Source organism: Pantherophis guttatus, chromosome 5 (genome assembly GCF_059756535.1).
Source record: "Pantherophis guttatus breed Tessera chromosome 5, ASM5975653v1, whole genome shotgun sequence".
In the NCBI taxonomy this organism is placed as follows: Eukaryota; Metazoa; Chordata; class Lepidosauria; order Squamata; family Colubridae; genus Pantherophis; species Pantherophis guttatus.
Genome location: NC_142067.1, coordinates 59,296,885 through 59,441,063, shown reverse-complemented (window position 1 = coordinate 59,441,063; position 144,179 = coordinate 59,296,885). Strand labels below are relative to the sequence as shown.

General features: G+C 39.8%; 2 protein-coding genes across 4 annotated transcripts in view; one reads left to right on the top strand and one right to left on the bottom strand.

Moving 5' to 3' along the window:
• The window catches only part of LOC117669427 (amine oxidase [flavin-containing] A-like), a 56,015-nt gene extending 7,989 nt beyond the window's left edge, over positions 1-48,026 (top strand). For both annotated transcript variants that reach the window (XM_034423864.3, XM_087871272.1), the window contains 14 exons: positions 4,509-4,603; positions 5,950-6,087; positions 8,697-8,801; positions 17,302-17,393; positions 19,691-19,832; positions 35,316-35,465; positions 37,630-37,789; positions 38,256-38,352; positions 40,108-40,161; positions 41,002-41,059; positions 43,187-43,284; positions 44,995-45,106; positions 45,806-45,868; positions 47,134-48,026. In XM_034423864.3, coding sequence (XP_034279755.1) covers positions 4,509-4,603; positions 5,950-6,087; positions 8,697-8,801; positions 17,302-17,393; positions 19,691-19,832; positions 35,316-35,465; positions 37,630-37,789; positions 38,256-38,352; positions 40,108-40,161; positions 41,002-41,059; positions 43,187-43,284; positions 44,995-45,106; positions 45,806-45,868; positions 47,134-47,286 — 1,517 coding nt within the window. In that variant the 3' untranslated portion in view covers positions 47,287-48,026. The remainder of the gene's footprint in view (positions 1-4,508; positions 4,604-5,949; positions 6,088-8,696; positions 8,802-17,301; positions 17,394-19,690; positions 19,833-35,315; positions 35,466-37,629; positions 37,790-38,255; positions 38,353-40,107; positions 40,162-41,001; positions 41,060-43,186; positions 43,285-44,994; positions 45,107-45,805; positions 45,869-47,133) is intronic.
• Positions 48,027-60,431: 12,405 nt separating this feature from the next.
• On the bottom strand, positions 60,432-137,125 carry LOC117669428 (amine oxidase [flavin-containing] B-like). 2 transcript variants are annotated; one of them, XM_034423865.3, is made up of 15 exons: positions 136,823-137,125; positions 108,884-108,978; positions 107,060-107,197; positions 100,308-100,412; positions 99,441-99,532; positions 87,805-87,946; positions 86,820-86,969; positions 83,346-83,505; positions 82,195-82,291; positions 81,289-81,342; positions 77,748-77,805; positions 76,971-77,068; positions 67,148-67,259; positions 65,956-66,015; positions 60,432-61,313 (listed from the first exon to the last, which is right to left on the bottom strand). In XM_034423865.3, exons 1-15 carry the CDS (start codon positions 136,875-136,877, stop codon positions 61,158-61,160), a joined length of 1,572 nt encoding a protein of 523 aa, XP_034279756.2. In that variant the 5' UTR covers positions 136,878-137,125; the 3' UTR covers positions 60,432-61,157. The 2 variants fall into 2 exon arrangements, with proteins under 2 accessions (XP_034279756.2, XP_034279758.2); XM_034423867.3 differs by lacking the exon at positions 60,432-61,313 and adding an exon at positions 64,412-64,508 and having other exon boundaries at positions 136,823-136,991.
• Positions 137,126-144,179: the final 7,054 nt, after the last annotated feature.

Below are 144,179 nucleotides of genomic sequence, written 5' to 3'. Positions count from 1 at the left end.
CCAAGGCTTAAGTAAATAGGCTTAAAGTGGACAGTTAAGTGTTTATAACTGGAATCTTATGTATGTTCATTTCAAACCAAACCTGTTTGAGCTTAGTTAAAGTAAGAAAATACACTCTGGAAAGAAACTGACATTTGCAGAAAGCATATCATTATAATTTAGTTTATGAGATTCATAGGATAGTAAGCCAGACATGAAGAACCAGCCAGCTTTAATAATATATTTCAATATAGATAGTCCCTGTATAACAACTGTCTTGGGCATCAATCATCTGAAGTGCTATTATAACATTACAACCAATCTCGTCAGTTATGACCATCACAGAGCTCCTCGGTCATGTGATTGCTGTTTGTGTACTTCAAATAGCATGCATTTTCACTTGTGACAAGCACAATGGAAGGCGGACTTAAAATCATGGTGATGTAATTTTCCATTTAGCAACTATGTTGCTTAGTGACCAGTTTATCAGTCCCAATAGTGGTTGCTAAGCAAGGACTACCTGCAATATATTTCCTCATTAGAAACCAATAGTTGTATTTTCCCACATACATAAGCTATTAATACCAGTCATCGTTTTTTAAAACCTGTACAATCACATTGTAAAAAAAAACCACATTTGATGTTTAATAGGGACTTATCAGAGGCAGATAAACTGTTATGAAGGTTTTTATTAGTAGTAGCCTTATGACATTTATTGACAGTCTTTAAATACCAATATTATTGTTGTTACAAAATGTAGTAAGTAGTTAAAGAAAGGGATTGAAACTATTTATTCTTCTGCTTTAAAGATTTGATTTACATTTGCTTTTATTTGATGTTCCCCAGTGTATTTTTATTTATTTATTTATTTATTTATTTATTTATTTATTTATTTATTTATTTATTTATTCATTCATTCATTCATTCATTCATTCATTCATTCATTCATTCATTCAATTTGTATGCCACCCCTCTCTGAAGACTCAGGGTGGCTCACAATGCATTTAAAATCATTATAAAAAACATTTAAAAATTAAAAACATTAAAACTCATTCACACCATTCATGGCCGGATCTCGCCGGATCACAAGAGCGAGATCAACGGCCCCAGGCCTGCTGGAAAAGCCAAGTCTTTACCGCTTTTCGGAAGGCCAATAGGGTGGGGATGGTCCGGACCTCAGGAGGTAACTCTTAGCAATGTTCATTGCTTCCAGTGCTGTCTTTAGAATTGGAAACATGGGACAGAATTAATTTCAGTATAATAACATATATGGATCTAAACCCTGATCCAAGTATTTAGCAAACCTTGTCTTATATCTATGTTTATTATCATCACATCTATTCACCAGTGGCCTCTTCATGTCCAAACTAAAAGTGTTGTCAAATATTTTGACTACATTTTTAAAAAATCCTCCCATTATTAATATAAATTATTACTAGGAAGAGTGCCATTAAGATTGCCACAGATAAGAAAATAAGATTAATCATTCCCTTCCAGTTTTTGAAATGTGCATGTTAAAGGTCAAATTGAGTTTGACCTTCATTTATTGCTGTGTGATAAGCAATTGTCTCTACTGAAGTAATTACATACTGTACAGTTGCTTAACTTTGTGACTATTTATACATGTAGTCTTCATTTAGTAACCACAATTGACACTACAACTCAATTACTAAGTGACATAGTCACTGCCGGGGAAATCATGTGATTGCAACTGTGCTTACATTTTTAACCAGCTCATCCAAAAACTGTGATAATTAGAAGAAAGATAATTAATGTTTGTGTTTACATTCTTTGGAAAGGAAGAGATTACAAAAGAATAAGCAGACCTGAAATGAGGAATATACATTGAAAAGATGCACTAGCATCCATTGTTTGTCTAATATGCTTGGAGCCCTGAGCAGTTTAGGAGGCAAACATAAGTGAAAGGAATTAAAGTGATTAAAGTTTTGTCAGTTAAAGGCAGCAGTTGGGAAATGGAATTGAGCTTCTAAACTTGTGGCCAACACTTTTCAGGGAAGCATACTGTAGAAAAGTTCAGGAAGAGATCACTTGTTTAAACAATCTCTTTGTTCTGGGAGAAGGGAAAAAATGGGCCAAGGCCAGGACAACATGTATTGATTGTAATGGTGAACACATGATTAAGAAAGAGTCTCTGTGAAGCTTGCAAATGCATGCCTTGGTTGCAAAGTTATTTTTTGGCACCATCATAACTTCAAATGATCATTGCATGAGGGAGTCAGTAAATGTGGTCTACCTGTATTACACAAAGGTTCTGCAGACAATTCTTGTGTTCTTCTTAGCTTCCTTATGTCTTCATGGAAATATGATCTTGGGAATTATAATTCTGAGAACAGAAAGATTTTGAGAATTGGATTTATGTTTGAAGAAATATTGGGGAAAAAACCTAAAAGTACACTTCAGTTGCTATTTCTTGTTGTTAACAAAATATCATTAAAAGTCAACTGTATATTGGGAAAGGAAATCATGGGCTGGAACATTTATCCCTGAGGGTATAGAAGAAATGTTATCTGGTTTATTTTGGCAGCTCTGCATTAACTTCTCTGCACAGAGATTTCTATTTGACTAATGAGAACTGAGAGCTATTGCCAAATGTCATTTCTCAGTGAAACACAGAAGTAATTAGGTTTCCCATTAGTGAAGCAGTGTAAGCAAATCACAGCAAATTTGTGCATGGCTTTGGTAAACATTTAATGTAACAGATACATTGATATAGGCAGCTTGTACTGTAATTTACTGTGCTTTGTGATAATCAAGAAGTACAAAGTAACATATTAAGCAGCAGTTGTGGCCTAGGAGTTCTAAAAAGATAAGGCTTGATTATATTTGGATATTTTATTAGATTCTTCCATTTCAATTGCATCTTTTCATTCTGATTTTTTTTTTTTTATTTGATTTATATGTCGCCCTTCTCCGGAGACTCAGGGCGGCTTACAATGTGTTAAGATGCAATTGAAATGGAAGAATTTAATAAAATATCCAAATATAATCAAATGGAGAAGTATAGGATGAGGATATTTGACTTAGAAATTGTACATGTGAAAAGGAACTTCCAGTTGTAGTGGAATACAAGCTGAATATTTGTGGATGTAAGTAGTACTGAATACAAATTACCTGCTAATTTTTAAAATGTCTGTATTCTATAGTAGAAACTAGTTCATTCAGCATGGATCTTACCTCTTACACTGATAATAATTTGCTCAAACCATCCAAATAATTTGCTCAGTCATTAGTATAGAATAACCTTGAGAACTTGATCACAGATAACATGACTTTAAATTTGATCAGGCATTCTGGAAGGGATACCTCTCTTGCCTCCAAAATTATTGCTTTGAATTAATTGTCAGAATTCACTCAACTATTGATTTTTTTCCTGATACTTACCATATTTTTCGGAGTATAAGACGACCGGAGTATAAGACACACCTACCTTTTTTGGTGAGGAAAACAAGAAAAAGAGATCTGCCTCTGCCTCTGAGCAATTTTGCAGCAAACAGCCTGCTTTACTTTCATTTTCGTTTTCAGCAAAGTTTGATTAGCACAAGGAAAAAAAATCTGCTCCAGCAATTTACCTCTTTGCAGCAAGCAGCAGAGCCCTGTGCAAAACAGCTGAGAGCAAATCAGCTGAGAGTTGGGAGGCCGATCCAATCAACTTGTGCTAATTAGGCTGTGCTGAAGCTGAAAGGAGCTGTTTTTTCTTGCTGTTTGCTTGCAAGGAGGTAACTGCTGCAAGGCAGAGGCCAAAGGGTGGGGGCCAGATGGGCGGAGCTACATTCGGTGTATAAGATGCACCTAAATTTTCACCCCCTTTTAGGGGGGAAAAGGTGCATCTTATACTCTGAAAAATACAGTATTTAGAATTTGGCTTTTTTCTTGGGGACTGACTGGAGATTCAGAGGGATTTGTGTGTATTTCTCTCTGTGTGTATGTGTGTATAATTGTATATATATAATAATTTGATTTTGGTTATCAAAATTTTGTTGTTAAAATAAAATATATTTTGTTGTTATTTTAATGCCTGAAAATTGCCTATAGTAGATCTAGTGATTAAATAAATGCATATATTAATAAAAAGTTCACATGTATGCAGATTTAATGCACCACACAGGTAGTCGACAGATTCATTTAGTAACCATTCAGTTACAACCCAGATGAAAAAATAAGCTTGTGAAAAATCCTTGCATTTATGATCTTTGCAATCTGTAAAGTGTAGGAAAGCTGAAATAAAATTTTAAAATTGTAATCTTTCACTTAGCAACTGTTTTGCTTAACAATTAATTTGCCAGTTCCAATTTTCACCATACAAGGACTACCTGTCTTTAAAAACAGAGTAAAAATACTTCTGTTGAAAAGATTAAAAAATTGAAATGTATAAGGAACACATTGTTGTGTATTCAGTTTACTATAGATTGGATGTTAATTTGAAAGCGCTGCTTATCTGCTAATAAATATTTCAGGTGATAATCTTGACAGTAAAACAAATAATTAAAATGAATTCATCTTTATTTTAGGCATGTCAGCAGCTAAATTGTTGTTTGAATCTGGACTTAGTGTGGTGGTTTTAGAAGCTCGTGACAGAGTTGGGGGAAGGACTTTCACCATTAGAGTAAGTAATTTTTTAAACAAATGTTAAAATACCAATCATTAAGTTTTGTAATTTTTAGTCTGCAACATTTTGGAAAGAGATGCTAATCTCCTAACCATGTTAACTGGAACTGCAATTTTAAATTGGCACAGCCACACTTGGTGACTTAAGTTACTACTGGCAAGCGAGGACTCCCTGGACTATAGTTCTGTATTGCAACTTGAGCAAGTCATCGTCCCAAGGGCTTTAATCTAGCCATGCCATAAACACCATTAGTACTCTGAAAGATCCTCAGAAATTTCACAGTAGCATACTGAGTACCATCTGAGCTGAGCAGCCCATTATCTGGCACTATATTGTCAAGCATTTTATATTTTCCATCTATGTGATTTACTCAGTAAAAATACGGGAGTGTTTTACCATTGTCTTATCCCATACAGTAGGAATTGGTGCCATTGTCACTACGTAATTGTCTGCCCCTAGCATCTTCCTATATCACTGCTGCCCTACTGGCATTCAGGCGTCCCTCAGGTAAGGTAACACCACCTGAAAAAAATTATTTCACAGAGGCAGCCAGCCGCTTCAGTGATCCCTGGCTAATACGTGCCATATGTTTTTTTTTTAAAAAAAACTTGCTGCCCTATATAGGTCCTTACTTATTTTGGGTGGGCAACTGGAGTGTCCTCCGTGCCTTGGGTGACCCTGCTGAGAACATATACTCTTGTCATACATTCCGAATGGTCTTCACTACTCCTTCCATTGAACATGCCCACCACAATGAGGTGGAACAGCAGAACTGAGGGGCATTTAACTGTGTGTTTAAGTTAATTTAATAATATAGAACATAGGCCATACCTTGAAGACTCCAATGTAAATTTTAGCTATCTTTTTATAATGAACGTGTCAGTTTGCAACTCGCAAAGCATTCTTGACCTGCTCTCAAGTTGCCATAGACAGTGGGATGGGGAATCGAACAAGGCAGCTGCATTGGGGAACTTGCACTTCAGTCAAAACAAAGCGCATTCCAGCCAACCATGTCAAGATCATCTCCACGCAGACCCACAGTGGCCGGAGGGAGGGACCTCTACAACCTGTGAAATTGCTTTGTTGGATAATGTGATTGATCACACACCTTAGCGGGGAGGGGGAAACAGGGTCAGAGCCGGGGTGTGAATTAAGTGAGGTCAGAGTTGGCTTCACTTGGTCCATGCCGACATGAAGCTCCTAATAAATAACTGGATTTCTTTTGAAGTTTGGCTTGAGGCTCATGATTTAATTAGGGCATCGGTCGGAACCCTGACTGAGCATTTTTGTTCTGTGATTGGAACATCTATTATTATTTCTGATGATTTTTCTTGTTTTGGCAGAACCAGCAAGTGAAGTATGTCGATGTTGGTGGATCCTATGTGGGACCTACACAGAATCGGATTCTGCGACTGGCTAAAGAACTTGGCATAGAAACTTACAAAGTCAATGTACGTGAGGCTACCCTCCTACATACAAGGGTGAGAATCACATTTGCTCTGATTACTTCTGGAAACATACAGTACATAACTGTATTATGTTGTGAGGGATTTAGGTCTTAGGCTGGACTTTATTTATTCCAATTGCATGCTGTATTTAGCTTTGTGTGATACAGAATGATAATAAACCATGTGGTATGGTTTCACTGATGTTTTAACAAAAAAAATTATGTTAAAATATATACCATTTCTTATAAAACTTTATATTTTAATAGTTGTGGTTTTGGATTTCCGTTGCATGATTAATGTCCCCAACAGCAACCATAATCAGAGTTTAAGACATCCTGTATACATCGTCCCACTATAGACTGGGACTCATAGATTTATTTGTGAGTAGAAAAAGAAAGGGGGGATAAATTGCAGCTCTTGTATCCAGGCTTTAAAAATCCAGAAGACCACTTGATGGCATTGGAAAGATACAGAAAATTCTTCCAGATTTTTGCAGGCCAGATACAGTAATATGATAGATAACACCATTGTTTAAATTGATTATGATCTAAAATATAATCAGCAGACTTGTTTGTGTTATTGGTTGCTGCTTATTTTAGCTGGATGAACATCTTAAAGCAGGGGTGTCAAATTCAAGGCCCGTGCGCTGAATCCGGCCCGTGGGGTGCTTAAATCTGGCCCATGGGGATGGCCTGAAAATAGCAAAGGACTGGCCCGCAGTGCCTCTGGCAGCCAAAATGGGGTGTGGGGGGAGGGGCACATGAGGCCCTCAGCATCTCGTTTTTGGCCTGGACAGCCTCCTGCAGCACTCTGCTGGCCAAAATGTGGCATGGGAGGGCTGTGTGAGGCCCCCTGCCCCATTTTGGCTGGCAGGATGCTGCAGGAGGTGTCTGTCCCATCTCCCCACCCCCACCCCAGCCATCCCGCGGAGGAGAACTACAATGCTGATCCGGCCCGCGAAGAAATGCATTTGACACTCCAGAAGTGACCAAGCTTCTTTGGATGAAAGCCTGTATGAAGGTTATACCAATAATCTTTATCTCTTTAGAATAAGTGGACCCTTATTTATTTTGGTAATACATTTATATAGTTATGATAGATCTGTTGGATTATAACTTTCATCATGATGAGAGTATACTCCAACATTTCTGGAAAGCATTGATTTGGAAAAGGCTAGGCTAAATTGATGTTATGAGTGAAGTTTGATGAATTTCTAATTCTTGCTTGCAGTTGCATTTGACTCAGAAGAAAAGTGTTCATATATGAACAACATGAATTGAATGAGAATCTATAAAATGCTAGACATTCAGTTCTTTAACACTATAAAAAAATCTGAAGACATATAGCAAAGGGAAATTGACTTTTGTCATAGTTTATGTAATATTTGTTGGCTTCCCTGGTTAGTATATTTGTTTCTGAATTTTTATGTCATAAGGATGCTGGAATGGCTTGTCGTATTATTTTCCAGTGTGGTATAGACCATTCTTTAAAGGATTTTTAACACATGAGAGAAGCGCTTCCAGCACAGTCTTTGTTTCAAAGAAGAAGGAAGGAAGGAAGGAAGGAAGGAAGGAAGGAAGGAAGGAAGGAAGGAAGGAAGGAAGGAAGGAAGGAAGGAAGGAAAGAAGAATAGAGGAAAAATAGATGGAGATAAAGAGAGTTTAACTGGAAAGTATAGAGAGAAAAATAGAAAGAAAAATACTGCTTAGGTTTTACAAAATTTACAAAATCTACATCAGAAAAGCACCTTGTCTTGTGCAACTAGCTAATCCTCAAAGAGAACTCTGTTTTGCTTTTCAGCAATTCTGTCTCAAGTCATTTGTATATCTGTCTACTCCTTTGCTCCTTTCTACTCAACAGCAAGTGTAGGATGTCTCTGCCCTCCAATTCCCTAGTAATTGGAGGGTGGAAGTGATGAACTGCATTATCTGTAATGTAAATACATGTCTGATCATAAAGCAAAATGCTATGATTACATGATTCATGTTTCATCTAGATAGATAGATAGATAGATAGAGATAGATAGAGATAGATAGATAGAGAGAGAGAGAGAGAGAGAGAGAGAGAGAGAGAGAGAGAGAGAGAGAGAGATTATAGATAGAACTGAAACATGTAATCATAGAATTTTGCTTTATGATCAGACATGTATTTATAGCCAACTAAATTAATGCACTGATTTTTCTGAAGCAATGGTAACATTCAAGGGGCCACACTTATTTTAATTCCTATAACAACTGTATGAGGGTTCAATGCTCTTTTTTCAATGTATGTCTTTCTCTCCAATACAGATAAAAGTAAATTATAATTTAATGAATTAAAAGGACAGCAGTAAAAGAAAATGTGAAGTTAATGTTGAAATTTTACTTTGCACTTTAGTTTATATTTGCATTTCTCAATCTGGAAAAGAAAGGTAATGAAGAAGTCAAGATCTGCATTTCATTTTTTCATTTTTTTAGTAACTACTGTATGTGTTAGATTCATTTCTAGATTTGCATATACAATGCTGATGAATGTATTTCTAATAGACATTTGACTGCAATTACTATAATTACAAATTAATTATTACATATGGAAACTTAAGACTAATATGAGAGGAAAGAATCAACAATTCAGTTATATCTTGTTAATTTTTTCTGTTTTAGGGAAATTCCTATTCAATGTATGGTATCTTTCCCTCCACATGGAACCCTTTCATATATCTAGATTACATCAATTTCTGGAGAACAATGGATAGACTGGGAAAAGAGGTATGCTGGGAATAATGAATATGTATGCAACTGACTGAAACAATAAATAAAAATTTGCATTGTTTCATCAAAGCTTACAAGGAAAATGTTTATATCACTGACAAAAAGTATTCAAGAAGCAGAAATATTTTTACTTACCTTTAGTGCAGATATTAAAATCTCCAATTTTATAGTGAAAGGGTTTTGTTTAACGGACATATTACAATGTCCCATACAGTTTTATAGAGGAATTATTTACATTAGTCCTTCCTTCTCTGTAAGATATAGCACCTCCATTCTTCTACTTTTTAAATAGGAAGATTATTAAATGATTATACAGGTGGTCATCATTTAGTAACCACATTTGGGACCAGCAACTCCATCACTAAGCAGATTGGTTACTAAGTGAGAAATTACATGACCCTGATTATGCTTCCCTTTCCCCCATCCCCTGGCTCTTTGAAATGCTCATCTCTGTGGCACTGTGATAGCCAGTTCAAAACTGACAAGATTAATCAGTTTCACACCTTCCAGCTTTGTTTGGCTCTTAACCACTCACCCATCCTTTGGAATGCTCATCCTGGAACTGGGATAATTAATAAGAATGGAGTTTGTTTGAATTTACAATCATTGGACAGGAGGTAAAGTATTAACTAGAAGTCAGCACTGGTTTGTTAAAAACAGATCATACCAAACCAATTTTATTCCATTCTTTGATAAAGTGACTAAATTAGTAGACCAGAGAAATGCTGTAGACATAGTTTACTTAGACTTCAGGAAGGTATTCAACAAAGTGGACCACAACATACTTCTTGGTGAGCTAGAAAAAAGTGGGATAGATTAGCATCATCACCAGATGAATTTGTAACTGGCTGACAAACTATACTCAACAAGTATGGTACTCCTTAATGATACTATGTCTACATGGAGGGAAGTAAGCAGTAGAGTACCATAAGGTTCTGTCTTAGGCCCAGTACTCTTCAATATCTTCAGAAATGATTTAGATGAGGGAGTAGAAGGGGAACTCATCAAATTTGCAGATGGTACTGAGCTGGTAGGAATAGCCAACACCCTAAATGATAGGCTCAAAATCCAGGTGGATCTTGGCAGACTTGTACCTGGATGCTACCTAATAAAATGAAATTCATTTTGAGACTCTAGAACAGGATTGTCAAACTCAAGGCCCGTGGGCCGGATCTGGCCCGCAGGATGCTTAGATCTGGAAACAACAAAGGATCAGCCCGTGATGCCTCTGCCAGTGAAAATGGAGCCTGGGGGTGTGTGCAGCCCCCCACGCCCCATTTTCAGCTGTGATGGCCTTCTGAAGCCCTCTGCCAGAGAAAATGGAGCTCGGGGGGTAAGTGCGTGCACTCTGTTTTCGCTGGCAGAGGGCTATCAAAACAAACTAACAGCAAAACAAAAGGAGAAATGTTTCCCCTTTTGCATTTGAGCATCCAAGAAGGGACAGGAAAGGAGAAAGGGAAAGAGGAAAGAAAAAGAAAAAGATGGGAAGATGGGAAGAGAGTAAGGAAGGAAAAATAAGGAAAGAGGGGAAGGAAGAAGAAAGGAGAATGAAGAGGGAAGGAAAACGAAGAAAAGGAAGGAAAGAAGGAAAGAGATTATAATGAGAGTCAAGGAGGGTCTCAGATAAGTCCTGCTTTAGCACTTGGCCACCACAGGTGCCTACTACACGAGTCCTGTGTCACACCTGCCATGCCATGTCTACTCTCAGCCACACCCACGATGCCATGCCCACCCCAGCCATGCCTCCCCCGGGCCCTCTAAGGTCAGGCACAACCCTAATGCGGCCCCCAATGAAATTGAGTTTGACACCCCTCCTCTAGAAAGAGTGCAGAGAAGAGCAACAAAGATGATTAGGGGACTGGAGGCTAAAACATGAAGAATGGTTGCAAAAACTGGGCATGGCTAGTTTAGTGAAAAGAAGGACCAGGGGTGACATGAGAGCAGTGTTCCAGTATTTGAGGGGCTGCCACAGAGAGGAGTAGGTCAGCCTATTTTCCAAAGCACCTGAAGGCCACACAAGGAACAATGGATGGAAATTGATCAAGGAGAGATTCAACCTAGAAATGAGGAGAACTTTCTGACAGTGAGAACAATCAACCAATGGAACAGCTTGCCTTCAGAAATTGTAGGTGCTTTATCACTGGAAGCTTTCAAAAAGAGACTGGACTGCCACTTGTCAGAAATGGTATAGGGTCTCCTGTTGAGCAGGGAGTTGAACTAGATGACTTTCAAGGTCCCTTCCAACTCTGTTATTCTGTAAAAGGGATTTCAAGAGAGTAAGAAAGCACACAGTGAGGAATGTGCATTGAAAGCAATGTGCTGGGGCCAGCAGCCATAAGCACAGGATGCAAAAAGCCTGGAGTAATTGCTTTTGATGTATGTTTCCCATTGTGTGTCTGATGATTCTCTTGTAATCCCCTCCTGCACCCTGCAAGGGAGGGAGCGGAAAGAAAAACAAGTAAGGCACAGGAAAAACTGACTGTGATGACAATCCCATGGCTGAGAGATGCTGCTTCATAGATATGGGCACATGAAGTTATTTTTTCAATACCATTCAACTTCTAATGGTCACTGACTGAGGCTGACCAAGTAACCAAGGACCATCTGTATTTATAAAATAACAAAAAAATTCAGCTATAGGTGATTTTTGTAATCAACACTAAAATATACTTTGTATTAAATATAGATGCATTTGCTTGCGTATGTAGCCTTGTAATATATTCCAAAACATTTATCTTCATTGGACATATCAATTATTTGTATTGATCACAGCAAGATCCTTGGTTGGATATAAATTTAACCAATTAAATGGATTTTTAGCTTCGAAGAGCATGATCACTAAATTTTAAATTTGAGCCGAATTCATTTAATAATTTTAAACTATTTTAACTGATGTTGTCTTGTGTTTTAATAGGCTGTACACCGCCCTGAGTCCTTCAGGAGAAGGGCGGTATAGAAATAAAATTATTCTTATTCTTAAATTATTCTTAAATCTTCCAAGACAAAAAAAGTGTCTTTCTAAATAACTGTCATTATTAATTCTGATATACACACTTTAAAAACTGAGTGAAAAAAAATTAGATATCGCTATTTTGTCTAAACTATGGAAACTGTTTTATATCACTATCAAACATCTTCAGTACATCTTAGATTATAGCTCAATCAATAAAGCATATTTCAGATGCATTGGACCAATTATTTTGTACAGAAAACAAATTTAAATTTAATTTAATTTAATTTAATTTAATTTAATTTAATTTCCAATTTATATACCGCCCTTCTCCCTGAGGACTCAGGGCGGTGTACAGCCAAGATAAAAAACATAGAATACAAATATTAAAACATTTAAAAATATATATAAATTTTGGCCCGAAAGTTAAGAATCACAGACTAATTAAAAGAATTTTAAAATTTTAAAAATTTCTTCTTAGGCCAACCCGGCTTGTTGAAAAAGATAGGTTTTCAGGGAACAACGGAAGGCATTGAGGTCCTGGATTCTTCTTATCTCCAGGGGCAACTGATTCCAGAGGGTGGGAGCCCCCACCGAGAAGGCCCTCCCACTGGGGGCCACCAGCCTACATTGTTTGGCTGATGGCACCCCGAGGAGGCCCTCTCTGTGGGAGCGCACGGGTCGATGGGAGGTCATCGGTAGCAGCAGGCGGTCTCGGAGATAACTAGGCCCTATGCCATGGAGCGCTTTAAAGGTGATAACCAACACCTTGAAGCGCACCCGGAAGACCACCGGGAGCCAGTGCAGCTCGCGCAGGAGCAGTGTTACATGGGAGCGCCATGTTGCTCCCATCACTACCCGCGCTGCTGCATTCTGGACCAGCTGGAGCCTCCGGGTGCTCTTCAAGGGGAGCCCCATGTAGAGAGCGTTGCAGTAGTCAAGGCGAGAGGTGACGAGGGCGTGAGTGACTGTGCACAAAGAATCCCGATCAAGAAAGGGCCGCAACTGGCGAATCAGGCGAACCTGATAAAAGGTCCCCCTGGTAACAGCCGTCAGATGTTCCTCCAAAGACAGCTGCCTATCCAGGAGGACTCCCAGATTGCGAGCCCTTTCAGTGGGGGCCAAAGACTCGCCCCCAATAGTCAGTGATGGAGTCAACTGACTATATCGGGATGCCGGGAGCCACAGCCACTCAGTCTTGGAAGGGTTGAGCCTGAGCCTGTTCCTCCCCATCCAGATCCGCACAGCCTCCAGGCACTGGGACATCACTTCAAGGGCATCGTTGGGGTGGCCTGGGGTGGAGATGTACAGCTGGGTGTCATCAGCGTACTGGTGGTATCTCACCCCAAAGCCACGGATGATCTCGCCCAGCGGCTTCACATAAATGTTGAACAGAAGGGGCGAGAGGACCGATCCCTGCGGCACTCCACAAATGAGAGGCCTCGAGGTCGACCTCTGCCCCCCTGCCAACACAAACTGCGACCGGTCGGAGAGAAAGGAGGAGAACCACCGCAACACAGTGCCTCCCACCCCCAACTCTTCCAGCCGGTGCAGCATGATACCATGGTCGATGGTATCAAAAGCCGCTGAGAGATCTAATAGGACCAGAACAGAGGAATAACCCCTGTCCTGAGCCCTCCAGAGATCATCCACCAACGCGACCAATGCCATTTCCGTGCTGTGCCCAGACCTGAAACCCGACTGGAACGGATCTAGATAGGATGTTTCCTCCAGGAATTGTGGAAACTGTTGCGCGACCACACTCTCAACAACCTTCGCAATGAAGCGAAGGTTGGAGACAGGACGATAGTTAGCCAATATTGCTGGGTCCAGGGACGGCTTCTTGAGGAGAGGCCTCACCACCGCCTCTTTCAGGGCAGCGGGGAAGTGACCCTCACTCAACGAAGCATTAATGACGCCCTGGAGCCAGCCTCGTGTAACCTCCCGGGAAGCCAGTACCAACCAGGAGGGACACGGGTCCAGTAAACATGTGGCCGCACTAAGTCTCCCCAAAATCCTGTCCACATCATCGGGAGTCACAGCATCAAACTCCTCCCAGATAACATTCTCAAGACAGTTCCTCGTCACCCTGCCCTGATCTACCCAGTCAGAGTCCAAATCCCCCCGGATCTGAGCGATTTTGTCATACAGGTATTGTCCGAAATCCTCCGCCCTGCCTTCTAAGGGATCCTCCCGCACTCCCAGATGGAGCAGGGCGCGGGTCACCCTAAACAGGGCGGCCGGACAATTCCCTGATGACGCAATAGAGGCGGAAAAGTAGTTAGACTTTGCCGTCTTTATCGCCACTAGGTAGGCCTTAATATGCGACCTTACCAGTGTTCGATCAGATTCAGCGAGACTGGCCCTCCAACCGCTCTCCAGGCGTCTTTTCCGGCGCTTCATTTCCCTCAGCTCCTCAGTAAACCAAGGAGCCGCCCGGGATCGGCATCGGGTCAGAGGCCGCAAAGGCACAACTCGGTCCAAGGCCCCACCAGCCGCCCGATCCCAGGCGGCTACCAGGTCCTCGGCCGAGTCATGTGCTAGATCCTCAGGAAATGGCCCAAGCTCCGTCTGGAACCTATCAGGATCCATCAGGCGCCTGGGGCGGATCCATCTAGTTGGGTCCGCCTCCCTGCGGCGAGGGGTCGCGGTTCGAAGATCTAGGCGAAGGAGTGAGTGGTCAGTCCATGACAAGGGTTCCATGTCTATATCCCCTATAACAAGACCACTCAACCACTGGCCAGAGACAAAAATCAAATCCAGAGTGTGACCTCCCCTGTGAGTAGGGCCATGAACTAACTGGGTCAGGTCCATGGCCGTCATGGAAGCCATGAACTCCCGAGCCACCTCAGACGTTTCACCGACGGATGGCAAGTTGAAATCACCCATGACTAAAAGCCTGGGTGTTTCTACTGCCACCGTGGCTATCACGTCGAGTAGCTCAGGTAGGGCTGTTGCCACGCAGCAGGGAGCCAGGTACGTAAGCAACAAGCCCATCTGAACCCCACGGCCCCACCTCACAAGGAGGGACTCACATCCGGCTATCTGAGGCACAGTGGTCTCCCTCGGATCCAGATCCTCGTTAATAATAACAGCCACCCCCCCGCCCCTCCCCTGGGCCCTTGGCTGATGGAATGCTCTGAAGCCTGGTGGGCACATTTCAACCAGAGGGACGCCGCCCTCCGGGCCCAACCAGGTCTCCGTAATACCCGCCAGGTCCGCTCCTCCCTCTTGTATAAGATCGTGAATGAGGGGGGCCTTATTAACCACGGACCTGGCATTGCATAACATCAGCCGAAGGCCCAGATCCTGAGTGTCTAAGCCACCTAGTCTCCGAGAGGAGCCATGGGGACCGGGACACGCAATTGCTCTCAAACAGCGAGTGCGAGCCCCCAACACATGATATGGTCCCCTGCTCCCGCCATATCTGCCCCTCCCATCTACCGTGCAGATGGTACAGACCTCATAGGTATCGTCCCCCATCCCTTTCCCAGTCCCTCGACCAACACCTCCCAAATCGTTACCCTGTGCCGGGCTCGGCTCTGACCCTGGTGGATTTCCCCCCCCATCCCCCAGAGTCTTCTTCCCAATTTCTCTAGAAAGATCATTACAAACCCCCCTCCCAGAACCCCTTAAAATCTTAAAAAATTTCCCTAAAAAACCCCACAAATTCTTCCTTGCTCCATGCCATCTCTCTGGACTCCAAAGTCCGTCATCGAGATAGGCCCTCGATAATGTGGAGGGCCAAACCTGCGAGAGGGGAGAATCTCGCAGGGCAAGGAGTTCCGACACCGAATACATATAATCATCAGGGGAGACAAAGTCCAAGGGAAGGGAGTACTGCTGATGTTACAGGCATAGGGAAAAATTCTAGTCCATGGTTAGGCCATCAAGCCCATTGTCCTCTCACGACAATGGCCAAGGAGGTGCATATCCTTCGACCCCGGAGGTTTCCAGGGCAGCCATGCTCTCACCTAGGCCACCTATGGAAACTCTGATGGAAATCCGGGCGTGGGGATAGCCATAGTCCGCCTCCCACTGACCTTACGTCCATAGAACCAGTATCCCTCCTGGGATTAGTAGCATCCGGGAGACCAAGTATCCTGCTCAGAAGGAGGTTTAAGTTCGTAAATTCACGTCGAAGAGATTTTACATGGCAGGGAGTTCAGACAGGCTAGATGTAAAAGGGGGAAAATTCGGAATAATTCAGCAGGCCAAAGTAGATGGGTAGTTGTAACCGTAGTAAGGCCCATAGGCCTAAACTCGGTCCAAAGGATGGAAGAGGGAGGGGAAATTCAAGCCGCATAGGTTTGTAGTTCTTTTCCGACCCCTGCAAATCCCTCAACCATTATCTGATGGATAATGCTGCCCAATTTCGTTCCCCCCCCCATCCAGCTTGTCCTGGGGGGGGTGTCTCTGGGTCCCCATGGAGGTAACCCTTCCCCCAAGGGTCCAACACTCTCCAATCTCCCAGAGCTAAGTCTAAGGCTGCTGCTGAAGAATCCTATGCTGTAGTTCAGGTCCGCAAGCCGCTGGGAGCCGCCCCGACATCAGCTGCCATCACCGCCGCCGCCGCCATCGGCCTCCCCACGGACGCCCCCAGCCGCCCCCTGCCTCTAGATCTTCCTCAAGGCATCCAGGGGCGTGGGGAACCTCCGTAGGGGCCTCAAACGTCACCGTCGTCAGGGGGCCGCCACCGCCGCGACCGCCCGTAGCCGCCGGTGCTAGTGCCGCCCCCGCAGGCCGCATCCTGCACGCCCTCACCCGCCAGCGCTTCAACGTCGTCCTCCTCGGAGCTGGGGTGGTCCGGAGAGCTAACAAAGCTCTCAATGGGATCCCCAGGTGCTCTTTTTCCCAAACGGGGGTCATAGCTGTTCAAAATGACCCCCCCGAAGTCCCCCCAAGCTGAGGCATCGCCCCCCAAGGATCCGGAATTCAGCGCCGGAACGCCATCTTAGACATGCGCAGAAGAAAAATGAGAAAATCACTACAGTTGCAATGAAAATATGCTTCAATAAATATAGGTTTTGCAATGTCTTAAAGTTATTATGTTCTAGAAGAAGTAATTGAATATAGGGCTTTGTGACAAGGTTTAATATTTTTGAATGTACAAATCTTATTGCAGTACATATTTATTTCAGGAATATTGATGGACAATGAAAATACATTTTCCATGCTTTCTTTTTGCTAAAAACTTTTTATTCATTATTGGACAGAGAATTATATGGCCCCAATTAGTGGGTTGAAGTCCTAATGTCACTTGCAATTCATGAACAAGTTGCTTACAAGGGTGGATTAGCTTGAAGATATGATTGTGCCTTTTTTTAAAAAAAACTGTTGTGTTACAATTTCATTCATTTCATATGCAATATTCTCTCTCTCCCTGTTAAAAAAAAAAGCAGAGATAGATGATTTAACTTTGCAACACGATTGGGCTTATTTCTTTTTATGACCATATTGCAAGGACAATGGATTGAGGCTATTGATTCATGAAAAGAACATCAGCAAATAAACTCTGCATATTTGCAACACTTGGTTTGTTTTTAGATTCCTGCTGAAGCACCATGGGATGCACCACATGCTAAAGAGTTGGACAAAATTTCAATGAAACAGTTCATTGACAAACATTGTTGGACAAAGTAAGTGATTCATCTTCAGTTATAATCTTACTACTATATGCCCATTTTCTAGCTTTCTGCATGTCATGCATACAACATGCTTCACTGGTTTTTCTATATTTTCTTTTTTCTCAAGTGGGAGATAACCAATTGTATTACAATCGTATCTCCAATCATATGTTAGAATGTTAGAGCATATACAAACTTAAATGATGATAACATTGTAACTGCATTGGTCTTCCATTGAAGAAAGAAAGAAAACTCCTGATTAATGAAACAACCCTTACTAATTTATAATATAACTTTATTCAATAAAATAGATTGGATTTTCTATATATCTAGTTAGCTACTGAGTTTCAGCCTCCCAGACACTGTTCAGAGATGTTTTCCTTCACCATAAATCTCCCATTTAAGAAGGGCCCACAAGTTCTCAATAGGGTTTAGGTCGGGTGAGGAAGGAGGCCGTGTCATTATTCTTTCATCTTTAAGACCTTTACTAGCTTAGCCATACAGTGGAGTACTTCAATGCATGCAATGGAACATTGCCGTGCATAAAAATCATGGTCTTCTTAAAAGATGCAGACTTTTTTCTATACCACTGCTTGAAGTGTCTTCTAAAAACTGGCAGTAGGTTTAGGAGTTAAACCGAAATCAAAATCAAATAATTGATTTTGAGTCCATCTTCAACGAAAAATGGTCCAACTAGCTCATCTTTCATAATATCAGCCCATACCAGTACCCCACCTTGCTAGCACATGAGTCGAAGTGGAGCTCTGTGCCCGTTACTGATCCACCCATGGTCCCATCATTTGGTCCGTCAATAGTCACTCTCATCTCATCATCCATAAAACCTTTGAAAAATCTGTCTTCAGATATTTCTTGGTCCAGTCTTGCCGTTTCAACTTATGTGTCTTGTTCACTGGTGATCGGATTTCAGCCTTCCTTACCTTGGCCATGTCTCTGAACACTGAACACCTTGTACTTCTGGGCACTCCAGGTAGGTTGCAGTTCTAAAATATGACAGCAGTGGAGGATAATGGATTTCTGGTAACTTCATGTTTAATTCTTCTCACATCTTTGGCAGTTAAGGTGCATTTTTTTTTCTCAACACGTTTCCTGCAAACCTGTTGACTATTTGCAACAAAACGTTTGATGATTCTGTGATCACGCCCCAATATCTTAGCAATTTCAAGAGTGCTCCATCCCTCTAAAAGACTTTTTACAATTTTTGACTTTTCAGAGTCAGTTAAATCTCCTTTTTAGCCCATTTTGCCTGAGGAAAAGAAGCTGCCTAATAATTATTCACACCTTGATATAGGGTGTTGAACTCCTTAGGGTCTTTGTAATAATAAGGCTTCTCCAGATCTGTAGTCTTGAGGACTTTGAAGCTGACTCAAAGTAGAAATAAAAAGCTGCATTTCCCATAATATCCGAATATATTCACACATTTTTATTAAAAAGTTAGGAACCATTAGCTGCTATCACTTTTTCAGTTTGCAACCTGATTAAACATGGAGCAAAATAGAATGGAAATGGAAAATTATAATCATAATCAAATTTGGAGGATTGGTCTAAATCAAGTTATTGAACTTTCAGTGGAGGTGTAATCTGTAAGCTAAAGGTGTAAGGTGTAAATTGACCTTTGAACAGCATGCCATGTTCAAAAAGTCATTAAGACCAAGAAGGGGGTGGTGCTAGAATAAATATCACACTATTCCAATAGAGGCACTCTCAGCAAGGAAGATGGTAGATTTCTTACTAGCATTCTTCTACCCATCCAAGAAGAAGCCAATAATTGTTTTCACCTACTAATGATATTCATGATAAGCTTTATAAGGCTCCACTTGGAAAAAAGAAGAATAATTATTTGGTAATAATATAAAATAGAATGTTCCCCAAAGCAAAGAGCATTGCATACTGCAGCTATTGAATATACAGTATATGCAGAATCCATTGTTTCTGGGTTCTTGCTACTACACAAACCAGTTGCTCAAGAGGAGAATGAGCTTGGGATATCACCTACTCCTGCATGATGTCTTGTGCTGCTGTAATTTAAGTGTCCCCAAGCATTGAATCGTGAATCCTTCTACATTTAGCAAAATGGGAGCATCTCGGGATATAGTAACAGCAATATACTGTGAAACACCCATTACACAGTTAGACAGTGCACAAGTAGTGTGTAACGGAAACTGTCATTTATGTAACATATCTCGCCTTGTCAAACTAAGGAAATGCACTCTTAAAGTGGTTTTTCATTTTATTTCATTTCTTAACAAGATAAAATTAATATGTTGTGCCTGCCTTTGGATTGTATACAGAGCTGCCAGGGACTTCGCTACAAGCTTTGTCAACATCAATGTCACTTCAGAGACACATGAAGTCTCTGCTCTCTGGTTCCTGTGGTATGTGAAGCTTTGTGGAGGAACCACCAGGATTTTTACTATAACCAACGGAGGGCAGGTAAAGCAAGTGATTCATTTGTCCTTTCTTTTGAGAGTTCAAAATGAATGAATGTGATTCTGCATTTGTGTAATAGGGAGAGTTTTTAAGTATAATAAGGAATACGTTCGCAACAGTTAGAGCAGCTTTTCAGTTGTGGAAACGGGTGCCCATTGTGGAAGGTCAAAAAAGTTAGTGGTGACTGCTATCTTGAGTTTCATTGGCTTCCCTCTGCAGACATCTCAATCTGGAATAATTAATGAAATTTTTATTTATTGGCAGTATTTTTAGATTTCTCCTGAAATTAGATTAATAACAACTTTTATTCTAGTCCCGTGATGGCAAAAATCTGTGACACATGTGCCAGAGGTGGTGTGCAGAGCCCTCTCTGTGGGCACATGTGCCTTCGCCACGCCAAGTTGCTTTCTGGCTGACAGCAGACTTCATGTATAGATCACACTGCCCTCCCCCATCCCATTTGCAAAAAAATGGATGAACCGTTTAACTTTTTGCCCAGTTCATTGAATTGGCTGATTGCACCACTGGCTGACCCTGCCTCACCCCTCTTTATCTTACCTTGCCCGCGTTGGCTGTTCACCAGAGCCACGCCCGCCACCCAACTGTTCTTTGACTGCTCTCTGGTTCCTTGCCTGCACCCACTCCTCACTTGCTTGCCATTGCCGTTTGCCCAGACCATGCGGCCAGGCCCAACTGCTCCTGCTCCTCGGTTGCTTGACTGCGTCGCCTGCCTAATTTTGGGAAAGTTGCTGTCTGTGTGACTGTGTGACACATCCCCTCACTTGCTTATTGTCATCACTCACCCGGACTATGTAGCCCAGGCCCTCCTGCTCCTCTCCCATGCGTCGGTGTCCGCATGCAGCCCAGGACATCCGCCCCCTTGCCAGCCAGGAACGCTGCCACCAGTTGCTCCCGTGCACCAGCTTACCTGCCTCTGTACCGCCCGGTGGCTTTTAACAACACTGCCACCAGGAAAGGCCCCAAAGCTGTGCTGCTTGGGATCCATGTGGGCTGTTGCAGGGGGAGGGCAGGCATCGCTGGCTGGCTGTACGCTGCCCAGAGCATAAGGTTGGCACGAGGAGGAGGAGCTGGCACCCCTTGCTCACCTGCCTGCCTTCGTACTGCCCAGTGGCTTTTAACAATGCAGCAGCTCGCTCAGGGCGCTGCACCCGCAGGTACATGGGAAAAACTAATTTTTCTGATCTAGAAACAGAATTGTGGAAAAAGAGATGAAATATCTAGACATTTTAAGTGTAGAGAATGTATGTGTTGAGAATGGCCCATTTCATCTCTTTTTCCACACTAGGTACAAATAGTGGATTTCTTTTCATTTTATTCAAATAACAACAAAAAACCCAATACAGTTCAGTATGAATTAGCTTTCCAGTCCCTCCTTGATGCACTTTTTTACATTGGATATCTAGTTTAAATGCCAAGAAAAATCAATGATATATTTTTCAGACCTTTGGAGGCTTACACTGTCAATCGTTCAGACTGCTCAAAGCTATATTGTTTAAAGCAAAACTAACAGGTGTGAATTAAGTTTTAGCTAAAAAATGGAGCTTTAATTCCAGAAGTCCATTCTTTAAACTTGGACTTCTGGAATTAAAAGGCTCTGGATTAAATGGTACTCTAGACAAGAGATGGAGAAGAGTATCTTGCTTTTAGACATGTTACTAGCTGTTTAGAAAGGTGAATTATGAGCTATTTTTACATCATCAGAAATTTAATTTCTGCAGCTCTCTCCTGGCTAAAAAATTGCGTAAACTTGAATAACAGAAGACTATTATTACTAGAAGGGCACAACTTACAATTGAGCTGGCATACCTTTCTCTGGTGTGGCAGAAATATGGTGCACAAATATTTCCAGAGGCATTATGTGAGGAATGCATTACTTAACATTTGGGGAAAAAATTAAACTACAACACTATAGGGAAGTACCAGTCTGGCTCTCTCTCAATGGAGGCAATAATATATCCAAATCTTATAAATTGGGGAAAAATTGCATGTTACAAGGATATTTTAGATGAAAGGGGTGATCTTAAATCCAGACAACAATTGCAGAAGCAGGGGTTGGACTTATCTTGGTGGCTGTATTTGCAGATCCAAGCAAGGCACGAAAAAGATGTTACATTATGGGGTATAAACAAAGAATAAACAGCATTGGACAAAATTTTAATGGGGATGGATGAAAAAATGATTTAAAAAATATATAATTATTTACTGAATTATAAAATGGAGGAAGAGATAGTTAAACAATAATTGCCTAGACAAGGAAGAGTTTGGCATAGAGATAGGCATTAACGGATTTGATAAGATATGGATGGGAACTGAGAACAAAATATTAGCCAAATTGTATAATTACTTGCTGGAATACGACATGGTAGAAGAGGTGGTCAAGGATCAGATGATAGCATGGGCTAAAAATATTGGACAAAACATAAATTTAAACGAATGGGACACAATTTGGAAGAGTAACCTTAAAATGACCAGGGCGGTAGCTTATAAGGAAAATCAATATAAGATGCTGTACAGGTGGCACTTAGCCCCTGCCAAGATTGCCAAAATCTATCCCAATGTGAGTTCCAACTGTGGGAAATGTGGCCACCATCAAGGCACTTTCTACCATTGTTGGTGGACTTGCCCCCAAGTGAAAAAATTTTGGAAAATGATTTGGAAATGGATCACAGAAATAATAGAAGACAATATCGATTTTGAACCAAAAATCTTTCTCCTGGGAATCCTGAAAACAGAATATGGAAAAAAAAGAAGTACCTAATTATACATATAACGACAGCGGCAAAAATAATGTATGCTCAGTATTGGAAAGAGAAAAAATTACCACCCGAAGAACAAGTAATCAGGAAAATACTAGAGTGCGCCAAAATGAATAAGCTAACACTAGAACTTAACGAAAGAGAGAACACGGAATACTATAATGTGTGGGAGTTGTGGTATGAGTGGATAGAGAAAAGAAACAAAAAGTGAAGTTTGAGAAGTATAAAGGTTAACTAATAATGATCATAAAGAATTGAGTATTATTATTCGCATTATTAAATTGCAACTAAGTAAGGATGTAAATTTATGTAAACAAGTAAACAACATGTATATATGATCATAAAGAATTGTGCATCACTATTTGTTATATCTTTCAAATTATATCAAAGTATATGCAAAGATCAATACTATGTGAATAATATGTAAATAACATGTATTTATATATAGCCTTTTATTGAATAGCCCGAAGGCCTTTTCAAAAAAAAGAAAAAGATCAAACAGTTACAGAAATAACAGTCTAAAAATATATAATATGTGACATTTAAAATTTGACAATATCAAAGTTCAATAACTAGATTTCCAAAACTAGATAACCCAAATAAGATAGCTCCTCTCTAACTCGGCTCATCTTTCTTACAGTCAATGAAATTCTTTTTGATATAACTGGCTCATATTGCTGTCATCCTTTTAAGATAGCGAGTAATAGCCCTTACCAGGGGAGGAGAGTCTGCCTTCAATAGAAATGATAATTTATGCCTTACATTCCAGTGGGGAAATTTATTTATAATTGGGGACAGATATTTTTTTCTTACTTCCTCATACAACCTACATTCAAATATTATATGCGCCGTATCCTCCACATATACATGTTCTTTCGTCATACGGGATTTTCCGGTAACGGCCGAATTTGACGTTGGTATCTAAAAGTTCAAATCTAAACTTGACAAATAGCTCTCTCTCCATTGATGGCATTTCTAGATGTAAATATTTTTCCAGGGTAAAAGTTGTTTTAACTGCTGTCAGAAGCTTAAGGGAGTGATTAGTTGAAAGAGTTGCCATGTCCACTTGCCCATGTATATCTTTAATTCGTTGTTTAACTTGCTTCAGTGTGTCACACAACGGGAACCCTACGCCATATCGATTCAACATTTCTGACAGCCGAGTTAGCCAGGAATACCTTTGAGGATTTGAAATCTGCTGTTCCTCTAGGCAGATTTTGGGAAGTCTACTGGCTTCCATCTGAGTCATTTTTAGCCAGTAGGCTACCGCCCTAGTAATTGTGTAGGTGTGCAGTGAAAAATATCCCAATTCAGCTCTGACAGCTGCCGCCGAAGTGGAATTGTTTACCCCCAGCATCCTTCTTAACAAATTATTTTGAATTCTCTCCAATATGGGGGCCTCTGTAAGACCCCAGATTTCAGCACCGTAGAGCATAATCGGAACAAGTTTAGCCTGAAAGACTTTACGAATTGGTAAAATTGAGGTTGGTTGAATACATTTACTTAATTTGGATACAAGGCTTGCCCCAGCTCTGACCTTTTGAGAAAGGTATTGATGGTGCGGAGTCCAACCATCCGCACTGGAAAAAACAATTCCAAGATAGGTATATTGGGTAACTTGCTCAATCTTTGTGTCATTAATATGCCAATTATGCTTTTTATTCTTATTGCCAAAGACTAAAACTTTGGATTTCGCTATATTTATAGTCAAATGGTTTGTAGTACAATAACGTGAGAGCTTGATGAGAAGTCTCTTCATCCCTATTTGGGTTCTAGAAAACAGCACTAAGTCATCGGCGTACATTAATACATTAATAAATCTTGAGCCTATTTGGGGGCTATGCGTCAGAAGATCTTCCATCTGCGCTGGGATATCATTTATATAAAGGTTAAAAAGAGTAGGGCCCAGCAGGCAGCCCTGCCTCACTCCTCTAGTTGTCGGTATGCTGTTTGTTGAGGCCCCATTTGCCGCATATCTGACTCTAATTGCCGTATTAGTATAGAGAGTCCTGATCAACAAAATAAGTCTGGGGTCCATCCCCATGGCTTGTAGTTTCCTCCACAGATGGTTCCTATCTATAGAATCAAAAGCAGCTGTAAGGTCAATAAAGGCGGTATACAGCTTTTTCCCCTGGGTCTTGTATTTATTAATTAAGTGGGAAAGGACAAAACAATTGTCAATGGTAGACCTACCCGATCTAAAACCTGCCTGCTCATTTGCCAGAATTTCCTTATCCGAGCACCAGTCGTCTATTTTATTTAGCAGATGCTTCGTATACATTTTTGAAATTATATTGAGAAGGCTGATGGGTCGATAGTTAGATGGGGCGGCTCTGTCACCTTTCTTGAAAATTGGAAAAACTATAGCTAACCTCCACCCTTCAGGGATTATCCCTACTTTATCGATATAAGTAAACAGTGCTACCAGCACCGGTACCCAGAAATCAGTGTTGGACCTAAAGAGTTCGGGAGGCAGCAAGTCCTCTCCAGGGGCCTTCTCGGCCTTTAAGGATTGTATTATATGTTTAACTTCAGTAGAGGTAACTGGAGTCCATTCCGGACATTTCCTTAATTCCTGCTGGAGAATATCCAGTTGCAAGACATTCGTTGTATTGTTACCATCAAATAAAGCAAGGTAGTGCTTCTCCCATTTTACTGCTGATATATCAGTCCCCATGAATGGGGAACGTTGTTTTACTATACTGGCTATCTTGTGCCAAAAGATCGTAGGGAATTGGGATTTCGCTGCCATTTCTACCTCTTTCCATATCCTGGTGTTATAGCTACTTTTCTTGTTTTTCAGGAGGGATTTGTATGCTCTCCTGAGTTGAACCATATTTGAATAATCACCATCCTGTCTGGACCAGTTAACTTTCCTAGCTGTGGTTCTTAGATTTGCCCTCAACCTATGGCAATCGTCATCAAACCACTTTCTAGAGATCCCATCTACTTTGCTATCATTCTGGATCATTAAGTTCTTAAGAGTAGAAGTTAGCTCTATATAAGCTGGTATTGGGGTGTTTTCTCTGGGCTTAGCATAGCTCTTCATTGAGGGGCCTAGTCTTGCGTTAGTATCTCCAGCTAATATAATTTTTGCTTGGGGAAAGTGTCCCTTTAAAGTAGCTAATACTGAATCTAATTCATCCCTTCCTAGAAGGTGGAGTGAAAAAGGAGCAATATATACATTAATTAAGATTAAGTCCATCCCCCTGAACAAAAATCCAATAGGCAGAATATATTGGAATTGAGGGTCTAAAGAAATTTCTTCACTCTTCCATCCCGTATCCCTTTTGACCATCATGGTTAGGCCCCCAATTCCCCTCCCTCTTAAATTGACTTTGCCTGCCGGTTTATGCCATGAGGCAAAGCCCGGTAAGCTGATCTGTAGATCATTAGTAGTCAGCCAGGTTTCTTGAAGGAGGATGAGATGATGTGTTGAAATCAGTTTTATAAGATCCATCTGGTTTGGAGTGCCTTTCCAGCCAGCTATATTCCAGGACAGGAGGGAAAGGCTAGGGATATAAGATGCCCTAGTTATTGGCCATTTGTTGTCTAGTCAATCACCCCGAGGCACTACTCCTTGTGTCTCTCCCTCCACCCTTCTGGAGGAGGGGCCCGGAATTACTACCACCGCCTTTTCTGGAGTGCCAAAGGAGTCAAAAGTGGCCTCTGGTTGTTGCGGAAGTGTCTCACCCGTTCTTAAGGAAAACAAGACAGGTGAGGGCAGTTGCACACTTGGGGAGGGTGAACTTCTGCCACTATGTTCATGGTCTTTGTTTCTTTGAAAAGTCTTTTGCCTTCCCTTCTATCCCGCTGGATGGACTTAACAACTTTAGGCCTTGTCTGATCATACTTTCCCCGTTCTTCCAACTTGGACAGCCTTCTCGTTAAACTGCAGGCTTCTGCTAGTGAAGATCTTAACAAGTCAAATTCAATTAACATCGACCTTTGCTCCTTTGGAGACAAGGAGACAAATTTGCTGATTATAACATCCTTGGGCTTATCGGTACTTGCCTTCATATATGGGACCTCCCTGGTCTGGTCTGTCTCCATAGTTTCTCCGGATTCTAGAGGAAAGACCCTGGAGGTAGCAAAGTGGTTCCTAGATACCATTTTTGATGTTTGGTTGAGTCCTTGTAAAAGCGGTTTATTAGACCCACTCGAGAAGACTCTTGTAGGAATGACTTCAAATCTGAGCAGGGATCCTTTTCTTTTCATTACAGCATTCGGAATAGTATTGCTGTCAAAATGCAGTATTAGTCGAACACAATTGCTATGCTGGGGAAGTTTTTCGTATCTGAGTAGATCTATTAATAAAGGGTCAGATTTCAATAGCTGCGCAAGTGAGAGAATTATCCTTTCCTTTGAAGTCCATCGTCCTCTATTGCATGGGATTTTCCTTATCCTTAAAGCAATTTGTTTCTTTAACAACCTTCTTCCTTGATGAGGGTTGACATCAGTACTTGGAATGCTTTGTTGTCTGGATTGAGATCTTAAATCCTTCCACTCTCTCCGCGCATTGGGAAGGTGTGCAATTTCACCTTCCTTAGCTGCAGGGTGAGGGTTATTTAAATATTGAAAGATCCTCTCGATGTATCTTTTGATCGATGTCAGTAGGTCATATATTGAATCTACTGTATACGCAGTTAACATGCTCTGAGTACAGATCATCTCTCTGAGGTCTGAATATGTCGGAACTTCTCTTAAACAGCTAAAAGTAGGAGAGGGGATAAACCTTGAAAAATCATCCATTCTAGCAGGCGAATTTAAATCTGAAATCCGGGAAAAAAGCTCCCTTTCTGTATCTCCCTCTCCCAATGATACAGTCGACGGAGACAAAGTTTGAAGTTCGGTTTGGGGTTCTGGATTACACCTCTCCATAAAGTCGTCCAATTTAAGCTGTTTAAGAGGTTTGAAGTAGTTAAACTGTCATAGATTTTGGGGAGAGAGAGTAAGATCTCTGCCTCTTACTTTTCTTTACCTTTTTGGTAGATAATTGATCCAGTATCTCTCAGAAAAATTAAATATCGCAACAATTTATCCTCCCTTGGCAATCGCAGTTAAAGTAGGCCTTGATGATGGTCTCAGCCGAGGCACCACGGAGTTAAAAACCAAACTCCTTTCCAAACAGCGGCTTATCTTCCACTCCCACTTCTTTGCTATCTTCTATTTTCAGAATTGTTTAAATTGTTTAAATTATTTCACAGGGGAAATATGTGGGAGAAAGAAATATGTGGGAGAAAGAAACTAAAAAGCTGATAGAGTTTCATTGAAAGCAGGCCTACCGGGAGTGTCTCCCATGTATTTATATATTAACACCACGGAACCGAATAATGTTGAATTGTATTACTATGTTTCATAATAAAAAACCAATTAAAAAAAAAGAAACAATGATTGCCTGGGCAAAGAATTTTGGATACAACATAGAATTAGAAAAATAGTTAAAAATTTGGGAGAGAAACTACAAACTAACGATGGCTGCGGCATATAAAGAAAACTTTTACAAAATCCTTTAAAGGTGGCCCTTGCTGTCATCAAGATTGGCCAAAATGTATAAGAACTCCTTCGCAAATTGTTGGAAATGCAATCAGATTCCAGGAACATACTACCAAATGTGGTGGACATGTAAGAAAACAAGGGGGAAAAGCCATAAATGGCTAGAAATGATAACTGAACGATATAGTGAGTTCAAACCAGAAACATGCCTCTTAGGTATATTGTCAGAAAGTTATGATAAAGCAACCATTTACTTAATGTTACATATATTGATGGCAGCTGGAATTATATATGCTAAATAATGGGAAAAAATGTGAACACCTCACCAGATGATGACGTAATTAGGAGAATTTGGGATTGTGCTGAAATGGACAGATTAACTTTAAAAATTAAAGATAAAGAAGACTCGAAATATTACAGAACATGGAATAAATTTTATGAATGGATAGAGACAAGAGGTAGAAATGAAAGGGAAGTTTATGAATGTCAGTACAACAAAGATGTATAAAACTATGAATATAATATGGAAAAATTTGTAAATAAGCTAATGTAGGTAGAAACTTAGTTGAAGTTTCCTTTATTTCTTTTTGTTGTTGTTGTTGTTATTGTATTGTTGCAATTACTGTTAACATTATTAGCATATATGTTAAGATTTACCATTGATCTCTCTCTGGCTTTTCTTTATTTGTATTGTTATCCTGACATGGCACTGTCTTTTCAATAAAATAAAATAATTTTTTTTTTAAAAAAAGATTTAATTTCTTACCTGATAAAAATGCAAAGACATGGAGTACAGGGAGCAAATAAAAGACCTTCATGTTGGGATTGGTTCTGGACCAAATCTTACTTGTGGGACAGAAACCAGCTCTCAGCCCCCCGTTGCTCCTTGAAAAGCACCCACACACACACACACACATGCTCCAACAGCTGAGGAGGCAGGGGAGGGCTGCAGGTGTCCTGGTTGATCCCAAGAGGGTCTGAATTTCCCCAGACAAACTGTCCCACAGCCCTCTCCATCCCCTCTTCTGTGAAATTGCTTTCTCCCACTCCCACTCACACTGGTGGTCAGCAAATTCAAAAGGAACCCCCAACTGAGAATCACTGCTGTAGATTGGTTGAGTCAGGGAATATCCATTTCTTTAGTGTTAACTAATAGTGTTAGCTACTTTTGGTTCAGGGATAGATTTGTATTAGATGCCTCTTTTTGTGTGTGTGTGTGTTTGTTTTTGTAGACTCCAAGCCTTGAATACCCAAGAATGAGTGCAGCAAAAACAGATAGTGGAAGATCATTCCAAGAGGCCCAGACAAAGTCATTTGGAGTGATTGGATGCAGTGGGAAAGCATTATGTATTATGTGTAATGAAAGTGTTGTGTGTTGCACATCAAGTGTCAGATGGCACTTTGACACCAACCACAGAAGTGTTGCCAAACTTGGTGCAACTGAAAGAAAAGAGTGTAAGGGCCTGCCTCTACTCCCCAATCAAGAAAGAGTCTGTACTTTTCAGTACTGAAAGGACTGTACTGTCCTTTCAATAAAAGGAACCTTTTATTGAAAGCGAGTGATTGCAAGACAAATCAAAGCCTGGTGGCTCAGCAGACTGAAAGCATTGTGATTAACACCAGCTGTCTGCAATTACTGTAAGTTCGAATCTCACCAGGTTCAAGGTTGACTCAGCCTTCCATCCTTTCTAAGGTAGGTAAATTGAGGACCCAGTTTGTGGGGGCAATAAGCTGACTTTGTATAAATATACAAAAAAAAGTATGAAGGCTATTGCTTAACGCATTGTAAGTCGCCCTGAGTCTCCGGAGAAGGGCGCCATATAAATCATTTTTTTTAAAAAAAAAAGCAGAGTCTGAGTTCCCCCCAGGCAATTCCATTAGGATAAAGGGGTTAGAAACCCCTCCTCTCAGTTTGATGTTGAATGAGCCAATCCACAGGTGCGAAGATGTTGTGGAAACAGTTGTCCTGAGAAAGAGATAAGGATTCATTCCCGTGTGTTTCTTCTGTGAGGCTTCCAAACTGAAAGAAAACAGATGGCCCTCCCACCTTGTACATCCCCCAAGGTAAATCAAAGCACAGGGCAGAATAGGTGACAGGGTAAAAGTTATAAACTAGGGAATTACAGGCTATATAGGAAAACAGGATGAGAGTAATAAGTGATTAAAAGGATCCAGGGTCCCCTCCCCACTTGAATGGCAGTATCACGATAGGGATCTGACAAAGAGTTTATTGAAGGGAAATTGAGGAAATATCATTCCCAGTCTCTTAGTTTTTCCAACTACTGTATCTTTCCAGAACAAATCATCTGACAGCTGCCAGTTTTCAAATTTCACTGTGCATAGCAAAATATGGTAAGCCCCTCTCTGACTTACAAAAGGCAGCCTGTTACTCCATGTGCTTGGATGAAAACACAGATGTAAGTAATTATGTAAGGCTAGCAGTAATTTTGTGTTATGCTGTTGGTGACATCATGAGAGAAGAGCTGGTGAAACTGGTGTTTTTGCCTGAAAGAACGCAAGGGATAGATAGCTACAATGCTGTAATGAAGGCTTTTTTGTCGCAAGACATTATATAGAATCGAAAAAGATATACTCTGATGAAGAGGGAAGATTATTAATGGTGGAAGTAATAATGTATGGTAGACGTATTTTGCTGGTGGGTATTTACGCTCCTAATAGTAATCAAAGGAAGTTCTATAAAAGGGTATATATAAAATATTGGTAGAATTAGAATACGAACACATTTGTATTATGGGGATTTTAATGCTATAATGGATAGGGAGAAGGATTACAAATCTGGAAAGGGGGGGGGGTGAAAAAGAAAGGTAGGAAGACATTGCCGGTAACTTGGAATCAATTAAGGGAAGAATTTGGATTACAGGATATGTGGCGGAACTTTTATCCAACAAGGGAACAGTTTACCTTTTTCTCTCACAGGCATAACTCATGGTCCCACATTGATATGATATGGATGTCGTTGGAATTAGTAGAAATGGTACGAGAGGTTGAAATTTTAGAGAATGATTGGGCAGATCACAACCCTTTAGTGCTTGCCTGGAAAGGAGAGCACAGCAGAGGAAGATGGATGATGAGGGCAGAATTATGCAAGGATAAGGATTTTGTGGAGCTGTTAAAACAGGAGTTGGTTCTCTTTTTCCAGGAGAATAGACGAGAGGAAACATCGTTACAAATAATATGGGACACGGCTAAGGCAGTGGTGAGAGGGGTTGTGATTAAATATATGGCTAAAAAATAGAAGGAAGATAAGCAGGAGAGACTAGAGTGGGCAGACAGATTGGAGAAATGGGAAACGAGATTACAAAAGGATCCAACAGATAAGATAGCGAAAGAAGCAAGAGGATTGGTGAGACACCATATGAATTTATTGGACCAAGCTGAGTTAGTGCAAAAAATTCGGAGAGCAAAGCAAAATTACTTTGAACATGCCAATAAAGCGGGAAGATGGTTGTCAAGCAGATTGAAAAAGGAACTAGAAAGTAGAAAGATTAAATGGTTAAGGGATAAATCGGGCCATTTAGTGGCCAGTAATGGGGGAAAAAAAGAAATGACGTATGAATTTTTTCAGGAGTTGTATCAAAGAGAAGATACCAGTCGAAAGCAATTCAGTTTCCTAGAGAATTTACCAGGGGTACCAGATCAGATAAGAGATATGCTAAACAGACATATCTCAGAGGGGGAAATAGAGGAAAGTCTGAAAAAACAGAAGAGTGGTAAAACCCCTGGAACAGACAGACTGCCTGTAGAGGTGTATAGGGTAATTTGGGAAGTGATTGGGAACCAGTTGCGCGATGTCTTTAATGAAGTGTTGAATGATGGACGAATACCAGAATCTTGGGAAGAGACGTATATCTCTCTCCTTCCTAAGGAAGGGACCGATACGACCTCTATTACGAATTACAGACCAATAGCCTAGCTTAATGCTGATTATAAATTGTTTGCATCCATCCTAGCAAAAAGACTACAGGTTTTTTAAAATCAGTTTATACATACAGATCAGAATGGTTTCTTACCGCATAGATAATCTGAGAGTAATATTAAATGCTCTTGAGTTTTATGAACACTATCCGGACAAACAGATGGCATTTCTCTTTTTAGATGCTTATAAAGCATTTGACAGTGTGAGTTGGGAATTTTTGTTAACTCAGCTTCGTAAAATGGAATTTGGCGAAAAATTTACACAGGCGATACAAACAATTTATTCTTCCCAGGTAGCATGGGTTTTAGTTAATGGGGAAAAAACAAAGGAGGTCATAATCAGTAGGGTACAAGACAGGGCTGTCCGCTCTCCCCGCTTTTATTTATTCTGACACTGGAGCCCCTCCTCAGTGAAATTAGGAATAACCCGGCAATTAAAGGACTTAAAGTACGAAGGCAGGAATTTAAAATACAGGCATTTGCAGAAAATATTAAAATGACTATGGCAATGTCTTTCAAGGAAAATGCGTATAAAATGTTGTATAGGTGGCACCTCCCACCAGCAAGAATTGCTAAAATGTTTCCGCGTGCATCAGAGTTATGTTGGAAATGTGGGAAAACCAGAGGTACATATTTCCACCAATGGTGGACTTGTATAATGGCAAAGAAATACTGGAGAAGGATTAAGAATTGGATTAAGGAAATTATTTATTTTATTTATTTATTTTATTAAATTTTTATACCGCCCTTCTCCTGCTGGACTCAGGGCAGTGCACAGCCTAGAATAAAAAACATCCCAATACAAAATTTTAAATTTTAAAAGAATTAAACAAATTTTGGCCCAAAATTTAAAACCTCCCGACTAAAATCCATTTACAATTAAAAATATCTAGGGGGGGGAATTATGCCAGCCCAGCTTGATGAAATAGAAAAGTTTTGAGGGCACAGCGAAAAGCACGGAGATCTGGTATCCTACGTATCTCCAGGGTCAGGTCGTTCCAGAGAGCAGGTGCTGCCACAGAGAAGGCCCTCTCCCTGGGGGTCGCCAGCCGACATTGCCTGGCTGATGGCACCCTGAGGAGTCCCTCTCTGTGGGAGCGAACTGGCCAGTGGGAGGCTATCGGCAGCAGAAGGCGGTCCCGTAGGTACCCAGACCCTATGCCATGGAGCGCTTTAAAGGTGGTAACCAATACTTTGAAGCGCACCCGGAAGACCACCGGAAGCCAATGCAGCTCACGCAGGAGGGTGTCACATGGGAGCACCCCATCGCTCCCATAATCCCCCACCCGGCTGCATTCTGCACCAGTTGGAGCCTCCGGGTGCTCCTCAAGGGAAGCGCCATGTAGAGAGCATTGCAGTAGTCCAGGCGTGAAGTGAGGAGTGCCTGAGTGACTGCATAAGGAATCCCGATCTAGAAAGAGACGCAACTGGTGAATCAGGAGAACCTGATGAAAAGCCCCCCTGGCCACGGCCGTCATATGCTCTTCTAAATACAGCCGTGCATCCAGGGGGATGCCCAAGTTGCGAGCCCTCTCCGTGGGGGCCAGTAAGTCGCCCCCAATAGCCAGCGATGGCACCAGCTGGCTATATCGGGATGCCCAAAGCCACAGCCACTCAGTCTTGGAAGGGTTGAGTCGAAGCCTTTTTCTCCCCATCCAGTCCCGCACAGCCTCTAGGCATCGGAACATCACTTCAAGGCATCGTTGGGATGGCCTGGGGTGGAGATGTACAGCTGAGTATCGTCAGCGTACTGATGGAATTCCACCCCAAAACCACGGATGATCTTGCCCAGCGACTTCACATAAATGTTGAACAGAAGGGGTGAGAGGACCGACCCCTGTGGCACCCCACAAACAAGGTGCCACATTACTAATGTGGACCTCCAATGGAAACCTGAGATATATTTACTAGGTATTTGCCCAGAGGGGCTGAGCAAGAAAAAATGGTATCTCAGTCTACATATTTTAGTCACAGCTAGAATAGTGTTTGCCCAACAGTGGAAAAGAAAAGAGATACCAACTAGTGCCCAAATTATAAACAAAGTATTAGAGTGCGCTGAGACGGATAGAATGACGTATATGTTGAAAGAAAAAGAGGATTCTGAATTTTTTCAAAGTTGGGACAGTTAATATCGGTGGTTGAATAAAAGAATTGAGATGAAGTGAGGGTCTATGTTAATATGAAGAGAGATATATTTATGTAAATTGAAAGATAATTGTATGAAAATCACATTTGGGGATTACTTACCTTATTCTGTGTTGTGGGCATAATTATTTACTAATGAGGGCAGGAACAATATCTGCCGGGATAGACGTGTGTTTTTTTTAATGTTTAGTGTTATGAATGGGGGAGGGAGGGAGGGGAATGTATGGTTTTTGTTTGTATGTATAAATAATGTTTCTGTTTTGTGTTGATTGTAATTTGAAAAAATTAATAAAATTTATTTTTTTTAAAAAAAACTAATGCAAACGAAATGTGGAGCTAGAAAATAGAATGGAAAGAAAGAATAGAAAATACGGGGGGGGAGAAAGAAAAGAAAGAGAAATAATACCATATAATAAAGAAATATACGAAGTGATCTCCAATCTTCATCACAAGTATAAACAAATTTAATAGCTCATCACCCTTATAGGTTTAAATAGATATCTTTTCATCCCATATCCCATTCCATATTTATTTACTTGCCAACCATACTTCTCTCTACTCCACCTAAGGACTCTAAGTGGTATTAAAATATCAAAAACAATCATATCCAAATAAAAGCAAAGATAAAATATAAGAACTTCTTTGTTGTAATTCCTCTAGTATAGGCTAGAGCAGGGGTGTCAAACACAAGGTCCGCGGGCCAGATATGGCCCGTGATGTGGTCAGATCCAGCCCGCGAGGCCGTCCTGGAAAATTTAAGGGGTCGGCCTGCGTCACTTCGGCCCAGTCTACCCAATGCGAAGAGGAAACATCAGGCCAGCGTGGTTTTGGCCTGGTCTAATCAGTGCAAACAAGAAACATGCCAGCAGTTTGGGGAATGGCATCAAGCTGGCCATGCCCAGCCAATTGGCCACACCCAGCCAATCAGCCACGCCCCCCCCCCAGGACAACCACAGCCTTGATGAAATTGAGTTTGACACCACTGGACTAGAGAATTATATTTTGCGGTCCAGTCCCTTAAAATGATTATTTGAAAATCTTATTTAATGGATATCCTACTCTCAGCTAAATTGTACCAGTTATATGCCTCAACACTGTGTCCTTATTTTGCTGATATCTTTGTTGTTCCTAGGAGAGAAAATTTATCGGAGGTTCTGGACAAATTACAGAAAAGATAATGGAACTACTCAAAGATAAAGTTAAGCTCAAGAGTCCTGTAGTCCATATTGACCAGTCAGGTGATGACATCATTGTGAAGACACTGAACCATGAGATATATAAGGTAATTGAATAGCATAAATGCATCATAGGCATGTAAACAAGAACATGCTTGATGCAGCTTTTAGCCCAATGTAATTGGCCCCATTATTGTATGTTGCTCTGCATTTCACATTACTCAAGATACTTTTCAAGTTGCTTTTATTGATATATATATGAGAGATTTTGTGATATTGTAATTGGCTTCTGACATTTCACCATCACTGGATTATCAGTACAGTAGTTGTAGCTTTCATTCTACACTAGTATAAATATTGCATTAATGAAAGCTTTAATAAATATATCCAGAAAGCTGTAATATGGGGGATCCTTGTTACTCTCTGAGCTTGGTTGATCCCTTTTTGGCTAGTTGATTGTCACTTTTGCATTATCTATAAGTATTGTTTATGTCTATGTATCTATTGATGGCTAATTTGTCAGAGTGTTTCTAGAAGCCATTTATGCAAAAAAACAAACAAACTATGCAGAAGAGGCAATCAACTAGCCAAAAAGGGAACAAAAAGACTCAAGCACCTCTCCACCATCAATCAGCACCCAGATGAGCATAGATTAACTCCAAGAATAACATCAGACCAACAATCAAATAAACAATACCCCAGTCAAGAAACTGCCAAACAAGTTAACAATAAACAGCCCAACCAAAAAATTTCTAAGACCACTCCCACCAATACTGATAGGGCAAGCCACTAGGTTATAAACTGAGAACAAACCGCTCTTCTTACTAGCTCTGATGATGTTACCTAGTTTGGGTAATGAAATGTCTGCAAGAAAAACTAAGCAGTGTTCCAGTACTTGAGGGGCTGCCACATAGAGGAGGGGGTCTAGCTATTTTCCAAAGCACCTGAAGGCCAGACAAGGAATAATGGATGGAAACTGATCAAGGAAAGATTCAACCTAGAAATGAGATATTTTCTGATAGTGAGAACAATCAACCAATGGAACAACTTGCCTTCAGAAGTTGTGGGAGCTTCATCGCTGGAAGCTTTCAAGAAGAGACTGGACTGCCATCTGTCAGAAATGGTGTAGGGCCGTGATGGCGAACATATGGCATGCATGCCAAAGGTGGCAGATGGAGCCATATCTGCGGGCACACAAGCCATTGCCCTAGCTCTGCTCCAGTGTGCATGCGTGCACCAGCCGATTTTTGTCTGGCCCCGCCCATGCTGCCCCTCCCCTCCCAAGAGGGTGTTTTCAACCTCCGGAGGGCCTCCGGGGGGGTGGGAGAGGCCGTTTTCGCCCTCCCCAGGCTCCAGGAAAATTCTGGAGCCTGGGAGAGTGAAAAATGGACCTACGGAGCCCATCAGAAGTCTGGAAATGGGCCATTTCCGGCCTCCAGGGGCTTTAGGGTGCGGGGGGTCATGTCTGTATGCGTGGGGGAGCACATGGGGGTCATGCACGCATGCAGGGGGGGCATGGTGTGGGGGCATTGAATTATGGATGTGGGCACACTCATGTGTGACACACACACACGTGCTCCCCCCGCTTTTGCCACGCGATGGCAAAAAGGTTAGCCATCACTGGTGTAGGGTCTCCTGCTTGGATGGGGGGTTGAACTAGATGACCTACAAGGTCCCTTCCAGCTCTGTTATTCTGTTATCCCTGCAGAGATAAGATTGGTCCTCACTTTAACAAGTGAGGTCTGGCTTTGCTAATAGGCCTGGGGAACGGAAAATGGGATGGAGCCCATCCAATGGCTTATTTGATTAACTGTTGTTACTAGGGAGGTAGGGGGTCACTGCTGCTATTGTTTTTTATATTGGGTTTTTATCTTTGTAAGCCACCGAAGCCACTGAAAGTGAGTTGCAGCTTTATAAATTTACTTAAAGGAATAAATGAATTTGGTTGGTACTTGAGGCTTTGTTTTAGGAAAGATAGACTGAGAAAGGAAAGGATGAAAGTATATGAGATCATTGCCTGATACAGGATTTATTTTTTTTTAATACGAAAGTGGTTGGGATTTTTTTTTTTTAAATACAGAATGAGTGTGGGCTGTGGAGGAGGAGGGGGGAGGAGAAAGAGAAAGAGGAGGAGCTTAGAATTGCAATTTTATTTTCATTGTTTTAAAGTCCTTTACAAACTCTATAGACTTTGAAAAGGTTCAAAATAAATTGAAATATAGAAATGATTTTCAAAATGTGTCAAAGGTTTGCCTTTGTTGTATTTAACAGGGCAAGTATGTCATTAGTGCCATTCCACCGATATTGACTGGAAAGATTCATTTCACTCCGGAACTGCCAACAATAAGAAACCAATTAATCCAGCGCCTCCCGATGGGTTCTGTCATTAAATGCATGATGTACTACAAAGAAGCCTTCTGGAGGAAGTTGGGTATGTATGGAATCTATTTTATGACAGTAAGAATATTTTAATACCTTCCGATCAAACTCCACATAATATGAACAGTCATAAAAATGGGTTTTGTTGCAAAAAATGGTAGAGGAGATTAATCACCAAAACATCTGACAAACTATAATGTACATCTAATAAACTGAGATTATTTTACATAGGCCTGACTTGGTTTGTGGATGAGTTACAAATATCAGCATTGATATACTCTTTCCCTACACAAGATGTAATGAATTACAGTATAAATTCTAGTTATATTTCATCAGATTAATGACCCCCATTTGCTTTCACAAATCGCTTGGAAGGTTATTTGGCAGAATGGCTCTAAATGTTTATTTGCTAAGAAGGAAAATAAAACTTTGCAAAGGACCACTGAAAATGCTTACCAAGAAATTATGCTCTGGATTGAAATTTTGTGTTGGTTATCCTCCTTTTATTTTTCTATCAGGTTTCTGTGGTTGCACAATTATTCTGGATGATGATGCTCCCATTTCAGTAACGTTAGATGATACTAAACCAGATGGATCCATACCTGCTCTTATGGGGTAAGAAATCCAGGATTTATGTGTTTGGCTACCAAATATGAATAAAGTTGTATTGAAAATTTGTTTATAGCTGTGAGTCCTACAAAACTTGAAAGAATCTTGATTTTTTTTAAAAAAAAATCAGATTTATATCATTTCAGTTCCCACATACATGTTCTCAGTTCTGTCTTTTTTCCTTCAGTAATATTAGCTTTTACCACTTGTTGGACTCATTGAACTCTACATAAAACATACAACAGCTGTTCTGCTGCCTGCGAGAAAGTTCTCTACTTCCATTCCTAACATTGCTGGGGAAATGAATATATATTTCATGTCATGCTGCAAAATGATGTTATGCCATGACATTACTGTGGCATTTATTAGTTTTTTCCCTATAGAGAAGATTAATCACTTGCTTTCCTTCTATCCTTGATTAGGAACTCTAAAGATGTTTTATTATACTCTAAATCTTAATTGTGGTTTATTGACACTACTCAACATCATAATTCATGGTTTGAACCTTCCTTGTTCCAAACTATAATTAAGCTACTGTGCATTGGATGTTGAGGCCATGATAGGCTATATTTAACTGAAATTGATACAGGAGCTTCCAAATATCTGTCTTTGTATCAATGCCATAGGAAGTGGGGAAAATACATATGCTAATGTTACAGTCCTTTCAGAATGAACACCATCATTTTAAACCCCATGCCAAATAGTAGCACCTTCTTACAAGTCTCTGCTGCTGAGATCATGGACCCTCAAGTGGGTATTCTTCTGAAGTCTCTTTGTAAATCAGACACACCATTGCCTCCAGATACTGAGGCCACTGCTTCTTGTATGCACTTTCTTCCCTGTAGACTCTCCCACTTTCTTTCCTTCCCATTGCATATGCATCCCACACATGCACAAAGAGATGTCCCTGCTTTGCAGCACAAAGTCAGTACCCCATGAAAACTGCTACTGTATGTAGAACAGGCCTCCCATAGAACAGATATAAAGAAGAAGGCCAGCTGAGTCTTTTCCTCTTCTCCTTTGCTGGCTAAATTGCCGCTCCTTTGCTGATTGTGACTGTGTGACTCAGAGGTGTTAGTGGCGGGGGTGGGGATGATTTGCAAAGTCTTGCTGACTTGCCTCCAGTGATTAAACCGCTGGATTAAGCCGCTGGAGGTTCTCCACTGGTCTTGATCCCACAATGGAGGTTCTTCCACCTCATGATCCCAGAATGGGATCATGAGGTGGAAGTTCAGTTAAGAAGCATTGGGGTAGCCATAACCCACCAGGCTGCTCCACTGTGAGGCAAGAGGTTCTACCTGCAGACAGTGATGAAGGACCCATGATCCCGGCAGTGGCACTTCACTCTCACAGTTGTATACCTATTATTCAAAGGAATGTGCACAGCCCACTATCCTTCTGCAGCTGCTTGGCATAAGTGGGATGGTGCAACTGAAGGATGCCTTCTACCATGGATGTTGAATTGATTCTTCTCTTCTCACCCATTTTGACCTGATGTGTTCAAGCCCAAATAAACTATTTGTCTATTATCCTGGAAAAGGGGAAGAGTCTCACTATACTGTTTGAGAACCCCAGCTACAATGGTTAGCATTTAACTTTCTGCTATATATGTAGCTGAATAAGTGCCAGGCAAAAACTAGATTGGTGATATTTTCAAGATACAGTATTTTTTTTCTTTGAGCAGTAATATTGTTCATATGTGTTCCATGGGGATCTATATTCATTTATGTAACACTGATGGAAAATTCTTTTTATATTTAGATTTATTCTTACAAGAAAAGCCTTTAGACTAGCAAACATTAGCAAAGAAGAGAGGTAAGAATCAACAGATTTTGGAAATTTTTCTAATTTAAATATTTGTTTTTCATTCATTGAGATTAATTAATTCTGTGTTAATCTAGCAGTAAAGTAGTGTTTTCTACCTTTCTTGCAAGACAATAACTTTTCATAACAAGCTATTAATCCAGGTTTCCAAAAAGGAAACTTAGAGGATCAGAATAGATCAAGAGGTAAAATGGTGGGAAATTTTTGGAGAACCTTAATCCTAACCCTAATCTTAACCCTAATCCTGAATTTCACTACTTAACCATAGAGTTATAATAAAGAGATAGAGGACAAAATGAAAGTGTTTCTAATGTACTCCTCCCCAACAGTACTTCAACTCAAGATGATAGAAAGTCTGCTACTTCAGAGGTGGTTTCAGCAGGTTCTGACCAGTTCTGGAGAACCGGTAGCAGTAATTTTGAGTAGTTCGGAGAACCGGTAAATACCACCTCTGACTGACCCCGCCCCCATCTATTTGCTGCCTCCTGAATCCCAGCTGATTGGGAGGAAATGGGGATTTTGCAGTAACCTTCCCATGGAGTGGGGTGGGAATGGAGATTTTACAGTATCCTTCCCGTGCCATGCCCACTAAGCCATACCCACAGAACTGGTAGTAAAAAAATTTGAAACCCACCACTGTGCTACTTGTATGTGTGAATTTTGCTGTAGTTTAGAATAAATATTTCTGGAATTATGTACTGTATTCTATTGTGGCTTAACTGTATGATTTGTTCATCTCATTTCTATAATCCCAAATTGAATGCCTTGTACTGTTAGTTTAAAAGCTAATTATGAATTTAGGTTAGTTTAAACATTTCATTCTTCCCGCAGAAAGAAAAAAATCTCTGAATTGTACGCTAAAGTGCTAGGATCAGAAGAAGCTTTACATGTAAGGAAGAAGAACATATATAAAGTTTGTGGAGTATTGATTGTTACAATATTGTGGTCAGACCATATGAATTTTTAGGATGCATGCTCCTAATATATTTAAACTATTTAATACAGCCTTTTGAATAAAATCCTGAACTAGTAATGCAGCAATGTTTTTCTCAAGCATCATATACACAATAGAAGATGTGGGCTGATAGAGAAGTGGGGGAAGGATTTGAAGTTAATGCTGCAGACCAAAAAAATGAAGTACTGGTTCTTTGGGACAGCCAGAAAGAATAACTTTTTATTATGAGGTTTTGATAATTGACTAAGCCTACTTAGAACAAAAAGTCAGGGCTTAACCAAAGTAGTGTGGTGTCTAGAATGTCTTAGAGACAGGAGTTTGACAAAAAATTGTGAGCTTTGGCTAGGCTGCTGAAAATGAGAGGTAGCCATTGGAGATAGCATTTGAGCTTGGAGAGCTATCTGATCATTTTGCTATTTCTTTTTGCATCCATTGACTGGATTCATACAGCACATTTAAGTCAGCCACTAGCTTTTTCATAGCTCTGTCCCTAGACATAGCAGTATATAATCATGCGAGCTATGTGAAGGGCTGTAATTTTGGAAAATATGCAAGCTCTGTTCATTTCCTCCAATCCTACCCTAGGAAGGATTGTGCCAAACTTGGTTATATAAACTGTTCCTTCCCCATTGCACAACATAGCCCCAAGGTGTTTGGGAGGCATTTTCTTTGTTACTGGGCTTCAGCAGCACATTTTGTAATGTAGCGCCTTATGTTTTCCATCATTATACACCTCCATCTCATTTCCTGGAAGTTTGATTCACTAAGTTGTCAACTTCCTTAGTTGACTGCATCTCACATGAAATGCTGACTAGAGAGTAGTAGGCTGAGTCAAAAATGCCCTGATAAGGTTTGGATTCAAACTGCTTCTTGATTGTCCCTGATATTGTTTTGGATTCATGGTTTCATAGTATTCTATGCAAAAATTGACTAAGTTAATCGGGGTGAATCATCATATTCTATAAAGATTGATGAACAAATCAAATATAGTTTGCCTACTTTCCAAAGGGAGCTAAATCCTACAGCAACTTTCCTGGATTTTACAATACTTAAAACTTTTAAGAATATGGGACAATACTATATTGTTGAACAAATGTAATATTCATGCCATTTCCAAAGCTATGAATTGCACCAAAATTACATTCTGTCCATAGCACTCCTCCTCACTGTTCCATAAATCTCTGCCCCTTCTCTTTGAGATTATATATTTTGCAGTAAAATCTTAAAGCCATTTGCTGGTTGTAAAGCATCTCGGAGATGAGCAAGTACAAGGATATTAGAATTAAACAGTCTTCAGTGAAGTATCTTTTCTGGCAGGGCAAATACCAAATCTTGCAAATTGCAAGAATTTCCAATCTCATTTACAATGATTTCATTATGATGGAGTCTCTTTGAATTATTTGAAATAGTTCTTTCTTGGAACTTGGGCTATTTTGGTATTTACAAGATAAAGTGCCAATAAATGCGTCCTCTTTTTCTTGCTTGTTCATGTCTACTTTCTCTTTTGTTACTTACTCCCTGTCTACAATTCCTCACATTTATGGGAACTCACTAGAATTATTTACTCTTTTTGAACTCACTGAACAAGACTAGCTTACTTTTAAAATAAATATGGTTTCAGATTACAACAGATTAAGTTGTTCGTTGATAATCTGTTTTCAAAATCAAAATACCCTAATGAGGAAAATAACACTTGCTGAATTTATTGAATATAACTTCTGATTCCTCACCATAGGACTATAATATGTGAAAAGAGTGTGAGTTCTGAAAAATTACAGATTCGCTTAATTAAAAAGTTAAAACAATAAACATTATGTTCCAATTCTTGCGGGGGGGGGGGAATAAAGCTTTTGTTTATTCAGTAGCCAGGAAACATGACATGTAACTGACCCAAATTGTTCAGATAAATTCTATCAGCAAGCAGCCTATGAAGTTTAACTAGTACTTTTCAGTTGATATGAATCTGCTTCTATGTAATCAATATTTAATAATCCCAATTTTAATCCTGCCAACATCTTTTTGAAAGTTTGCTTTATTTCTCATCTTGGTTTATTCTTACAGCCAGTGCATTATGAAGAAAAGAATTGGTGTACAGAACAATATTCTGGAGGCTGTTATACAGCATATTTTCCACCAGGCATTATGTCCCAATATGGAAGGTAAAACAAAGTAATAATGTTCTTGTTTCTTGGCATTGTTCCCCACATTATTGGATATTTGACAAAGTACCAGAACAATGAGCTAATCTCATATTTGAAAGAAAGGTTTATAAAAAATATAAACCTATATTTGGCAATAATAAAGTTGCAGCTTGTGTCTTTGACTTTAGTACTGTTGAATAGAAGAAAGTCAAATGTAAAATCAGGGCTTAATTACAGATTATTAATTGCAGATATGATCTTGGAATTATGTGGAAACTGTTCAAGTGGTAATGTCTCAGGGTAGCATATTTGCTATTCTGGGAAAATAAAGATGGGAAGGAAGGAAGTTACCGTATTTTCCGGCATATAAAATGACTGGGCATATAAAACGACCCCAGACTTTTCCTGTTAAAATATAGGGTTTGGGCTATACTCGCCATATAAGACTACCCCTCTTCCAACGCACACCAAATAAAAATTAAAAAACATCAACTGGCTCACCCACAATGTAAAAGCAGCTGTGCTAGACCCAAAATGCCCCCTGCAATAAGCAGGAACCTCACACAGCCACAAAAAGCCCAAAAATTCAACTTTCACACTTTACACACACAAAATTCCACATACAGCTTTGTGAGATTTTGTGTGTTTGTGTAGTTAGAGTGAAACACTACAGAAACACACTAAATTCAGAAAGCTGCACAAATATTATTTTATTTTATTTTATTTTAATTTTTATATGAAAGCTAAATTTAAAACTTCCTAAACTTTAAATGGCTAGGTCTAAAAAAGAACAACTAAAAAAACCCCAATTAACTATTTTTTTTAAAGCTCCCAAAGGGGAAAAAAACTTACCCAATAGAACAGGGGTCTCCAACCTTGGCAACTTTAAGACTTGTAGACTTCAACTCCCAGAATTCCTCAGCCAGCTTTCCTTTGCTGGCTGAGGAATTCTGGGAGTTGAAGTCCAAAACTCCCTGCCTGCTTGATTGCAGGCAGGGAGTTGCTTGCTGATGGAATGGATTCAGGCAAGCGAAGCAAGGCAAGCGTTGCGACTAGCAGCTAAGGTAAGCAAGCTGGAGGGGGAAAACTTTTTTTCTTTTACATGGCTCTGGCGATCCAAGCTGAGTTGCCTGATTAGCAGGCAACTCAGCTGGGATGGTCAGAGCTTGGCTCGTCAGAGCCTTTCGGGCTGGTCTGCCTGGTTACAGGAGAACGACAGCCGGCGTATAAGATGACCCCTGACTTTTGAGAAGATTTTCATGTGTTAAAAAGTCGTCTTATACGCCGGAAAATACGGTAAATAGAAAGCTTCACTCTCTTCCAAATGGAGTTGGGCTACATTTACCCTTCAGGTATTCAATAGTGCTGGCATCCCAGGGGCAGCTGGGATTAAAAGTTTATTCATAACAGAATTGAGTTGTGGTAAAAGTCTTATTACTTGTGCAAGTAGCAGCATGGTTAAACAAATGGATGGCAAAGATGTATCACTTTCCTTCTACTCCTTAAACACTGCCATATTTGGTATACAGTTTGGTTAAGTGTGTGAAAAGCACACAAAAAAATGAACCACACAAAGAAGGATGTTGCAAAATGTTTGCATTCCTTGAAATGAAACTTTACAAAGTTCACAGAAAATGTAGGATAGTGCCTCTTTTTGTTCATACAAATATATTAGCTACAAGTGGAATTACTATCTCTCTATTCTATTTGTATGTATTTTCTTTAAAGAATAATACGTGAGCCAGCTGGTAGAATCTACTTTGCTGGCACTGAGACAGCAACCCAGTGGAGTGGCTATATGGAAGGAGCTGTGCAGGCTGGAGAAAGAGCTGCTAGAGAGGTAAACAGAATCGCTGCTATTGGCCACCTTCATGAAATACCCAAATAAACTAGTTTTATTTGAAAGATGATCTGGGAACTTGGCATTGATATTTTCAATATTGTTGCACCAAAGAAAATTAGAACGACCAAAGAACAATGAAATATATACCAAGCTAAAAGGTAAAGGTTCCCCTCGCACATATGTGCTAGCCGTTCCCAACTCTAGGGGGCGGTGCTCATCTCTGTTTCAAAGCCGAAGAGCCAGCGCTGTCCGAAGACGTCTCCGTGGTCATGTGGCCAGCATGACTAAACACCAAAGGCGCACGGAACGCTGTTACCTTCCCACCAAAGGTGGTCCCTATTTTTCTACTTGCATTTTTTACATGCTTTTGAACTGCTAGGTTGGCAGAAGCTGGGACAAGTAATGGGAGCTCACCCATTATGTGGCACTAGCGATTTGAACCGCTAAACTGCCAACCTTTCAATCAACAAACTCAGCATCTTAGCCACTGAGCCACCACCGTGTCCCTATATATACCAAGTTACTGTGATTCTATTTTGATACCTGACTGAATTTCCCAAGACAAATACCTGCATTGTCCATGCTATGGACAAATGACCTTCTGACAGTTTTTTTTTAATCTCTTCTATTCCAATTGCATGATGCACTTGATATAAAAAGGATACTTGTTACTGGAATATAATTTTTCTCTTCCAGATATTGTACAGCATGGAAAAAATTTCAAAGAATGAAATTTGGGTAACAGAACCAGAATCAAAGGCAAGTGTGTTCAAAAATGATATTCTAAGAACTCTGAATATTTCTCCATATATTACCTGTATATTTGACTGTATCACTCCTGTTTTGGCCTAATGGAAGATGAAGTTGTCTAATAAAAATTTGACTATAGACTTAAGAACAAATTGATTAGCCCAGTTTGTTGAGAATATATTTAAAGAATGTTTAAACTGTTTAAAAAAAAAGTTGAAAATCTTGCTGATTTTACTTTTTTCACCATCTCACATACATAGAAAATGAATACAACTACATAGCTTGAAGTAACTCTTAAGTGCTTATGAAACTATTGCAACTTGTGCACAATGCATTATAATAGTAAAATGGACTATCTCTACTCTCCTAGAGATGCCCTAAAAACTGAATGGGTTTTTCATCGTAGATTTTAGATCCATTGCTGCTACTAATAGGAAGCTTCCTCATATGTGCATTTAATAGAATAGCTCAAAGAAAAATATAAGCATTTTAATCATCCATATGAAGTATTACTTTACAGAATGACATTAGTACATACCAAGGTGATTATTAGGACAATATTTCTGATGCTTGAAAGAGTAATGGTAACTAAGTGAATATGTAATTGAGAAAGAGACATACAGAAAGAGAGGGACATTGTAAAGATCTCTAGTTTCTACCATCTCATTTAAATAAAGTTCTCTTACTCTCTTTCAATTATGCCAGCATGACTCTCATTTTGGTGTGTGTTGTTGTGAAGCACACAAAATTTGGTTGTAAGTACACACATTGTTTGGAAAATGATTTTATTACTGCCATGTATTACCATATTTGACAACAGTTGCTAAATGAGGTAGCCAATACACAACGTGTGGATGTAATAAACCCTATTAATAGAAAATGAATACATTTATCTTTATCAGTAGGTATTCCAAAGCTCAATGGTGTGTTTTTTTTATGATGGGTGATGATGATCCAAGCTATTTGCCATACTTATAAATACGATTCAGTGAAATGTTTATTTTAATTTTATCAGTGTTTTGCATTAATAAACCAAGCATAGGAATTGATAGCCAACTTTTTTAGGTGGCATCAGTTCAGAAGTGGACAATAGGTGCTCAACTGCACTTATGCACTTTCTGAAAAAAAGAAGTATATTTAAATATGTGTTTTCATAGAATTAAATACCACTGAATTGAGGTAGGGTAACTTCCTGATAAAACTGCACTATGCTGCAGCTTCAGGCTATTCAGATGGACATGCTCTAACAATTACTGTAATATGTTTCATCCTAGGAGGTTCCAGCACTTCCAATTACCATTACATTTTGGGAGAGAAATTTGCCATCTGTTCCTGGACTGCTGTGCTTTCTTGGATGGTCTACTTTCATCACCTCATTGGCTACAATTGGATTCTTTGCTTACAAAAAGGGGATTCTTTCCCGATAATGTATCTGAGCCAGAATTTTCCATTTATTTCTTTCATGCTATGAATGTTGTTTCTGAAAAAGCCATCTTTTATGCCCTTTGGAACACCTGGGTTAACACATCCCAGCCAATTTAATTCATCTTCCTTTAAAACACAAAGGGAGGCAGAAAAGATTCTCTTTTCTTTCCTCAGTGACTTCCTGCTTAAAAGTTGGCATGATATGAAGACCTCTCATCATATCTTTCTGTGTAATATATACTGTAATGAGAACAAAGCAAGCTTGTCATAATCTTTGAAAAATTTTCACTTATCTTCACGTTTCCAAAATCTAAGGACGAACAAAATTACTGTTGAAGGCTTACTCCAACTCTCCCTTCCCCCAGTTTATGTCCTCTGGTTGTGTTGAACTGCACTCTGTGCTGTTGGAGTTTAAGGGAGAAATGCAGCCAACACATCCTTCAGCTCTAGAGGTGGGGAATGGGTAGGTACTCTGTGGCTTGTTAAACTGCCTTCATATTCTGTCAAGGGCCTGCTAAATTTCATATGCTTCTGTTTAAAAAAGTAAATGCTGCAAAAAGGACTTGCTTGCTTTATGCTAGGATTACATTCCCTCAAAACCTTGTATAAAACCTTGTATACATAATGTGAAAAAGGGAGTTGTGGGCTGTGGTGTTAAATTCTGTAATCCAAATACATTTACAAATATTCTCATACATTTCTATAACCTTATTCTTTGGCAGTAAACAACTCACATATGTTTTCTTCCTTGTCTTTGTTCTATGTACAATGAAAGCATTCTCTCTATCTTGTCTGTAGCTGGATTTCTAATGCATGTGGTTATTATGGCAGATGAAGATACTGAATGCATCATGACACTATGAATATTATCAGGATTCTTCATTATATTGCACCCGATACAGTAACCTAGGTTAAAAGCTTGTCCTAATGCCAAGGACCCATCATGGCATGATATAATATGTCCAATTTTGTTTCCAGAATTACTTTCCCTTTTATTTTGTGTAAAGGATTTGGACTGTTGCCATGGGTGAAATGGGGGTTGATGCTCATTTCACCCATGGCAACACCCATCGCTATTACAACTATGGAAGTAAATAGGAGAAAGAGTACACAAATAGAACAATATGTAAGTGCATGAATGAGGGCAGAAAAGACTTTTGGTGAGAAAATATCCAGTTTTGGCAGGGAGACCACTCAGCATGTTTCCAGATCTTTGGTACAAATGGACTATGCTGGCACAAATTACATAAGAGTGATTTATTTATTTATTTAAATAGAGTGAATTCCTGGATGAAAATGATCAGTCTCATACTACCAGCTAGAGACATACATATAAAAATGACAGAAATGAAACACTATAAGGAATTAAAATCAATTTTAAAAGAACAATAAAATACAGTAACAGTAAAACAAGATGTAGAAGGGACAGAGAGAGAGAGAGAGAGAAAATAGGGAAAAATAACTAAAGTGAAAAAGTAAACACTAATTGATTTTAATCAGAGAATTGGAAAAATAAAAATAAACATTGGCTGCTGTAGAATAAAAAGACATTTAGAAGAATGCAATTTTTCTGGCCATTCATGGGGTTAAAAACAAATTTCTGGTGTCTCAAGAATATAACTTTCCACTTTCCTCTGTATTTCTAGCAACCTGATTTTCCCAGTTGAAGATCTTATATTTATATTCATTTGATAAATGCATGTCCAGGATTGTGTTTGTGAAGGAAAGTTTTTGTGGATATTTTTAGGTGGGGGAAAAAGACTACACAATTGTTTAAGCAGTTACACACATACACACACAAATCATGTATTTTATTTTTTCAGTTTGTGTGATTTGTTTGGTTTGGTTTGACATGAAATGTGTGATCCCATCTACTATGGTTTGTAAACTATACCTTATAACTTTATGTAGTATATTTTTTACTCTATTCTGGTTTATTCAATAAGCCATGAAAAAAGCAATTATGTCCATAGGGCAACACCAGAGGTGGGTTTCAGCAGGTTCTGACCAGTTCTGGAGAACTGGTAGTGAAAACTTTGAGTAGTTCGGAGAACCAGTAGTAAGTCTGACTGGCCCCGCCCCCATCTATTCTCTGCCTCTCAAGTCCCAGCTGATCGGGAGGAAATGAGGATTTTGCAGTAAACTTCCCCTGCCACGCCCACCAAGCCATGCCATGCCACCAAGCCACACTCATGACCATGTGACTCCTGAGGACGTGGACAGGATTTTGGGGAGGCTTAACGCTACCACATGTTTACTGGACCCGTATCCCTCCTGGTTGGTGCTGGCCTGGAGAGGCTAGTTTCAGGAGATTACTCATTGAGTGAGGGTGTCTTCCCATCTGCCCTGAAAGAGGTGGTGGTGAGGCCCCTCCTCAAGAAGCCTTCCCTGGACCCGGCTGTATTAGCTAACTATCATCCTGTCTCCAACCTCAGCTTCGCGGCGAAGGTTGTTGAAAGTGTGGTGACGGGACAACTTCCACAATTCCTGGATGAAGCTGTCTATCTAGATCCGTGCCAGTCGGGCTTCAGGGCGGGTTACAGCATGGAAACGGCATTTATCGCATTGGTTGATGATCTCTGGAGGGCCTGGGACAGGGGTTGCTCCTCTGTCCTGGTCCTCCTAGATCTTTCAGCAGCTTTTGATACCATCGATCATGGTATCATGCTGCGTCAGCTAGAGGGGGTGGGAGTGGGGGGCACCGTGCTATGGTGGTTCTCCTTCCTCTGACCATACGCAGTTTGTGTTGGGGGGGCAGAGGTCGACCTCAAGGTTCCTCACTTGTGGGGTGCCACAAGGGTCAGTCCTCTCGCCCCTTCTGGTCAACATTTATGTGAAGCCGCTGGGTGAGATCATCAGTGGGTTTGGGGTGAAATGTCAACTGTATGCCGATGACATGCAGTTGTACATTTCAACCCCAGGCCACCCCAAAGATGCCCTTGACGTGATGTCTCACTGCCTGGATGCCGTGCAGATCTGGATGGGGAGGAACAGGCTCAGACTCAACCCCTCCAAGACTGAGTGGCTGTGGCTCCCGACGGCCCAATATAGCCAGCTGACACCATTGCTGGCTATTGGGGATGAGATCTTACCCCCCTCAGAGAGGGCTCGCAACTTGGGCGTCCTCCTGGATTCATGGCTGTCCTTGGAGGATCATATTACGGCCATGGCCAGGGGGGCTTTCTATCAGGTTCGCCTGATCTCCCAGTTGCATCCCTTCCTGGATCGAGACGCCCGGCGCACAGTCACACCCTCGTCACTTCCCGGCTGGACTATTGTAATGCTCTCTACATGGGGCTCCCCTTGAGGAGCACCCGGAGGCTCCAGCTGGTCCAGAATGCAGCTGCGTGAGTAATAATGGCGACTCATCGCTCCCACGTAACACCCATCTTGCGCGAGCTGCACTGGCTCCTGGTGGTCTTCTGGGTGCACTTCAAGGTGTTGGTGACCACCTTTAAAGCGTTCCACGGCTTAGGACCTGGTTACCTACAGGACCGCATTCTGCCACCGATTGCCTCCCACCGACCAATACGCTCCCACAGAGAGGGCCTCCTCAGGGTGCCGTCAGCCAAACAGTGTAGGCTGGCGACCCCCAGGGGGATAGCCTTCTCTGTGGGGGCCCTGGCCCTATAGAATGAACTGCCCCCGGACATACAAAGGATCCCCGACCTCCGTGCCTTCCGTTGCGCTTTGAAGACCCTATTATTCCAGCAAGCTGGTCTGACAGGATAAAGGTTTTAAATTGGGTTTTGATAAGGATTTTAAAATGATTTTAGTTGGATGTTTTAAATTTGGCCGAATGATTGAATTATTTTAATAAGCTTTTAATTTTTGTTGTATATTGTTTTTACCATGGCTGTTCACCACCCTGAATCCCTCGGGAGAAGGGTGGTATATAAATATAATTAACTAACTAACTAACTAACTAACTAACTAACTAACTAACTAACTAACTAACTTACAGAACCAGTAGTAAAAAAATTGGAAACCCACCACTGGGCAACACCTGTGAATTCAGTCATTTCTTCACAAATGTGAAAGAAGATATTTGCAGCAGGAAATATAATGGTAGATCTCTACATACACATGCATGTTCTACTTTCAAATATCTATATTCATATTTAACTCTTGGCAAAACACCAGTGAGACAAGTGACCAAAAAAATTCTTGTATCATTTGTCATAGACAAATAAATGTACAAAAGCAAAGCAAAAGAAAGTGATAATGTTTATTCTTTTGAGTGTGAGTTTAAAAAACTTCACGCTGCCAGATAAAAATATATATAACACATATTTAATAGGAAAATGAACATAATGGATTTCATGAACACAATCACCACAGAGGCACTTTTAGAAGAACAGCACAATTATATAAGGCACAATCACAAAATCCGTACCTTGCAATTGGACTGTCACATTAGTTTTACAAAGGCAAACATGACAATAATCAGAGTAGCAAATTGCTGAACAACAGTTTTAGGGCACAAGGTATTTCATTAATAATTTTTTAAAAATCCTATTTTGAATATTTTTTAAAATTTCTTTTGGAATGGCTACATATTACAGAAGAAAGTTTTTAGGGAAGAGATGCTGGAAGGAACCTTACATGTAGTCAATTATAAAATTTACTTAATGGAAAATTGTAACTTTTAATTGCACTGTTTAGAATTGCAAAGACAACTGCCTTGTCTCCTGTGGATTAGCTTTTGCAGTGCAGTTGAAATACATGAAGAATTCTCTTTCTTAGAATAAATATTTACTTTTATCACTTAAAAAATGGGTCTTCAGTTTTAGAAACCTCCTTCTTCATATGCTATGGATACAAGTGAAAGGTTTTACCCAAGTTTTTCTTATGTTGTGGGCTGTGAGCACTTTCTTTGAATAGAGAAAAAGAGATTGGCAGAAATTAAATGTGCTAGTTTCTTGGTGCATATTTTCACCCATACATATCCAGATCAGGATACCAGTATATAGTAGCAGTGGCTTTTTAAATTATCATGTATATGTGACATATAGTCAGAGTGCATGCATGCATATGTGAAGCACATGATTTGATTCCCTCAAGAACTGTTGGCTTCAATACTCTGCATAGGGATTTTGTTTGCTGTCCATTCTAGGACTGGATGCACACTTCAAAATAAAAAAAATGTTTGCACACTGACCCATCAAGACCTATCAAAATGATGATTCTATAGTCAAATAGAGATGGGCATCCTGATAAAAAATATATAGACGTAATCCCACATGTTTTAAAATAAATTACAGCAGCATATATTGTGCCTTTCTCACTCAATGAAAGTTTTAAATACATTTCCAATAGTATTTGCCAAAGAATAGTCACTTATTAAAATATTATTTAAATTATTCCTTATGTTAATTGCTATTAATAGGTTATTCAGAAGAAGTTATTGTTCTTAGCTTGAAAAGATACCTCTACTCTGCCTTTTCTGTGAACTTTCTGAAGACATCTAGCTAGTCAATTCACATCAAGAGACTGCTTGACTGAATGAACCTTCTGGAGATCTAACAATTCATATGCATTTTTGCCTGTCATGTATATAATCTTACACTTTTTTCAATAAACAAGATTTATAGATGAAACTAAATACTTTGTTCAAAAATGCTTTGTCATAAGTGAACAAAATAGCTCAAAATCCACCATTGGACTAATAAACAGTAGAACTGTTTATTTTACTTAAAATAAATTCTGAAAGTTGTGGAAAGGAGAACATTGGGATATTTTTTAAATTTTTTTAAATTTGATTTATATGCCGCCCTTCTCCGAAGACTCAGGGCGGCTTACAGTGTGTTAAGCAATAGCCTTCATACTTTTGTATATTTATACAAAGTCAGCTTATTGCCCCCACAAACTGGGTCCTCATTTAACCTACCTTAGAAGGATGGAAGGCTGAGTCAACCTTGAGCCTTGGAGAGATTCGAACCAGCAGTAAATTGCAGGCAGCTGTGTTAATAACAGGGTGCTTTAAACCACTGTAGTACCAAGGCTCTTAACTGATCCAAGTAGGATAGATGTTTCTAACCTATTTTATCCTTGTTTCCAAAATTTCCATGAAGCTTTGCTGCAATATATAGTTTAAGAATTCAATTATATTGCAAAGATAGTTGTCACTGTGACAACTATCAAAATTGGGAACAAGAATTAAAACCTTTTGATGTCTTACATAAAAATCTTGGTAAGGTGGGGGGAATATGAGATTTAATAATATTTCTGTTAATGAATCTTAGGATCAATCCAATTGTAGCCTTCTAGATGAATGGTAATATCATGAGAAATGGCAACAATTACAAAATTTATACATGGTATTACTTACAGTTACACTTTACTGCCCTCCAAATTTTGTTCCCAGGTTGTGATATCATTGTCTCCTGTAAACAAACTGTAACCAATGTATGTTTGGTGATGTTATCCTCATTCCTATTCTACTTTGTTCCTCCTTCAGTTAGTTTTCATTTCTTCTCATCTTTCCTTTCCTTTCCTTTCCTTTCCTTTCCTTTCCTTTCCTTTCCTTTCCTTTCCTTTCCTTTCCTTTCCTTTCCTTTCCTTTCCTTTCCTTTCCTTTCCCTTTCCCTTTCCCTTTCCCTTTCCCTTTCCCTTCCTTTCCTTTCACAGAGGCTATAATTTTCCAAACACTCTAGTTACTTTTTAACTCTTCTCCATTTATTTTCTCCCAATCATTAATTAGTTTCTGCTTTTAAAATCTTATAAAATAAATAATACAACTGTGTGAATGTGCGTATTTCTTTGTTATGTTAGTTAAAAAATAGCAGGATGAAACAAACATTGGAATCTGTTTTTCTTAACTCTAACCCTTTAGGATAATCCAAGGATATCTAAATTATTTCTAGAATCAAAGAACTGCCAGGTTAGCTGGTTCTGGTTCTGCTCATCCCAAATAAAGCCCTGCTCTTCTAGGAATTCTGAAAGGTGAAGTGCCTGACTGCAGGGAAAGTGAGAAAGAAGCTATCTTTAGATCCAGGCCAGCTTCTGATTTTGTTCTTTTCAAACAAGAAAGGAGGCCAAGCAGTTGATGAACTTTTGCCTTTGATTTCCCCACATCAACTTTTGTATTCTTTCTGTTCCTTGGACTCTTGCATTGGATTGCAATATAAGTTACCACTGAAGTATTGGACTTGCTTCTCAGAAATGTTATAAAAACATAGTTAGGAAGGCCAAAACTTCAATCAGTCCAGCCTTTTGCCTAAAGCAGGATCTTCCAGCAAAGCCCATAGATTAGATCAGTTTATACAATCCAAACTACATCCGAAACTTAAGAGCTAAGAATTTTAATTTTTGCTCAGCAGTTTCATTTTCTTTATTTTATTTTTCTTTATTTTATTTTATTTTTCAATTTATATACCACCCTTCTCCCTGAGGACTCAGGGCGGTGCACAGCCAGAATTAAAAACATGAAATACAAATATTAAAAACAATTAAAATCTATATAAATTTGGCCCAAAATTTAAAAAACCACAAACCAATTAAACATTTAAAAATTTAAAAAAAATTTCTTCCTAAGCCAGCCCGGCTTGCTGGAAAAAGTGGGTTTTAAGGGCACGGCGGAAGGCACTGAGGTCTTGGATTCTCCTTATCTCTGGGGGCAGCTGATTCCAGAGGGTAGGTGCCCCCACAGAGAAGGCTCTCCCCCTGGGGGTCACCAGTCTACATTGTTTGGCTTATGGCACCCTGAGGAGGCCCTCTCTGTGGGAGTGCACGGGTCGCTGGGAGGTCGTCGGTAGCAGCAGGCGGTCTCGAAGATAGCTAGGCCCTATGTCATGGAGCGCTTTAAAGGTGACAACCAACACCTTGAAGCGCACCCGGAAGACCACCGGGAGCCAGTGCAGCTCGCGCAGGAGCGGTGTTACATGGGAGCGCCATGCTGCTCCCATCACTACCCGCGCTGCTGCGTTCTGGACCAGCTGGAGCCTCCGGGTGCCCCTCAAGGGGATTCCCATGTAGAGAGCATTGCAGTAGTCAAGGCGAGAGGTGACGAGGGCGTGAGTGACTGTGCACAGGGAATCCCGATCAAGAAAGGGCCGCAACTGGCGAATCAGGCGAACCTGATAAAAGATCCCCCTGGTTACAGCCGTCAGATGTTCCTCCAAGGACAGCTGCATATCCAGGAGGGCTCCCAGATTGCGAGCCCTTTCTGTGGGGGCCAAGGACTTGCCCCCAATAGTCAGTGATGGAGTCAACTGACTATATCGGGATGCCGGGAGCCACAGCCACTCAGTCTTGGAAGGGTTGAGCTTGAGCCTGTTCCTCCCCATCCAGATCCACACGGCCTCCAGTTACTGAGACATCATTTCAAGGGCATCGTTGGGGTGGCCTGGGGTGGAGATATACAGCTGGGTGTCATCAGCGTACTGATGGTATCTCACCCCGAAGCCACGGATGATCTCGCCCAGCGGCTTCACATAAATGTTGAACAGAAGGGGCGAGAGGACCGATCCCTGCGGCACTCCACAGACGAGAGGCCTCGAGGTCGACCTCTGCCCCCCTGCCAACACAAACTGCGACCGGTCAGAGAGAAAGGAGGAGAACCACCACAATACGGTGCCTCCCACCCCCAACTCTTCCAGCCGGTGCAGCATGATACCATGGTCGATGGTATCAAAAGCCGCTGAGAGGTCTAACAGGACCAGAACAGAGGAGCAACCCCTTTCCCGAGTCCTCCAGAGATCATCAACCGACGCAACCAATGCCGTTTCCGTGCTGTGCCCAGACCTGAAACCCGACTGGAACGGATCTAGATAAGATGTTTCCTCCATGAATTTCAGCTTTCACCCATCTCATGAAATGAGGAAGAAAATGACCTACCTTATTCATTCCTTATAAAATGAATAAGGAAATATGTTCTCAGTATGTCGTCATCTATTTTAATGCATGGGGGGAAGCATTGTTGTGAGTGAATTTTTATAACTGCAATCTCAGAGCTTAGCTACAAATGAAGCAGACTTCCTAAATACAATCCTATTTAATTATGAGTGTTATATCTGAGTTCCTCAGTTCAACTCCTGCCAAGAATTTAAAGGTTGCATTCTTACTCATACTCATATTTATTATAGACAACTGCTTATTAAGTGCAGCCTTTGCCAACCTCCTGATGTCTTGATGTATACAAATGCCAGAATTTCCTACCACCATGTCTTCTCTTGTGGCATTATAGAAGAACAAAAGCACAAACTGTCATACTCTTCAAGTAGTTTGTTCAAAATTTAAAATCTTAGCAAGTAACTGAATGTTCTTTATTTATATCCAAGTTGATATTATACGAAACCCCAAGATTATGTCTGCATACCAAACATGTGGGTTGTTATCTAATTTCATTAATATATTCAGTGACATCAACAGTTGTACATTTTACTACTATCTCATGTCATTGGCAGACATTAGGAAGTGCTCTGAGATAATAATGCTGTGATGTCATCACTAAAGCTGTGATGTTATTCCATTTGTTGCTTATGGTGGGTGTTTAAGAGAGGGAAGAAAGGGGCACAAAACAATGCCAGATTTTGATAAAGTTTACTTTGATGCTTTCCTCTGCATTTTTTTCTGGTTTATTTAAAATGATTTCAACCAATCAATCAATCAAAATGGAGCTGGAAGGAACCTTGAAGGTCTTCTAGTCCAGCCCCCTGTTCAAGCAGGACACCTATAGTGTTTTAGACAAGTCACTGTCCAGTCTCTTCTTAAAAACCTCCAGTGATGAAGCACCCACTTCTGAAGGCAACCTGTTTCACTGCTTAATTGTCCTCACTGTTAGGAAATTTCTTCTAATTTCAGGTTCTTCTCTCCTTGATTAGTTTCCATCCATGTTTCTTGCCCTGCCTTCAGGTGCTTTGAAAAACAAGTTGACCCACTCCTCTTTGTGACAGCCTCTCAATACTGGAATACTGCTATCATGTCCCCCCCAGTCCTTCTTTTCTCTAGACCAGCCAAACCCAAATCCTGCAGCTATTCTTCATATGTTTTAGTCTCCTGCCTTTAATCTTCTTAGTTGCTCTTCTTTGCACTTTTTCCAAAGTCTCAACATCTTTTTTATAATGTGACCAAAACTGGATGCAGTATTCCAGCTGTGGCCTTACTAAGGCTTTATAAAGCAGTACTAATACTTCATGTGATTTTGATTATATGCCTCTATTTATACAACCAAGGATTGCATTAGCTTTTTTGGCTGCTGCCACACACTGCTGACTCATATTTAAGTGACTGTCTACTAGGACTCTAAGGTCCATCTCGTGTAACTTTTATGTTACATATAACATTTCATTTAACAGATTTGGGAGAATGCTGTGTTTGAGAATTTGGAAAGCCTCTGCTAGTCACAACATACCATAGGATAACCCAGGCTACTCTAGCCTGGCACTCTGCAGATAATTCTTGAAATTCCCAGATTTCAGCCATCTTATAAAGTTACTGTTAGTCCTCAAACCATTAAAGGGCATAAGGCTATAAAAAGCTAGAATGTTATTTTTATTACAAGGTAACAGACAATGCTTGTTCTTTTTTTAGACTGAGAAGTAAACATGGGACCCAAACTAATCCTGACCTATATCTATAACCAGCATATTAAAACCACCTCACTGAAATTAAGAGGCTTCTTCCTTACTGCCACCCCCAATTATCTTAAATTTCTTGAGTCCTGATCTACACTATTACTTTTTATGAGAAAGACACTTAGAAAAAAAGCATTGTATTATGCTACATTAAATGAAGACTTTAACTGACCCTGAGAAGGCACACTTTTATTAAATCTGTTTCAGTATGATGTCCAATTGTAGCATCTGATTACTAGAGTACTTAATTTAAAAATACTAAACAGTGCAATTCCAAGTATCTTTATTCAGAATGAGATCCATTTCAATGAAACTGCTTTCTATGAAGTCTGCAGCCCCTCAGATGCAATTATCTGAGAAGGGCAATCCAAGAAGAGACAAATAGAAAGAGGACAAATCTACCTTAGAAGTTTGTTATATGTGCAAATCACTTCATTCATATAAATCTATACCTAGCAGTATAACTCAAAACATTTTTTTCTAGAAATAAAATCAACTTCTATCTTTCTCAAGAACTTCCAGGATCAGACCACTATATTAGCAAATAGCTGTTGGAACAAGGAAAAAGAATACGTTCACTTTCTGCCACCATCTTTTCATTAATTTATATGTAAAAAAATCAGCAAGGAACTATTATATCACTTCCCACTTCATATAGGATTGTTTCATTATTTCATTAATATCCAACATTTAAATAGTTTTATTACATCTTCCATCAATAAAGCCTGATACAAAAATAGTACACTAGTCCTGAACAGAATAGTTAACTATTTTTCCTGAAGGCGAAGTGTCAGCTATTAAAATGAAACTCTGTAAATCTTTTGCAGACTTAATTCATAAGCCACAGAGTTGGGAGGTAGAGAGATCTCTCCTTTTAAAAGCTGCTCCTGATTCTTGAAAGAACATAGAAAAAGTCTCCAATAAAGTCTACTGACGAAGTGTTAGGAAAGAAAGCTAATGGGAAAAGGAATTTTATTTACCTGAAATTGGATCCTGGGGAGAATCCTGAAGTCTTGTTCTTTTCTTTGTAATCACAAGAGGCTCACAAAATTATGGAATAGTAAGAACATATATCAGACAACAGCAGCAGAAGGCATACATTATGCTCCTTTGTTTATGGTATTGTATATTAGTAAAAAATATTATACAGCACACCCTTTAGAAATTATGGAACTGTTAGGAAGAAGTAATCCTAAAATAGGAATGTGCAAAATCTGGATTCTCTGAGTCAAAAAGAAAGATAACTACTTCTGGGCTGCAGCTTATTCTGATTTTTAACCCTTTAAGCAGCAGTCCTGATCCTGAAAAAGACTGAAAAGATCCTGATAATGGTATATCCAAACTTTGCAAGAGGTTACTCACTTTCTGAAGGAGAAAACCAACATTCTTAATTTCCTATTAATTTCTATGGTTAACTAACTCATTATTTAAGAGATTTGTCCCATTTTCTGCCATAGAATGAATAATGGCCTCAGGGCCCTTTCCTCCAGTACTTCCACCAGCCATTTGAATATTATCAAATGAGGAGTGAGCCAAAACATGATATTAAGAAATCCTTTCAATCAAAATACATTAATGTCAGATAGGAAATGAAGGGGATCTCATCCAAAAGCAGTTTGGAGGAAGCAGAAGACAGGGAAAAACATTCTAATACTATAGCTAAACATTTTTCAAAATTATATCCTTTTATGTCTGTCACTCAAGCAAGATTTAGATCTGATTATATTTTTAAGAAGGATATTATAATCCTGAGAAAAGGTATTCAATTTTTTTAAAAGCCAACATATATCCATTTATCATATTTAAGAAAAAAAAGTGTATGAAAGATATTTCTTGACACCCTAAAAAGTTAGTGAAATCCTAGACATCTGTTTCATAGGCCAGGTAGAGGTTCAAAAATTATTCCATTTGCTCTTCACTGCTCCTAAATAATGGGATAACTGATTAAGATATGCAAGTAATCCTCACTTAACCACCACAACCAATCCTGGAATTTTGGTTATAAGTTGTTGCAATCGTTAAGTGAGTTACTATGTCACCTAACTCAATTTTATTGGTGACTCTCATAAAGTGAGTCACCATAGTTATTAATCAGCAAAAACTCAGAATTCTGTAAAAACATCACAAACTCTAGTTATGTGACCAGGATACTGCAACTGATCATATATGCAGCTGATTACCAAATGTGTGAAATGCAATTACATGACTGCATGAGTGTGCTTGTGTGTAGCAGTCATAATTTCAAAGATAGCTTGTAACATTTTTGGGTGCTTGCTTTTTGCTGCCTATCTGACTCCCTTTAGGACCCAACTTCTGCCATGGCCACTTGCTGCACATTTATGCTGCCATTTTTTCCTTTTGAGCCGAATTTTTTCTTCAGCTCCAGAAGATAAATAAGCTGCAAAAACATTTTCTTTGCTTGCTTCCTTCCCTTTCTCTACAATATTCTTCAGCCTCGTAGTCCCTCATCAAGGTAGCTAATTTGCAGGTTTTGTCCCCCTCTTTCTAGGCATGCAGTAAATTTAACAAATCAGGTGGTTAAAAGGAATTGAGATTGGAGGGCAAAGACAGAGAGTTTAGTTTCAGCCTTTAATGGTGGAGGAAGAAAGATCAATAAATCTGTCCGAGCTTTTTTTGCTTTCTTTCTTGAAGAAATGTAGATTCCCAGGCAGGATGGGGATGGGGAGAGAAGCAGGAGATGCTGCAGAGTCTCTATGGTTGGATGTAAGGGTGAATGAATAGCTTGAGTACTACCTTTAATTGGATTCCAGGCAACTATATTATTTTTATAGTAGCCAAATTGTATAGTGCCTTTGGAAACAGATGTTGGACTCTATCACAATTTCCAAGACACCTTGAACAGGGAGAATACAGATAATTGCAATCAACAGTCTAAATCAGTGGTCCCCAGCCTTTGTAGCCGCGGCCTATTTGGGAGTGGGGAGAGGAGAACTGGGCTGTTTGAGCGGCAGGTCAGGGTACAGGCACACTTGTGCAAGTGGCGGGCCAGCATACACGCCAGCATACACGCACGTGTGTGCACAGCTTGACTTGTGCAAGTTGAGCTGTGTGTGTATGTGCGCAAACGTTTCAGCCCACTGCTCACACAAGTTAAGCAGTATGCACACATGTGCTGGCCACTGGTCATGCGGCCCAGCTCCAAATAGGCCATGGCCCAATAGTGGGCTGCAGCCCAGAGGTTTAGGACCCCTAGTCTAAATGAGAGGGAAATGATTGTGTTAATGTATATAAATTTGCAGACCAAATTGTATAGTTTCCTATTAGTACATCTGTTTTCAGTTTCGCACTAAGAGATCCTTTTTATAGGCAAAGAGCCCAGCTGCAGCCACTGATGTAAAGAAAACAGAGAACCCCATCAATTTCAGTAGTCCAGGAACAGAAGGCAAGTTCCTTTCCCAAAATGTTGTAATTATTGGCAGGGCTGGCACATCCTGGATGGAAGAACATTCAGAGGGTTATTTTTTTTTCAAGATTGAGTACCAGAAAACAACAACAAATACAGCTTTCTTATGTTAAACAATTACAGCTTTCTAATATTGTTGGAGTAGGAATGATTAAAGTAGAGTGGTCCACATTTTTCAAGCAGAACACTACCCAGACTAATATATTAGGTCAGATCAGACCTGAGCATTTAAGACCCCTGGGCCTGGGGTATATATCTGGCTCTGTGGCTGTCCATATCAGGTCTGCAGGAGATCAAACAGAAATTCGAAATCAAATGTAAACATGTCTATGCCATACACATAACACAACTGCATAGCTTTTATTTTGAAGGTGACTGTTGGGTATTTTTTTTCAATTTACATATGTGTGTCGGTGCGTGCCTACGGACCTTCACAGCCCTTTTGGTTCAGTCCTTTACCTTAGCTCCAGTTTCTCAGGTGGCCTCTTGTGAAAATTAATTGGCTACCTCAGGGTTAGATGTTACTATCCTTCTGACTGCAAGTTTCATGTTTCAAGCAATTCTAAATATTTAAGGAGCTGTTGCAGATAATAATAAATGTGCATATGGAGAGAGAGAGAGAGAGCAAAAGGGAGGGAGGGAGAAAGAGAGAGATTTTCAATCACACTCCCAGACACTTTTAGTCCTCAGAGGAATTCTGTTCTCCATTCCTGGGCCTTCAAAATATCATTAGGTAGCAACATGGAACCAGATCTTTCCTGAGGTAGCTCCTGCCCTGTGGAATGATGTTCATATTGCGCACAAGGCCCAGCACAGTAGTGTTGGCTTTCCCCAAGCAATGACCCTATTGAATATTTGTTTCTTGTTTTTAATGTTGTGATTTATTCTTTTTCTAATTATTCTTTTTTCATTTTCTTTTATTGCATTCTTATTCTTGTTTTTATATTTCTGTAAAGTGATTTGGGATTTTAAAGATGTGCTATTAAATCTTAGTTTTAATAAATAAACACACAAAGGAAATAAATTTGTTCATTATTAGGTGGGAGATACTTTTTACAAATATGACAAATATTCATTTCACAGAAGAAATTCTAACAGAATGAAGGAATTGCATCTAAAGTAGATAATAATAATGTAGATTAATTTTTCAAACCTTGCTCTTTAACAACAGGAAAAAGGATAATATTAAGAGGGATTTGGCAAATTATATTATGTTAAACATGAAAAGGAGTAAATGAAATTGAGTGTTATGCTGTTAAAAATAAAAGCAAAATAGGAAATGGGTTGAAAATAAAACAACCACCACCAAATATAATTAGGCAAATCTATGATGTGATGCCATATTTAAGATACTGCATCAGGATTAAGGCACACTATTTTAGGAATTCCAATCACATTATTGGAAAAAAAAATGTAGAAAAGTTATAAGAGCTGTGGTGGCGCAGTGGTTAGAATGCAGTACTGCAGGCTACTTCTGCTGATTGCCAGCTGCCAGCAGTTCGGCAGATCAAATCTCAGCAGGCTCAAGGATGGCTCAACCTTCCATCCTTCTGAGGTGGGTAAAATGAGGACCCAGATTGTTGGGGGCAATATGCTGACTCTATAAACCACTTAGAGATGGCTGTAAAGCACTGTGAAGCGGTATATAAGTACTATTGCTAAGTGCTATAAGGATATGCAGTGGTTTGGATCTGATCTTCAAAAGATGCTAAAGACTAGAAGGGATGCCAATATAATGCCTGCCTATTCCTTTAAGCATCTGCAGTTTTTCATGTGGCAGTTGCATGCAAGGCATGCAAGGCATCTAAAAATTATCCATGACAGGATAGTGCATAGTGCAGATAATGATGTGAATGTTTCAGGCCTCATGTGAGCAACTTTGTTCTGTGTTAAAAAAAAATCTATTTTTTTTTTTTAGAATTCTGCATGACTCTAATACGGGTAGTCCTCAACTTATGACCGCAATTGAGCCCAAAATTTCTGTTGTTAAATGAAACTTTTGTTAAGTGAGTTTTGCCCCATTTTATGACATTTTTGCCAAAGTTGTTTAGTGAATCATTGCAGTTGATACATTATTAACCTATTTCTTAAGTGAATTTTGCTTCCCCATTGATTTTGCTTGTCCTAAGGTTGCAAAACAGGATCACATGTCCCTGGGATGCTGCAACGGTCATAAGTATGAACCAGTTGGCAAGCATATGAACTTTGAGCACATGATCATGGGGATGCTGCAAAGGTCACAACTGTGAAAAACGGCCAGAAATCAGTTTTTTCAGTGCTGTTGTAACTTCAAACAGTCACTAAATGAACTGTTTTAAGTCAAGTTACCATGTCACCTAACTCAATTTAATAAAAACTCAGTTTTTATTAAAGTCTCATAAAGTGAGTCACCATAGTTATTAATCAGCAAAAACTCAGAAATCTGCAAATACATCACAAACTCTGGTTATATGACCGCAGGATACTGCAACTGATCATATATGTAGCTGATTACCAAATGCGTAAAATGCAGTCACATGACTGTATGTGTGTGCCTGTGTGTAGCAGTCATAATTTCAAAGATAACTTGTAAGTAACATTTTTGGGTGTTTGCTTTGTGCTGCCTATCTGACTCCCTTTAGGACCCAACTTCTGCCATGGCTATTTGCTGCACATTTGTGCTGCCATTTTTTTCTTTTGAGGTGTTGTAAGTCGAGGACTACCTGTAAGGATTCTAAACAGTTTTTCATGGAAGCCTGAAAGTCAGGCTGCATCAGTGAATAACGAGAGAAGGTCCTGTGCGCACACAAGGTCCAAAAACCTTCTTTCAAATCATTTTTGCACAACCCTAATCTAAACACATTCATTTTGAAAATTGTACTATAGCTTTTATTCATGTTGGAGGAGTGAAATAAAAAAAATATTTATTTATTTATTTATTTCTGTAACTCTGGGTGGTTTACAATATTAAACGATAAATTTTTACAAAACGTGTACACAATAGTACCTAAATACAGTGGTATCTTAGTACTCAACTGCTTTGATCTGTACTTAATGCATTTTGATGTGAAAATTTTGCTCAATACTCATCGTTTGTTTGGTACTCAACGCACAAGCTACAAATTGTAGGTGTCAGCTACCTTGTGACTCGCTATATTATTCTTATGGGGGAAATCTGGTACTCATCGTTCTTGGTACTCATCACACTTCCTGGAACCAATTAACAAGGAGTACCGAAGAACCACTGTAATAAAAAAGATAAATACACAACCTTAAGTAAAGATGGGGAGGGAGTAGGATGAGGAAGGGAGAAGGTGGGATCTGTTATCAGTTTGACAATTACCTCCAATGTGACACCCCTCCCCCCCAATGGGAGCTCCAAGCCAGCTGGCAGAGCCAGGTCTTCAAGTCTTTGTGGAAGGTCAGAGGGGTTGGAGCTAACTTCACTCCAGGGGGTGTGAAAATCATATTTATTTACAAAAACTATTCAGCAGGTCAAACCAATTGGTGATTTTTACAATATGGGCTATCATGGCTACTGTTAAAGCAGGGGTGAAATGTAAAATTTGTTACTACCGGTTCTGTGGGCGTGGCTTGGGGGGGGGTAATGTGACTGGGTGGGCGTGGCCAACTTTTTTTTTTATTATTTTAACTTTTCAAAGCATTTTTTCTGCTAATGCAAAAAAATGCTTTGAAAAGCCTCTGCCAATCAGGAACACAGCTGGGATCGTCAGAGCCTTTTCAAAGCATTTTTTTAACCACCTCTTCCCCGGAAGAGGTTGCAGAAAAAAATGCTTTAAAAGTCTCTCTGATGATCCTAGCTGTGTTGCCTGATCATCAGAGCCTTTTCAAAGCATTTTTTTAACCACCTCTTCCACTGAAGAGGTTGCAGAAAAAAGCCTCTGAGATCCCAGCTGAGCCGCACGATCATCACAGGCTTTTTTTTTACTTTTAAAAGCATTTTTTCAGCGGAAGAAGTTGTAGAAAAAATGCTTTTAAAAGTTTTTTAAAAAAGCCTCTGATGATCGTGCGGCTCAGCTGGGCATGGTGGTGGAGGGGGGCAGGGATTTTTGTTACCAGTTCTCCAAACCACCCACCGCCATCGCTACCAGATCAGATGATCCGATCCGAACCGGGAGCATTTCACCCCTGTGTTAAAGGCATATTGTTGGTGAGATTTAAATTACATTCCTATAATTAACTTACTATACAGATAGTCCTTGACTTATGACTACAGTTGGGACTGGAACTTCCATCACTACGTGATGAGGTCATGCTTTAGCTTTGAACAGTTGCTAAACAAATGGTCGTAAATCAAGGCCTGCCTGTAGTTCATTTATTAAGTTCAAAACAGAGTGAGAACCAAACCATTCCTTTCCACACGGCCGCTTCTCTAATTCTGGGTATTAATTTCACATCTTCTTCCACATCAAATAAAACATTGCAAACTTACAGGTGTCCCAAAGATGCTTTTTCAAGAGGCAACTGGACTTTCTGGTTTCTCTTTGAAGACATTTCACTTCTCATCCAAAAAGCTTCTTCAGAGCTTCTGAGAGCTGAAGAAGCTTCTTGGATGAGAAGTGAAACATCTTTAAAAAAAAAACAAACCAGAAAATTCAGTTGCCTCTTGAAAAAGCACCTTTTGGACAACCATGACCTGGATGACTGAGAATCTCCATAGACATACTTACAGGTGATTCTGGTTCAGATTTCCATATTTCTCCTGAATATCTTCCCATCGACTGTAGTACCTAAAAAGAGATGATTTAAGTCTTATATAGAAAAAATAGACCAAAAGCTTTTCCAATGGCCAATTTAAAAGATACCCTGCTTCTGGCCAAAGTTCGGAAATGCTGCATTATAGGCACTGTAAATATGCAAATATGCAAATCTTATTGACATAAATGGGAATTTTATAAAAGTACAACTTCATTTAAAAAGCCATCAAGACAAGTCAGGTCAGATTCTTTTGCGCAAATCCTTTTTTCTCATCAACAAGCATGAGATTAGATTCCTCATCCACATAGCAATCTATTTATTTTTAAAATAGACTGTTTTGAATGACTAATTCAGAATAATGCAGGTTTATCTCCATTTCTAGTATTCAGTTTCATTTTCTCTTTTATATTGGAGGTTTTTCCTTACCCATCAACACTGGAAGTTATCCTATCACCATCAGAACTTTAGAGTCTTATTTAGCCAGGCCAGAATATCCAGAAGGAGTTCAGTAAAACCGCCTCTTTTGATACTCTAATGCCTTTTTAAGAACTCTCTATTTGCCATTTTCTGGGACTGAATTAAGTCCTAAATGCACATATGACATCCAGCTTCTGTAAATTTGGTTGTAGTTTTTGATATTAAATGTTTTTTGCTTGCTTTTGTCAAGCACTGGGGAAATCAGGAGATTCAGGTAGTTCAAATGAGTATAAAGATTTATTTATTGCATCATGACTAATGATCTGTTTGACTCCTCCCTCAAACTCAGCCTGGTCATTTTATATAGCTTGTTTTTTTACAAGATTAATAAATCATTTATCTTTAAGTGGCAGTCATGCAAACCAACATGAGGATGCTTTGGGTTGGAAATTCACCCAAAGAATCATCATGAAAACCTAAGTAAAATTGTTAAAATTAGAGATGAAAATGAAGAGTAATATTGGTAAAAAAATAGATGAAAATAAATATTATGGCAAAAAGGAGGTATAGAAATTGTAATTTTAGTTGAAAGGACTAAAAATTGTTTAAATTTGTTAACCGGCCAAATACTCTGTTCAGCAAAAATACATTGTATGTCTGTGTGTGTGTTTGTGTAAAAAAAAAAAAAACTTTACAAAAAAAAAAAGGAAATCTAAGTAAAATTATTTGATGCAACAGACTCTGTACCTCTCTGGCTGCTCTTTCTCCAGCCTGAACAGCCCCTTCTATGTAGCCGCTCCATTCTGAAGCTGTTTCAGTACCTGCAAAGAAGATCCTCCCAACTGGCTCACGAAGAATCCTTTGAAAGCAAGTGTAGATCATGAAATGCCAAGGGACACCTTTCTCTGATTATAAACAGTGAAAAATTTATTCCTAATATTAGCACCTAAAAGGCATCACCTATGACCTTTTATTTCTGATCAACTTGAAACTTGCTCCAGTATATTCAGGACAAAATTAAATGTGGTATTAATTGAATGCAATTAACATGCACATTTCCCCAGGCCCTTGAAGCCTTAATTCGCAACAGGGGAAAGAGTCTCTGTTGGCAGAAATAGAAATGTCTCTTTAATGCAGTGATACGTAGTCGGGATGATGCATTATAATACACAACCATGTTTTCCCCTACCCCACTTCACCATCCATGAGTCTCCTGAAAAACTGGCCAAAATAAATTCAGCTCTAATCATTTCAGTGGAATTGAGATCTTGACAGCCCAAGCCTTATTTGCCTTTTTTAAGGCTGTGAAGCAGAGGCGGGTTTCAAAATCTGTTGCTACCAGTTCGCTTGTGGGATGCTCTTTACCTGGGGCACCATGGATTATTGTTCTAATTGTTGGGTTTTAACCTTTGCACATCACCCAGAGTTATTAGTGTGAAATAGATGGCCATATAATGAGTGGCCTTTCTCTTCTTTCTCTGCAATAAAGTAATATCAAGCCTGTCAAGCTTTTAATGTTATATAGTCCTGAATATATTTTGTAGCCAAGCCTAAATTGGTGTGATAACAAGCCAAGAGAATGAATTGCAGTCCTAGCTTCAAGAATTCTCTAAAGAAATTCACCAATTCCTGGTTGAAGCAGGTGTAAATTTGGCTCTATCACCATCCTTTTATACAGTCAGGTCCAGAAATATTGGGACATCAACACAATTCTAACTTCTTTGGCTCTATACACCACCACAATGGAGTTGGAATGAAACAAACACAATGTGCGTTAACTGCAGACTGTCACCTTTAATTTGAGGGTATGTACATCCAACTCAGGTGAACGGTGTAGAATTTACAGCAGTTTGTACATGTACCTCCCACTTGTTAAGGGACCAAAAGTAATGGGACAATTGGCTTCTCAGCTGTTCCATGGCCAGGTGTGTGATATTCCCTCATTACCCCAATTACAATGTACAGATAAAAGGCCCAGAGTTCATTTCAAGTGTGCTATTTGCATTTGGAATCTGTTGCTGTCAACTCTCAAGATGAGATCCAAAGAGCTGTCCCTATCAGTGAAGCAACCCATCATTAGGCTGAAGAAACAAAACAAACCCATCAGAGATATAGCAAGAACATTAGGCGTGGCCAAAACAACTGTTTGGAACATTCTCAAAAAAAAGGAATGCATCAGTGAGCTCAGCAACACCAAAAGACTTGGGAGACCATGGAAAACAAGTGTGGTGGATGACCGAAGAATTCTTTCCCTGGTGAAGAAAACACCCTTCACAACAGTTGGCCAGATCAAGAACACTCTCCAGGAGGTAGGTGTATGTGTGTCGAAGTCAACAATCAAGAGAAGACTTCACCAGAGTGAATACAGAGGGTTCACTACAAGATGTAAACCATTGGTGAGCCTCAAAAACAGGAAGGCCAGATTAGAGTTTGCCAAACAACATCTAACAAAGCCTTCACAGTTCTGGAACAAGATCCTATGGACAGATGAGACCAAGATCAACTTGTACCAGAGTGATGGGAAGAGAAGAGTATGGAGAAGGAAAGGAATTGCTCATGATCCTAAGCATACCACCTCATCAGTGAAGCATGGTGGTGGTAGTGTCATCGCGTGGGCATGTATGGCTGCCAATGGAACTGGTTCTCTTGTATTTATTGATGATGTGACTGCTGACAAAAGCAGCAGGATGAATTCTGAAGTGTTTTGGGCAATATTATCTGCTCACATTCAGCCAAATGCTGCAAAACTCATTGGACGGCGCTTCACAGTGCAGATGGACAATGACCCAAAGCATACTGCAAAAGCAATCAAAGAGTTTTTGAAGGGACAGAAGTGGGATGTTATGCAATGGCCAAGTCAATCACTTGACCTGAATCCCATTGAGCATGCATTTCACTTGTTGAAGACAAAACTGAAGGGAAAATGCCCCAAGAACAAGCAGGAACTGAAGACAGTTGCAGTAGAGGCCTGGCAGAGCATCACCAGGGATGAAACCCAGCGTCTGGTGATGTCTATGCGTTCCAGACTTCAGGCTGTGATTGACTGCAAAGGATTTGCAACCAAGTATTAAGAAGGGAAAGTTTGATTTATGATTATTATTCTGTCCCATTACTTTTGGTCCCTTAACAAGTGGGAGACGCATATGCAAACTGCTGTAAGTCCTACACCATTCACCTGAGTTGGATGTACATACACTCAAATTAAAGCTGACAGTCTGCAGTTAACGCACATTGTGTTTGTTTCATTCCAACTCCATTGTGGTGGTGTATAGAGCCAAAGATGTTAGAATTGTGTTGATGTCCCAATATTTCTGGACCTGACTGTATATTGACTTTTGATTATTTGACTTCAAAGTACAGCAAAGTTGTATACTTACAGTATCTATACAATTGCATTATATTTATAATTATGTTTTTATATTAATATATTTTTCAAATGTGTATTAGAATTACCGTGTTTCTCCAAAAAGATGACCCACCTTGAAAAGAAGCCCTATCACATTTTTGAGCGCATGCAATCAAATTAAGCTCCACCCACAAAAAGCCCTAATTAAGACCCCACCCACCCCGGGGTGCAGGGGGTGGGGCGAGGCACACAGGTAAAAAATAATCTAGGGTGGAGGTGCCCTATTTACCAGGCCTCACACACCCCGACACCTGCCTCACCTTCTTCTGCAGCCGCTTCTTCTGCGGCCACTTGCCACCAGTCGCACGTATCGCCCCGGCCTCCATTTTGGCTTTAGATGTCTGCCAGAAGGCATCTGCAGCCAATAACAGAGCTGCCTTCCAGCAGGCATCTGAAAGCAAAATGGAGGCCAGGGCGATGCGTGCGAGTGGCGGCAAGCGTGCTGCAGAAGAAGTGGGCCAGCAGCAGGCTCCTGCTGGGCAGGTCTGTAGGTGCCACCGCTGCGAGGTGAGTCAATAATTAGAAACCTCCAAAAAGAAGGCCTAGCCATTTTTTCGGGGGTCAAAAGAAACTAAGACCCGGCATTCTTTTTGGAGAAAAACGGTAGTATTATCCTTTACAGGTAGTCCTTGACTTACAATAGTTCATTTAATGACCATTCAAAGCTGCAATGGCACTGAAAAAAGTGACTTATGACCGTTTTTCACACAACCATTGCAGCATCTCCATGGTCATGTGATCAAAATTTAGAAGTTGGCAACTGACTCATATTTATGATGGTTGCAGTGTCCTGGGATCATGTGATCACTTTTTCTGACCTTCCAACAAGCAAAATCAATGGGGAAGCCTGATTCAATTAACAAGTGTGGCAAGAAAGGTCATAAAATGGGGCAAAATTCACTTAACAAATGTTTTGCTTAGCAACAAAAATTTTGGGCTCAATTGTGGTCATAAGTCGAGGATTATCTGTTTTAAATACCGGTAGATATAATATATTACTAAATTGTGTTTTTAAGCATTAAGGCAGCGGTTCTCAACCTGGGGGTCGCAACCCCTTTGGGGGTCGAATGGCCATTTCACAGGTGTTGCCAAAGCCCTCTCTCGCCCCCCCCCCCACCTTCACTCACCCTCACCCTCTGCCTCTGTTGGATCACCGTTCGCCGTTCGCTTACCCCACCCACTCCCAATCTATTGCTGCCTCCGGAGTCCCAGCTGATGGCTAGAGGGAAAAAAAACTTTAAATTCTTGCTGCGGGGCTTCAAAGGGCCGCCCTACAGCTGATCAGTGTTAAAAGAAAACAAATGAGAAGACCGGTGCCTGCAAAAATAGAAAAAACAGCCCCTTTCAGCTTCAGCATAGGTTAATTACCATAAGTTGATTTGATCAGCCTCCGGACTCTCAGCTGATTTGCTCTCAGCTGTTTTGCGGAGGGCTCTGTTGCTAGCTGCAAAGAGAGAGCAGATTTTTTTCCCCTAGCTATGCTGAAAAAACGAAACTGAAAGTAAAGCAGGGTCTTTGTTGCAACGTGACAAAATGAGGCAGAGAGAGATTTCTTTTTCTTTTTCCTCACCAAAAAAGGTAGGTGCAAAACTGCAAACAATGGGAAATTTAGGGCAAAAGAGGAGGTTCAAGATTTTAAAACACAAAAGAAAAGAAGCTCTATTTAACTAGAGAATTGTAATAATTGAGACACTATTAATTGTATATTGTGTTGAAAGCAGAAATGGTTAAGTTGTGGTTTGGAGGAATATATGGGGGAAATTATTTGGTTTATTATTATTGGTAAATATAATTAATTGATTTGTAAGAAATTGGATTGCATGGAAATAATTGGAATATTCATGTTCATATTGATTGATATACAAAAAAGATAGTTATATAACTAATTGATTTATATTAAAATGTTGAATTTGTATTAAACAACTGTATTACATAATTACATAATTAACCAATGTGAGGATGGATATAAAAATAGATGACAATGGGAAGGGTTATAATATAGAATAGAAGGGGAAAATTGAATTTGATTAAGATTAGAGATGAGGATGAAGGGTAATATTGGTTTTTTAAAAAAATAGATGAGGAATAAATATGGCAAAAAGGAAATATAGAAATTGTAAATTTAATTGAAATGACTAAACGCTGTTTAAATTTGTGAACCAGCCAAATATTCTGTTCAAAGAAAATACATTGTATGTTTGTATGTGTGTTTCTAATTATTGCTATTTATTCATATTTGTTCTCTTTTATTCTTTAAAGTTTAACAATTCATTCTTTATCTTAATATCTTTATATTTGTTTGGGGTTGGTTTTCTTCCCTTTCATCTTTTTTATTGTACAGCAATCTTTTTCCTCAAACCTACCACCTCTCTCTTTTCTTTCCTTCTTACTTTCTCTTCCCCCCCCCTCTTCTTCTCCTTCCTACTTCCTCTTCCTTTCTCCTTCTCCTCCTCTCTTCCTCCCTCTCTTACCCTCACTCCTACTCTAATTTCCCTTCCCTTCCTTCATCCCTCTCTATTGCTGTATCCTTTTATGCATATGGACTACTCAGAGGGCTGAAAAAGTTATTTTTGACTGGTCCTCGCATTTTTGACCAGTCCTCGAACTTACGACTATCCTCACATTTTACGTTTTTGCCCTATCTTGTCACCATGGTGAAGAGAAGCAGTTGTGAAATGAGTGACATGGTTGTTAAGAATGCTACAATGGGCATGATGACCAGTTATAAGTGCGAAGACCGGTCAAAAGTGCGAGGACCTGTCAGAAATCACTTTTTTCAGCCCTCTGGGTAGTCCTTTTGTGCACATGGACTGCTCAGAGGGCTGAAAAAGTTATTTTGACTGGTCCTCGCACTTTTGACCAGTCCTCGAATTTACGACTGTCCTCACATTTTACGTTTTTTGCCCTATCTTATCACCATGGTGAAGAGAAGCAGTTGTGAAATGAGTGACATGGTTGTTAAGAATGCTGCACCAGCATAAATGTGAGGATGGTCATAAGTGTGAGGACCAGTAAAAAGTGTGAGTATCTGTCAGAAATGACTTTTCAGTCCTCTGGGTAGTCCCTATACACATAGCCATGGTCACCCGGCCACATGACCAGCTAGCCACGCCCACCCAGTCACATGACCTCCAAGCCACGCCCACAAAATAAGCCACGCCCACAGAACCGATAGTAAAAAAATTTAGAACCCACCCCTGGTTGGGGGTCACCTCAACATGAGGAACTGTATTAATGGGTCACGGCATTAGGAAGGTTGAGAACCACTGCGTTAAGGTAAATTTTATTAAATACATGTCCAGAGACTAATCAGGTTAAGTTTCATTAAACTTTTAATTACATGAAAATGTAAACAAAATAAAACCATATAGTTTTTTTGCTGGACCCAGTTATTACTTTTTGGATTTTTTTCAAAAGTATGTGGTGTGAAAGCTACATGTGCCCCTCACATGGAAAAAGCTATGGACAGTTGTAATAGGAGTGTTTTTTGCAGGCTGATGGTGCATGTAAACAGCTTTAATACTCTAAAAAGAATGATATCCAACTTGATCAAATAATAAAAAGGAAACATAACATTGATGATAAAGCTATCCTATCTACTATCCAACCACTCATACAAGGCTGAAAAAAATTATCCAACAGTAATTTATAAATAAGACTCAGTCATTTGATACATATATAAAACTTTTAGAAAGAAAACATAACATAACATGTACAACAGAAATGTACAACATCCAATTCATTAAAAGTAGTTAATCAAAACTTTCTTTCTTTCTGACTTCCGGTTGATGTTGCAGCAGGAACAGCTGGAAAATAGCGGAGCTCTGTCGGGCTCTGTGAAATGCAGCCTGCAACTGCTTGCCGGGAGGCCCTACAGGGTCAAGACGCCCTGGAGGGGTGGTGAAGAATGGAGAGGCGCTTCGTTGATCACGAGGAAACTGCAATTTCCTCGTTGATCTGAAGAAAGCTCTCCCGAACAGCAGCAGAGACGATGGCCATTTTGGTCTGTCACAAGCTGGGACAACGGGGATATACTAAAATCTTGTGCTGGAGTGGTGCATGGGCACAGCAGTGAAACCGGGTGAGATAACTTCCAACTTTTACCCCAAAGATTCAACCCAAGTTAAAAATTTAAAAAACAATCTCCAAATAGTAAGAAAGATGTGATTGGATTTATGGAGAAGGATTAAAGTCTAAAAATTAAAGAGAAAGACTAAAGATTAAAGACTCAGATGCAAAAGAAATATTTAAAGGATGTTTTAAAATGCAGAAAGCCTGAGAAAAGTCGAACAACATTGTGAAAGTGATTATTGGGAGAAATTGCTTTTCTAAACTCTATTATCAATCCCACTGAATGGCTGAAAGTCAGCTGTTTTGATTTTTACACTCTGTTGAATGCTGGAATTGGGAGCAGGGGAGCCATCTATTGGAGGAAGAAGATTACTGCAACATTGGAAATTTGACTGAAAGTGATGAAAGGAGAGAAAGCAAATAACACATGGAAGGCTATTTGATCTTGATTTTATCTTAGTAGGTGATTTGGAGGCTTGGAAATATCTACTGAGCTGTTTGAAGATTTTTAAAGCAACTGAACTATAAATACCAAAACTTTATTGAACTGTTCATTGAAAGGTGGTTTTGAGAAAGTTGAGGAAACCTGGTGGGCTAAGCTGATTTGATTCACTAACATCATTTGATAGATCATCCTATGAGGCAAAAGAAGAAAAGCGGGAGGGAGGAGAAAAAGAAGAAAAGACAAATAAGACTCTAAAATTTGGACAATTGGGAAGGTGTAAGTTGGAAACTATAAAGACTGTAAACTATATATTTAGAGCTTTTAAGGACTAGAAAGCTAGGGGATTTGGAGGAATAATTCTGGGATTGATAAATTTTATTAATAATTGACTTTTTTGGAGTTTTTTAAGATATTGGGACACTGGAATATTAGAGATATGTTGAGTAATTTTTAATGTATTAAACTGGTACAAAATGATTCAGCAGGAGACAATAAAGTTCTATGAAGAAATGTTAATGATAGCTAAAAGTTGTTATGAAAGTATGACAAAGAATCATAAGGAAATGATGGGATTGTCCAAAGATAAACTAGTGAGTGTAGAAGATCCTCAACAAATGGTGGGAAAAGATGAACAAAATATTCAGAAGATAGATGAGAAATCAGAAGGAGTGGTGGAGGAGACAAATCAAAATAAGCTACAAGAAAACAAAAACAATGAAAAGACAATAACAATAAAAGCTAAGAATTGAATAGATAATTCCTTAAGAGCCTACAATAGTACAGAGGGGGGAAAAAGACTTCCCAAAAATAATGAAAGGGCTATGGATGGGTATCCAAATGATGCAGAAGGAGATAAGGGGTAAGTCAGAAGGACATACAGTCTATGTAAAAATATTAGAAAGAAATATAGGATCCCAAGAGAGAAATAAATCACCAAAAAGTCAATAAATGATGAAATTCTAAAAAGGCTGAAAGATGACGGATAGAGTCATAATGTCTTGTAATACTGTGATTGTATTAAAAACTAATAGAAACAAACAGAAAATATGAACTGGGGAAATAGTAACATATATAGAGATATATAATAGAATTTATTATAACCATAAATATACTAAGGTTAGGAGATGGAAGATTGCGATTAGGCATATTTAAATGTATTATTATGATTAACCGTGTGCAAAAAATATAATGAAATTTATAGCTTTTAAAGACTACAAATTCAGGGGACTCTGAGATTTAATCCCGGGACCAATTAAATCTTATTAATAAATTGTTTTATTGGTGTTTATAAGAAACTGAGATAGTGGAAATATGGTGGAATTTGAGTAATACTTAAAATATTAAAATATTGGTGACTTGATGGGTCAACAAACACATTGTATGAAGAAATGTAATGGATGTTGAAATATATTTTTGGAGAAAGCGATAAAGAATTATAAGGAGAATAGTACTGTTTAAAGATAAAGAGGTGAATATGGAAGAACCACAACAAATTGGGTGGGGGGATAAGTACAAATTCGGGGGAAAGTATTATACATATTGATACATAAAAGAATAAATTATAATTATAATGAGCATGTTAAGGTTAGAAGTTGGAAGATAAAAACTATGTATATGTAATTGTATTATTATTGTTAGCACTGTGTAAAAATGTAATGACCCAGTCATTACACAATCCACAAAATATGTTGGTTGTTAAAGGAAAACTGCAAATAAAACATAGAAAAAAAAAAACCAAAAAACTTTCTTTCTTTCTTCTCTTGTACCTCATATTTTCTTTCTCTCTTTTTTCTTCCCTTAATTTCCTATTTTTATTCTTCTTTGTATTTTATACATTGATAAAACAATGAAAGTTATGATATTTTTAAAAATCTTTTTCTATGAACTCAGGGAGCACACCTGTGTGCTTTTCTGCTTTAGGGTGTGTTTTTCTGATGTTTTTTCAGAGTAATCTATTAATAATGTCAAAGACCTGCTGAACCCTGAAATTAGCCCCAAATCATTGCTCAAGAAGGCTACACTTAATTATCCATAAATGTTTCATGCATGACTTGCTACAACACATATCACTTTATGCAAAAATGATATAAAGCATATCATTCTGTATATATGGAAAGAGATACATAAATTTATCATGGCTATAAAAAGCAATTATATTTATCCAGTCCCAATCTAGTAGTTTTAATGGAAACTAAAATAGCAAAGGAATAAATAGATATAAAATCACTGAAATCCATCACTCTTACTGGATCAAGGCATTAAAGACAGTAAATAAACTATCAGTTTAATATATAATTAGTTTTAATATTTAGTTACAATATTAAATCTATTATAAATATAGATTTTGAACTGCAAATTAATATGCACTATTTTATAGGATAATACATTAAATAATTCCTAAATATATTTTCCAATTACAAATGTTATCTTGTTGCAGGGACCATTTGTTGTCTATATAGTGTATAGCTACAAAATGCCATCGTTATTCTGTAAAAATATTTAATCAATTGTGCAATTCTTTACACAATCCCCAGAAGTTATATCTATGGAGCAAGTTAAAGAAATTGGTTTGAATTAACAGAACATGAAGTCCTTAATATTCTTCATTAACTCTTTAATCTTAACATTCTTACTTATGATCACCATACCTTCCATACTGAGTCATAATCCCGGGTGGAAAATAAGCTGTATAGCATCCTCCAGAATATTGCTCTTCACACCAATTCTTCTCTTCATAGTGCACTGGCTACAAAATCGTCATTAACAAATAATGAAAGGAGACAAAAATAGATACTTTACAAAATAAATAGAACACTTTGAATTCACTAATTTCCCATGTCATTTCATTTCCAAGGAAATCTTCATATGAAAATTCCTCACAAAACTATGTGAAGGAAGCTGAATGTTTATTCAATAAAAACTTCATCTGCAAATCTTATATTTTATATATATTGGATTTATATACTTCTTTATTTGCATTCTTCTCCCATTTCCAGATCTCTTAATGTATGTGAGTGATACAAGAATATTAAAATTATCAACTGTTGAATTACTATTTTCATATTTTGTAAGCTATTAACTTACAATGTTTAATCCTGAAGTATATTAAACAATCTCTCACATTTTGAACTATAAAATAATATCTGAACCTTCTTTGAATGTACACTTATCAGATTCCTCATTTACCCAATTTACACAATTGGAGAAGACTCTAGAAATATTTTGACAATAATAAATAATTAAATTTGCCCTCACATTTGGCCTTTTGCTAACCTGGCCTGTGACTGAAACCAATCATTATCTTGAAATTTAGCTTCAGCTTGGCTTCTCCAATTGTAGACACATATCTTAACATATCTGCTAAGGTTCAAGAATTTTCAATGCTACTTTAAAAAAACCTGATATATTAGAAATTAAGTTCTTACATGTAAGGCTTCTTGTGTTCCCAGCACCTTTGCATAGAGCTCACAGATCTGTGTTTTCCTGTGAGAGAAACATTAATGAGATATACCTTGCCTCTTTGAAGTAGCTTTTGTTTTGATTTTAACTCATCTTTTAAGATTTGCTAATCATTTGTGTTTGCAAGGATTGAAGCCGTATTGTAGAAATTGCCTTCCACAGTCTTTTTTTGTTGTTGTCGTCAAAGCCAAATCTCAGAAACCAAACATATATTTAAACAATGTCTGCAATCTGCATGTAAGGTAGTTGTTAACGGGAAGAGACATCAGAATTACAAACGGATCCTTGTATTTGGCTGGAACCTGGGACTATTGACAAAAGTCTTACAAATGACCATTCAAAGACAAAAGATGAGGCATATGTCTTTCCCTATCAACAGCTGACCAGTGGGAGTTTCTAGGTTCAAAACGGATTTGACTTGTACATCATAGGCTGCCTTTTAGCAAGAGTCATGTGCTTCCTACAAACTGGTTTCTCAAATTGCTTTCAACTGCTTGCTCAAAAGAAATATTTTGTATCCATGCATGAAAACTGTAATCTCTATTTAGACAGATTTCCCAAATACTGTATGATGCTTGGGAGAGCAGGGAGGTCTAAACTATGCACGTGTCATGGTTGTATGGTGCTGTTAATATTATCAATAAATCCTCAGTCAGATAATTAACTATGCATCAGACCAAATATTTTTATCCTAGATGAGACAAAATGATCCACATCCTGGTTTTAATAGCTAATCTTTTGAAATTACATGGTACCGTGTGTGTGTGAGAGAGAGAGAGAGAGAGAGAGACAGAGACAGGGAGTAAACCTCTCTTTACCAATCAAAAATAGATACATATAAAGAAGTAATATTGACACTGTAGAAAAAATGAACTAATATGAAGATTGTTGCTTTTTTTGTTTTCTGTGCCAAGCAAGAATTGAGAAAGATATGCTAATATGCTACTCTGTGAATAGATACCATGTAGAGATAGAGGAGCTTGATGCTATGAGTGATTCTATCAAGAGCAGAGATTCCCCTAAGGGTTATCCATAACAGGCTGATCATAGAGATTGGTCACCTCAATATAATCCATTGGAGAAGAAAATGGTGGCCCATTTCAATTTGTCAAGAAAGCTTAATCGACATTTACAATCAAGAGAAAATAGACAGGAGCACCTGAAGTCAGAAGATACTGTAGGTGCCAAACTATTGGAGGAAAACAAAATCAAGTATGAATATGGCTGTGCTTGTGATGTAGCTGGATTAAAATGAAAACAACTTCTATCTGTTGATTTGGCTAGAGAGAAATGGAAACTTTGTCCCAGCAAATATATTTGTGTATTGATACATTGAATGTGAAAACCAAGAGCCAAGGTATGATGTTGTCAGAGCAGAAATCTATTCGTGGTGAAAGGTGGATTATGCAAGTCTGTAGCTCAATACTGAAAAAAGCACAATTATAGCAATAGGCAATGCCTACTCAACGCAAATAGAGAAGTTGATAATAGACTATTTTTCTAGGCTCAAAACATTTTACTCCAGCATTGAATAAAATAACCATCACAAAAGTAAATAGAGTAAAATATTTTACTCTAATATTAAAATAACTACTCCACAAAGTATTTTTAAAAACCATATAAAGGGGGAGAAAAAAACAACATAAACATCTTTGAGTTTGAAAGTCCACCTGAATAAAGTTGTTTTCCCAGCATTATGAAATGTCAGTAGGTGAGGAATGGTAAAGACCCTGAGGGTAAAATGTTTGAAATACCAAGTCTCCCAGAGAGAAAGCCTTTTTGTGGTTTTTGTGACTTTGATTTTCTGTGAAGCTGTCTAGACAGAATTTGCTATCTTGATCTCCAACAAGCTAGAAAGTTTAGTTTAGTTTATTCATACTTATATGCCGCTCTTCTCCCAAAGGACTCGGGGCAGCTCACAAAGATAAAACAACAGAACAATAAAATTAATACTAAAATAATCCAATTAAAATCCCCAAGAAATTAAAACTAAGACTCCCAGCAGATCAGGCAATTTGTTGGAAAAGCCATGTCTTCAGGTCACCGTGGAAAGAGCGGAGGTCGGGGGCCGTCCGGAGCTCAGTGGGTAACCCATTCCAGAGGGTCGGTGCGCCCACAGAGAATGCCCTCATCCTGGGTGCCATCAGCCGACATTGTCTGGCCGAAGGCACCCGGAGGAGGGCAGTCCTATGTGAACGTACTGGGCAGTGGGAGGCTGGTAGGAGGTGATCCTGCAAGTACCCCGTGCCCGTGCCATGGAGGGCTTTATAGGTAAGTACCAGCACCTTGAAGCAGATCCGAAGAACCACCGGTAACCAGTGCAGCTCATGCAGGAGTGGTGTAATACAGGAGTAGCGGGAAGCTCCCGTAACAACCTGCACGGCCGCATTCTGGACCAGCTGGAGCCTCCGGGTGCACAAGGGCAGCTCCATGTAGAGGGCATTGCAGTAATCCAATCGCGAGATAATGAGAGCATGAGTGACTGTACGGAGGGCATCTCTGTCTAGGAAAGGGCGCAATAGCGCACCAGGCGAACCTGTGCAAAAGGCCCCCTTGTCACGGCCGTCAGATTGTCCACCAAGGACAGCTGCAAATCTAGGAGGATGCCAAGATTGCGAACCTTTTCAGAGGGAGTAAGCAACTCCCCCCCATCTGGAGTGATGGGGGTACTATACCATGAGATGCCGGCATCCACAGCCACTCAGTCTTGGAGGGGTTGAGTCTGAGCCTGTTCCTACCCATCCAGACCCGCACCGCCTCCAGGCACTTAGACATCATGGAAAGGGCATCCCTGGGTTGATCCGGGGTGGAGATGTAGAGCTGGGTATCATCAGCATACTGATGATATCTCACCCTGAAACTGCGATCTCACCCAGTGGCTTCATGTAGATGTTAAAGAGCAAGGGGGAGAGGACCGACCCCTGAGGCACCCCACAGGTGAGGGGCCTCGGGGAGGATCTCTGACCCCCCGCCCAAACAAACTGCGTACGGCCTGAGAGGTAGGAGGAGAACCACTGTAGAACAGTGCCCCCCACCCCCAGCCCCCCAAGTAGTCGCAGTAGGATACCATGGTTGATGGTATCAAAAGCCGCTGAGAGTCAAGTAGGACCAGAATAGAGGAATAACCCTTATCCCGGGCCCGCCAGAGATCATTCACCAGGGCGACCAATGCCGTTTCCGTGCTGTGTCCATGCCTGAAACCTTATTGGTACGGGTCTAGATAAACTGTTTCCTCCAGGAATTGTGGAAGTTGGCGTGCCACCACAGACTCAACAACCTTCGCTATAAAGCAAAGGTTGGAGACGGGACGAAAGTTATTCAGGGTGGCCGGATCCAGGGCAGGCTTCTTGAGAAGGGATCGAACCACCCCTTCTTCTTACGTTACTTCAGAAAGTAAGAAAGTAGCCTCTCCTTGGCCTTCCAATGAATGAAAATGGATAGGAGGGGAAACGATTCCCATTTTTTTTACTTCTAGAAATATAAACCATTAAGGGTTATTGTTCATACCTTTCTTCCTTGGTGAGATTAATCAGTCTTCTACACTTTCGGGCAAGGATGAAACTGAAATTTAAAATAAAAAATGGAAGAAATAAATATTATTTCTTCTACCATTTAATCATTTCACAACAGGATCAATTTATGTTAGTTAAGTTTTAATGATTTCCTAAAAGGCACTTCCAAAATCTTCAGATTCCAGTTAATAGCATATTTCCATATTTCAAAATATGAAGCAGTACTGGATTTTCAATCAATACTTCCAAATTGTTATAGAAGGGGAAGTATTTTTTTTCTCAATTAAAGGCGAAACCCATAAAACCCGCACAAAGGCACTATATACAATTGCTGTATAAAGTATTGTCTGGGAGAGTCTGTTATTTGTAACCCATGGGTTACAACTTAGTTGGTGATTGTGCTGCAATTATTTTGATCTAGCCAGATTCTTCTTATGATTTATTTTATTATTCTGATGGAAAACAGAAGAAAAAATAACCTGTTTTATAAATTATTTAGTGCACATAGTAACATTCTTCATTTTTCTGCCACTTTCTATTCAGTTTGATGAAAAATAATCTGCTTTCAACAGAGAATAATATTTCAATAAAATATTCATGGGTGTGGAAATATTTGAATTTCTTTGATTAAAGGATGAAAATATCTGTTTCAATATTTCTGTGTAACAAACATATTTTTTACCTAAACATGTAAAAAGTAAAGCATATAAGATCAAGACAATAATTATCCCTATTTCAAATCTATGAGAATTCTTGCTCATAGACAGATTTTTATATTTGATTGTATATACTTTTTTCGATGAATGCACAAGTGTACAATATAGTTACAACTGTTACTCAAGACAGTTAATTCTCTTTTAGAATCCTACTTTTCACCCTTCATCTCTGAAGCAATTCTTACCCAATTATGGCTGGAAAGCTTCCATCAGGTTTGGTGTCATCTAATGCCAACCCAATTGGGGCATCTTCATCTTCAATAATCATGGAACCACAATAATCTGGGGGGGAGGGGAGAAAGGTCCATCCAGATATCAGCATTTCTACTAGGTTTAGTGAATATGATACTTCCTTAATAAAAGCTCCCAAGTGCTTTATCATAATGTTCATTATGACAATAAGTAATAATTGACATATCTGCAATTCTTTTGCAACAAAACAAATGTACTGTAAATAGCACTATGAACTGTTAGGATAATCAGGAGTGGCTACCTTTTGGTAAGGTCCCACAAAGAACTGTTTCTCCATCATCCTAAAATCTACTCATATGTGGATATTATGAGTTGAACTCAGAATCATATAGGAGGTTTAAATGATTTAGGCTCAGAATTATGCAGTGATAAAAACACTGTAAGATTATAAGAATGGCTTCAGAACCATCATCACTGATTTTCTAAACATTACATTTCTATTATGTAACTGTGTTTTTCCTCTACAGTGCATCACAGGCATTGTCAAAGATAAGGGATACAACAAGATCTTTAAAACATTCATCAATCTCAAGGAGGTCTGGTTGAAATAATTGAATGTAAAAAAGAAAATAAATGATACGTATTTGTATGCATGTGTGTGTGTGTGTGTGTATATATATATATGTGTGGGGTTTTATTAGTATTTTATATTATTGACTCTGGCCGAATGATTTTACTATACATGGTCTGTTTTCCTATTTTCCTGTTCCTTGCTTGTTTTAAAATATTACATAATTATTATTACAAACCACTTTTTATAATGGCAAAATGTTTGTCATTTCTTTCAAGATCTTGCTGAAGTTAAGAAGTGAAAGAACAAGACATTGCAGGACAACTCTGTATGTGCCCTCTTGAGTTTTTATGCCTATGTAATACCACAAAAGTATACACTATATTATTTTCAATACATTTGCCCTAGGCTATATTTCCAAATTTTACACCAGTGAAATATAGCATGAGATAAAGGCATACTTTTGCACACACAAATCTCTTGGAGCCTTCATAAAAGTAGGAACTGATGCACTAAGAATAAGCTGTAAATACATTATCCTTTTGCCCTGCCCATTCAATTAACATGAAATACCTTTTTTCTTCCAAAATGCATCCTTGTAGTATACTATACACTTGATGACTGACCCCATAGGAATCCGATTAATCATCTGATTCCTCATTGAAGGCAAAGGTGGGTTAAAATGAATCTTCAAGCTAAGCACTGGAGGGATGGCACTAATAACATATTGGGCCTTGAAAAGAAATGCAAACAAAATTGTTGTTACACAACACAATCACAGTTCTGTGGCATGGAAGTCCCAGTTATAGCAGATCAAGAAAACAGACTCCCACAATAATACACATTTGGCATGATTGAATTGGAATCTCTGGCTTGTTAACAAGATCTTGTCTTGTCTTGATCTCATCTGATTGCTTGATATGCCTACCCAATTCACAAATAGCAACTCAGGGTGGCTCACATCCAGTTAAGAAACAAAAATTATCTATGTCAAACACAGAAATACACAGTACAGTACTATATAGCACAGCTAAGCCAACCCCAGATATTCCAGATTCAAACCATTACAGATCAAGTTCATGCAATACTCTGATTTAAGGGAAGAACTATTGTAAGTCTTCAAGATCATATGGAAGGTCCACAGCATTAGGTCCAATAACATCTCATGCAGTACGTGTCAGGGTAGTGATTTAAGAGCTGACCAGCTGCTGCAATGATGCAATGATATAATGATGGGAATCCGTCAGCAAGGTTTTTTGGCTGTTATCCCTTTAAAAGCCTGTATAATAATAAGAAGGTGTCTTTCTCTCTCTCACTGTGTGTTTTTCCCTGCTGTAATTGTTGGTTGTTTGACCTCTGCCTATAGTACATGTATGTATAGTATATATTATTTTCTAGATAAAACCACTATTTTATAACAAACCTTTATTTGCTGTTATTGCTCCTGGGTTGTCTCACATAGTAAAGCTGTGCGCACTCTGACAGTATGCTGTTCCAAAGGGCAAGTACTGCAACAGAGAAGGCATATTCCTAGGTCCTGCTAAGTGACATAAAAGAGCCCTGGTGGTGCAATGGTTAGAATGCAGAGTTGCAGGTAAACTCTGCTCACAGCCTGGAATTTGATACTGACAGGGCTCAAGGTTGACTCAGCCTTTATACTTCTGAGGTCAGTAAAATGAGGACCCAGATTGTTGGGGGCAATATGCAAATAATGCTTACACTGTAAATTGCCCAGAGAATGCTATAAAGCACTATGAGGTGGTATATAAGTCTAAATGCTATTGCTATAATTCTATAGAAGGGATCTGAAACAACCACCCTATCGAACCTGTGGTATGGGCAGACAGTCAGAAATATGCAGTCCACAAAAAAACCCTGATCCTTTATAGATAGTAACCAGGACTCTTAATTGCTTGCAGAAACTTAAATGGAATCTCTGCATCATGCAAAGTAATGATGTTGCATAGATATACTATGATGTGCCCGTAGGTACCAGTACCACTGCATACTGGATGAATTGCAGATTCCAGATGGTCTTCAAGGGCAACCCTATGTACAGCACATTGAAATAGTGCTGTATATAGGGCTGTACATGCTGTACATGCTGTATACTTCTTTTCTTCTATAAAAGAAATGATTGCGAGTAAGGCCTCCTAATCAAAGAAGAGGAGCAATTGGTGTGCAAGATGGATTTAGGAAAAGTTCTTGACCAGGGCTGTCACTTCTCTTTTAGAAGAAGCTGAGAGTCCAAGAGAAACTCCAAATTTCACATCCTCACCTAGAAATAAAGATTGAAGTCCCCAGAATTGGAAAACCCTAAAACTCACACAGTCTTACTTTGGTTAAAAACTAAAGCCTGACCTTCCTTATTCAGACTCCCAAGGCTTCCACATACCATGAAACAATCTTGATGGTAGCACTTGGTCAGCCTAGGGTGAAGATGTCTAAGTAGGTATCATCAACATACTGTTGATATCTAATTTCATGCCAATAACTCAGGGGTGTCAAACTCAATTTCATTGAGGGCCACATCAGGGCTGTGGTTGACCTTGGGGGGCCAGATGGGTATAGTTGACTGGGTTGGTGTGGCTAATTGGGTGAGCATGGCCAGCTTGACACCACTCACTGGCCTGGCCAGCTGGGTGGGCATAGCCAACTTGATCCCCAAACTGCAGGCATGTTTCCTCTTCACATTGGGTAGACCAGGCTGAAGCCACACTGGCCCGATGTTTCCACTTTGCATTGGGTAAACTGGGCTGAGGCTATGCTGGCCCGATGTTTCCTTTTTGCACTGGATAGACTGGGCTGAAGCCACGCTGGCCCAATGTTGCCTTTTCATATGTGCGCCCACCGGGATTGGGTAGACCAGGCTGAAGTGATGCGGGCTGGCCCCTTACATTTTCCAGAACAGCCCACGGCCCGGATCCAACCACATTGCAGGCCAGATCCATCCTGTGGGCCTTGTGTTAGACACCCATGCAATAGATGATCTCACAAAACAGCTTCATGTAGATATTAAATAGTAATGGAGAGAGGGTAGAACCCTCTCTCCACAAAACAGGAGACTAGGATGAGATCTCTCTCCCCTATGCTATCAACACCTGTTGTAACTGCCTCTGATAGGAGGAGATTCACCACAATATCTCATCTCCCTAACCCTAACTCCTAGTCCAGAAAGATATCATGAGCAATAATACTTAATGCTGCTGAGAGATCAAGTAGTCCTGTCAAAGGTCATCAATAAGTGTGATCAATGCTATTTTGGTACTATATCTCTGTCTGAAACTGACAGAAAATGGTCCAGAATAATCTGTTTCCTTGAGGGAAGCCGGGGGTGGGGAGGAGTGGAGCTGCAAACTGATCACTTCTAAACAACCTTTCTAAAAAGAGAGACACTTGATAAATATTGTTCAGTATTGTTGGATTCAGGAAGTGTCTTGAAAATGGGATGGGGCACTATCTATGGAGATTCTCAATCATCCAGGTCATGGTTTGTCCCAAAGGTGTTTTTCCAAAAAGCCATTGGATTTTCTTGTTTTTTTTCCTTGAAAACATTTTGCTTCTCATCCAAGAAGCTTCTTCAATTCTGACTGAAAGGTGGGGGATGGAAAGATGTATATTCTTTGCAGCCATCTGGTTGTGTGACCATTCAAAGCATTCCTTCCTCATTTTCATTTTTATATTTGCCATTTTTCCAAGACTGATAAAAACCATGGTTTATACAAATTGATATGTTACCCACAAGTGTCTCAAGCCGTAATTTCATGTTGTTTAGAAGGGTTCTTGTGTGGAACTATGATTTCTAAGGCTGTAGTTTTATTGGTGCAAAGAAACTGGAGTTCATCACAAATAAGAAGCAAAAACTTTTAAGTTCTTGTATTGGGACAATGCAGGCTGTTTTTACTCACAGTAACACATTTTTGTGATTGGAATGCACCCAATTAATAGCTTTGCTTTTATATAATGTGTGTAGCACTTTCATTTCCTCTTTCCCTCATAAGAACAAAAACAAGGACACAGATCTTAAAATTCAAATATTTAAATTACCTCATATCTTTCATGGCCCAATGTTTCTACTATGACATTTCCACCAGTCTGATCAACATATGTTACAGGCTTCTCTAATTTAACTCGCTTTCCCAGATATTCCATAATTTTTTCACTAATTTGTCCAGCGCCTCCAATGAACTTTCTCTCCTGGGAAGAGAACAGAAGAAAATGTAAATAAAACAAGATAAAATGGAGGGTTTCACATTCTTCACACACTTACATAGTTATGTAATAATTTTGAAAATAGTAACATGAATCATTTGGAAAGTATGTTGGCATTAAGTACTCATTCTTAAAGGGCTGAGGCAGTCATCTCTTTCAAAAGAAAACTACTTTCTTCATCTATTTGATCATGTAGAGCAAAGCAAATTGGTATTATATGCACATGCATGCAGTGACAACAAGAAAGCTTTCCAAAGGACAGTTTCCTCAACCCTTCAAGCAAACACATTTTGTATTTTCTGCCAGTTTGGTGTAATGGAACTAGGATAGAAACAGGAAATTCTAGTTCTAGTTCTATCTTAGGCAAAAACTAGCCAGGTGATCTTAGGCTAATCACTTTCTGAAAAAGAAAAGACAATGGCAAACCCACTTCTCAAAATGTTGCCAAGAAAGCTTGTCTAGGCAGTCATCAAGAATCAAGTCTGAGTAAAAGTGCATGCACACACAAATGCAAATCCATCCACAGCCATTCTCAGCAAGCCCAGGATAAAGCTTTTAAACAAAAAGGTTTCCCCAACTGTGAAAAACCATCAAGAATTGAACTACTTAGAATGCAATATATGTGCTCAATCTATATACCACAACTTTTCAATTACTCCCCAGGCTCAACAAATCAATTAATTTTTGAAAGAATGGAAACTTAGTTAATTACTCATGGGGCACCATGAGAGAACTTTTGTGCAGGAGGAGTTGCACAGATTGAGAAGTGCCATGAGGATCAAATGCATAACAGTGCAAAGAAATTAACAGTATACTCCACCTGGCCTCCATTGGTTGTTGAAAATATTCTGGCTGTACCTCCACACTGTTTAACATACCACAGGAACCAGAGAGCAGAAACCTCATGCGGCTCAGAGGTAACATCAACATTCACAAACAGAGTACCAAACCTCTTGGCAGCACTACATTCAAAACCAACACAAATAAATAATATTAAATCAAATGACGTACACGTTGTGTTGCCTACTAGTAGACAAAAAACAATGTGCCTCTAAATCTTTGGTTAAAGGAAATCCTTACTGCTTATCTTTCAACTAACAGATTAATTTATTTTTATCACTGCTTTTTTTATTTAAAAATTGCTTTAATAAAACTAAAGAAGAGAAACAAAACGTATGGATACAAACTTTAAGAATATAAAAAAACTAGAAAACAATTTAAAAACTATCAAGGTAACTAAAAAAAAATGATTGTCCCTAGAAAATCCTTGAATTCTCAATTCTTATTCACTTTTATTGCTTACTTTTAATTTTTTTATTTTGTTCGAAAAGTTAAAATACTGTCTCCATTTTTCCTCTCAGCTCTTTGGTTTTTTTAAGCTCGCCTTGACTTTATACTGCACATTTCAAAAAAAAAAAATTCTTTTAATTTGCTTCTCATTTTTAAAAGTTAATTGACTGGTTGAAGGCTGATTTAGTCTAACCCCTTGCTGGACTTTAATGTTAACTTTCTTTCATTGCTTTATTAACTTTCACTTTCCCTATTGGCAAATTTCTGAGTAGTAAAACTGACCAAATCTATATTGGATTTCACTACAGAATTTAACTCTTAAAATATTCTGGTCTGGATTTTTTCGAGTCTGCTTTATATTAAAAATGCAAATAATGCACCAATTTAAGGTTAATACCTGGTGGGCTATCTTTGCAGAAAAAATGTTTTTTAATCTAAAGTTAAAATTGAAAACTTTGGTAAAAAGCTTGATGATATTACCTGGGTTATGGTATATGACATGGATTTTGTAACTTGCTAACTAACATAGTTACTTTGTGTAGAAATTTAGCATCAACCCCTCTCCTAGAAGAATGAAATATTTTGAGGAATATTAAAAAAGGCAGGATAAAATATTTCCCCTAAAAGAGAAATTAAAAATTTTTAGGGAGACAGAAACTCAGCCCCAGCTCTCTCCCCCGCAGCAGATATTTTGTGCCCATTAAAAGAGACTGGGCCATCCTATCTACAAAGCAAAAGACCTTCAGCTCCAGGATGATGGGATTAAGACATGACCCTCCAGGACATAATAGGATTAATCCACTAGTAACAGAGATCACCACATTGCACAATCTCCTAAAGACATTGCATCATCCAGCAAACTTCAACCAAACTTGGGACAACCTACAGAGCTAGCTATGATCTCTACAAGAGCCAGTAGAATATATGTTCTTGCATAGGAACAGAAAGTTCAAGTTCAAAGCCCAAGAGAAGAGCTCTATGTGTTCAGCTGCACCAGAGAACCATGTGCTTGGTGGTTCTGCTTCATCATTAAACCATCTTTCCAATCAGCCTCCATGTTTCCAATGTCTTTCTCCCAGCTTGGAACTGAACCAGATGGATATTTCTTCCAACATTTGCATTTTAATTTGATTTATTTTCTCTCTTTTAAAAAGATGCTCAGATTTGTTGGCTTTTAACATTCCTAAACTGATAAACAGGCTGGAAATTAGCTCCAGATAAGAAAAAGGCTGTTAGTACAAATTGGGATCTGGTTTATCTCTTTTGTGAACTCCAAACCTTTTTCCATACAATTTATGCCTTTTCTGATGTCACACCTCATTTTAATGAACATGTGTGATATTGTAAGATGCAAATATGTAACATGTTTCATTACATGTAACTGATTTCCTATGTAAAGGGGAGCTTAATTTTATCCTGTCCAATCAACTTTCCTCTTGCATTTTTTTTGTTGTGTTAACTATAAAAAGGAGTGAAATATGGGGCTTGAGGTTCTCTCTCCTTTTTCATAGAAAGATCCCATTTTATTAGGGTACCCTAATAAACTGCTTTTAAATGATCTTCCGACTTGGTTGCTTATTGGGAAGGTAAATTGAGGCAGAACCTAGGGCCAGATTTGGCTATCAATTTCAAACCAACCTAAAGATAATATCCAGAGGCAAACAATCACACCCACTACAACTGGATGGACTGGAATTTAAGTCCATGCTGGCATATCAGAAAAAGGACCAGTTTCGCTGGAAAACAGGAGGCTTATTGCAGAAATTTGAAGGAGATTTGCATTTTGCAGGATTAGAATTGGCAGATTTGATGAATTATGAATTGAACTTTCTTAAGAAGATAGACTTACCCAAATGAAGAACAATTTGGATTGGACTTTTCTGGGAGGATGGATCAATTTTGGAAAACAGATTTATTACATTTAACCAGACAACAACTGACAATTATATTTTGTTTTGAGGCTGCTTCACAATGGATGTAATGAAGATATTTACAGCAGGGCTATAGGGTACTGGAAGATGAGATAATGTTGGCAAAGTTTCCAATAAAACTCTTAAGGAAAAGTTTTATTATTAAAAACTAAATGAAGATATTTGATCCTGGATGGATCAGAGATAATGATTGCAGTGATTTGTAGCAGTTAAGAAGCTACTGTAGACTTTTTATGAGTTGAATACAATAATAGATTTTTAACAGAAGGCTTTGAGGTTTAACTTTGCTGTTGATTTACTGTTTCCTTTGTACATATAGTAGATAGATGTCAAGTTAAGTTGGTTGTAAATATATGTAGAAGTTTATAGATTGTGGGCATGCTTCGCAAGGGGGAGAATCTATATAAATAAATATAAACTACTGTGTTTCCTCGAAAATACAACCTACCCCAAAAAGAGGCCATAATCTGATTTTCACACCTGCACCTAACATAAGCCATACCCCAAAAATAAGCCCTAGTTAAGTCTGCCCACCATCTGGTTGTACAAAGTGAGGCAAGGTGCAGGCATAAAAATCAAGCTAGGGTGGGGGTGGGGGATGAGGATGAAATGAGGTGGTGGGGGAGTGGAGGATGAAACGAGGTGGGGGATGCAGAGCTGTCCCATGCATCCCACACCTGCTTACCTGAGGGCCCCGAAGCCAGGCTATCAGTGTCCTGACAACTACCTGGCCTCACAGTGGCAGCTCCAGAAACCCTGTCCAGGACCCTGCATGGCCGCCGGCCCACTTCTCCTTGCTCACTGCCACAATGGAGCAGGAGAATGAGTGATTCACTCAGGGGGTCCTGATGCACGTTGGGTCCTGGACAGGGCTGCTGAAGCTACCGCAAGATGAGGCAGTTATCAGGATGTTGATGGCCTGGATGTGGGTCCCTCAGGTAAGCTGGTGTGAGGCACATGGGGCAGCTATGCACCCCCTGCCTTGCTTTGTCCTCCACCCCCTCACCGACTCACTGGTGGGGCTTGGGAGATGGTCAATCCCCATTCATGGCATGGTCACAGACCACAACAGCAGGGAAGATTTCCATCTTCCAGTCCCCGCACCAGACCAGACCAGCCTGGTGGGGGTGGGGGGTGGGAAACCGAGTGGCTCCAAAAACAGCTGAAAGTGTGGTGTTCAAGCCCTGGAAGATTATGGAAAGTGCGAATTTCAGCCAACCCTGTCCCTGTAAACTACCATATCTTCCAGGGCTTGAATGCCACACTTTCAGCTGTTTTTAGTGCCCCTTGGTTTCCTACCCCCAACACCCTTGCCAGGCTGGTCTGTTGGGTGGGATTGCCTTCTGCCTTCTCCTCCTCTGTAGTCTGCAGCCACACCATGAACAGGGATTGACCATCCCCCAAGCCCCACCACTGTCAAAGTAAATCCTAGGTGCACTGCAAAGGACAGACGAAAAGTGCAGCTTTGTCTGAAGGAGGAGTGGGGAGAAAAAAGAGGGAAAGCGGCCGAGTGAGAAGCATCCTGTCAGGCACCGAAACGCCACCATTGCCTCCTCCACAGAGAGAGAAAGAGAGAGCGCAAGAGAACAATCCAATCCAACCTCTGTGTGCGTGAGAGAGAGAGAAAGAGAGATCCGATCCAACCTTGGAGAGTTATACCAAGGCTGGCGGCGGTGCGCTCTCTCCCTCTCCCTCTCCCTCTCCCTCTCTCTCTCTCTCTCTCTCTCTCTCTCTCTCTCTCACACACACACACACACACACACTCCACGGCAGCTGATCCAAGGCATGCAGGCCAATGCATTTTGGGCGCCTGCCTCCCTCTACCTCCTGCTGCAGTCGGCCTCTGTGCGGTTGCTGCCTCCTGTGCACCTGTGGGTGGGTGGGACACCCAGCTGGGCCAGGCCTTGTGATTAAAAAAAAGACATCCCCTGAAAATAAACCTGAATGCATATTTTGGAGCCCAAAAGAAAATAAGACAGGGCCTTATTTTTGTGGAAACACGTATATAAATATATTATTGCAATATATTTATCAGTAATCAACCGGGGGGATAATATATGGATATGTGCTTTTATTTCTACCTATATGATCCAGAATTTCTTTCTTTCATTCATTCATTCATTTTATAATAATGTTAAACACACACATACACACACACACATTAAAACTAGTAAATTCCGGTAAACACTACATTAAAAATATACAAAGCTTAATTGCATCAATATTTAAGGTTATGGCCAAAAGGGTTTATCTGAGTTGCTGTTCAAATGGAAGCAGTACAGAGTCAGAGACCAAACAAAACTCCCAAGGAATGCATTCTACAGCTTCAGAAGGGCTTTTCCTGGACAAGTGATGAAAACCACTTCTAAAGTGGTTGCCTTTAGAAGCCATCTGAAATATTTCATTTAGACATAGTATGGAACCTAAAATTATAGCTCCTGACTTGGTTGCCTTATTTCTTAAAGCATCACTTTTTATTAGCCTGACTCATTTGCACCAGTGGTGGGTTGCCCCCAGTTCGGACCAGTTCTATAGAACTGATAGTAAAACTGGCGGGAGGCTCCGCCCACTAATCCTGATGTCATTAGAAGTGATCTGTGCATGCGAACCGGTAGTAAAGGTAAGTAGAATCCACCCCTGATTTGCACTATAGGTTTGATAAGAGGACTGCAACTATATCATGGAACATCACATTTTCAATTAAATCTCAATTCCTGATGATGTTTCTGCTTTTTGGGTTCTCCCATATTAGCTATTTCTCCATATGGAAATTTTTAAGAAGCAGAATAAGCAGAAATGAAGAAAGGAATAGAGATGAAAAACTGGGAACTGAAAGTACAGCTAAAAAATCCATCTATGGAAATTCTCAGTCATGCAGGTCATGGTTGTCCCAAAGCTAGGATTAAGCTATCACATCTCTGTGTCCCATAAGAACCAGCTAATGATTTCCCACTTCTGTGAGTGAAGGGGAGCTGGGGCAGATAATGCTGGTTCTTGCTGGTTGTTCTTACTTTGTGCAACAACCAAATTAGATTGGCACCCATCAGTTCACATTCTGTTAACTGGTCAAAACATCACTTTTCTGGAGAATGTTTGAGGAATAACTAGGATAACCATCCTATTCTGTGAAGCTAAATTTTTCAGATAATTTTATTGTTTTATATATTCATATTCTTAATGTTTATCTTTTTTTGATAAATAGCAGGATTCCTTAAGGAATATGGCATGAATTACCATAAATAAATAATTGCAGATTTTAGTTGCTGAGGATTTTTTTTATTGTCATGGTTATTTTAACATTCATCCTACAATATTCTTTTGAATATTACATTTGGTAATCTATCTGCTTTCAAGCAAGTAAATAAATAATTTATTCATTAAATAAATAAAGTATGATTATAATTTGAAATCCTATAAACCTCTGTAACCAGAGAGCTTTGAGTGTAAAAAAAAAAAACTGTAAGCAAAAGGACAAATATGAGCATTTTTCTTTTTTTCAGATAACATTTCTTACTCATTTTTAGCAATAAAACATTCAGTGCTTAAAGATGGAGCTGGGCTCTGGTGAGACCTAACATTTGGATATGTTTTAAATTCATGCTTCTAATATGAGAGTAATATTTCTACATATCAAACACTGGAGGAGAGGGTGGAATAACTCATAATTTTAGGCAATACTGGGGATTTAGGTTTTGACAGACATATAACTCAGATTGTTTATCCCCTTTCTAGGTGTTTTATCATGCCAACAAATAAATAATGCATGCAGTTATAAGAAGTACTTATCCTTGCTATTTGATCGGATACTAACCTCCCGGTGACCCAACACCAACGGGAAGATAACCTTGGGACAAGAGGTTCTCCCCCCAGAGAACAAACTCCTGACATCCCCGCTGCTGAGGGTGCTTCAGGGCTTGCTCCCACCTCCTTGAGCATTTGTCCTCCCTTCCTTCGAGGAACATTCTTAATGATGCACCACTATCTCATCCCATTCAAACGGCTAGTTGGCCAACTCAGGACTCTTGGACTCTCCCTCTCTCTCCGTCAGTCACTATTATTAAACCGTGCAACGGCTGTATCTCCACTGATGACAACAACATCATACAGGTGCTCTCCCTGACAGATTCACCTGTACAACATCTAAATCATCATCAAGGTCAGGACAACTGTTCCAATCTAAATGTGCCCAGGTACTCGAATCCGCCAAGATCTAATAATAGTACTAAAATCAATCAAGACTCAACTAGAATGGATAAACAAGGCAAGATTACAGACTTTTTTGCCGAAACTTTACCCTGCCTTCTCATCAACCCTCTGCAATTTCCAAATGACAGTCAAAGACTAACCCCTCTAATACTCCCTGGTCTATCTTGAGCTGGAATATTGCAGGCTGGGCGACAAAAAGAGCCGACCCAGACTTTTTGAATTATCTTAGAAAATTCCAGATCCTTTTATTCCAGGAAACATGGGAGGTAAATGATATTCTCTTAAGTGGTTATGAGGTTACATCCCTGCCCGCCTTTTCTTTGTCTCGCGGCGGCCGTCCTAGTGGCGGTCTTGCAATTGGTATCTCCCTGGACCTGCATGTGGAAGTAGTTTATGTGGATTTCCATCAGCCTTATGTCCTCGCAAGTGTGATCTCTATCGGGAAGGTCTCCCTCCTGATGCTTAATATCTACCTTCCTCCTGGGGGTTCCTATAAGGACCTGGACGCGCGGTGGGAGGGATTGGAAGAATATCTCACAACTATAATATTTAGATTCCCTCACTCCTTTGTTCTCTTGGCGGGGGATTTAAATGCCCACACAGCAGGGAGCTGGGAAACCTTGGTAGTTTCCCATTGGAGGGCAGGATCGAATAGGGATGATCACCCCTTGGAGACCACAAAAGGGAGAGTCTCCAAAGACCTGAAAGTTGATAGAGTGGGGACCAACTTGGTCCTTCTCACTGTCAGGTTGGACCTTTTTCCCCTTAACGGCAGATGTGCCCCGGACATTCCCGGGGAATTTACCCATCTGGCTAAAAAAGGCAATAGCACTATAGACTATGTCCTGGTCTCAAGAGCCTTTTTGCCCTATGTCATCTCCTTTAAAGTGGATGACATGATATTTAGTGACCATCTTCCCCTTACCTTGGACGCACTCCTGAACAGACCACAAAATCATCTTACCCATGCTGCCCTAATAGCTTCCAATACCAGAAGGTCCCTGATGGTATCGAAATGTCGAATACCTTGGCCTTATCCCACGCGAGCTTTTATGATCAAGAGTCAGCTAAAAACCTGCTAGCTTTAACTAGTTCTAAGACCACTCCCAGTGCGCTCTTGACCGCCTTTACGGATTGCTCGAGCGACTTAATAGCCTCTTTTAAGACCCCCTACTCTTACACTTGGTAGAGCTTCTCGGAGGAAGTGGGCCCCCTGGTTTAATATACAGTGCAAACAAGCCAGGAACCGATTGAGATCCATATATATCCTTTGTGAAAATTCTGGTTCGTTGAGAGCCCCTCCTGCTTACTTTATGGTTAAGAAGGCATATAAGTCTGCTCTTTTAAGAGCCAAACAAAATTGGCAACAACTAAGGTGGAACTCCTTATTAGCTGCCGCGCAATCCCGTAATCCTTGTGATTTTTGGAGTTTGCTGAATAGAAGGCCAACTAGTAGGTTTATTTACTCTATATCTGCCTCCACATGGGAACTCTTCCTACGCCAAGTCTTTTACGACGCAGACTCGCCATCCTTTACAGCGTTAGATTTCTCCCCCCCCCCCCGAACAACTCCCTAGATGGCCTCCTGTGAACCCCTCTACTATCTCGAAGCTAATTCGACAACTCAAATCGGGGAAAGCCCCCAGCCCTGACCTTATCCCCGCTGAGGCCATTCAAGCCCATAAGAACTGGTGGATTACTGTCCTTAGTGAGGTATTTAATGCAATTAATCAAACAGGCATTATCCCTAAGGTTTGGAAGGATGCCATCATTGTGTCAATTCATAAGAAAGGTTCCCCCTCCAATCCAGGCAATTTTCGAAACATCAGTTTATTGTCAGTATTGGGGAAACTCTATGCCCAGTTCTTCCTGTCCAGGCTGGAGTGCTGGGTTGAGGAGGCTGGTCTGCTCAGTCATGAACAGGCGGGGTTCAGGGCAGATCATTCTACTATTGACCATGCTCTGATCCTATACCATCTAGCCTTAAAATACTCTACCCCTAGGAAAGGCCGTCTCTGTGTTGCCTTTATAGACTTAAAGGCTGCTTTTGACAGTGTTCCCAGATATAAACTGTGGGGCAAACTCCTTTCCTGGGGCATCGATAACAGACTTCTCTGGCTCATCTCCCAACTGCACGAGGGAACGGAGGCAAAAGTGCGCCTTACCCCCCAAGGGGACCTTTCCAACGCCATCCCTGTTAATAAGGGGGTCAGACAGGGATGTATATTGGCACCCCTTCTTTTTAACTTATATATTAGTGATTGGAGAAGGGCATTAATGGTCCAACTGGATTATATCCATGCCCCCAGATTAGCTGACTACAGGTGCCCGCTCCTGCTCTATGCGGACGATGCTGCAATTCTTTCATTCTCTCGGGTGGGTCTGCTTAGAGCCCTTAAAATCCTTTCCAACTATTGTTGCACCAACCAACTATTTATCAACCATTCTAAGTCTAAGATTATGATTTTCTCAAGAAGCAGGAAAAACTATCAATGGAAGCTCGATGGCATACCAGTGGAACAGGTCCATAGATTCCAATATTTAGGCATTCTTTTCCAATCTAATGCCATGTGGCTTGCACAGATCAAGTCCCTCCACACCAAGGCCAAGGCCATTACGCATGCCCTTCTGCAATTCTTTTACACAGAGGGAGCCCAACATATTCCCTCAGTATTGAAAGTATATAGGGCAAAGGTGATAGCTGCCATTACATACGGCACCCCCCTTTGGGTTCAAACAAATATTTCCCTCCTTGAGTCAGTTCAAAGCCAGTTCTTATGCCGCCTAATGGGAGTTCCCCCCTGTGTGAGTAATGCTGCAATCCGCTTGGAACTGGGCACACCATCTCTCGCTACTGTTCTGTGGAAGTGTGCTATTGGCTACTGGCTGACCCTGTGGATCAGACTTTCAGACTACTATTTAGGCCAGTGCTTATGGCGGGATGACTTCCACAGTCCTTGGGCCCACAATATTCACACCAAACTTATGAAGATAGGTATCCCCCCATTGAAGCCCTTATGCTTGGCCCAGATGCAGCCAAATTGCTGATATTTCAGCGATTGGATGATATTGAAAGACAACAGAACCTGGCACTTGGTGCGGGAGTATGTTCTCCATTTTCTCTTGGTATTACTCCCCGAATGCACCCCCCCAAATATCTCTCTACGCTATCCTTTGTTAAATACAGGTTGGCCTTTCTAAAGGCACGTTTTAATGTGATCCCCTCAAATGTCCTAGATAGCAGGTGCTCGGGGTGTGTGAAATCTACCCACTGTTCATGTGATGGCCGATCTCCGGAATCGTTGGCTCACATCGTATTTACATGCCCGCATTATCGGGAGGTAAGGTCAGAACTTATCTCTCCCATTTGCCAAAGATTTCCTGGATTATCTGAAAATCTTAGTCTTCGCTTCTTACTCCAAGATACTGATTCTAAGATTACACTAAAGGTAGCAAAATTTTTTGCTGCAGTCTTGGGATGTAAGAGCTGGGGGAAGGGATGGGCTGGACCCATTGACTGAGGTTAGCCTTATTGATCGCCAGCGGTTGAGTTAGTTGGTGGTTGTATAAAGTGCCGATGTGTGGATTTTATGCAAATTGCAAATTAGGAACACTCACTATAAACATAAGTATTAAATCCTACAAAGAACAAATGTAAATGTTAAGATTGACTTATTGTATCCAGTTTTGATCAATGTGGTATATTTGATGTAGAGTAGAAAGTTTGACCATCCAAACAACTGGACTGGGCAAAAGGAAATCAAAAAGGTATAGTTAGTGCCTTCCATAAATTTGAGACTATGGTTCTTATCACACTCAAAATATGGCTAAGGGCTAGGAATTGAGTACCGTAGTCCAAAATATTTGAAAGCACCACTTCCCCTTCTGAGTCCATGCTATCTAAAGCATTAGCATCCTTTTTGTCCAGGATCCAATGCAAACAGCTGCTAATTACTTTTAGAGATGGGTCTTCTGTTAAGGGTCACATTCCCTGGGTGATATTTACTGGGAATCATACCCATTGTTAGGAGAGGCCAGAATACCAATATCCTACCAATCTGCTTTTTCTCTTGTTATTTAAGGCATATTTAAGGCACTTAAAACAACTTTAACATTGTTAAGTGGTTTACATGGCACAGAGGTTTTCCTCAATAGAGTTGTGGAATTCATTTCATTTTGAGATGAAAAATGGTTTATTTCATAACAAAGAACAATTATTTTCTTTACAGAAGTTCTCTAATAGATTTTTTTTGTTTTTTGAACAGTAACCTGTTCTTACTACATTTATTTATTTCCCATCATTCTGGATTTCTTTCAATTTGTTCCTCAAAATAGCTAATATTGCAATTGTTATTTTGTTTTGTTTCATGCTATCTAGCATGTTTTAATAAATATAAAGGAAAATGTATCCTAGTTTTCTTTAAAGCACTAGCAGAAGTTTATAACAATGTTATACATACCAATTTGAGACAAGTTTTACAGAGTCCACAGTACTTACTTTTAAATAAGCAACTATACTTTGCTGCTAATGCAACCCTTTTTATTTTAGCATTGCTATATGAAACACCTCCTTGCTGTTGGAGACTCTTGTCAAGAGCTTTTCCAGAGCTTAATCTAGGCAAGATTATAATGATTGATGATGATTCCCAAAGAAACTACTTTAGAAAATGAGATTTATGCAGATTTTGGCTTCAAAATGATCTCATGAAGAAAAATACTCACCTGGCTTAAATATCAGAAGCAGTATGTATGTATGTATGTATGTATGTATGTATGTATTTATGTATGTATGTATGTATGTATAAAACTCTCTGTATTTTACAGATCTAAACACTTAAACTTTAATATGCAAATTATGTCCTCAGATCATTTAATTGTAAAATAAAGTTTACCTAAGGACCCATCTTCTATGGGGGATAGCATTCTTTCTACCTAAGATTCTTTCTATCTTTCAAAATGGAATACTTGTTTTAGATGCTATTATCTTCTATTGTATAGACATGGTATACAATATAAAATTACTTCTCACTTTGTCCAGCACACTTTATCTAGCAACTGTTCCATGGTAATTTTGTCCCATTCCTCTGCATGTGGTGCTTTCCATGGAGCTTCATTAGGAATCTAGGAAAGGAAAGGACATACGTGTAACCATAACACAGAGATGATCATGCAACAGTTTAAAAATCAACCAATCTTTTTATTAGATTCCAATGCTTTTTCCCCAGACTACAACAATGGAATGATTGGTCTTCAAAATTAAAGACGTTCTTGAATTGTTTTAAATTGGTCAGCTTTTATAACAATTCTGTCACTTATGTTACAGGGTTTTAATAGAGGAAGGTATTTTGCTCTGAGCTGGTATAGTAGATGAGTTGCATGAATGAATATTTTGAAGTTTGTTTTTTTTTAAGTCACCAAATGTTTACTGACCAAAGATCACTTTTTGACCATGCAGCCTACTTCATAGAGTTGCTGTTGTGGGGACAAAACAAGGAAATTCTCACATAAATCATGAATATTTTAAATCTAATTAATTAAATTTAACTAATAAACTAAATATTTGTTGGTTATCCAACGAAGCATGACTTTGTACTATAAATAATAGTCTTGAAATTGGGCTGCTCAAGAAATTGGGCCTGTTTCATTCATACTCTCATAAGTAATAGAAAAATCAACCCCTTTCCCCCATGGAGGTACAGAGGCATTTTGGAAGTAGAACAGGTAAATGGAAACAGACTTGCATTCTGGAGAACAAGCTGCTTTACCTAGTTTTGTTGATGTTCACATTAAAAATTAACTCCTCAGTAACTTTAAGATGTATAGACATCAGCTTCCAGAATTCCCCAGCCAGCTTTTTGACATCCATATCTCAAGTTGCAACTTGTCCAAATCTTACCTCTTTCCCCATTTCATCCAGTGTCCTCCACAGATTGTTATAGTCCAAATATGTAATGGGATTCCACATTGGAGGGAAAGGCCCCTTGAAAGGATAAGATTTGCCCTATAAGGTCAATGAAAGAAGAAAGAACTCAAAACGGATTGTTATTCCACCTAGCTACAATTAAAAGGTCCAGAAAATGACGTGAATTCTAATGCACATCATTTCCATTATACTTCTGTATGGACCACAGTCGGAAAAAGGAGAGTAAAACTCTCCTTTTCATATTAGTGCTAAGAGGTTGTATTAGAATACCATCTACTGTATAAGTGGGCAGCCTCAGTGGTGAAATGTAAAATTTGTTACTACCAGTTCTGTGGGCATAGCTTGTGGGGTGGGGGGGTAATGTGACTGGGTGGGCATGGCCAACTTTTTTTTTTAACTTTTAAAAGCATTTTTTCTACAACCTCTTCAGCAGAAGAGGTTGTTAAAAAATGCTTTTAAAAGCCTCTGACGATCAGGCAACTTAGCTGGGATCGTTAGAGGCTTTTAAAAGCATTTTTTTTCCTATAATCTCCTCGGCCGAATTGGTTGCAGAAAAAATGCTTTTAAAAGGCTCTGATGATCCCAGCTGAGCCGCACAATCATCAGAGGCTTTTTTTTTACTTTTAAAAGCATTTTTTTGGCAGAAGAGGTTGTAGAAAAAATGCTTTTAAAAGTAAAAAACCCAGCCTCTGATGATCGCGTGGCTCAGCTGGGCCTGGGGGGGCTGCAGGGATTTTTGCTACCGGTTCTCCGAACCACCCACCACCATCGCTACTGGATCGCGTGATCCGGTCCAAACCAGGAGCATTTCACCCCTGGGCAGCCTAGGTAAGAACAATTTGAACAACTAAATGAGCCAAGAGAGAACAGCAGAAACAGCAGGAGCATTCAAAGTCATGAAAAGGGGATGTTGAAGAAGTTGCAGTTTCTCTTTCTGTTCTACTTTCAACTCTGACTTAGCTGTTTTCCAAAATGTTAGGAAATTATGTCAGCAACTACATCCCTTTGGACATGACTTGTACCATCAGGTAGAATCAGCAACCACATACAGTAGATAGGAAGCCTATATGCCATCCACTTTTCTTACCCCAAACTCTTCACTATCCAATCCTGTCTTTTAAACTATATTTACTAGTACCAATATTTTGGCAATAGCAAGGGGAAAGAGTATAGGAGATTTATCTTCTCTCCAGATCAGTACCTGATGCTATAGGATTTGGCGGTCTTTGGGAAATCAAGTGTTAATTAAGAGGTTTACACTTCTACATAAGAATACTTAAGAATTCTTTTCCAATTTCAGATAAATCCAGGATTATTGGGAATACCAACTAGAAAACACCAGAATGCTTATTCGCTATTTAGAACATGTAAGAAATGCTTATTACCATCTAGAAATGTTCATAATAGTGATAAGCCATTGTTGTTGTTAGTCACGAAGTCGTGTCTGACCCATCGCGACCCCAGGGACAACATTCCTCCAGGCCTTCCTGTCCTCTACCATCCCCTATAATCCATTTAAGATCACTGCTTCAGTGACTCCATCCAGCCACCTCATTCTCTGTCGTCCCCTTCTTTTGCCCTCAATCGTTCCCAGCATTAGGCACTTCTCCAGTGAGCCCTTCCTTCTCATTAGGTGGCCAAAGTATTTGAGTTTCATCTTCAGGATCGGGCCTTCTAAAGAGCAGTCAGGGTTGATCTCCTCTAGGACTGACCGGTTTGATCGCCTTGCAGTCCAAAGGGCTCGTAGGAGTCTTCTCCAGCACCATAGTTCAAAGGCCTCAATTCTTTGATGCTCAGCCTTTCTTATGGTCCAACTTTCACAGCCATACATTGCAACTGGAAAACCATAGCCTTGACTATACACACTTTTGTTGGCAGGGTGATGTCTCTGCTTTTTAGTATGCTGTCTAACTTTGCCATAGCTTTCCTCCCCAGGAGCAAGCGTCTTTTAATTTCATGGCTGCAGTCCCCATCTGCGGTGATCTTGGAGCCCAGGAAAATAAAATCTGTCACTACTTCCATTTCTTCCCCATCTATTTGCCAGGAATTGAGAGGGCCGGATGCCATGATCTTAGTTTTCTTAATGCTGAGTTTCAAGCCAACTTTTGCACTCTCCTCCTTTACCCACATCAAGAAGCTCTTTAGTTCCTCTTCACTTTCTGCCATTAGAGTGGCATCATCTGCATATCTGAGGTTGTTGATATTTCTCCCGGAAATCTTAATTTCAACTTTTGATTCATCTAGCCCCGCCTTTCTCATGATGTGCTCTGCATATAAGTTAAATAGGCAGGGCAACAATACACAGCCTTGCCGAACTCCTTTCCCAATTTTGAATCAATCAGTAATTCCGTGTCCGGTTCTCACTGTTGCTTCTTGACCCGCATATAGGTTTCTCAAGATACAAATAAGATGGTCTGGTACTCCCATCTCTTTAAGAACTTGCCACAATTTGTTGTGATCCACACAATCAAAGGCTTTAGCATAGTCAATGAAGCAGAAGTAGATGTTTTTCTGGAACTCCCTAGCTTTCCCCATGATCTAGCGTATGTTGGCAATTTGATCTCTAGTTCCTCTGCCTGTTCAAAATCCTGCCTGTACTTCTGGTAGTTCTCAGTCCACATACTACCGGAGCCTAGCTGGTAGGATTTTGAGCATAACTTTGCTAGCATATGAAATGAGTGGAATAGTGCAATAGTTTGAACATTTTTTGGCATTGCCCTTCTTTGGAATTGGAATGTAAACTGACCTTTTCCAATCCTGTGGCCACTGTTGAGTTTTCCAAATTTGCTGGCAAATTGAGTGTAGCACTTTTACTGCATCGTCTTTCAAGATTTTAAATAGCTCAGCTGGAATACTGTCACCTCTACTAGCTTTGTTATTGCTCAGACTTCCTAAGGTCCATTTGACTTCACATTCCAGGATGTCTGGCTCAAGGTCAGTGACCACCCCATCGTGGTTATCAGAGATGTTAAGCTCGTTCTTGTATAGTTCTTCTGTGTAATTTTGCCACGTCTTCTTAATCTCTTCTGACTCTGTTAGAACCCTGTCATTTTGGTCTTTTATTATGCCCATCTTTGCATGAAACGTTTCCTTCATATCTCCAATTTTCTTGAAGAGATCTCTGGTCCTTTCTATTCTATTGTTTTCTTCTATTTCTTTGTGCTGTTCATTTAAGAAGGCATCCTTATCTCTTCTAGTTATTCTCTGGAATTCTGCATTCAATTGGGTGTACCTTTCTCTTTCTCCCTTGCCTTTCGCTTCCCTTCTTTCCTCAGCTATTTATAAAGCTTCCTCAGGCAGCCATTTTGCTTTCTTGCATTTCTTTTTGTTTGGGATGGTTTTAGTTGCTACCTCTTGTACAATGTGATAAGCTATATAAGGTAATATATAAGGATTTTTTTTGCCAGATTAGCCTTTTTGTTTACATCAATACAGCTTAATTGCTTTCTATTCTTGATATACTTGGATTTGGTTAGGCTGCTTTCATAAGCATTTGATAATGTATCTGTTTCAATTGACAAATTAATTAAAAATACAAGTTTAGCATGATAATCACATGTTAATAAATTGATCACAGTATGTATAATTGGATAGGAAAGATTTTATGGGCCAGTGTTACATCTCAATTTATTTGGTATCTTTAATAATAATGTCTGATAGAAGATACACAGAATTGTGTTCATTTAAATGTGCAATCATTCAGGTTTGAAAGAGGGATTCTCTCTTTTGGCACTTTTACTTGTATACTCAGGATTCTATAATCCTGAGGAGCAAAAAGACCTTGGAAAGTCTTCAGAACCCATAATGCCTTAGACATGAAAGCCAGCTGGGTGATTTTGGGCTAGTCAATCTCTTTCAGCCCAACACACCTCCCAGATGTGGAAAAAAATAGAAGGAGGAAGGTATATCCACTGCCTTGACTTATTTATAAAAAAATCATTGATTTATAAATAAAGACAGGATAATAAATAATAAATAAGTAGCATAACAAACCTCTATGATAATTAGACATTATCTAATAAAGAAGAGATTGAATTACAAATAGGTTTAATCTATTTTGGCTAGTATGGCTCTAACTTAAATCTCTTTTGGAATAAGGATATAAAAAGTCAGCATCTTTTTAAACTATTTTTGAAAATATAATTATTAATTACTTTCCCAACCTAAAGGACAATGTCAAAAAGTCAAAACTTCCTAGACGTATAAGAATCTTGGTTGCATTTTGTCAGCATGAGACTGCATTTCTCTCTTACATCATGACAGTTGAAACCGAATGCCGTGTTTTTTTCTTGTCTGTCCCATGTTTCAACAGACTGTTTGCCCTGAGGTTCATGGCCTTGACACTGGTTGTTGGTGTTGACATAAGGGACAATTCTGCACTGAGGACTATTGGCTTTCAACTTATCTCTCACATGGACATTTGTATATATTTCCAAGTTTATAGTATTTGCCAACAGAAGCAGTGGCAGCATCTAGCCAGAGACAATATTCTACAGTGTTCAAGAGATATATAATAAATACATATATACAGAATCTTGTGATACTGATCCATGAATGCTTAATGAAAAATCTGATACCTATCAAGTCAAGTCTGATAAGGCCATATGTAAACCTCTTAGAAACAATAGATTGCTTATTACAGAAGAATTAGAACATGTTCAAAACCATATCATTGGAATTAATAATTTACAGAGTTAATTTTGAAGAAGTTTATTAAATTGGGGTAATTAGAACAATTCAGCACAAAAAGAAGTGTCACAACATGAAAATAAAATTGGTATTTATGAGTTTGATTAGAAAATATGAGAAAAGGTAAAATTTAGGATTTTTTAAATTTAAAAGCAGAATTAAAATAAATTCCTAAAAGAAGAGTGTAATCAATAGTGAGTTTCAAATTTTTTTATTACCGGTTCTGTGGGTGTGGCTTGATGGGCATGGCATGGCTTGGTGGGCGTGGCTTGGTGGGCATGGCAAGGGAAAGATACTGTAAAATCTCCATTTCCTCCCCACTCCAGGGGAAGATTACTGCAAAATCCCCATTTCTTCCCGATCAGCTGAGACTTGGGAGGCAGAGAATAGATGGGGTCGGGGCCAGTCAGAATTTTTACTACCAGTTCTCTGAACTATTCAAAATTTCCGCTACCAGTTCTCTAGAACTGGTCAGAACCTGCTGAAACGCACCTCTGAGTTTAATGATAAATGTGAGATGCAAATATCATGAAAATCTGCAGAGATCGGGTTCATGATGAGCCTTTAAAAAAAAGGCATATTGAGAAGTTAATTGGTTTATGAATTGATAAGACGAAGTAGACATTTGTCAGAAAGTAGGCCTATTTTTGTCTGCTGTGCTGTTTTGTCTCCTCTAAAAATTGGCTTCATGCCAGGGGAAACAATCCACTTATTTTAATTCAACATTGGAAAAATAAGATAAAGTATAGATGTTGATATTATCTGATGATACTGTTTTGGTGGTATGGTACTTGCTAATGTATGCGCTTTTATAAAAGATTTAAAAGAAGATAATGGAATCTACCAAAAGTCTTTGAAAAAGCTTGTCTACATTGTTTGCCCTAGTTTAAATTATGTACGGGCCCTGTGCCAAGATGAGAGCTTTCAACTTTCAATATATATATATATTGGTTAATTCATAAGATCTTAGCTTAGTTTTATGAATTCATCTCAAGTGACCTATGTAATGCCAGAGAAGCGGGAGGGATATTTACGTATTATCAACATCTGCTATTATAATTATTGTAAAATTCATGAGATTTGCCAAATACAATGTAATAATATTAGTTTATATTTCTGCATCTCTCTAACATTAAGGTAAATGGTCCAAATAATAATTACTAACTTTCCTCTATGAAATAATACAAACTAAATTTGTATAATAGGGCAATCAATCTGAGGCTTATATTAAACATTTATGTACTAAATCCTGGGATTGGTTTGGAGACATAATTAAGGAAACTTTCCATAAATTTAAATTTCTCAGTGTAGCCAGTGGGTGGGTCTTTCTCCAAAAAGTTTGCTTTTACTAGGAAATTGCACTTTTAAATTACAGTATATACTACTAAATTTTGCTCCTTGTTTTTTGAGGGAGAAAAATGGAAAAATTCACTATCAAACATAATTTTTGCCAATGAATTTTTGTGTGCAACACAGAATGGTCTGAAAGCCACAAAATTGGCATTGTGCACTATGTATGGCTCCCTGAATTTTCTGAAGGCAATGTACATATGGGGTTCTCTCCCCGCATTTTATCCTTACAAAATTCACTATGGTTTGGACTGACAATTGGTGTTAGCTATGTTAGCTAACATAATAATATTCATGACTAGAGATCAACCGTTAAACAGATTTGATAGGAGATACCTCCAAAAGAAATAGCCAAAATATTTCTGCCAACTAGCTAACCTACTGTATATATCATCCCAGCTGTGTCTATATTTCAACCTTTATGCTAAATAAAATATTCTGCCTATTTTGATTTCCTGAAATAATACAAATTGAAGAAAACTTTTGGAAATTATACAAATTGAAGAAAACAATTCAATCATATTTTTAGTCAAAATGATGTTGCTTATTAACCTTCAGAATTCTTTCATATCTTGTTAATCTGAGTATTTCACAATCCATTCCAAATTATAACATTTCAAAAATTATTAAAGCTTTGTGAGTCTCCCACATCATAAAAGAAGAAGTTAAGAAACAGTTGCTCTTACTTTGACATGATGAATAAGATGCTCAACTTCATTCACTTTGTAAGTCTCTAGTCCTAACTCCTTAGACAGCCGTAAAACACGATTTTGTGTGGGTCCCACATATGCTCCTCCCAAGTCAACATACTTGACATGCTTATTCTGGTTGAGGGGAGAAAAATAGCATAATGGTAAATGAATATATGTGTCCCTAACATGAATGGAAAAAAGGGAAATGTGTGTCAATGTATCTATCATTGTACAACATTGAAAATTTTTTGCATAATAATTATAATATCTTTTTTTCCTGGTCAGAACGGTAATCTTTTAAGGAATCTGCATATACAACAAGGATAAGATCTTGGCTCAAAGAAGTATGATCCAATTTTGATGAAGTTGTTCATGCTTGGGTAACATTAATTTTTATTCATTTATTTGTTTAACCAGTGTTTATAGTTATCCATTCAGCATATGTTTAAGAGTAGCATATCTTATTTAAAAAACAAAAATAAATCCATAAGTTTACATCATAAAAAGACAAAAAACATAAACCAACCAGAGATATATAGTCGCATAAATTATTGGGGGCAGGGGGAACTCATCCAAGGTCATATCTTTCCCAAACCCAATGTTTGAATAAGAACCATTCTTTAATGCTCTCCTAAATGCTTTCAGAATTGCTTCCAGGTAGATTTCAATGGCCATGCGAGTGGTGGGCTGACGCGACGCGCAGCTCAACTTGCACAAGTGGCGGGCCGGCACACACGCACATGTAGCTTGACTTGCAGGAGGCCGTGGCAGTTGTGTGCATGCCGCTAGCCACTTGTGTGCATGTATGTGCATGCCAATCTGGTTCCCCTCCCCCCCCTTCACCAAGCCACAAAGGTTAGTGACTTCTGTTCTAATTCATAAGCTGCACTAGTTACCAGTTCACTCCCAGTTGTTGGTCTTACTTATGAAAATCTTCGTGTATAGAGCTAGGCTATTTGCAGAACTCTGTGTCTCAATCAGTGGTGGGTTGCTACCGGTTCGCACTGGATCGGGCGAACCAGTAGTGGCAGGGGCGGGAGGCTCCGCCCACCCACCCAGATGCTTCTGCACATGCGCAGAAGCACTGCAAGTGCGCACGTGCATGAGTGAACCAGTAGTGACGGGATTTGGAACCCGCCCCTGGTCTCAATTTTTTCTATCTGTCCAGTAAGACCTATAAAGAGTCAGTATGCTCTAGGGCAGTTGTGTCAAACTCAATTTCATTGAGGGCCACATCAGGGTTGATCTTGGGGACCTGGGGTGGGTGTGGCCAGGGTGGGCATGGCCAGCTCAACATCACTCATGTTGGGGCTACCTTTGCTGGCCCAAGTACTTTGCCAGAGAAAACGGGCTCCTGAGCTCCGTTTTCAACTGCCACGGCCTCCTGCAACCCTCTGCCAGTGAAAACAGAGCTAGGGAGGGCCACGTGCAGTCCTCCCAAGCTCCATTTTTGCTTGCAGAAGCACCACGCATGGCCCAGTTGTGAATAGGCAGTGGACCAAGGCCTGGAGGTTGGGAACCCCTGAATTAGAAGAGTTACATTGAGCATGAAGCACCAATAACTATCCATGCCACTGTGTCCTGGATCAATTGAAATTCCCAAGGGGTCATCAAGGGCAGCTCCATTAACAGAAATCAAGTCATAAAGTGACTAAGGCATGAGTGGCTGTCAGCAGGGCTTCCTGGTTAAAGGAGCAGATGCAACTGGAACATGCAGAACCAATTTGAACAGCAAAATACTGGGAAACCCTACGCTTTTACATTCTATAGTGGAAAATTACACAGACACAGAAAGACATACATACACACAGTACTTACTCTTACTGTGTAAGTTCTGCCTCCAACCCTGTCACGGGCTTCTAAGACTACAACATCCAGTCCTGAGTCATACAATAACTTGGCTGCAGATAAACCTAAACAACAACAACAACAACAACATTGCACAATGCCACAAAAATTTTCACAGCAATTTAAGTATTGCAATAAATAAGCTACAAATAAAAAATGTGAAGAATAACTCGTTAGCATTAAATTAAGAATATAAGACCAAAATCTTAAAGTATTTCCAAATTCTACTTTATTCTAGTTTTAGTTGATTGAATCTAGATGAGACTTTTATTATGTAACTGCCTATTTTAGTAATGAAGCTTTAAAACAGATTCTCAGAATTTTGTCCTTCCATATTTTTTCACTTTCACTTTTTTCTCCTTAGTGCATTTCGATAAGTAATGTATGAACTGTCCCTTCTGAAGCACGCTATAAACTTGATATTGTTCCAAGAGCTACAGGAATAACGTTGGATTCAATGGACATATTAAAATGTCTAACAATTTGAATATTTAACATCAAGAACAGAGTTAATTACTGTAAGTGTGAAGTACAGAACATCTAGTATTTAAGCTAGTGATTTTCAGTAATGCTAGCATACCTTGAAATTCCACAGGGATCACCTAAGAACTCACAGCTTTTCTGGGCTTACTACTTATGGGAGGAGATGGTCTTTTTCCCAATTTGGAATGACAAGCCAGAAAAAGAGTTCAAACAAGAAGGCTTGAGAAAGGTAGAAATAAAAAAGAGCTCTACATATGATAATGCTGATATTGATGGGGATCTGTGATGGTTCCTCCACTTTCCTGAAGCTGCCTGATAAGGCCAGATACCATTCTTTCATTGTAGAAAATTGAACTTTATAATAAATCCAATGTAACATTTTCTACAGAAGAGTTTTTGTCAATATCTGCATTTTAGATAAACATAAAGGTTTCCCCTGACCAGTTATGTCCAACTTTAGAGGCTGGTGCTCATCTCTGTTTCTAAGCCAATGGAGCCAGTGTTGTCCAAAGACATTTCCATGGTCATGTGGCCAGGCTGTTACCTTTCCACTGAAGTGTTACCTATTTATCTACTCGCATTTGCATGCTTTTGAACTGCTAGGTGGGCAAGAGCTAGGGCAAGAATGGGAGCTCACCCCTCGCACGGCCCTCGGATCTTGAAGCATGGCAGAACAGCTTTCTAGCTGTCAAGCTCATCTGCTGAGCCATTTGGGGGGGGCACACTTTACCTTAATGAAAAAGGTGCTACAATGATCATTTTCAAACATGGAAGAACTTATGCCAGAATAAATGGGAAGACATTTAAATGAATCCAACATTATTGTATGAAAAATGGCACAGAATGGTTAGGAGGACATGGGAAAAGAGACGTAGTGTTTAACAGCCAAACTATCCATTCTGGGGTAGGGGTAGGAAGATCAAGAATACACAAAACACTGAAAATTGATCAAACAGCTGGTGTTTCTTCATAAGAATTAAATAACTGCCATCAGAGATCAAATAAAAATATTTTCAACCACTATTGATGGGCTTGAAAAAAAGGGAAAAATAGTTTAAAAAGGAACATACATGTCTTTAGAAGACTCATATTAAGAATTATAATATAAGTCTGTTGGAATGCAAATATTTTGGCCAAAAACTGTGGCCTCAGACAGATGAAGAAAAAATGCAGCAGCTGTATACATTAAAATTTTATTGTTGACTCTAAAAAAAACAAATCCAGGATGAGGAAGGTTTATAATGCTACATTTTTAGACTGAAATTGGAAAACTAATAATTGCCTTAATTTATGTTCCAAATGATAACAAAATTATTTTTGTTAAAATTACCTGTAAAATTACATGTTCTAAGTTTTATATTACATGCACCCATACATGCACCCACTCATGTGCATGTATGTGCGTATGTGCATGTGTGTGCGCGCACACAGACACAAACAATTCATATGTCCCTTTTCACTCTTATGAGTGGCATATGTCTGTACATCTGTACAGCTGTACATCTCCATCCCAGACCACCCCAACGATGCCCTTGATGTGATGTCTCGCTGCCTGGAGGCCGTGCGGGTCTGGATGGGGAGGAACAGGCTCAGACTCAACCCGTCCAAGACCGAGTGGCTGTGGCTGCCGGTGTCCCGATATAGTCAGCAGGTGCCATCGCTGACTATTGGGGGTGAATCTTTGCCCCCCACAGAGAGGGCTCACAATCTGGGTGTCCTCCTGGACACACGGCTATCTTTAGAAGAGCATATGACAGCCGTGGCCAGGGGGCCTTTTATCAGGTTCGCCTGATCCGCCAGTTGCAGCCCTTTCTGGACCGGGACGCCTTGCGCACGGTCACTCATGCCCTTGTCACCTCCCGGCTGGACTATTGTAATGCTCTCTACATGGGGCTCCCCTTGAAGAGCACCCGGAGGCTCCAACTGGTCCAGAATGCGGCCGCGCGGGTGGTTATGGGCGCAACTCGTTGTGCCCGCGTGACACCCCTCCTGCACGAGCTGCACTGGCTCCCAGTGGTCTTCCGGGTGAGATTCAAAGTGTTGGTTACCACCTTTAAAGCGCTCCATGGCATAGGACCCGGGTACCTTCGAGACCGTCTTCTGCCACCAATAGCCTCCCACCGACCAGTCCGTTCCCACAGAGAGGGTCTCCTCAGGGTGCCATCAGCCAAGTTATGTCGGCTGGCAACACCCAGGGGGAGGGCCTTCTCTGTGGGAGCCCCAGCCCTGTGGAATGAACTGCCCCCGGAAATACGTAAGATCTCCGACCTCCGGGTGTTTTGCTGCACACTGAAGACCCTGTTGTTCCGCCAGGCAGGGCTATCAATATAATAATTTTAAATTGGGGTATTTTAATTTTTGGGGTTTTAAATCGGCCAAATTTATTTAATTATTTTAATTTTTAATCATTGTTGTGTCCTGTGTTTTTAAATTGGCTGTACACTGCCCTGAGTCCTTCGGGAGAAGGGCAGTATAGAAATAAAATTATTATTATTATTATTATTATTATTATTATTATTATTATTATTATTATTATTATTATTATTATTATTATTATTATTATGTCTTCCTCAATCTGGGATCTTTATCAGAAGCATGCAAGACACAGCCCCAAGTGCTCCTACCACTACTAGGATCACTTTGGCATTTATTTTTTTATTCATAAATATAATATATATTGGCTTATAGTTAAAGCATAACAAATTAAAATCAGACATTAAAACCAAAAACACACATGGGGGAGGGTCGGAGTAGATTGCGGGGAGGTGGGATCTGTTATTACTCGATCAACCACCTCCATTGCACTGATCCCCCATTGGGACCTCAAGCCAACTGGCCGAACCACATCTTTAGGCCCTTATGAAAAAATAGGAGGGTTGGGGATAACTTCATATTGGGGGGCAAGGAGAGGACAGGAGTAACAGCAGAGAAGGCCCTCTTCCTAGACCCTGCCACACAGGGATGAGATGGTCCCTCAAGTAGCCTGGGCCCATCTCATGAAGGGCTTTAAAGGTGATCACCAACACCTTGAATTGCACCCAGAAGCAAACTGGTAACCAATGCAACTCACGGAGCCGTGGTGTTACAGGGGCTGTTCTTGGGGCTCCCAAAATTGCCTGCGCTGCCACACTCTGCACCAGCTGTAGCTTCCAAATGTTCTTCAAGGGTAGCCCTATGTAGAGCATTTTACAATAATCCAACCCTGAGATGACTAGGGACTGAATAACTGAACATAGGGAGTCCTGATCCAGGAAAGGCTGCAACTGGCGCATAATACAAAGTTGTGCAAAGGCTCTCCTAGTCGCAACTGCCACTTGTTCCTCAAAGAGGAATTGCAAGTCCAGGAGAATCCCCAAAATGCAGACCATATCTTTCTGAGGCAGTGCTGCACCATCCAGAGTCAAAGATGACAAGTACTGGATCCCGGAGACCCGCATACCCAAAGCCATTCAGTCTTGCCAGAGTTCAGTCAGAAGCCTATTGTCATCCATCCAGGCCCCCACAGCCTCCAGGCACCGCGAGAGTACGGCCATAGCATCACTTGGGTCATCAAGAGTGGAAATATAGTTTACTTTCGATATTCTCTCTAGTTCCTCCTTCAGGGTTCCTTCTGATACTTTTCTAGCTTCTCATACTCCTTCTTCCTGATGTTGCATGGCTATATCTATCTCTACCACTATCTTCTGGTCCTTGTCTACTACCACAGTGTTTGGTTGATTGGCCAGTACCTGCCTATCCATCTAGATGTCCCACAAGATCTTAGCCCTGTTATTCACCACAACTTTCTGTGGAACCTAGATTTGGGAGGGTCTAGCTCAGGAATGTCAAATTCACAGCCCGCAGCCCGGATGCATCATGTGCTGGCCATACCCACCCCATTTTAACAAAGGGGGGAAAGTCGTGACAAGAGTTTGACACCCCTAGTCTAGCTCATACTGTATACTGTGTGGATATTCCTGTACACAATGATAGCTACTTAGTTGTGCTTTCAGTGTATGTTGCTCCTGCCTGCACATTACACCTTGCCACTATGTGTTGGACTGTCTCTGAAGCCTTTTTGCACAGTATCCACCTTGGATCCTGTTTAATGTGGTAGACCCCTGCTTCTATGGACTTGGTGCTCAGTGCAAGCTAATAGCAATAGCACTTAGACTTATATACTCTGTAAGCAGTTTACAGAGTCAGCATATTGCCCCCAACAATCTGGGTCCTCATTTTACCAACCTCGGAAGTATGGAAAGCTGAGTCAACCTTGAGCCTGGTGAGATTCGATCTGCCAAACTGCTGGCAGCCAGTGATCAACAGAAGTAGCCTGCAGTACTGCACTCTAACCACTGCGGCACCATGGCTCACTGTGGATCTGGTGCTAATTCAATCTAAAATCCAAGTGATTCTGTGGTTCTTAGTGCCCACTGAGCAAAGATCCTGTTCCAACATATTTAGTGAGGAATCAACAACATAATGACAATTATATAAACAAACATAAACACTTCCAAGTATCCAGTAGTGGGTTCCACTTACCTTCGCTACTGGTTCAGAACTGTGAGCGTGCACATACGTGCTCACTTCGCGCGTGGGCGGCACTTCTGCGCATGCGCAGAGCATCCATGATGATGTCAGGGCAGGTGGGTGGAGCCTCCCACCACTACCACTACCAGTTCTCCCAAACCAGTGTGAACCAGTAGAAACCCACCACTGCAAGTATCATGTATTTTAACCAGGAAAATGGGTTTCATTTAATTGTATGAAAAGGGAAAATATTTATTTATCTATATTTCTTACATTTCTAAATTTATATTTCCTATTTCTAAATTGCCCATCTCCCTAAAATGGCCTTCTACCACCAGCAATTCATATATACTTGAATTTATGTCTTCCAGGCATTTAGTATCTCAATTTCTCTTTGTTTATTTTTATGAATAAAAATGCTTTGAACTTTGCCATCAGAAAAAATAAAAAATCTATTTACAAATGCAAATAGGAATAGAGCATTCCCAAACCATAAATTCTGCTAATCCTGATCTAAAATAATCTCTGAATTACCAAAAGTTACTGGGAAAATGAAAAACAAGAATAAGCAAGAAGTTATGAGGTTCTATTTAGTTGTTTGAAATGATGTAGCTTAAAGCATAGTGAAACAGAATATTGAATGAAATATTGTGCATTGTGACATCTTAGTACCTTTAGCATTGATTTTTCCAAGACAAATTAAACAAATTCCACAAATTGATACACATAGATTTTATATAAACGATACAGCAACATTTTTCTTTTTTATTATGTTGGTTTATATCTTGATATATTATACTGTTTCAGTGCAGTGGTGTTTATATAATTCAATTATATAATACAATTAAAGATTATTAATGTTTATTTAGATAGCTTAGACTACTGAGAAGAGAGAAGAGAAAAAAGGTGTTCTATCAATAATAATTACAATTTAACATGTCAATATTACAAGCATAAAATTATTTGGCTTGTTTATACAAAGTTGAATATAACATTGAAAAAAGAACCACTACTACTCACATATATAATGTGATATAAAAAAAACCTCTGTATAATAGAGGTTTTTAAAGCTGATTATTTAATATTAATGACTTCATTGTATTACTACTTAGGGTGTGTGCTTGTGTGTGTATGTGCTTGTGTGTTAATGAAAGGGGGAAAATAGATAATGGAGCAAATGTAACAAGATTTAAGGTACCAAAAAGGAAAAGGAAAAAAGGATTTAAAAAGAAAGAAAGAAAAGAACAATAGCAATATTTAGATGGAGGATAAATCCAAGGCTCTAAGCTTTCGTAAGTAACTATGGCAACCTGTTTTCAAACAGCTTCCCCTTGGAAGATTACATTAGAGGAGATTGACATTGTGAGGGCTTTTACAGAGCTGCAGATCTTGTTCTCCGTTCTCATAGCAATTTGTATTAAATTTAATGTGTAACTAAAATGTCAGCCGCCATGACTAAGGATTTCATTTTTTTTATTTGATGACATCAGAACTTCAACCAAAAGATTATTATAACACATGACAGATGGAACAGTAAAATAAGAAAAAAGTTAAATTCTCCCATATCCGACTCAATTCTATAATCCAATAAATATATAATCAGTTTTAATTGACTGTGCACATGGAACCAAAGAAAACATTTTTGAGGAGGAAATAGGATTTGTTTCATGAAATAATTAGATATGCTTATAAAGACATTTCTTTCATTCTACTATCACATTTATTCATCCAACATTTGAACATATGCAAAAGATGGAACATGCCAACTGAAATGCTGGCTAAAATTCATTTCTGGTTTAAATCAGTTAATCCTTGTCCACAAGGATTTTCTTAGAAAAAAAAGCAAAGCTTTTGGTCTCTTTTGGTTTTTTTTTTACTCAATTGTTTACAATGCTTAGGATCTGACAGGGGCTTTACAGGAGGCCCAGCAACTATTCTGGACTTATTTCTCATTTGTCACCATTGCCTATGGGACAGATCCTTTTCTTTTCCTAAGTATTTGTATATCATTTCTTCTGTTTCTTACAGAAGAGCATTTAATCTCACCAGCTTAATCTTTTACCATCAGTATTCTGGAATGGGGATAGAGTAACTTTCCCTTCCAAAACTAAATATATCCTACGTAGAGGGTGTCACTCTATCAGTGTCCCAAGTTTTGTTGAACCATTCATGGAATTCTAAATTAATACTACCCTTCCTTGTATATCACTCCAGCTGTTGTATTGGAAGAGAATACATTTTCCAATTAACTGATAAATCCTTTAAAAAACTTTTTTAAAAGATAGGAAAAAGTTATGAGTCAGAAGAAATATAAGGAAACTCTGGGAATAATTAAATTCTGACAGATTATTTCCAAATTAGAAGAGAAATAGCTATGCATTTATTTTATTATTTTATTATATCCTTTGTTGTTTGATATTTTATGAAAATTCTATGATCTATTAGTATAAATAAAATTGTATTGACTCCTTAAACATATAATGAAAGAAAATTAAAAGAAAGCATTAAATTAAATTCAGTAGTTGAAGGGTAGTTTTAAGCTACTTCATTTTTCCATTATTTTTCTATAACTTTAGTTTAGATTCTTGGAGCATATCATTTACCAATCAAGAGAAAATTGAGATGCATTAGAAAAATGTAATATCAGACTAATTTTATGTAGCCTTCAAAACCATCTAATGTTTCATATTGTTGCTGGTCCATCTTTCCTCTTCTAACTAATCTATCGGGAATAATTCCATCCTAGACAGATTTTTTTCCATTAGTCAACTTCCTAAGAAAAATGTTTCCCAACCCTGATTCAGAATGTTAATTCCTAAGAAAATAGAGATAATCTATCTTCCTTAAAAAGTTTAAAGGCTCTGAACAGCTTCATACATTTTACTGAAGTGAAGATAAAACACTTGTTCAGAAACTGTAAAACAGCTCATGCACATTTTACACTCTTGGGAAATAGGTTTGCATTCTCTCATATGAGATTTATGTATTTATATATAAGGGAATTGTACAAGTTCAGCTAAGTGTACCTTAAATATCTCTGGGAAAGAAAAACAGACAACATTTGCATTTTTTCTGTCCTTTAAAGCAACTCTTACTTACAGGGTAACAAATAATTTTATTTGTTGAATGTTCAACAAATCAGCAGGAACAATTATCAGTTTTAAAATCTTAAAATACATCATGACAAAATTGAAGTGGGAAAAGCTAGGGCTTCAAAGCTTTATAAAAGGCTCCCCGTAGGAGGATAGGGGCTTCCTGAACTTCAGGAAACAGAGTGTTCCATAGGGCAGGGGCTGCACAGAAAGGGCATGCTTCTTAGCTCCCATTAGATGACAATATTTGGAGGAAGGAACTATGGCTCTTTTTTTTTTACTTCAAACTCCCAGAATTCCTGGGAGTATGGTTGGCTCAGGAATTTTAGGACTTAAAAGTCCACAAATCATAAAAGGGACATAGTTCCCCACCCCTACTATAAGTTACAGAGAGAAGAGAATGTGAGAGAAAGGGAGAACAAAATTGGATGGAGAAGGGTTACAAGGAAGAAGTATCCGATCAGGAAAGACAAATTATTTCTAACATTTAGGCCTTACAAGAGTGGGTTATTTACCTATTTATTCTATAGCTGCCCATGTCAACCCTGGGAAACAAACTATTACTTAACCGAACAATAACTATTGTTCAAAGTCATTACATGAATAATTATTTGGATAATTAACATGAATAATAATTATCTTTCTATTATAAGGTGACCAGATTTTAACATTGGTAAAGAGGGACATTGTGGGCATGGCTTATTTTGTGGGCGTGGGTAGCTGGTCACGTGACTGGGTGGGCGTGGGTAGCTGGTCATGTGACCGGGTGGCCATGGCTATGTGTATAGGGACTACTCAGAGGGCTGAAAAGTCATTTCTGACAGGTCCTCACACTTTTGACTGGTCCTCACACTTATGACCATCCTCACATTTATGCCCATGCAGCATCCTTAACAACCATGTCACTCATTTCACAACTGCTTCTCTTCACCATGGTGATAAGACTGGGCAAAAAACGTAAAATGTGAGGACAGTCGTAAGTTCGAGGACTGGTCAAAAGTGCGAGGACCAGTCAAAAATAACTTTTTCAGCCCTCTGAGTAGTCCATATGCACAAAAGGACTAACCAGAGGGCTGAAAAAAGTCATTTCTGACAGGTCCTCGCACTTTTGACTGGTCCTCACACTTATGACCATCCTCACATTTATGCCCGTGCAGCATTCTTAGCAACCATGTCACTCATTTCACAACTGCTTCTCTTCACCATGATGACAAGATAGGGCAAAAATGTAAAATGTGAGGACAGTCGTAAGTTCGAGGACTGGTCAAAAGTGTGAGGACCAGTCAAAAATAACTTTTTCAGCCCTCTGAGTAGTCCATATGCATTAAAGGATACAGCAATAGAGAGGGATGAAGGAATGGAAATTAGAGTAGGAGTGAGGGTAAGAGAGGGAGGAAGAGAGGAAGAGAAGGAGAAAGGAAGAGGAAGTAGGGAGGAGAAAAAGAGGGTGGGGGGAAGAGAAAGTAAGAAGGAAAGAAAAGAGAGTGGTGGTAGGTTTGAGGAGAAAGATTGCTGTACAATAAAAAAGATGAAAGGGAAGAAAACCAACCCCAAGCAAATATAAAGATTATAATGAATTGTTAAACTTTAAAGAATAAAAGAGAACAAATATGAATAAATAGCAATAATTAGAAACACACATACAAACATACAATGTATTTTCTTTGAACAGAGTATTTGGCCGGTTCACAAATTTAACCAGTGTTTAGCCATTTCAATTAAATTTACAATTTCTATATTTTCTTTTTGCCATATTTATTCCTCATCTATTTTTTAAAAAAACCAATATTACCCTTCATCCTCATCTCTAATCTTAATCAAATTCATTTTTTCCCTTCTATTCTATATTATACCCCTTCCCATTGTCATCTATTTTTATATCCATCCTCACATTGGTTAATTATGTAATTATGTAATACAGTTGTTTAATACAAATTCAACATTTTAATATAAATCAATTAGTTATATAACTATCTTTTTTGTATATTAATCAATATGAACATGAATATTCCAATTATTTCCATGCAATCCAATTTCTTACAAATCAATTAATTATATTTACCAATAATAATAAACCAAATAATTTCCCCCATATATTCCTCCAAACCACAACTTAACCATTTCTGCTTTCAACACAATATACAATTATTAATAGTATCTCAATTATTACAATTCCCTAGTTAAATAGAGCTTTTTTTCTTTTGTGTTTTAAAATCTTGAACTCTCCTCTTTTGCCCAAAATTTCCCATTGTTTGCAGTTTTGTACCTACCTTTTTTGGTGAGGAAAAAGAAAAAGAAAGAAATCTCTCTCTGCCTCATTTTGTCACGTTGCAGCTTTACTTTCGCTTTCGCCTTTGTTTTCAGCATAGCTAGGGGGAAAAAAAATCTGCTCCAGGAACTTTTTGCAGCTTTTTGCAGCTTTTTGCAGCTAATTAACCTAGCGGGGCTGTTTTTTCTATTTTTGCAGGCATGGGTCTACACTGATCAGCTGTAGGTCGGCCCTTTGAAGCCCCGCGGCAAGAGTTTAAACAGTTTTTTTTCCCTCTAGCCATCAGCGGGGATTCAGGAGGCAGCCGGGACTCAGGAGGCAGAATGAAAAATCGGGACTTTTTTAAAATGCCGCGGGACGCGGGACAAATTGCTCAAAAGCGGGACTGTCCCGCCAAAAGCGGGACGTCTGGTCACCTTATTCTATTAAGTACATTAGGATGTGGTGAGCCACAGGTTCCCATCTCTGTTAAGAGAAACCCTACACGGGTCAGTATATTTTACCAAAACCTTTTCTGATAAATGTATCAGGAGTTCAAATCAATTACATACTACCTTGACATCTGAGTCAAATGCTTCCTTGAAAGCATGAGCATCATCTTTGCAGAGACACTAAAAAAATGTGATGCCTAATGGGAGAACAAAATGGACAGCCCTTTTTATTTGCAGGTAAGACAGCCAATTCTCCTAAGGTCAGGGTTTCTTTTTCATAGCTCCAATATCCATTGATTGCATTACACTGTCTGAGATTTGGATTTAATAACATTGAGATCATTAAAACTGTGAACACGATACAAATAATCAGATTACTGAACTGCTACTGGGATATTGAACTTGACATTAGGCACCTTTATCTCCCTTCCTGTTAAATAATCAATTATGTTTTTGTTAATAAATGGCACCAGAATTATTCAATTTCACATTCCTATTTCTCACTTTCCAAATTCTTTCTTTATCTACTTGGAAGTTGTACTGCCTTTATTTACAGGTAAATTGTGGCTTAAAGAGGAGGCAAGAGGGAGACAACAGATTTGGGATCAGAAATTAATTGTTCAAGAACTTCATGAATTAAATTATTAATTTAGTTCATCATCATTAAATATCATGGAAAAGAACAGAAAGAATGAAAGAATGTTTTTTACTTTTATCCATATGCTTGATGAGATAAATACTTCCCATCATAGACATGGTGGCAGGGGTGGAGGGAGGAATAAGCATTTTTAAAGCCAATATTTTACTTTGTTTTAGATTATTTCATTAATTTCTCTATCAATTCACCAGTTGCAGGAAGAAAGAATTGCAATGGAATCAGTCAACAGTTTAGTTTCCCGAAAATAATGCATGCATTTTAAATATCTAATTTCAAATGTCAAAAATTATAAAATTAGTCATGCAGTTTGTACTTTTACATTGATGTACAAATCAAACTATGCATACACATGTTGGGGGGGTTGGAAATGTAATGTAAGAATTGTAACATTGGATACCACTCATGTATGTTGATCTGAACAAGTTCACACAGAATAAACTTATGATTTTTCTTACATATGTATTCAGAACAAAGGGCAAAATGGAACTTGCTCACTAAATATATCTTTTTATGTCTCCTTCTTTTCCCGGGATCCTGATAAGTTTTTATATAAAACATAGGAGTAGTTGAAGTGAAAAGCTTGCACAATGTCCCAAAGTTGCTTTTTCAAAAGGCAAGTGGACTTTGTTGCCTTTTGAAGCCCAGTCCAGTTGCCTTTTTAAAAAGCACCTTTGTGACAACTATGATCTGGATGACTGGATGACTGAGACAACTATGATCTAGATGACTGAGACCATAGACATTAAGCTTGTACAATGTGTGCATATAACTCTAGCAATTAAAAACTTTGGTTTTTCCAGAATGGAGTTGGTGGCCACTATTCATCTACCATCAATGGTGGTATTCAACATTTTTTACTACCGGTTCTGTGGGTGTGGCTTGTTTGGTGGGTGTGGCTTGGTGGTCATGTGACTGGGTGGATGTGGCTTGGTGGTCGTGTAACAGTGGGTGTGGCTTGGTGGTCATGTGACAGTGGGTGTGGCTTAGTGGTCATGTGACAGCGGGTGTGGCTTGGTGGTCATGTGACTGTATGGGCATGGCTTGGTGGTCATGTGACTGGGTGGCATGGCTAGATGGTCATGTGCAATGGTGGGATTCAGGTAATTTAACAACCGGTTTTCTGACCTAATGATTTCTTCCAACAACCAGTGTGCCAAACTGCTCAGAAAGTTAACAACCAGTTCTCCCGAAGTGGTGCGAACTGGCTGAATCCCACCACTGGTCATGTGACTGGGTGGGTGTGGCTAGGTGGTCATAATCCTAGTTCCCCCTACAAGGATTCCTGCATCTGGACCTTTTGCAATCCCCCAAAGGGTCATAGGAAACCAGATTCCATACAGCTCTGAACCCTTAAGGCAAACCAAATACAAGTGATCCTCGCTTAATGGCCGGTTGCTTAGCAAGTGTTCAAATTTACGACTGACCTTCCCAGAGTTACTTGACCTGTTTTTGGAGCTTTGACAGCAATGCACACACACACACACACACACACACACACACACACACACACACACATATTTATGACCAGTTACAACATCCCACACAGTCATATGACTGAGGTTTTCTATGTTTTTGCCAGTTTCCAACAATTCCTTCTGGTTTCCATTTAAAAATGCCCACTGGGGAAAATGGACTTGTTTAACAACCACAGTGTTTGCTTAATGATCACAAGGTTCACTTAATGACCATGGTGTTTGCCTAACTCAGGGGTCTGCAACCTTAAACACTCAAAGAGCCATTTTTCTATTTTCTTTTAAACAGATATCTCTCTCTGTCTCTCTCATTTCTCCCTCTCTCCCTCTCTCTCTCATCTCTTTCTCTCTGTGTCATCTCCTCTCTCTTTTTCTCTCATTTCTCTCTCATCTCTCATCTCTTTCTCTTTCTTTCTCCCTATCTCTCTCTCATCTCTCTCATCTTTCTTTCTCCCTCTCTCTGTTTCTCATCTCCCCCGTCTCTCTGTTTCTCTCTCATCTCCTCTCACTCATCTCTCATCTCTTTCTCTCTATTTGTGAGTGTCTTGTCTCTCTCTTCCCTCCCTCTCTGTGTCTCTTCTCTCTCTCTCTTTCCCTCCCTCTCTCTGTCTTTCTTTCCATCCCCCATCTCTGTGTCTCTTGTCTCTCTTTCCATTCCCCCCTCTTCTCTCTCTTCCCCCTCTCTCTGTCCCTTGTCTCTCTTTCCCTTCCCCCCTCTCTTATCTCTCTCTTCCCCCCCTCCCTCCCTCTCTCTCTGTCCCGCAGCTCACAGGCAGCGAAAGAAACCACTGCCTCCTGCCTCCGCACATCGAGGAGGCCGAGCACTGCTGGAAGAGCATAGACCTCCTGACACAGGAAGCAGCTGCCAGTGATGCCCTCAGGTGAAGATGTTGTGAGCGGGGAGACTTGACCCCCCTTAGGAGCCTCAGTTTACTCGTGAGCACCATTGGCCTTTCTCCCTGCCTCTCCCGGCCAATGTTGCTCACAAGTAAACTGCAACTAGGATCTCCCATGTGCTTCCCTCGCAGGCCAGGCCGGCTGGGGAAAACACATGGGAAGAGCTCTGATGCCACGATCTCCCATACGCTCCCCTCTCCCCCCGCACACATTGGTCCACCCGCTGCTGGTATCACCCGTCCGCCAGCTCTCCCTCTCCCACCCACCCGCCGGCCTGTGCCCTTCAGCCTTACCTTTTCAAGCAGCGGTGAGCAGAATTATCTAGATTCTGCAAGTAGTGGCTGAGCCAGGCAGACAGGCTGGGTGAGTGAGCATTGGGTGGGCAAGGTGAGCGAGCGGGAACCGGGGACCGGTTCGGGGATGTGGTCAGCCAGAGGTTGCTACCGGTTCAGCAAACCATGCCAAATTTTCACTAACGGTTCGCCCAAACCGGTGCAAACCAACTGAATACCAAATCTGTCTGCCATGTATGAATTTATTTTATACAGCTCAGTACATTCAGTGGGAAACAAAAGGCTCTATAAGGACCTGCCTCAGCTATCTTCTCAGGAAAGCATGACTCTTAAAACAAATGGTATTTCAAAAGGAACTTTTACTGAGAGAAGTGATTGCAGAGAAGTCAGGTGGAGTCTGAAGATTCCCATGCAAAGCATTAAGCTAATTTCCCCTGTTCAACTCTCACCCATGCCCCGTGTCCACCAGAGCCAATATAATGCTGCAAAGGTATTATGAGAACTCCGAGGCAGGATGGTGATAAGTCATCCTTGGGATGCCACAATCTTGGGTAACAGGCTGGAACCGGCTGGGAGGGAGTCCATCCTGATGGTCCAGTCCAGGGGTGAAATGCTCCCGGTTCGGACTAGATCGCCTGATCCAGTAGCGATGGTGGCGGGTGGTTCAGAGAACCAGCAGCAAAAATCCCTGTGCCCCCCCACCACCACCATGCCCAGCTGAGCCGCACGATCATCAGAGGCTTTTTTTTTTTACTTTTAAAAGCATTTTTTCTACAACCTCTTCCGATGAAAAAATGCTTTTAAAAGTAAAAAAAAAAAGCCTCTGATGATCGCATGGCTCAGCTGGGATTGTCAGAGGCTTTTCAAAGCATTTTTTTCTGCAACCTCTTGGCCAAAGAGGTGGTAAAAAAAATGCTTTGAAAAGTCTCTGACGATCCCAGCTGAGTTGCCTGATCGGCAGAGAGGCTTTTCAAAGCATTTTTTACAAAGCCTCTCTGACGATCCCAGCTGAGTTGCCTGATCAGCAGAGAGGCATTTTTTTAAAAGTCTCTCTGACGATCCCAGCTGAGTTGCCTGATCGGCAGAGGCTTTTCAAAGCATTAGAAAAAATGCTTTGAAAAGTTAAAAAAAAAAAACTTGGCCATGCCCACCCAGTCACATTACTCCACCACCACCAAGCCACGCCCACAGAACCGGTAGTAACAAATTTTACATTTCACCCCTGGTCCAGTCCCCCTCCCTAATTTCCATGCAGTTACAGCAAAAGTGAAAGCAACCAGCCCCAAGAAGCATTCCCCCCCTCTCCTTCAGAATGGCAACATTCCAGCAGGTATCTGATATGCTGTCTCCCCTAAAAGAAGGAGATCCGCACCTGGAAGAAATAAAATAATAAACAGGGAAAAGAAAACAACACTTATGGTCATTTTGGTTTATCAGGATATTGCTGTGGGAATGTTTAAGCAATTTAGGAACCTTAATGTATCATTTATCTATCCATTGGTTCTGGGCCCCAGGAAAATCTTTCCATGTGTCAGCTGGATCTCCAGCATGGGTTTTCCCTTTGATGCTTGCTTGCCATAGTAACGGGGAGGGGGGCATGGCATTGGGGTTGGGGAAGTGAGCTGGTGTGAAGATGGCCCATGTGAATAAAAAGGGAGGTTTGCTCTCACGAGTTACTGCGCAGCTGAATGGAATTGTTTATATCTAGTCAAGTTCTGGAACTCCAGATGGACGAAAATACCTGAAGATGTACCCCACATGACACTATGTGGGATGGGGATTGGACATTCAGCCTGGGTCTCTGGGGGGAAGGGATTTGGGGAAACTTTCAATATGTAACTTTCGCGCCTTTTGGCACAGATCTTGCTTTTCTTTCACTGCTATCATTTCAAACTCAGTAAAAGTATCTCTTCTCTACTTCAGTGGAATTGGGAGTTTTCTTTCTTGGGATTTGAATGGAGAACTGACACCATGCTACTAAGTATTGGATGTTGCTCCTGTGAGTGCGTGAATCAAGGATTTCTTTAATTTCAAAATGTTGTCATGGCCCCGTCAGAGCACGGGTCCGAGGAGGAGGAGGAGATGGAGATGGGGCCAATGGAAGAGGATGGCGCAGTCCCTGTGGCCCAGGAGGAATGACCTGGGGAGGAGGAGGAGGCAGTCCTGGGTTCCTCAGACCTTGGAAGAGTAGGCAGGGAGAAAGAAAGGGTGCAGGGTGCCCAAGCAAGGAGGGAGTAGAGAGAAAGTGCAGGCAGCAGAGCAGAGGAGCGATGGAGCTTTGGAGATGAGCAACTTCCTCCCCCGTCCGATCCCCGACTGCGGAGAATGGAGAGGAGGAGGAGTCAGCACAGGGCGGCCCGACTACTCAGAAGGAGGGCGCCCCACCCCTCCTCACAAGGCTCACCTGGGAAATAGTATTTTGGGAGACACTGTTAGGAGGCGCTTTTACCAGGAACAAGTGTTTGTTTTCGGATTACTCTCCCCTAGCTTTGACTCAGATCTTTTGCCTTGCTTTGAAGACTGCTTTTACCTTTCTTTAAGGACTGGAACCTTAAGGACCTAGCTATTTAAAAAATGAGGCCAGGCAAAGCCCCAGGCCCAGATGGTCTTACAAGCCAATACTATAAGTATTTTGAGGTTGAACTTCTTCAACCACTAAAAGACCCAATGAATTATATACTACAGGGGGGAAATATACCCCCGATATAGAAAGAAGCCAATATTGTGTTGCTCCCAAAGGAGGGTCAAGATGTTACAAAGACAAAAAACTATAGACCAATCTCATTACTAAATAAAGATTTTAAACTTTTTGCCACTATTTTGGCAAAAAGACTAAAGAAGATTTTACAGATATATATACATGAAGACCAGCAAGCTTTCTGCCGAAAAGACAGCTAAGAAATAATGTGAGGACCGTCCTAAATATTGTTGAATATTTAAAATATCATAATGAAAAACAGGCTGCCTTAATTTTTTTAGATGGAGAGAAGGCCTCCAACAACCTGAATTGGGGCTTTATGTTTAAGGTGCTGGAAGAAATGGACTTTGGAGTGAATTTTATCCAAGGAATCAAAGCGATCTACATATCACAGAATGCAAAAATGGTTATAAATGGTGATTTAACTAATTCATCTGAAATTCAAAAGGGTACAAGACAAGGATGCCCTTGTCCCCTCTACTGTTTATTTTGGTGTTGGAAGTTTTGAATAGAGATATCAGACAAGATGACAAAATAAGGGGTATAAATATTAAGAAATAAGTTTTTAAATAGAGGGCCTTTGCTGGTGATCTGGTTATATTTCTCCAGGATCCCAAAAATAATATAGAATATTTGATGAGGAAACTGAATGAGTTTGGGGCTTTGGCAGGTTTCAAAATAAGTAAACAGAAAACAACAATGTTGATTAAGAATATGTCTTCTCAGGATAGTGATATATTGAATAAAAAGTCGGGTTTTGAGGTTGAGAAAAAGGTGAAATACTTAGGGGTTATGTTGACAAATATAAACATAAAACTATTTCATCTCCCTCTTTGGAGGAATATTAAACAGGATTTATAAATATGGGATAAATTGCATTTATCACTATTGGCAGTGGTGAAATTCAATTTTTTTTACTACCGGTTCTGTGGGCATGGCTTGATGGGTGTGCCAGGGGAAGGATACTGCAAAATCTCTATTCCTACCCCACTCCAGGGGAAGGATACTCAAAATCTCCATTCCCACCTCACTCCAGGGGGAAGGATATTGCAAGATCTCCATTCCCACCCCACTATGGGGCCAGCCAGAGGTGGCATTTGCCGGTTCTCCAAACTACTCAAAATTTCCGTTACCGGTTCTGTAGAACCTGTCAGAACCTGCTGGATTTCACCTTTGACTATTGGGTAGAATCTCTTTAATCAAGATGAATATTTTATCAAAGATGTTTTTTTTATTTCAGACATATACATCCTGCTAGAAAAAAATAAAAAAGGAGAGAGCAAGATAGAAAGATGGAGAATGTGAATTCATAGTAATACATCCAGTAATTTGATCTCATGCCTCAGAGAACAGCTATATGAAAAAAAAAGATTGTGTAACTTGCTTCAATATCTGATAGTTTTTTAGCAGGAATTAAAATCTAATTAATCTTATGTGTATAAACTGTGCAAGCAATTACACTGTGTGGCATGAACTATTTGATCAGCTGCTTCATAGTGCTGTAAGCCAAGCAGACCTTATCTGACCTGTTTAAATCATGTATAAATAGCAGCTGTGGGTGACAGGCCAGAAGATGCATGAAGGAAAGAATTCCAACTGAAATTGTATATTATAATAATTGATCTGTTTCAGCAGATGGTAGCACCTTGTCTAAGTAGGCATGTTTAGTAAGGTTCTACATTTAGGCAAGAAAAACCAAATGCACAGGTGCAGTATAGGTGATACCCGGCTCAATACTAGTAATTGTGAGAGGAATCTTGGAGTCCTAGTAGACAATCACTTAAATATGAGCCAACAGTATGTTGCAGCTCCCAAAAAAGCCAATGCAATCCTAGGGTGTATTAACAGAAGGCTAGAATAAAGATCACGTGAAGTGTTAATACCACTTTACAATGCCTTGGTAAGACCACACTGGGAATACTGAATCCAATTTTGGTCACCACAATTTAAAAAAAGATGTTGAGACTCTAGAAAGAGTGTAGAGAAGAGCAACAAAGATGATTAGTGGACTGGAAGCCAACACATATAAAGAAAGTTTGCTGGAATTGGATATGTCTAGTTTAATGGAAAAAAGGACTAGGGGTGATATGATAGTAGTGTTCCAATAGCTATAGGGTTGACATAAAGAGAGAGAGTCAACCTATTCTCCAAAGCATCTGAAGGCAGGACAAGAAGTAATAGATGGAAATTAATCAAGGAGAAAAGCAACTTAAAACTAAGGAGAAATTTCCTGACAGTTAGAACAATTAATCAGTGGAATAACTTGCCTCCAGAAATTGTAAATGCTCCAACACCGGAAGTTTTTAAGAAGAATTGAATAACCAGTTGTTTGAAATGGTATTGGGTTTCCTGCCTAAGCAGAGGGCTGGACTAGAAGATCTCCAAGCTCCCTTTCAACTCTGTTATTCTGTTATTTTGTTATTCTGTCCTTACCTCCAATGTCAGGTTATTAAATAGTGTGACCCCTGGAACACTACTGCAGAGACCACAGAATAGCACCATTAACTTCTTTCACTAAAATATTGTGCTATATTAAATATGACAGGCACTTTTTTATTCCAATATAAGTTTGATAAATAGATGGTTTTTCAGGGGAAATGCATGTCATGCTTAGTTGTCATCTATGCTTCTTATTAGCATATGTTATCTTGAATCAGTATACAGCACCATTACAGGGGTGGAGGGGAAGGTGAACTTGTAGCTCATGCGATCTATTTGGTTAAAAATGATCAAGGAATGAGAATTAGAAAAATACTGAGCACATATCTTCATAGTGTTTGGAGCCCTGTAAATATTTCAGCTAGTCATCAAATTTGCCCACTAAATAGCAATATAAATGGAAACAGTATAGAGTATATAGAAAGACCTAACATCAAAAAAGCTCAACCAAGAATGTTCTTTCTGCACAAACTCAGAAAGCTCAAAGTGCCCAAGGAGCTGCTGATACAGTTCTACAGAGGAATCATTGAGTCTGTCATCTGCACCTCCATAATTGTCTGATTTGGCTCTGCAACCAAACAAGACAAACACAGCCTTCAACAGAAAATTAGAACTGCAGAAAAAGCCATTGCTACCAACCTGCCTTCCATTGAGGATCTGTATACTGCAGGAGTCAAAAAGAGGGCTGTGAAAATATCTACAGACCCCTCACATCCTGGACATAAATTGTTTCAACTTCTTCCCTCAAAAAGACACTATAGGCACTACACACCAGAACAACTAGATATAAGGACAGTTTTTTCCCGAATGCCATCACTCTGCTTAGCAACTAATTCCCACAACACTGTCAAGACTGTATTACTATTATTCTTCCCTTCTTTACTAGTATCTATCTCTTCCCACTTATTACTATAACTATGTTGCTTGTATTTTTCAATTATATTGTTTTTATTTGTTTCTTAGTACGATTTGATAGCTTATTAGTAACCTTGACTATCACTAAGTGTTGTATTTTTCTATTTTTGATGAATGTATTTTATTCTCCTTATGTACACTGAGAGCATATACACCAAAGACAAATTCCTTGTGTGTCCAATCATACTTGGCCAATAAAGAATTCTATTCTATTCTATTCTGTTTATTTATTTATTTATTCAATTTGTATGCCGCCCCTCTCCAAAGACTCAGGGCGGCTGAGTCTTCTATTCTGTTCTGTTCCATTCCGTTCTACTCTACTCTACTCTACTCTACTCTACTCTACTCTACTCTACTCTACTCTACTTTACTCTACTCTACTCTATTCTATATATACTCTAAAATGAGTATTATTGGTGTAACTCTTGAAAACCCTAATGCTTGAGGGTTTTTGGGGTTTTTTTGTATACTTAGAAAAACTCTTTTCACTTTGCTGATAGAAAAAGACAAATCTAGAACACACTATACATGGGGCTATCCTTGAAGAGCATTTGGAAGCTACAGCTGGTGCAGAATGCAGTGGTGCAAGTGGCTTTTGGAGCCTCAAGAGTGGCTCATGTAACCCACTGTTCCATGAGCTGCACTGGGTGCCAGTTTGCTTCCAGGTGCAAGTGTCATGTCTGCGTCGGAGCCTGAATCCGTGGAGGATGGGCCGGAGCTGGAGCTGATGGAGATCGAGCGGGTGGCCTCGTTGGCTTCAGAGGAATGCAGGGAGGAACAGGACCAGGCTTCCCCAGGCCCTTCAGGTTTGGGGCAGCTTGTCATCAGGGAGGAACGGGGGCAGGATGACTCAGAAAGGGCAGGCAGTGAGACGAGAATCAGATGATGAGCAAGGACTATCCCCTCCTGATTCCTGAGCACGGAGAGTGGAGAGGAGACGGGAACAGCACAGGCTGACCCAAAGACTCAGGAGGAGAGTGCCCCGTCCCTCTTCACAAGGCACACCTGGGGCCTGAGACTTAAGGAGACACTGAAAAAGTTGAAAACCATTGAGCTAGACTATGCTGGGAGATGGTGATAGGACTGAGGCCATCAGGTAAGCTTTGGCATCAGTGACTCAATTGCTTCTACAATTGCTTCAATTATACTGTACTAAATCTCAAGAATTACAGCATTACCTAAGGTTACAGTTTATTCATTGTGTTTTAACTATGATCTATGATCCAACAATGAGTGGGTTTAAACAATAACAAGACTAAATTCACAAATCAGAATGAATCAAAACAAAACAAAACCTATTATAGCTTATTGTTTGAATCCAGCTTAAATAGACATCTCTATGACAAATACCAGTTTGTATCATTATTCCTATTGATCCCATTATCCAAAGAAAAGGATGTAACATTGCTAGACAATACTTCATTCTCATTCAATTGTTTCTAGGCAAACCAGTCATATAGAGGCAACTTCATTCTACATCTTTGGTATTGTAATGTTGTCAAGTAGAGAATATGACAATTTGACATCAATGTGGTGCAAATAAAGTGATATTTCATGATTCTCCATGAAAGAAAGTGGCATGATTTTCCTTGATGAAGTGCTTTGTTTTCTCACTCTTATTAGCTTATTCACTCTCATTTATCTTCAATATATGTGCTTGTCTAACATATATAAATATGGATTTGTATATGTATGTATATGAGTGATGCAGTGGCCTAGAGGTGGAGCTCTAGCCTCACCATCAGGAGGCTGTGAGTTCAATCACAGGTAGTGATCAGAGGTAGTGGCAGATATTTCTCTCTCTCGGTACAATGAGAATTATCTGCTGTGAACTCTGCACTGGCAACAGGAAGGGCATCTGGCCAGTAAACACTCAACTCCATTGCCCCAACTCCACCCCGATATAAGGAAATATGGGGTCATTAAAAGACACACAAAAGAATCTGTATGTGTATGTATATATGTATGCACCCACATTCATCTCAAACAGCCTTCTGTCCTGCAAAAGTACTACTTGGCAACCCAGAATTCCCAATGGCTGGAAATGCTGAGAATTACTATTCACTATTGAAAGTTGTAGAACATTGGCCTAGACTTAAATCATAGCATATTATGGAGTTAAAAATCAGCAGAACACAACTTATGAGTAAGCAATTCAGCTTTGTCATGCAAGTCAACAAGTTGAATTAGTTTCACAATCGCTTCAACAGTCTTTCAAAAAGTTAATGCTGTGCAGAAAAATAAATATACCAGTTCTCATATAATTCAATGAAAGAAAATTTGTTTTTGAACAAATTTGAATTTGTTGGAAGAAAGAATGTCAATCAGCTTTTCCTAGGAGAGTGATATTCTTGCATTCATTTAGTTTCAAAGTGGCCATGGAAAGCGTATCACTGTTCTGTGTGTCATTATGTAGGTAGTTCCCAATTTATGATCAAATTTTGACCAAAATTTCAGTTGCTAAGTAAGGCAGTTGTTAAATGAGTCATGTCCAATTTTACAACCTTTTTGCCACAATTGTTAAGCAAATCATTGCAGTTGTTAAGCAAATCATGTGGTTTACCTGGGTATGCTGCAACTGTCATGAATACATGCTGGTTGCTAAGCATCCAAATTTTGATCATGTGACTGTGGGAATGTTATGACAGTTGTAAGTATGAGGATCCATTATAAACAACTTTTTTCAGTACTGTTGTAATTTTGATCGGTCACTTAATGGTTTAAAGTCAAGGACTACCTATAAAAAATTCTCCTGGAAAACAAGGTGAAAAGGCAGCAATGCCATAAAGTGTTTTTATGTTTGTTACAGAAAGGAAAATTGTTCATTGGTCTCACATTCTTCAATTATGTTTATTTTACATTATAGTAACTGTTTATGCAAAATGTTGCATTTATTGCACCTAAATTTACAGCAATAATATCTTCTTTGATAATTTCTAAATAGTGCTTGGACTTCTAACATTATTGTTAAATAATGTCAACTGAGCATGAAGGCCATCACTGAAAACGTGAATCACCCCAGAGAATAAGAACTTGGCACATCTTTTTTTCTAAATAATCTCTGGCAAATGCTTATTGAGTCTTTCCTGGAAATCCTCAGGAACACAAATTGTTTAATATCCAATCACTTGGCTGCATGGGAATGCCATGAATTCATCAATAATAGGATCTCCATAGTATTTTTTTTCTTGAATAGGAATATCACCATAACCCAGTGGTATCAAATTCAAGGCCTGCAGGCCACATCTGGCCAACAATGTGATTAGATTTGGCCCATGGGGCCACCCTGGAAACAGTGAAGGACCGGTCCATAGAACCTCGGCCCTGGCCCAGGCCGGCCAGCCTCTGATCTACAACTTCGTGGAAGCCATCTGGGCCAGAACGCGGTCAGCCTTAGATCCGTGGGGCTGCCCTGAAGCCAGCAAGGGGTCATCCCCGCCCCCTGGGCACAGGCACAGGAGGTGGAAAGTGTATGGGGCCTGGCATCCCTGGGCATGCGCACAGGAGGCAGCAAGCATCTGGCCTGAATGCATTCTGAGCACTTCCGTTTCACTCAGGATGCCAACCCTGCACACTCACCACCTCCTGTGTGCATTCTCAGGGGGTGGGGCCAAGGCAGCAGGAGTGGCCCCTTGCTGGCTTCAGGGCAGCCCCACAGGTCAGATCTAAGGCTGACCATGTTCCAGCCCAGATGGCTGTCACAAGCTGTAAATCAGGCCCTTTGAGAGCAATCATAATGCTGATCTGGCCCTCAATGAGTTTGACACCCCTGCTGTAACCATACCAGATAATCAAGTCTATTGATTTTAATTCCTATCTTTCATTTTAATGATATTATTAAGGATAGAGAGTAATTATTAATCTAATTTTTTTCTCTAAATTGTATGCTGTTTCAACATTAGTTAGCACTTTGATTATTGTCTTTTCTCTCCTTTCCCTTCAATCCCATCCGATTCTTGGATACTGCTTTGACAAATCCCTGCATTTTCTTTGCAAGATTTCAGAAGTGGTTTTCCCTTGCCTCCTTCCTAGGGTTGAGAGAAAGTGGTTGGTCCAAAATTAACCAGCTAGCTTTGTGCCTAAAACAGGACTAGAACTCACAATCTCCTGGTTTCTAGCTTGATGCCTAACTTCTACGTTAAACTGAAGTGTTATATGTATAAAAGCAGACCAGCAGTATATTAGCTTGCACAAGAAATGTATACACTGTTTATTCTCAGGAATTCCCATCATAAATTTCTTTGTTTCATGTTATTTTAATGGGATATAGGCAGAAGGGACCAACAAATCAATCTAGAGAAGTAAAAACCTGAAATTGCAGAATTGTACAATAACACACTATCCAATTCATTCTTCAATACTGATTTGCAAAGCAAGACAGCAGCAAAGCCAGATGAGAAAAACAATCAGCATTTCTGTAAGGACTGACACATTCAAATCAATACAATACATTATAGTTTGGCAGAGAGTCACAACAGAGGCAGAATATAAATTCATGGATAATCAATACTATGATGGAGAAATGAGTTGTGTTTTAAATCAACACATAGGAAATGGGCTTAGAATTGGACTTATATGTTCATAACTATGAACATGACTTCTCAACTAAATCAGAGATGAGACTGATGCTATAATGTCAGACACTTCAAACTTTATATATTGATATGTTTTGAATGAAAGAGCAGACTAGGATAAAAGAAAGCAGGTTCAAATTCTCTCTTAAATAAACTTAACTCACTGTGTTATTGTGAAATTAAATGAAAAAGTCTGCTACTTTGATCTCCATGAAAGAAAAATCCGATAAAAGGTTTGTTTGACTTCCACCTGCTACTTAATAATCTTAGATCGTTCCGTTACTAGCCAACCAAAACATCTTTTTTTTTATTTTAACTCTTGAGTTAACATTAAGAGTCGTTGTTACAGAAGGTTTCAAATCTAATCTAAATCTTTACTTTTTTGTTGATCATTTGTTTTCTAGTTGTTCATTATCAAACAAGGTCATATTAATGCCTTTAATGAATAAATAATGCTTACCTAATGCTTTCTGAAAAGTATAATATTTTTGCTAATACATATTACAACACCTGACAAGTATGCCAGCATGAACAACCAATGGTACAATTTTTTGCAGTATCTTTCCATAGAAGCATCAGTATTTTATTGAATTAACTGGTTAACTTATAACAAGTAATGCCAGAATAGCAGATTGTCCACTTTTGCTATACATCACAGTTGTTCAGCATAAATCTCTTAACAATGAATTAAAAAAATACAAGGCTAGCAAAAATTTAACTTGCAAGCTACTTATGTATTAATTTTTTTCCACAGTGCTGCTCTCCAAATGTGGTGCCCTCCAAATGTTGACAGGGAATGTTGGGAATTCCCAGAAAGCCCTAGGATTGTGACAGTGGTGAAATCCAATTTTTTTTACTACCAGTTCTGTGGGCGTGGCTTGGTGGGCATGGTGTGGCTTGGCGGGCATAGCAGGGGAAGGATACTGCAAAATCTCCATCCCCACCACACTCCAGGGGAAGGATACTCAAAACCTCCATTCCCACCCCACTCCAAGGGGAAGGATATTGCAAAATCTCCATTCCCACCCCACTATGGAGCCAGCCAGGGATGGTATTTGCCGGTTCTCCAAACTGCTCAAAATTTCCACTCCGGTTCTCCAGAATCTGTCAGAACCTGCTGGATTTCATCCCTGGATTGCGGCTATCACATATACAGTAGGCATTTCTAAGACAAATGTTCTGGACATTTGCCAAATGCATAGCAGAAATACACCCAATGTAGCCTCTTTATTATTGTATATCCATGGAGGAGAAAGTGATTTTTTACCTGTTATATGTTTCAGATATAGAAACCCAAGTCAAGGTATTGCAGAATGCTACTTAGTTAAGTAAATAACAATCAAGAATTTATAGAGCATCTTTGTAAAGCTAGTCAGATCTGAATAATTAATCAAACAATAAACTTGCTAGCAAATTATTACAATTCAAAAGAAAGGAAGAATAAGAATGAATGCAGAATTGATAGAAATCAATTAGATTGCACCATTAAATCAGTTTGGAAATTGACAGTGCCATGATAAGTGTGTCCACCTCAGAAATCATTCCCACTGAATTCATTTATTCAAGTCAATGTGGGGTGGGGAATAAGTATGTATGATTATCTTTATTTTAGAGTATTTTAATGCCAACCACACCTTAGTTCTATGCACTTTTAAAATAACAGAGATACAATTAAAGCAGATGGTAAGGCAAGATGAAATACTTAAAACAAACAAGCATAGTTTGAGCCCTCTCCTAATGTGTAATGCTTCAATCCCAAGGATAGATTGTTCTACAGTCTGGGTATGAAAAAATCCATGAAAAAACAGGCTTAACCAGAATCTCAAATAAATCCAGGGAGGGACTTGCAAAAGATGCCCTGATGGCTGAACAAAACACAGGATTGAAAGATTTACAGACAGACATTCTGTTTTTGTTTTTTATTTGGGATTACAATCTCACAATTCTTTTGCAATAATCAGGATTCAGGACCAGTCATTACTTTTTTATTAACAGACCCCATTCAGCTGCTTCCTGGGCTGAGGCAAAATGAAAGAATGGGGTCACTTCCCATATGCTAATTAAAAAAAGATTTGTCTATGATGTTTCTGAATCCTGATTATTACAAAGGAATCGTGATCTCAAACTAAAAACCAAAACAGAGTATCTGCTTGTAACTCTTTCAACCAGAGGCTTGTATATTGTTCAGCCACCAAGATATTTTATACAAGTCTACTTTTTTCACCAAATGATAAGTAAAGTTTTAGAAGCAATTTGTAACCTTCCATTGACCCTTCTGTTATATTTATCCACTTATTTATTTTGTCATCACTGAATAATGCTGCCACTTAGCTGAAACAACACAAAACTAAAGGAACTTAGTGTCTATGATCCAGCTTTTCTGGTGAAGAAGTGGATGGCTTGCATTCTCAACAAACTCAAAAGGCATCTGAAGAACTGGTTCCATTAACTCCACTAGACAAATAAAGACATGGAGCCGAAGAGTATGGAACAAAGGGTGGTCCTGCCAGCCTAGATGTTTGTGGCTTATGATTAGTATCTAGAGATCAGATGGATAGCATTTATAGAAAAGGATTTGGGGGTGGAGGTGGAGGTGGAGGTGTACAGTACAAGCAAATATACTTCGAACTTTGGCCTTAGTTCTGCCAGCACATAGTATGTAGATATGTTAGGGATGTTGAGGTGTTGAACCTAAACTGCCTGGGGAATTAGGGGCACCGAATTTAGAAATGGCTCAAGTGCACCAACTTGAAACAAACCATTCCCGTTTTAATCTTTCCAGCTGCGCGGTGATTCAATCCTGGATTCATTGCCTGCGGACAAAGGCGTTCTTGGTGAGAAGGCTGAGGAAAAGAAGCGTGACCAAGAACAGTGTCCGCCTGCCACTCCAGAAGAGAATGGCGTTCAGCTGTGCGCCAGGAGAAAGAGCAGGGCACGGGCGGCGCTCACAGCTGGCCAGTGGCGTCTCTCATGGTAGCGAGACTTCATTTCCTCCCCCACTCCCACTCCGAAATCTAAGAAAAACCCCTTCAGCCCTCCGCCGAAAAGAACCACAAGCCAATTCTGCCAACCTTGGGCCCGATGCCCCAGAATAGTCCGGCGCCCTATCTTGTGTCCGCCAGCGCCTGTCTCGGGCGTATCTGCAGCCCGCTCTCCGGCTGACCTCTCCTCTGACTTACCTGAGATGCCTCCTCCGATCACGATCGCGTCGCACTTGTTGTGGTCGCTGCTCATGATGGCTGGTCACCGTCTCCAACTGTAGCGGTTTTCTTGCTACCGCAGAGGTTCCTCGCCGACTGCCACCCGGACACAGTGACAGGGGCAGCCGTTGTGATGAGCAACACACCCCTTTCGCTAGCTCAGCGGGAGACTCCGCCCGCTGCTGGCAAAGGGCGGCCAAGGCTGTGGCTCAGCCAGTGAGCCTCACCTGAGCGGACGGGGAGCTCAAGAGTTCCCCGGCGGCAGGGATATAGCCGCTGCTTAAGGCAGGAATCACCAGGCAGGAAATGAAGTCGACCGGAGAAGCAGACAACTTAAAGGCTTCATCTGTAGAACGCCCTGGTGCTGTTCAAGGCAGAAATAAGTTCTTAAAATATTCCCTAAAGGAATAATGGGTCCTATACTTGCCAAAAGTACAGTATAGAGATCCAGTCTCTTATATGCTTCTGTTATAGCTACACACACACACACACCAGTGATCCATGCAAAACTTCTCTGCATAGTTTTCCTTCACAATAAGCCTGTCAGTCCAATTTCTATCGTTATTTTATGCTGTCATTCTATTTTGCCCCACTGACCATTGTACACGTGTGCACTGTGCTTCTACTGAAATCCAATGGGCATTCAGTTTCATTTCGGTGCATTCATACTGAACGTAAACATTCTTTACAATACAATGAGTACTTCGCTTGACTTGACTCTCATGGAAGCAGTGGATTGATATATGGTTAATTTATATTTAAAAACGGCTTTCCCAATATATACTTTGGAATATATATTTTTGAGTGTTTTAGTGTAGTAAGCATTGATTTTAAATCCTAATATATAATTGCAAAATAATAATGGAAACAGTCACTTAATTTCCAAAACGAATTTAAATCTGAACAACCACAATCCAAATATTACCTATTGAATCCAGCAAAAATTACCCTTTGGTTTTCTGATTTATACTTGATTTGTTGTTACTATATTATTGGTTCTCTGCCTAGACAGCCAGATGTTTAGACTGGATTTGGCATTTTTATCCACCTATCGAATCCTTCCAAGGATCTGGGATAGGCAGATGTTGATGCTTGCTAGACACAACCATTTTTTTCTAAAGGCAGGATATAACTGATACTGACGATACCAACACTGACAATTGCATTATTGAGACTCATTTTCATCTGCAGACCTTAGACTAAAGCATTTGGGCTCATTTTTTGCTTCTTTTCCATTTCTGGATTTTTGCATTTTGCTCAATTAATTATTCTGATGAAGTTGCATGCTCATTTGTGACCATTTGAATAGCCACCATCCTCATTTTGGATTTTGGAAGATGCAATGCCCTGTGAATATTTACTTCTAGATAAAAACAACAACAACGAAGCATAGCTAGTTATGCACCAGTTGCAACATTCAAATTGAAAGACTTCTGGAAAATTTCAAAACTTGGTGGGGAGAGCAATGTAATAATGATAAATTACTAGAGTTGTAAAATACCTAATTCAGATATAATTTTAATTTTTCAAAATTCCAACATTTGTTTGGAGGCAGCTGGATAATTCTGGGTGGAATTTCCAGTTAAAGGAAAGAAAGATTAATTATCAACAGGAAGAATATACCCCAAAACCCTTATAACAGGAGCTCCATCATCACTGGACCCCAAAGCCTGGTAAAATACTCACTCAGATCTTCAACAGTTTCCTGAACATAATCAGAATGGGAACTGTCGAAGTCTCTGAAAGGATATGTTCCATAAGGCAGGTGCCAGGATAGGGAAGGCATTTTTCCTAGATCCTACCAGTTTATCTACTATTAATCTTCTCATCATTCCTATCACCCATCTCCTCCCACTTATGACTGTATGATACAGCAACCTTGTTGCTGGTATCCTTATGATTTATATTGACTGTTTCCTAGTATGATTTGATTACTTATTTGTACCCTATGACTATTGTTAAGTGTTGTGCCTTATTATTCTTGACGAATGTATCTTTTCTTTTACGTACACTGAGATCATATGCACCAAGACAAATTCCTTGTGTGTCCAATCACACTTGGCCAATAAAGAATTCTATTCTATTCTATGCTATTTAATGGATGGAACTCAAAGCATGCCCACCCTGTCCAGTCTCACCAGTTCGACAGAAACAGCTAGAGATAGATGAACCTCAATAACCTGGCTCTATGGCATGAGGGGCTTTATAGGTGATCTTGAATTGCGTTCAGAAGCCTGTGGTAACTAATGCAGCTTGCAGAGTGTTGATATGGTTATAATGAGGCATGTCTATCACTGTCCATATTGCCACATTCTAGCATACCTGTAGCTTTTTAGTGACCTTCAAGGGCAGTTCTATGATAAATTAAACATTGTTTTCCCAAGAGGTTGTTCTTGAGATTTTAATTTATGACAATTCAGGCACATAACTTTGTTTTATAGTTAGCCATTTACACTTACTATTAATTACTGCAAAATAATGTGAAACTATGAATTAAGAAATCAGCTGTCATGACCAATCTCCACTGATTTCTGTAAGATCAGAGAATTATCCTTCATATCAATTTTACCTAGATTTAGTTTAGATCACTATATTTGTTTTAAGATAGTGACAGTTTCTGAGTGTTTAATGAGTATTAGTATGAGCATAAGCAAAGTGTTCGATGATGATGATTCCCAAACTTGACTCTCTTCACTAAATAACTTCAATGAGAACACCAGATCAAAGGTAACATTCTCCCAGTAGTCATCTTCCATTAATTGGGGGGTGGGGAGAGGAGGAAGAACAGAACTGCAAAACCAATCCAAACATCCTAACCCATGGGTGTCAAACTCAATTTCATTGAGGGCCAGATCAGCATTATGATTGCCCTCAAAGGGCCAGTAGCCGGGTCTCTGTGACTAGGTGGGCGTGACTGACTCAGGATGTCTGGGTCAGGACAGAACAAGTCACAGCAGCTAACTTGATGGGGGACAATTCGGTGCCCCACAAGCTCCTTGCCTCCCCAAACTGCTGGCAGCCAAGTGCATGCACATACACAAACACACACACACACATTCCAAGTTTGGGGACTTTTATTCACAGAGGAAGGAAAGGGCCTTCTCTCCAAGCCCATGCATGATTGGCAGTTTGTAAGCTCAGATGTGGATAAAAGTCTCCAAGTTTGGAATGGTGCGTGGGTGCATATGTGTGCACAGCACACCAAAGGAGATGTTCTTCTCCCAATCACAGAAATCATTAGCATTTCCCTGTCTGATGCTGCCCTCCCAGCAAAGCAGGAGGCAGAGGTCACCGCTAATGTGTGTGGAAGCACGGAAGAGAAAGTTTGCAGGACACCGTTTCCTCTGAGTCCAACTTCTGCCTGGTGCTCCCTGGTCCTGCATAAAAGAAATTGCCCTTCTCGAAAGAGAATCCCCATTTCCAATTGTGTGTGGGAATGATTCTGGCTTGTTGGGGCAGCCTTCCCTCATACAGTTGCCCAGCCACCCCCTCCTCCTCTCCAGAGATCTCTCAAAGGCAGAAGTTGAACTTGGAGGAAACTGCAGCAATGTGTCTTCTGCCTCCTGTGGGGAGCCAGGCAAGGCTGGAAGGGGGGGATCCAGAAGTCTCCAGCAGAAGAACATGAGACAAGGATGGGCATCAAAGTCTAGTCCACCAGAGGAGCCTTGCTTTCCCTCTCAGGCCATGTAGAAGACTCCCTGATGGTGGTGTGGGCTGCCCGGAGCCCTGGGCCCTGGGCAGTGGAGGGCAAGTACCCAGCCCAGCTCCTTGGGCACCGGGACCCCACTGCCAAGCCTACCCTACTTCCCTGAGGAGGTGGCCCCGCTGTGCTTACCTCCTCCTCAAGGCTGCTGCTGCTGTGCTTGCTCTCCTTGGCCAGGTTGCTCATGGTGGGTGCAGGAGGACAAAGAGTATGGGTCAGAGGGAAGCTCATTCCCTCTCCATGCAAGGAGACCCAGCTTTGTAACCAAAGCATCCTCAGTGATAGGATGGGAGACCACCCATCCTAGGGTGGGTCCCAGGAGGACGGGGCAAGGGAATGACAAAAGGACAGCAGGGCTGCTGGTGGCCAAGTGCTAAGGCAGGATTTCCCTCAGACCCCCCCTCCCTCTTTCCAATCTCCTTCCTTCATTCCTTGCCCTCCACTGCCCAGGGCTCCAGGCAGCCAGCACCACCATCTGGGGCTCATCTGCATGGCCTGAGAGGGACAGTGAGGCTCCTCTGGTGGACTAGGCTTTGCCAGTCATCCTTGTCTCACAGTCCTCTGCTGGAGACCTCCGGATCCCCGCTTCCAGCCTTGCCTGCCCCCCCACAGGAGGTGGAGGATGACACTGCTATGTGTGGAACTGTGGAGGAGAATGTTTGCGGGAAGCAGTTTCCTCTGAGTTCAACTTCTGCTTTGACAGATCTCTGGAGAGGAGGAGGCGGTGGCAGGGGAACTGTGTGAGGGAAGGCTGCCCCAACAAGCCAGCATCCTTATGTCACATGATTAGAAATCGGGATTCCCTTTCAAGAAGGGGCAGCCTCCCTCATGCAGGACCAGGGAGCATTGCTCCCCTGCCTCCTCCTCTTGCTCTCCAGAGATCTGTCAAGCAGAAGTTGGACTTGGAGGAAACTGCTACCAGCAGTTTTTTCCTCTGCACATCCACATGCAGAAATTTTGCTTGGAGGGGGACACCAGACAGGGAAATGCCAATGATGGTCACAGAGTGGGAGAAGAATGTCTCCTTTGGCATCCTGTGCACACATGCACACACACACACACACACACACACACACACACACACACACACATATTCCAAGCTTGGAGACTTTTATCTGCACTTACAAACTGCCAATCATTCCTGGGCTTGGGGAGACGACTCTCTCCTTCCTCTGTGGATAAAACTTGTGGGGCGCCGAATTGTCCCCACTTCAAGTTAGCTGGTGTAATTTGTTCTGTCCCAACTCAGCCATTCTGAATCAGCTGCGCCCACTGAGCGGCATTGAGCCAGCCACGCCCACCTGTCCAAACCCACCTAGTTGCAGCGACCCAGTTACTGGCCCTTTGAGGGCAACCATAATGCTGATCCAGCCCTCATTGAAATTGAGTCTGACACTTAATAACTGCAGCCAGACTTTTGGTGGCGCAGTATTGGAAGAAGGAAGACGTACCTACCATTGAAGAATGGACATTAAAAGTAGCTAATTTGGCGGAGATGGCTAAAATCTCTGCATATTTGAAGGATCGCTCAAATGAAAGATACATATTGGAATGGAGAAGATGGATTGATTATATTCAAAACAAATATGGGACTAAAAAGTTGCAAATAGCTTATGAATGAATTTAGGTGAATTTTTATATTCCTATATTTTGGTATGTATGGGGGAGTTAAAATGTGAGGGGGAGGTAAGAGTTTATAGTTAGTTTGTTTATGTTTGATTATGTTTGCTGAATGCTATACCCTGTATTTGCTCTGGGAAGTCGGGGGGGGGGAGGGAGGGAGAAGGGAATGGGTGGGGGGAGGAAGGGGGGGAAATTGTTTGTAAAAATATTCTAAAACTTTTCAATAAAAAAATAATAATAAATTGAGTCCGACACCCGGGATCTATATTTATATTCCATGAGAAACAGATAGTTTTTTTTCCAGCAGAAAGTTTGAAACATAACAAATCTTTTTTCACCTGTATGGAAAAGCTGAGTTGATGTATCATGGTAAGAGAAGAGGACACATTCTGATATTCTTGCATATTCTTCAAAGCATGTGAGAATCCTAAAGGGCTCCCAAAGAAGTCCATTTAACTTCTTCAAGCTAAATTTGCAGACAGAAGGCACCCAATTTTTTATTATGTTCTCCAGATGGTGTCCTAGTCATAATAACCTTGGGCCTATTTTAGTGTCACCACAAACACAGCAATGAAATATAAATCTGCAGTGACATGGATGGATAATATATATTTAGCTGACAATAATATATATTTCTCTCTCTCTCTCTCTCTCTCTCTCTCTCTCTCTCTCTCTCTCTCTCTCTCTCTCTCTCTCTCTCCGTCCGTCCCTCTGTCCCTCCCTGCTGAAAACACATTGCTATCATCTCTCAAGCATTTTCAGATCTGCCTTAATATAAGAAATAGGCAAGCCATAGACCTTACTTTGTTATCAGCTGCCCTGGTGCTTAGCAACTATCTATTCCACTCCAAAGCATCCATTCATAGGGTTGCTTCTTGCATTATCTTTTAAAGATACAAATACTCTTTTGCCAAAACAAGTAGTCATGTCTGCAATATGGCAGAAGAAGGAGTCCTATCAATTTGAATAACATTGTGATCAGAAGCATTCAAGCAAGATAGTGGGGACAGGTATTCTACATAAAGCCTGACTTGTAATTCTCTTTATATCCTTAAGGTGTAACTAAATAATTATAAAATTGATTTAAGCAATATAAACAATAGTAACCTGCTGGCCCAAGTCACTGTAAAACACAGGCAAAGATTGCAAAAAATAGCAGGGTTTGCCAGGAGGTAGAGTCCCTATGACTATTGGGTCTCTCTCCCTGCACTTTCTTTCCCCGAAACATAAGAAAATCCTGAATTGGTCAGCAGGCCAATCTTGTCCAACATGGGTGATTGAGTCAAAGTGAATTAAAATCCATTGCTGGAAGCTGGCATGATTACCTGGTTATTTGAACTATGCATGTCACATCATGCATAGTCACAATACTCTGATCTCCAGTATTTTTTTTTTCATTTGATCATTCAGCAAGGTAAGTGGAAAGCATGCAATAACCACATTCATTTTTATGTTTCCCCCCTAAATATTGCTTTTTGAAGTCAGTGTTTAAGACAATGTGAGTGTAAAATCCCTCCGCATAGTACATAGCCGCCCAGGATGCATAGAAGACATGGCTAGGCTATCTTTTTAATGTCAAAATCTTTTGACAACGAACTTGAAAACAAAACACAGAAAATAAAGACAATGTACAATCTAGAATTCATCATTTTTCATTTCAAATTATCTAAACATTATCCAATCCAACATTACTCAACCCAACATTAATCAATGAAATTTAAAGGAAGGTCAATGTAACAGTACACATGAGTTCACTCCTTCAGTGACTGGTAATGAGAAACATGTATTTCTTGCCCTTTCTCCCATAATATCTATGTGGGCCAAACCAGTTATGATGTTATTTGGCTGAATGAAATTAGCAGGTACATGTTTTTAAAAATTGCAAGCATTGTAGCAACATTCTTCCTCCAGTTTCACTCCAACCTTCACTTAATTAAGGGAGCTGTCCAGCACAGAGCACAGCCATGTTTCAGACATACCTATGTCCCAATGAGGAATTTTATATAAAGG

Bases quoted from the DNA above. Each gene is read 5' to 3' on its own strand.
- LOC117669428 (XM_034423865.3), bottom strand. From the start codon at position 136,877: ATGAGCAGCGACCACAACAAGTGCGACGCGATCGTGATCGGAGGAGGC. The intron at 107,198-108,883 runs GTAAGTACTGTG...CCCCTCAACCAG, and splicing joins GCAGAACTTACACAGTAAGA to AATAAGCATGTCAAGTATGT. The intron at 77,069-77,747 runs GTAAGAACTTAA...ACGATTTTGTAG, and splicing joins GAACACAAGAAGCCTTACAT to CCAGTGCACTATGAAGAGAA.